Below are 143,010 nucleotides of genomic sequence, written 5' to 3'. Positions count from 1 at the left end.
TGCAGTGGCTCCCATGGTTTGATTGATGATCAAAAATGGAGCAACAACCTCAACATGAGAGGTGTGTCTCCCAAAATAATGTCTCTGTCAAGGCAGGCACACCAGATATTTGTTAGGGTTACAGAAATACACACAACTGGTATGGTTGCACGTATTAGCATCAAGTTACACTCATAGAATATCTCCAATGCTGCCTACTTTGTACATGAGACAGTGTCAGCTAAAGTTCCCTGCTTGAATTTGAGGAAGAAGATGCTTCCTTAAACTGTGCTCTTACTGAGGTTAATGTCAACAAAATTCAGGAAATGCTTAGAGACTTTAGGTGAACGAAAGGCTGACTACCTATAAATAACTGGAGATGGAAGTGACCAGTTGAAGTTTAGTGAATATGTGAATATGTCAAAACCAAAAACTGCAACAGCAACTGTTCTTTCCAAGAGAAATAAACAGGTTTTACAGTGGACCGCCATATCTTGCAACTGTTTTACAAAGCTGTCCTGCACAGTGTCCTGACCTCTGGCCTCATTTATGTTTGTGGTAAAAAGGGTGCAAGCAAGACCAAGAGATAAGTTGCAGCGTATGTTTAGGTTAGTGAGCAGAGTCACTGGGCGCGATCAGATATCGGTCGCTCAGCTCTGTAGGGATCTTATTCTGAGTAAGGTGGCCCACATCCTGAGTGACTCCATTCATCCTCTGCACAACAGGCTCACTCTAAGCTCTTGAGGTAAGGGAGACTTCTTCAGAGAAAAATAAGAACAGAACAGTCGGGTTCAGTAAATCTTTTGTGCTCTCATCAAGTTGATGTACATGGAAGGGACAGAACAGAGCATTTGAGCTGACTGTATTTACAACAGTGCCCTGCACACATTCAGTAGTTTGTAGTTTAATTAGTGGTTAAGGAATGGAAGGGTTGTGCAAGATACAACTGTATTAATTATGTTTTTTATGTTACTATATGTATTGCCTGAACCTTGACCAGCTGAATTTCCCAGTGGGATAATAAAGTTTAACTTAACTAAATAGTTTGGGGAATAAAGCTAATTAGGTTTCTTTTGTCTTAAAAGTAGCACCTCCTTCATGTTGGAAGATCTTGGTTGTCATGGTTACAATAAAAATCATGCAAGGGAATAGTCATGGGTAAGACGAGCGACAATGACCTGTGTTTTCAAGCAGGAAATGAACTGTTTCTATATTTTCTGGACCCATCCGTTCATCTCACTGTCCTCCTGACACACTATTCATTACATCACTTAACTTCTTCATTACCTAATGAATTAGTACCGAGCTTCAAGGTGGTGAGAGGGTTCACTAAAAACCAAACTGTCTACCTTAGAATGGCACATCAGAAGAAATCAATGGTATTCATCCTCAACTGACAATTGTTGGTAAAACTATTCATGGGAATCCATCAGTATTCACATATTCCATTCTTAGAGCTATAACACAAGTTAGGAGAGTTGAGTTGAGATGAAAGATGACCAAGAACTGACTGACTGAAGAGAACATTTTCATACTTTGGAATAGCAGTCTTTAGATGCACATCACAGAAACTTACAGCTAAGAGAACCATCTGTCCTAATCTCTCTCTTCTTGAAAAGGATCTCTGAGTGTTTCTGTGCCCTACATACACTGCTGGCAGCCATTGCTTTATATCGTCACTCTGCAGGAATGCATATCAACTTCTGCACCCCCCAATTACTGACCACTGCTTCATGAATTCCCCTCTCCTTCCTTTCTCTTCCCCCCATTCTTCTTATTTGTCTTCTTACTCTTTTTTTCTCATCACTTTTCTGTCAGTCCTTTCAGGGATTTTTTTCTGTATTTAACACTAAACTTCTAATTTTGCCAATTTCTTCACTGCTCTCTCCCTTCCCTGCCTCTCATCTGTGTTTCCTATCTTTAAAAGCCTTCTTCACCAGGTTCTCAAGTGACTGACTGACTCATACTCTATCATCATTTCACTGCAAATGATTCATCGTTTTCTTCATGTGATTGACAGTGTTCTCATTTAGAGAGATTTTTTTCATACTTAGAAACAGCGATGCCACAAACAAGTGGTTTTATGGGTTAAGGGGGTGAGGAAATACATGCAAATTTTACTAAAGAGAAACTTGACTGAACCTGTGATCTCCAGCCTCATGCAGTGTCAACCACACTTCATGAAAGTGACCAAGGTGTAGCCCTCTGTATGCCCAGCAAGCCAAATTGGGCATACTAAATTCTGAGGTTTCTGTGGTTGACCAACAAGATGAGACTTTGATAGCTTTGATTTATCATATTTCAGATTCATATTTTAAATCAGTCCAGCTGAGCTTTGGTGTCAAGATTCCAGGATGCCATGAATCAGCCCATGGTATAAGTATTAGCAGCATGATTCTCAAGCTGGTAATGTCGGCCTGATACTTTGGTCCAGACTCAGCAACTACAAGATGAATTGCCATGAACAACTCTACAGAAGTTCATGGTTCCCAAAAGATGAATCTTACCAACTGTAGTTTTTAATCTAGTACCATCAGCAGGCTAAAGTCTTTACTAATCCCATTAAAAGTCACGGCTGCTGTTGAACATACTATGATGGAATTCTGTAGATATAGTTGTGGTTCCCAAATGAAGAACCCCACTAACTTTGATTATCCCAAGATTTTTCTTTTAATGGCACCATGGTGTTGATATTTGATCAAATTTCTCATAGACCCATGAAATTTGGTCAGCAGATATTGTGTTCTCCTAAGGATGAGCTTGAATCACTCTGGTGATTCCTCGATATTTCAGTCACCATCTGGACAAAATTTCAATGAATATTTTTGTTCATAGTCAAACACCTGCACACCCTCCCATCAGCCTCTAATGTACTTTTGTGTTAATCAGCAATAGCAAGCAACATCCTGACATATTAAGCTGTTTATCAGCATTGAATCATCATGTTGCCATTGTCATTGTGAATGGACATTTTATTACTCAATACCACTGTCTGACATTTAATAAAAAGATTCCAGTCAAACTGGTAGTATGAGTAAATGCTCATTATCATTCTTACAATAGGAGATACATAAAGTTTTTCCAGGCTCAACAGTGGGGGGCAGGTACTGCATAACACTTTCAGACTCTAACCCAATTTGCAATATAAATCATGAACGACATCACTGATATATGTTGCTCATATTCATAACACAAACAATTCACTTGAATGAATTTGGAGAAACACATTCTGCAGGTAGTAGATAGCTTCTTTTTGAAATTGTGGCTAACTAACAACAGTCTCATTTTGTGCCAAGCCCCTTTAACTTTATAATTACTTTGTGTTGAGTATGGCCAAATGTTAGATGTGCCCAACCCTCAACATGAATCATGCGCCAGCTGAACAACAGCTGAGTCAAAAAATACCAAACCAGTATTGTTTGCAGGGTGTGATGGGCATCAGAGCATGGAGTTCCCCAACACTGCAGGCCTGACCACAGATATGCTCCTGGGCAGCAGGGCACACAGCCTGCAGGGCGAGGCACTGTAACAGAGGAGGGACTAAAAACTGCTTCTGAGCAATTGGACCAATGTTATTTAGTACTCATAAAATCTTGCCCCTGAAAATAACTATAATAACAATGTTTGGTGAATGGATTACGCATCCTGACCCAGTTAAACATTCTCAATGTTTTTGCCGCTACAGTCGGACCTGACCTGGCGCTACCGGATGCTTATGGTGGCTAATGTATTCTAATCTAAGGACAGACATGATCTGTTTCCTGACTTCAGGCTTTTGTGTTAAGATTACATTTTCACATCGCAGTGCTGATACAAGAAAAAAACACTCACTCACCTGAGGGAGAAGGAGAAGATGCCCCTTTTAAACTCTCAAACTACTCATCTAATTACAATGTCTTCAAAGCAAATGCCCCAAGACCATCCACCAGGAAATTAAAAGCCATCTCTGGAGTTTTCTTGTAAACGAATAAAAAAAATATTTGCACTTTTTTCTTTGTAATTTCAAATGGATGCTGGATTCTTTTATACGTACCTATGCTGCTGGGGTTAGAGCTGTCAGCTCACAGTCATGAGGGGCTAAAACACCAGTCTTCAGTCCTTTCTGTGGGGGTTCTCTCTGGGGTCTCTGGCTTCCTCAGTCCAAAGAGCTGCACATTTGGGTCAATTTCCCATGGCATGGGTATGCGTGTGACTGGTTGCTTGTCTCCATATGATGGACTGGTGACCTGTCCAGGATGTACACTGCTCTCAACCACCGTCATCTGGGATTGACTCAAGCCCCTCCGTGACCCTGATAAGCATCACAGCAAATTTCTGGAGTGAAAAATCTGGTAGTTAGGCAAAAAAGTGTGAAAGTGTTAAATTTGTGGAGTTTATTCTTCAACTCTAACTCTGGTTTGTGTTAAGGGATACTAATTGGAGTGATAATGAGGTGATGCTAATGCTACGTGAAAATCCATGGTTAAAACTGTTGTAAACTTTAACAGCTAAACATTATTATTCTCAATGCTTTTAGACATTGATAAAGGTACAACAAGGGACAAAAAAAGTTTCTCCTATCAGGGTACACAATAAGAGGACACAACACTGAAAGTCACAGATGGCCACGGTGTAAAAGTCGATGAAGATATCTTTCCAGAACTTGCAGCAAAAGAAATCCGTTTTGTTAACTATACTGATGACGGTAGGGCATTAAATCATTTCTGTTTGCAGAGAAAAATGATGGGATTTGCATCTTAGCTCAGAGACAGATGTCTGCTGAATGTCTATGTAACTGTTAACTGATAACAATAATAAATATAATAAATAAAGATAGCATTTTCCCTCATAAATGAAGTATGGGTTGCATTTCAGAACTGCCATTGGCTGAACCCTCCACAAACTCTGGTGACTGCACAGACAAGACAGAATGCATGACAGAATACAGCATATGACTCTTGGTAAGTAATGTAGTATTATCGCATAGTATTTTAGCCTTTCTAAGCATTACTCAGTTTTGTTTTCTTCAGATCCGTCTGTTCTGCATCAAGTGAGGGAGTACAATCTTCTACAAAGTCAGCAGAAATGACGGGGACTAGTATGAAGAAACTGGGAGATTCCATCAGACAAATAAAATAAGAGTTGACTTTCAAATTTTTTAACAAACACAACAATCCTTGGGACTGATGTTTCTCCTGTTGCAGGACACGTGTATGTATAAAAAAGTGATAGCTGCCGATTCCTTACTTTTTGGGTAAAAGCACTAAACACATCATAAATGTGTATAAAATTGTTTCTATCACACAGGATGTTTTTTCTTTCTTACCTAGGAACACTTTTATGACAGTCAGAGCAACAAAGGCTTTCATGAATGGTGTGTAAAGACTGTGCAGCGTCAGTCCAGAACAACATCTCCATCCCTGAGGAAAGTGGTGCTTACAGTTTTTTACAATTGTTTACACACTAAATTTAGAGAAAACACAAGAAACTTGTGTGACAAAAAATGGACCAGACTCAGTGATCACCTTCCTAGCAACAAACTTTCACCCTGCTCTATGTTCCCTACAGATAATATACAACTAGGCCAGTGAGCGGTGATAGCTATCATGTCTTTGGGGTCATCAGGTGGGAACTGATGAAATGAAAAATTTGTGTGTCTGCTTGTGTTTATGATCTCACCTGTTTTTGGACTTCCTAGCCTGCCTTGTGTTTTTGCACTGTGGCTTATCCTGCCTGCCTTTGTACCAAACCTGGACTGATAATAAACTGCTTCTTGCTACTCGCTGTCTCTGGTCTGCTCTGTGGGTCCCAGAGTTTCTGTCCCAGTCTGACAGAGTGAGCGCATACCGAGGAAAATATTGAGCATAGAGAGGAGAAGTGAAGGGTTTTATGTTGCATCAGAAAACTTGTATGATTTATCTGAAAGGGGTCCATACAAAGTTCATCTTCCCGGTTTTGGTTTCTCTCATGTTTCACATCGTTGCACTAAACAAACACTGCTGTTATGTTTTTATTGTTCTGACAGATAAATCTAATGCAGTGTGTATGTTATTGACTGTTGTCCCACAAATGGGGTTATGACAAAAAGGACACTCGAACAGCTGTTTGGAGCGGAGGGCTCAGCCATTATTACCAGTTCAGACATAGAATTTGGACATAGGAGACAGAAACAAAGTCATGTTAATACATTTATTCGTTCTGGTTTCGTGTGTTCTGTGCTGGTTGACTTCTTTCAGTTTTTGGAAAACTGAGTTATGCTTTCCAAAATTTACGGACGCATTGTTAGCTCCATACGCACTGATTTGATTTACACGCAGGCCATTTTTTTCTGTTACATTCACAATTCGTTCAGATATAGCATTGCTAGTTTCATGAGAGTCCCAATAAAATCCAACAGCCCATATTTCATGCCCTCCTCTGAGTGGATACAGTTTAGCGTTGCCTGAGTTGGAAGTGTCTAAACACAAATAAAAATATGGTGTCTCGTGAAATTCTGTGGCTAAATGCTCCTGGCTGTATGGAGTTAGGACATTTTGAACCAGTGCTTCACTTTTGGTTCTGCCACATGACATTTTTGATTTTTGAGTTATTACCACAATCCGTTGACAGGCAGCTGTGGCCGTACACACTGGTAAGCTCTGCCGCTGCAAATCTTGTCTTCTTCAGGTGAACCTTTTTTGGTCATAAAAGTTGCAATGGCTGTCTGTTTTTGTTTGTTGAATTCTGCAGCTTGGTGCATTTTTGTTTTGTATTTCCAGGGCACTTTTGCCTTCATATTTTACGGAGATTGTGCCGGTCACAAAATGCATGTGGTGGAAAAATTGTCTACCCAGATTGGTCGTACCCAGTCAGGATTTTTCGTGCAGGTGGCTTACATTTATTTGCTCCATCTCCTTCCTCGTCAGTCGTCTCTCCTCCCATTTCAAATGGCAAAACCAAAAGTTCAGCTGTCTCTGCTGTTTCTTCTTCTGCTGCGGTCAGGGTTCTTCTGCTTGAGCCACTTTTTTTTCACGCTTTTTACGCCACTCGGGTGCCCGTGTGTGACGTACACAGACACAGACAGGAAGAAAACAGAGACAATTTTAAGTACCCGCAGAAGCATTTATAGTCACAGAACATGAAAGAACATGAAATCAAATGAGGTTTTGTGTTTCTGCCAAAAAATGGGACAAATTCTCTCCCAGTAGAGATTGGTTTTTTCCCAGGACAACGGATGAAAAAAGAGAACAATTCGGGAAAAATGGGAAGGGTGGCAACTCTACCCACAATAAGAAGGTCTCTGGTTCGGTTCCTGGCCGAACTTTTTCCTTCCATGTCCTTCCTTACAATAGAACTTCATAGTTCTAGTAATACTTTACTCTAGTTTGCTTATTGGCCTTCAGTACTGGTGAAAATTAAATCTTGGGTTGGCGGTTAGGCCATGAAGCATCCCCCTGTTGGAGCCCTTGTTGCCCAAGAAAGAAGTATGTTTCTGAAGGAGCCATCAAGATATGTCAGTCTTCTTTTGCTGCTCCTGAGACAAAGCTCTGGTCCAGGTTGTCTGTAACAGTCTTTTCTTATTTTTTCTTCCTCTTGAAGTGACAGGCACCAGATTCAACTGCAACTGACTGAAAGATGTGTGGCATTCAAAACTCAATAGGTATATTTTAATGTCCATGTTTTCTAACATGTGGTTGTCACTTATTTACCATCTCCAGTCAACTAGAGGAACTGAGTGAAAAAATGTGTGGCATGAAGTCCTTGTGCTCATGACTCCCACAGTCAACCTCGAGAAAACACAAGGGTGCTGCTACTTGTGGCCACAGGAGCTCAGCAGCTAAATCCAACAAGTTAAAACATTGACTGATTTGAAAAAGTACAGCATAAATAATATTATCTTTAAGTTGTCTTGCTTCTTCATGTAATTATTCATAAGAAATTGTGAAAATCTAATTATCATTTAACTTATAACTTATAAGGGAGGGGCGGCTGTTAAGCACCGTATGGAGTAGACGTGTCTTCGGGTAGCTCCTCCGCATCCTCACTAAATATTCACCAAAACTAACATTTTTGCAATCATGAGTGCCTGTGGCAGAAACAAAGCGATGGAGAAACATATACTGTCAAAACTAAACCTGAGGAAAACTGACAAAACCGCTGCTCTCGTGGAGGCGGGCGACGAAGGGTTAGGGGGGTTAGACTTAGGTTGTGTGTTTCTTTTGTTCTTTCTTTTCCACTTGCTTATCTCACGTATGCACCAGGCTAAATATGTCTCTAAAACATTATGTTATGTTTTGTCCACCACTCCTCTATGGCTTCCAGTAGTGTTTCCACAGTGCCACACGGTGGCGCTCTAACTTTGCTCAGCTGGAATGTCAGAGGTCTAAGAAGTAATCTAAAAAGAGGCTAGATCTTCTCACATTTAGGATCTCTATCTGGGGATATAATTTTTATGCAGGAAACACATGTCAAGCACTCAGAACAATGGAGGTTGAAATTTAAATGGGTATCACAAATCTACCAGTCAACTTTTTCCTCTAAGGCGAGGGGTGTGGCCATATTAATCAGGCGTAATGTCCCATTCGAACATACCTCACCTATTTCCGACCCAAATGGTCATTATTTAAGAGTCACAACATGTCACCTTTTTAAATACTGATGCTCCAAATTTTGACGACACCAGTTTCTTTTGAAAAGTCTTTAATCTTGATCAAGATTTATCATCCACTCACTTAATCGTAGGCGGAGATTTTAATACTGTACCGGACAGTTTTCTTGACAAACTCTCCTCTCGTCCTACTAACCCCTCTAACTCCAGCATTGCACTTAACCAATTAATTAGATCAATGAACCTAGTCGACATCTGGAGGCTCCACCACCCAACAGATAAAGACTTCTCTTTTTTCTCAGCAGTACAGAAGTCACACACAAGAATTGATTACTTCTTGACGGATGCCGATTTGACCCCTAGTGTAATCTCCTCCCGGTACTATAACATTATAATCTCTGATAATTGCCCTGTTGAAGTGAAAACAGACTTTGGCAGGGTAAAACCCACTTTTAATTGCAAAACAAGCAAACAGCCAACAGAATATTGGAATACTTCTGTCAAAATGATACGTCGAATGTAAGCGACTCCACTTTGTGGGAGGCCTTTAAGTCTGTCATACGTGGGCATATTATTGCTTATGAGGCCAAACTGAAAAGGAATAGGGAGAAAGAAACAGAAATCTCTACCCAGCTCCAATCCCTTGAAGGAGATTATAGGGCAAAACCCCTTACCTGCTAAGCTAAATGAAATTACTAAAGTCGAAATACAACGCTATTCTGTCTGATAGAGTCAGCTTGATGCTATTAAAGGTCAAACAGAAACATTTTGATTTTGCCGCAAACCAGATAAACTGTTAGCACGCCAGCTTAAGAATATCCAGGCTAATAGAATGATTCTTAAAATTAAAACCCCCTCAGGGACTGTTGTTACAGATCCTGGGGAAATTAACGATTGCTTCCAGACGTTTTATAAAGAACTTTATACCTCAAGGTCCACATCTGACATAACACGCATCTCTGAATTCCTCCGCACCCTTAATTTGCCTAAATTAAGCCCGTCTGCGTGGGCAGACTTGAATGCAGACATAACGCTAGAGGAAATAAAACAGGCTATACGCTCATTTCCTAATGGCAAGATAGCCCCTTACATGTTAAGAATGCTTAATCATTCTATGTCAGTCAGCTTGCTCCCTGAAACCCTATATTCAGTCAACATCTCCCTGATTTTGTAGAAAGACAAAGAACAAATAGACCCATCTTCTTACCAACCGATTGCCCTCCTTGGCTGTAATCTTAAAGTATTCACTAAAATCCTTGCAAACAGATTCAACAAATGTATAGCTAGCATAATCCACCATGATCAAACTGGATTTATACCTTTTTTTAAGGTTAGACGGCTGCTGAATATCATGTACTCTAAATTCAGTAATGCTGTCCTTGCTCTTGATGCTCAGAAGGCATTCAACCAGGTCGAATGGCCTTACATACTGACAGCAATAAGAGAATTTGGTTTCGGTGACAACTTTACTTCCTGAGTTAAAATGCTATATGCTCGTCATCACCAACAATAACAGATCTCCTGCTTTCTCATTACAACGATCCTGCAGACAAGGATTCCCTCTCAGCCCTTTGCTGTTTGCTGTGGCTATGGAGCCCCTAGCGGTTAGCATCAGAAACCATCCCTCTATCGCCCCACTAATCTTAGGAGAAGTTAATCACCGCATTTCGTTATATGCAGATGATGTGGTTCTGTTCTTGTCCCGTCCCGAGGGGTCTCTTTTTCCTGTACTAAAATTGATCGGGGTATTTGGAGAAATCTCTGGCTACACTGCCAACTGGGACAAAAGTGAATTCTTGCCTCTTAAGGGTGAATTTGACCCAGATTTTCTAAAAAACGTACAATTTAGAATTGTTTCTGATAAAATTAAATACCTAGGAGCTACAATCCCTAAAAACCCTACTTTACTTTACAAATTGAACTTCTTAGAAATGATAGACAAATTAAAATCTTGTATTGAATCCAGGAGACTTCTGCCATTGTCCATGATCAGCCGCGTTAATGCCATTAAGATGGTCACATTCCCCAGATTCCTTTATCTCTTTCAGAATTTACCAATTTTTATACCTAAATCCTTCTTTAAAGTATTAGATTCTATCATCTTGCCCTTTGTGTGGGGCTTCAGGGTGCACTGAATTTCTAAAAAGCATATAACCAAGCCCAAATCACCTGGGGGCCTTAGCCTGCCAAATTTCCAACACTATTATTGGGCCGCAAACTGTAGGGCATTGATGTTTTGGCAAAATTCATATTTGGGTAATGTCAACATCTCCACCCCACCCTGGCTTGCTCTTGAACAGTCTCACTAAGAGCTCTCTCCCTGCTATTCTCTTCTCTTCATCTCAGCCTCTAACATCTGTGTCCGGCAACAGCTTTGTTCTCACAAGCTCTCTTAAAATCTGGTATCAAATAAGAAAAACACTTAAACTACCTGAGATCTCCATCTATACACTGCTCTGCAGAAATCACACTTTTCCAGCCTCACTGTTTGATAATGCTTTCCTGCTATGGGAAAATGGAAAATACCACCATTAGGGACCTTTACCTTGACAAAACCTTTGCTACCTTCACCCAGTTGAAAAAGAAAGAAATGCCAGATTCACATTGCTTTCAGTATCTCCAGGTTAGAGATTTTATCCGCAAAAACATTCCTCACTTTCAATCTCTCCCACCCCCCATCGAACTATACGATCTCATGAATCGTCTCCCCAACTCTAAGAGACTTATTTCACGATTTGTTGATCTCTTTAGGATTGCTAAATGCTTCTCTCATATTTACAACTGCTATACCCCAGATCCTCACATTGCAATTTTAGGCAGCTCTCGACACCTTTCTGCACTTATGAAGATCCATCCTGAAATGATACACTATGGTATGGTTGTCGCTAAAGGGACAATTTTAACCCACTGGAGAAGTGATGCAGTGCCTTCTTACAAGGCCTGGATTTCAGAAGTCACCTGTCTTTTGCACATGGAAAGGATTCGATACAACGTTTCTCTCAATAAGGCAGCATTCGACAAGAAGTGGCAACCATTTTTGTTGTACTTGTTAAGCTATGTCGAACAACTGTATGCATTTCTTGTTTTTTCTTCTCACTAACATAATCCTTTGACTTCATTGACTGCTGGTGCTATGTATGTTTATCTACGGAACAATACTTTTTTGTGTGTATGAGCAGGGTTTTTTTTTTTCCTTTTCCTCTTATGTCTTTAATTATTATATTGTATATTTCTTATAAAACTTTGAAAATCCTATTAATAAAATGAAATTTTATTTAAATAAAAAAAAAACAACTTATAACTTATAATAACCCCAGCTCTCCCATGTGTCACCTGACATGATTTTCTCTGGCAGAGGATTGCTTTATTATCCCGGTCACTGGCTCTTCCCACCCTCACACTTGTCTTTAACCTTGAATTTGAGGATTGCCTACGATCCCATTGGAACTGCTTTTTGTTGTTGACAAGTCTCCCCCACCACATGACTTCTGGTGCCCTGTTACCAAGCCCACTCCACCTGTCAGTGGAGAGCGGTTGGCATTCCTGTAGACGCATATTCAAGAAAACGCACACATCCAGATGCACATATGCTACATACATCATGCATGCCAAAGGGTTGTTGCCTCTGTGTCTGGTTTAGCCTCTCTGTCATGCAAACGACACAGAGCAGCAACCCGTTTGTTGCTACAGTATCCTTTCCTGGGAACTAAAAATGATTCAAGGTTTAAGAGGCGAGGTTCATCTTCTATATTGTCTATCTGAAGACACTGTTCAAATGTTAGTGCATGAATTGGCCGGTTGTTGAAATAGCACCTCTCAAAAATGGATGTGAAAAATTGAGGTCATCCCTACATAAAAATGACCCTCGAGGTCACCATATAGGAGGCTGCTGCTGGTTTCCAGTTTCCAACAGAGTGTCAGCTATCTTTTAACCAGTAGCTTACCTGTCACGTGTTTATTGTTGCAACTATATTTAGCTCATTTTCAATGAAGTCAAAGGGAAAACAAAATGAATGGCGTTTTTGTGCATGTACATGCAATTTCTCATGCTATATAAAGGTGGACTGCCATGTGGTCTGTGATTATAAATCAGGTTCTGCGATATTACAGCGAAAGCATCAAAGGTTTCAGTTCAAAGATGCTCACAGTGTGCATTCAGAAACTGCATCCACCTGGACCAGGCATCCAAACCTTGGATTTTATTGTCTCTATGCACATTTATGCAACTTGTAGCTGTAGATTCTTTTTTTCAAGTCAATATCAGAAGTTAACACATGATCAGGCAGTGTTGTAGCGTCCTTCCCTTTGTTAAGCTGCATTGTGATGCCACAGAGTTTAACTTTGCCTAAGGTGGCAGAGATTAGAGAAGGATCATGGATTGTTCATCATCAGAGGCGTCAGGTGATAGGAAGAACTTGTATAGGGTGTTATGTATATGTGTCTGTGCATGTGTGTCTGGTTACAGCAGGTGCTGCACTTGACCTTTGCCCCCGCTTTTATGAGGATGATCACGTGCACACGTGCAACCACACACAGAGTTACCCTGTGACCTTGAGGAGTGACTCTCTCTGTTATGCATCTTTACGTATGTCCATATATGCTGATATGTGCATGTGTATACTTCAAAAAGTGTTTATATGCATGCCATTGTGTGTCTGTGTGGGTTTACATATGTGGTTAATGTCGACACATCCCCACTGTCTTAAATACCCTCATCATTGACATTAAGCTCTTTGCGTCTATTAATACACACCAGGATGTTGGACTCTTAAGCTCTATTAGGGCTCATTGGTTCATGTGTTTATGTGTGCAGGCATGAGTTGGGGTGTGGGGGTGAGGGGGCAGTAGCTTGTATCCCATCTCACTTGTATCACAACATCCAAGCTGACCTCATTATCATGGTGTCATGAAGTGCAGCATAAAAATAATCTGCATCATGCTCATGTTTTCTAAACTGAAGTTCCTTACCCCTGTAGTATGGAAATTTGTGGTAAATCAAAATTTGTGTGAAATTTTAAAATACATCCTTTTGCACAAATCCCAGCAATTCTTTTCTCTTATAGTGACTGCCGTTGCTAATTTTTACTTATATTGTTTTTGGAAACCAGAGGAAACCATATATGGAGGACAAGGTGGAGGTGAGGAAATATCCTGACATCAAAAGGGCAATGTGACGTTCACGGATAGCTATGAATATAGGATGTTTTTAATGCCATAGCTGATATATGATATTATAGTTTGTCTCCTTGGCATGTTAACTGTATTTAACATCATGTGTTACTCCATAGTGAATTTGTGAATTTCTCTTGAATGGATTACATTAAAAATACATTTAATATCACTTCACAATGATTGATGAGAGAATTAAGGTTCGACCATTAATGTTTTATGACTCTTTTTTTCTACTTATGAGGTTCTGTATCTCCTCTGTCATAATCAAGCCATGATGGACATGTTAATAAGCAGGAGCCATTCAATGAAACAGTTGTACAGTTGAAGAGCCGAGTATTTCCCAGCAGTTCCCAACACAGGCAATGAGATAATGTTGCTTGGCAACAAATAAGTTATTTTCCAGTAAACCACATTTTAGCTGGTGCTGCTTAGCAACAAACTTCATTTCCATGACTCATTTCCGGTAGGGAACACCTGAGTGCTGGAGCTGGCAGACTTCTGAGGCTTCTCACTAGTTTGACATGTAAAATAGTGAAACTGGGATATTCACTAAAATTGTAAGCATTTGCACATGGAAGAATACTGAAGTTGTGGTTTGTGTTCTCCAGACCTCAGCATGTGAGAGAGAAAGTCATGGTTAAAGCGTGTCTCTTTTTGCTGGAGAAGATAAAGCATCCATCTTCATCTGCTTATCCATTTCTGGGTCGGGGTACTGCTGGAGTCAGTGCCAGCGGGACTGAGGGTGGGGTACACCCTGGACAGGTTGCCAGCCCATCACAGGGCCAACACACAGAGACCAACAACCACTCACACTCACACTCAGATCTACAGACGATTTAGAGTCACCAGTTAACACAGTTACGCATGTGCCTGCCTGCCTTTCCGAGTACTCTGGTTTCCTCCCACCATCCAAAGACATCATGTTTGGGTTAACTGCTGACTCTAAACTGTCCGTATGTCTGAGTGTGAGTGGTTGTTGGTCTCTGTTGGCCCTGTGATGGACTGCTGACCTGTCCAGGGTGTACCCCACCCTCACCCAGTGTGAGCTGGGATTGGCTCCTGCATCCTCCGAAACTCGGAAATGGATAAGTGGTAATGACTGAATGAATGAATGAATGAATTATCCATAACCACATAAACTCTGTGCATTACTTTTAGATCAACTTATTCAAAGGAAAGAAAAAGATATAATAATAATTTTAGGTGCTCCTGTTAATGTAATGTTCAAATTATTCCAAAAGCAAAGTTACATTCCTAACCTGCTGTATAAGATGATCTAACCTGTCACTGTCAACCCATTTGTGTAAAATGATTTCTTTTTGAAATAAAGTGAGTATCCCAGATTTCTGTGAGGGCATACATTTGCATCACCACAGACTTTCTGGCTTCTGTCTGTTGTTCCAGTCCAGACCTTTGTGCTTGACCTTGCAAGGTAAATAACATGTAGCTTTTTGCAACAGTGGCATTGGAAGTATATCACAAGTGGTGGTCTTGTCCAATATGAACATGGCCACCGGGCTATTGGAGCACACACCTTACACGAACATGACAGAGCACTGTCTTTTCACCAACATCAGTTTCATGTCACATTAAGTTTCATCCCCTCTCAGCTGTCATTTGCCTTTTATGTCTCTTCTGAAAAACTTGGCAAAAGTGTGACAAATCACCTTTGAGTTTCATCCCTGCCACTGTTTCCGCTCTCTCAGACAGAGGAACAGTGGCCGACTGGGACGCTGTGGAGCCTGCAGGCGCTTGTCAGAGAGCAAACAGCGTTATAAATTACGACCGGACGGTTTGTCTCTGTGAGTTAAGGATTATCTTCATATGATGACACACTCGTAAACAGCGTCGAGGAGGCTGCAATCGATCTCACAGATGCAGCAACACCTCCCCACCCCCTTCTCAAATGAGGATACCAGTTGAGAGGCAGATTTGCACAGCTAATAATAGAGTACACTAGATATATTTCCAGAGAAGGAATTCTGCATGGGGCCTATTAATAATTACAGAATCCTATGATGTATCCCACAGGCTTTATTGCCAAGCCAACCTTAGACTACCGGCACACTGCTGAACACAGGAACTTAGCACAGACACATAAAGATAGTGCCATCCTCACACTCTACTAGACTGATGACAAATATCAGAGAAGTAATGCGAGGGGTGTTGTCACGATAAGGCAAAGTAGGCACAGAGGACTTTAATTTGGTGTACTGGACCTTTTTTTATTGTGTCTCGCTCTCACTGTTTTCCATACTGAGGTGTTGAGCTGCCAGGATGGCAACCACAAACAGAAATAACTGAACATAAAAAGTTGTTTCTTTTCATGTCTCTTCTGGTCAGCGCTACTGCCCCTGGGACAGGATGCTCAGCAAACATAGAGCTGCTGCAATGCCATATTTAAATCAAGGGAAGCTGGGTGTTTTAAAATCCACACATAACTGTAAACTACCAGGTTAGAATATACACCGCCCACTGATGTCCATCGGATCTGACCCCATTTGATTCCAGCTTTGATGTTCACTGCCCAGCCCACACACCTTAGCACACCTTACCCTTACCATTACCAAGTGGTATTAATGTAACCCTAATCAATAGAATGAAATCTAATAAGAAACAACTTATCGTTGTCAGGTTGTCAGATCCCCAGTGTGAGACCCTGATATAGGACTCTACTGGACCAGCTCTCCATTTTAAAGGGTTTGAATCTTTAGTTCTATCAGGAACTGCCCTGGGTAGAAGGACACCCTTGGTAGCTTTGTCTTAAGATGGTAACGAGGAAACTCGCCCAGCTTCCAACTGCCTTCATCCGGCTGTCAACCCTGCTTCCTCCAGTAGCCAATGCACAGTAGAGTAGCTGTGATGACTGCAAATCACTACTGGCCATGCCCGTTCACGGCAGCTTTCCTCTCAATGATCGGGCTCTTGGGGAAACACAAGGAAATATTTTCAAAGCTTGGATTAATTAGCTCTATGGTTCTGTTCTGTCTGGTCTCAATCTTACTCAGTGCTACTTGACAAGGTGATAGCATAAGCCACATGGCAACCGTTAACAGCCTGGTAACAATGTATCACAAAACAAGGCTGTAACTGATCTCAGTAATGGAATAAAAAAAACTGAGAAAAATACCTGGTTGTATGACTGACTGATCTAGTTAAAGGTAATGTCAACTGAATGTTGGTATGTAGTTCGGTTCATAGGTGTTTTACCTGTCTGTGGTCCCAGAGGAAAATCCCAGGCTGGATCTCTTCTTGTTCACTGGCACGTTTCACGTTTATCTTCATTTTCACCACTCTCCAACTTTGCCTTCTTTGCCTCCTCTGAGACCTTTTTTTTCTTATTTTGTCAGGTTTCCACATTTGCCCTGGTTGGTCCAGCATCCACAATGTCGGCTAGATGGGGGAAAAAGCTATTCTCTTTTTGTTTTGGTTATGATGTGGCAGACAGGCTTCCTCTGTGCTACAAGCTGAGCCTTTGTTTTTCTGTGAATTTCCATGGATCGTGAAATAAAGAGCAGAGTCTAACAAGCCTAACCGCAGATGGTTTCATCATTACATAGCCATAACACTGTGCAGTAACCATGGACTTTATACGTTCAGCTGAAAAAAAAAAAAAAAACACACACAAAACTATTTCCAAATTGAAGTGAAGCAAAATAGAATCTGAAAGTGCAAATGAAATTCAACACAACAGGAGCCTATGGACACACAGGTGAAATCTTGAATGAACATGTATTGCCTTAGTTTGTCAAGATCTTTATCCCTACTCACAAGAAAAATGTCTAAATCCCTTCCTGTTTCTCCTTTTCCACTAAAATAATAAAAAGTCTATTTAGATTGCCAGTTTTGGGAGTTCAGTTTAAAACTCAGTCCTATTCAGACACATTTTAGTCCAACACATCTGCAAACGTTGCAGTTTTCCAGCATTTCAGTTTTCTTTCATGCACATCTGATTTGGAGACTATTTAGGGAAGCCTATGTGTTTTTACATGAAAAAAAATAAACAAAAAAAACTAAACTATCTAAACTAAACTAAAAAACGATTTAATGTGTATTATCGGAAACACACAGGACGTTCCTAAAATTGGGTGGTTAAGAATGTTTTTAGACCTGTCTTGAAGGAGGTTACAGACCTGGCAGTTTTTTCCACAAGTTAGGGGCATAAACACAGAAACCCGCTTCACCCTGCTTGGTTCTGGTTGCAGGAACGGTGAGTAAACTTGTTCCAGAGTACCTAAGGGATCTAGATGCATCATAAGGAACTAGGATGTCTCTAGGTATTTAGACTCAAGATCATGAAGTGCTTTAAAGCCAGCAGTAGGATTTAAAAATCGATCCTTTGACTCACAGGAAGTCACTGTAGTGATTTAAGAACAGGTGTAAGGTGTTCGACCTTCTTGGTGTTAGTGAGGACTCTGTGTCTTTTTTTGACAGAAGTCCTTTAATTATTGATATATTTTTGAGATGGTAATTGGCTGATTTTGTTATTCTCTTTATGTGGCTGTTAAAATTCAGGCCTGAGTCCATAATTACACCAACATTTCTGGCTCAATTCGTATGTTTTATTTCATGGAATCAAGGCAAGCATTGACCTTTAACCTTTAATTTTTAAGGTCAGTATTTCAGTGTTCTCTGTATTTAGCTGTAGAAAGTTCTGGCACATCCACCTATTGATTTCTTCAACACACCTATTCATAGAGCATGAGGGACTGCAGTCATCTGATGACACTGAGATATACAGCTATGTGCCATCTGCATAGGCATGATAAGGGATATTATGATGTTCTGAGCAAGTGGCAGCATGTAGATATTAAAAAGAACAGGCTCAAGAATTGATCCTTGGGGAATGCCATATGTCATCTTTTTATGCTCAGATTCAAAATTAGCAATAGACACAAAGCAATACCTGTTTTCTAAGTATGTTTTGATAGTTCAGTACAGCACCAGACAGTCCCACCCACTGTTCCAGTCTGTTGAGCAGTATGCTGTGGTCAGCATGGTGGTGTCAAAAGCTGAGATCAAGTAAAACTAAAACAGTGACTTTTGATGCATCACTGCTCAGGTTAATGTCATTCAGGAATTGAAGAAGTGCAGTTTCAGTGCTGTGGTGTGGTCGAAATTCAGACTGAAAATTGTTAAGAAAGCTGTTTTGGCACAGGAAAGTGTATAGCTGCTGATAGACAGCCTTTTCAATTATATTTCCTGGCAGAGCTAATTTCACATTGTTCCATAGTTGTTTATTGCTGAGGCATCCAGATTGGACTTCTTTAGGAGTGGTTTGATTACAGCAGTGAAAACACCGACTGAAGAGAGCTGTTCACAATCTCTAATTGAGCTGGTGCTGAACTGGTAAAAATATTTTAAGCAGCAAAATGTTGAGACTGCGGCAGTGGTGTACAGTCTCTATTAGAGATGCTCAATCTAGGTGGCAAACTAACTTAACCAGAGTGTAAGGGGGCACAGGTAACGTTGCAGTTTCCCTCAAAATGGGGTTAAAGACTGTTCAAGATTAGGATTTTCGTTGATGATTTTGTTGATAACAGCTCATGAGGAAATGATGCTGCAGGAGGGGTTGGGCCATCTGTCAGCAATGTTACATAAAGTGCATTCATTATTCTCATTTGTGTTAATAATGTTAGAGAAAAAGGACTGTCATGCATGTTTCAGTTCCTGGTTATAAATGAGAATGCGCTCTTTATAAATCCAGTTTTGTTTAATGCCACCTGCACTCCGCTTGTCTACACACTCACTTTCAGAGATGTAACAAGCGTGGCCTTCCTCTAGGGTGCCTTTTTTTACCACACAACTTTAGATGTCATTGTTATCGATAACACTCTGGATCTGAAGGAGCCAGTTATTGCCAGTTAAAAGATATTGACAGAGGCTGAAAACAGAGTCTTCAAAAGTCTTTCTTCAGAATCTCAGAGCCTGTTTTCTTCCTGAGGATATCATAGGAGCCAGAATGAACAAGAATTCTCATGTTATTTGGCCCTGTAGACAGGATGACTGGCTGTATTTCTGCTATCTCTCTAACAGTTGTGTTATCCACAATTACATTTTCAGTCCTGGCCATTTCCACATGCTTTGTTATAGCATCAGTACCTTATGATCGTTGGCAACTGTTGAATTTGTTGTTACTTCGTTTAAGAGTCTCCCCGCTTTAGTTTTGAGGCTGTGTTGCTTGCTCTTACTGCCAGAGTTTCCATTGTCTGTTCCATTACATGCTTTCAGAGTCAGAGTCAGTGGTTCATACCTGTTCTGTAGTGGCAGTTCAGGTAGAGGCGAGTGTTGGAGCTCTCTTTTTGAAAAACCTACTGGATCTACCTCCTTTGCAAACGGCATCAGTCCAAGTCTTGGCTGGAGTTGATGTTTTGGGTTGAGCTTTGATCCAGTTCCAGTGTCAGGCATCATTAGGGTGGGATGTTTTGGGAGGCTCTGTTGGTAGTCCAGTGGTGTTGGGACAGTTCCAAGGCAACGTGTCCCTCAACTATAGCCCAAGATGTTCTTGATATGCAGTGCAGCAGCATCTGCTAATCTACAAGGTCACTGTCATGTTGGCATTCATAAAGCCTTTGACTGCATCACAGCTACAAGCTTAGTCCAGCACATGCTGCCCTTCCTGCTGTAGTGCAGGATACTAAACTTCATTGCGCTGTGCCAAAAGCATGGTAGGGGTGCAGCAGTTTTGGAGGTCTCCATTCAAAACATTTTCTCCCTTTTAGTGTCTATTTAAATCACAAGGTCGGTTTCAAAAATAGCTTGCAGCTATGAATTCATTTTCAGAAGTGGACAATAAGGTGGGAAACAACTCGGTTTTAATGTGAAAGGTGGAAACGCTGTTACCTTTTCATTTCCATGTCCATAACCTTTTTTGCTATACACTGATTAAAATCCAATGTGTATTTTTCTCTAACATTGCATTAACCTTGATTGTTCTTGACTGGTCATTTTAATGTGATCATATTAAGCTTCTTCTACTGTATGACCTTATATTCCTTCTCCAGCAGGTTACTAGTTGGCTAACTAACCAGTGAATATAGTCGATGATGTAACTTTGTTATGATTTGGCGCTATACAAATAAATCTGATTTGATTTGATTTGATTTGTTTAACACACACTGAGCTATTTGAACAGCTTAAAATCAGCATGTTAGTGTTGTTGCACTAACATTAAGATTTAGCTGAAACAACAACATCTAAGGTTTAATTAGCATTTTCTTTTCGTGCCCCATCAGCTTTCTGATTGGTCCACAATGCACTCATGCTCCTTGTGACGTCACTTACTGTCAGCTGTCGTCACCATCAGAGAATGGGCAGCGCATCGCTCTGACAATGTGTAACATGCACTTACTGACATCACTCGCCACCAACCATCAGTCACACAGACAGGAATGTGGCTGACCTATGACCTTGATCTGTAACCAGCTGCAGCGCAATGGGAGGATGTTTGGAAGTGTGACTATTTATTGCTCAGCCACCATGAACCTGTCTCCTCTCACTGATATTACTGCATTTCTGTGGCCACATGCCAGACATGATGAGACGCTACCAAAGATTGTCAGTGACGGAGTGATGGGTCACTCTGTGGTTCATAGGAAAGCAAAACTGGTTTGTGTCTTCTCCCAAAAAAGAAACATTTTGCAATCAAACCAGCGTTTCATAAGTCATATTTTTCTAACGTTATTATGAGAAATTAAGTAGCTAGATGACTGAAGTATGGTTACTAACTCTGAATGTTTTCGGGTTTGAGCAGTAATGAAGAGGGTGACTGATAGAGAACATTAACATCCAAAAGTAACTGGGACAAACTATAAAACTGAAACTATACAAATGTATGTGGTATTGTTATTTAATTCCTTCTTTTGTAAAATTCAATCCAATTGCCTTCCCCTTTCCCAGCCTGAAAAAGTCACTACATAAAAATAAAATAGTTGTGACTCTTCGTATCTCACATGAATCTGTGTGTGGTGACACACAGCACAGTAGGCCAAAATGGGCAGCAGCAGCAGCTATGGAGGGTGGGGCGGTGATGTTAGCCCTGAGTGTGGCACATGAGCACATGAGGATAATAATGTCATATGAGTTGACTGACAGGACCCCTATTTTTTAACAGCGGTTTGACAGGATATATATATAAGAGTCTGAGGGGTCCGGCTGCAGACAGAAGAGACGGACAGAGAGACACTGACCATCACAGAGGAAGACCAGTGGATTTAAAGCTACCCCTCATTTTACAGTGTTATTATACTACTTCACATCAGAGACAAGAATGGGATTGCACAGTGTTGAAGAACTGGTAAGATCTGCGAATATGCATCAATGCAAACGATAGCAGGGTTTCTACTTGTTACCACCTGAGAGAAATGTGAATTGTAGAGGCGTGAGAATTTATTTTATTTGGAAAACAATCAAACACAGGAATTCTCATTCAATTTACTGGGGAATTTTTTTCTTGTAAAGAAAAGGAAATTTTTCCTTATTATACATTAATATCAGCCTACCTCCTAGTGACCCCGCCATGTTTCCTACGGCCCAGAACACACAAACTGGCTCTGGTGAAGTCATGTTTCTACAATATTTCTACGATACCTGAAGGGCATTTTGGATCCTCACGCATGCTGAGTAATGTATCAGTGTGTGGCAAAGCACCTCAGCTCCCCTGTAGAAGGAACTAAATCAGACATACTGGTTCTTTAAACTGCTTTTGCATTTGTCAACTGCAATAATGCTCTGAATGTTTCTTAGTTACTGTGCAAAACATATACAGGCCACTGTATGTTGCAAATACAGTTATAAGAGGTGAAAAATGGGCTGGAATGGGGCAGAGACAAAATAAATTCTCCTGAAACAGACAACCCATCCAATCAGGACCAAACAAACCTGAAAAACAACTTCAGATTACTTGTTGTCTATGCACACATTTCATTTTGAATTCTGGGCTCTTCTCTTTCATTGCTCAATTATCTTTACTCTGCGCTTAGCATTAGATGGGCTGCTACTCAATTCACAGTAAGCAAAATGTAATTAAAGGAATTAAGAAAATTAAGTACAAGATAGTATGCTATGGGTCAAATGAGGTTGTTTTACTTATCAGCATTTCAACAACTCATTTTTATTCTTGTTTTTATTCGATATTGTTATGGAAGTGCTCTCTTCTCTTCTGATTAACATTTTGAATGATTCATAGAGATACATAGTAAGCGATGATGGGAACTGTCAGTAATGAATGGTTCAATAATTGGACATTTAAACAGCTGTGACTCATTACAGACCTGATGTGTGTGTGTTTAGATTTCTCCATAAGCAATAGTTCGTGGTTCTGCAGCTAATTAAATTGAGGGTAGTTTGTATGTTACATTTTGGAGAAAACAAAACTAATCTCAAAGTTTCTGTCTATTGCTGTAAACATTAAGATGCTGCGAACTAAAAATTTCTCTCATCTAGCTGACACGTTTAAATCTGGTGTTATGCACTTCTCTGCCAGTGTGGTGATTCAGGCTGAGTGTACAACCTCTTCTCTCCTCCAGGTGACCGGCAAGAGGTCAGAGTGCAAAGAGGTGGGCAACTTACAAGAGGGTGTGTATGAGGCAGCTGTCAATCAAGAGAAGAGCGATGACCGCAGGTCCCACAGTGAGCTGGGAGTGGGTGGGGCTCTGTCAGAGGAGAGTGACAGTGGCAGCGAGCAGGAGGAGGTCAGCGTGGCCGCTCTCAATGTAAGCACACCTGAAATTGAAATTAATTTACAGTGCATTTCAAAACAGATGTGACAGTTTTACATCTCTCTTTTAACTGTCGGACTATTTTTTCAGACATTTAATAAAGATTAAGTAGATTTCAGATAAACACTCAGAGGGTCAGGTGGATCGGGTATTGGGGATGTATTCTATACATCATACATCACAATGAAGAAAAAATGCTTCAATAGTGCAGTTTAAACACATCTTTACTGCTGAATATATATTATTTGAATCTGTGTATCATATTTTATAAATTGGTCACATTAGTAAAATTTTAAGTAACCAGTAAGAGCCTGGAAAAATAAAGTGTCTAATAAAGTGTCAGATAAATAAAGTCAAGTGAAAGGTTAAATACGTGGAAAACTAGAGGTAAAACAAAGGGTATAATAAAAATACTTAAATCGTACAACCCTACCATTGGTACTTGGTTGTATCAATTAATGCCATTTGTCTGGTGCCAGGTATTGAAAAATGGGTAGTATTAATGTTACCAGTGGTTGTACTAGTACAAGATGTAGTTGTATTTATAATTACAGAAGCATCATTGTGCCACTGCTGTGAGTGATATATGCATAATAATCCCTGAATAGGATGAACAGAGATTGTGTTAGCTGAAGCAGCAGTTGTGCTGTTTTTGAAAAAGGAATTTTTAGATGTAAAACAATGAAGGCTTCAGGCTGTAGTTTAATGTTGTTTGATCAGTCACTACAGCTGCACTTTAAAAGATGATCTAATGTGCTGTTGCACTGGAATGAGCTTGACATTAGTCTTGTCTCTTGGTCCACACTGTCACCCAGAGGCATTAGGGAGTATAACAACTCTTTCTGAAGGTACTTTAATCCCCATAATGATGCAACATACATGAGTCACTGTTTCGGATATTTATTGAGATGAGATCATCAAATTATTTTCCGAAATATTAACTTTTCTTTCGGGGTTGTTGTTCCTATGCGTCCTTCTATCTTGCCTCTGCCTCTTCAGACGGACAGAAGCGGCAGGCTGAAGCTGGAGACGGTGGACGACCTGTTCAACATCCTGCAGCTGAGGAAGAGGAGGAGAGAGAGGAAGACTCCTGTCCACAAGAAACAACAGCCAGAGCCTGAGCTTGTGGTGAGATGCACAAATGATGCTACAGATTCTCATGATCTAACATGCCAGTGTGTCACCAACTGTTATGTTGAACGTTAAAACTGTGTGAGACTAAATTGAAATTCAGTCAGGGTTACCCAGTTTTAGAAATGTTTCAGCAGACGTCAGGGGCATAACATGAATATTGATCTTATCTAATATCAATCTGGAGTGAAACAGGAGAATGCAGAGAGTTTAGGAGCTATGGCTATGATAACTTTTTAGGGTAAAATACATAAAAACGCTGCAGAAATTCCTGAAAATGTCTTGCTTTGCTCTTTCTTTTAAAGCAAAGATAAGCTGTTCTTTTTATCTACGTAATTGTCTGTTTGCTCCTTCCAGCCCGAGACAGTGGATGAGCAGTTGTTTCTGACAGCAGCAATGGAGAATAAACTGGGTGTAGTGGAGAAGTACCTGGCTGATGGAGGAATCCCAGACGTAGCCGACCACGTGAGTGTCCCTTGTCAGCATCAGCCTCTCCAGGCAGAAATGCCAGCATGTCTCATTAAAATTTACATGTGTGCCCTATAATTTTTTCATGGACTTTCTTTTAAATCCTCATCTGTTTCAGTAGTAAAAGTAAAAGTAAAAGCTCCTGCTTGATCAAAAATTTAACATATGGCATCTTATCCAGTTCCAGAGAACAGCTCTGCACAAAGCCTCATTCAAAGGAAACATGGAGGTCATGAAAAGACTCCTCAAGGCCGGAGCAGCCATTGAGAAAAAAGACAAGGTGAGTATTGTGAAGTGTCCTGCAAACACACACTTTTTCTTTCCATTATGTCACAACCCTTAGAACATCAGAGTTCCAGCTCAATGTATGTGTGTGTGTCTGTTTCAGCTGGAGGCCACAGCGGTCCACTGGGCCTGTAGAGGCGGCAGCCTCTCAGCCCTGCAGCTCCTCCTTGACCAAGGGGCCAAGTTCACCTCTAGAGACAAGGTTGGTCCACACACTGAACTTAGAAATAAGGCTTACTGCAGGTCGTGGCTACTGTCAGAGGGTTCTTTCCTCATGGGTTCCTTTAACTCAAACAATATAAGCAGGTTTAGAAAAGCCCTTATAAAAAAGAAATAAATACTGGAATTTATCCATGTCTGCTCTCCTCCTGTCCTTTTCTCCTCAGCTGCAGAGCACTCCTCTCCATGTTGCCGTTAGGACAGGACACTGTGAGTGTGCTGAGCACCTCATTCACTGCGGAGCAGACGTCAACGCCAAAGACAGAGTAAGGACTCAGTCTCAGACACATTCAGTCTCTTGCATTACAAATTGACACAAACTGTTGGAAGTCCCTGATTATTTACACATAAAATAATCATTAATGAATCAACAGCAAAGATTTTGTTTTTGCACAAAAGGCAATTTTTTCAGACAAAGCAAATCAGTATGGAATTTGTTTAATCAAAAGTCAGAATGAAGAGTTTTTGTCACTCAGACTGGGGAAACCAAACCTGTGCTAATGATCTATTTCCTCTTCCTTGAACTGAAGGACGGCGACACACCCATGCATGATGCTGTGAGAATAAACAGATTCAAGATGATCAAATTGTTGATGATGTATGGAGCAAGTCTCAACACCAAGAACTCTGTAAGTAAAACGCTTCACTAATCCTGTAGCCAAAGAGTGGGTGGAGGGGTTCACTCTATTTGTGTCAGTCCCTGTCAAAGACTGAGTCAGTGTCTGACAAGTGAATAATCTAATTTCCCTGAGGATGAATTGTAATGGCTTTATTTACTTACCTCCTAACTTTAGACTTCAAATCCTATCAAAGAATTCAGGAATCAGTGGTAAAAGTAATGGAGATTAATCCACTTCAAATAAAAGTCATGTAATTTCATTTTACCAAAAAAGGTAACAATTATTAAAAGCAAAATTATCCACTCTGCACATCTCCTGCTGTAAGAGCATTTCTTGATTACATAAGCCTGATAGCAAAATACATCTGGCCTACGCTTGAAAATATATTTTGAAATATATTGGCTACACTTGGAATGTAGAATCAAGGTAAATCTTCTGGGTTTTATTATTATCATTATATTTGAGCCATTGACATGCATGTCTCTTGGCTTCCCAGGTAAAGTTCATTTCAACATCTTACGTGAAGTTCAAATGTATTTTATAACTGATTATATGTTCAACATTTGAAATATTGATCTAAAAAACAAGAACTTGGATAAATGGAAACTCCCTCACTTTCCTTCGAAAGGTAGAGCAGAGATCAGATTGTGTACAGCCAGTATTTGAGAAAATTGCCTTAGTTTCAGTGACTCATCTTTTATGAATGCCTCACTGAACTATACTTATCCAAAGATAACAAAAGCTGACGTTTTTATTGACGGTCTTGCTTTTTTCATTTTCTGTACAGGATGGAAAAACTCCAATGGAGACTCTCTATTCATGGCAGAACGGAGCGAAAAGCCTCCTGTGCGACTTCAATGAGGACAAGCCTGACCATTAGGACACAGCAGCATCCAATGAAGACAGAGACCCCGGATGTGCTGCCTTATCAGGAAAAAAGAAAAGTGCTAGCAAAAGAGAAAAATTGTTAGTTTTTCTGATCATTTCTGTACTTAGGTTCATGGACTGCGCATGTCTTCTCTTAATGCCTGTTTATTTTTGCAGGCTCTGCAGATTCCATGCTCTTTTTCAGTCGACGCAAAAATTGAAATTTTCTCAGGTTAACTTACCTCCTCCTGGTTCATGGATTTGAACTAGCAACATTCTAGGTGGATTCTCTTAACAATGTCTCTTTATACATGTGATGTGTACATGAAACATCTCATGTAGGAGAAATTTCAAAAAAGCAGAAGGGACTTAAAGGAGCCTTTGATCAACAAAGTGAAATCTCAACAGGATGTTATTAATAATGTGATTGTTAAAACCGATATTCGTTGATCACCAAATATTGCTGGACAATGTCTCGACAGATGATGTGAAAAATTGTTTTCTTTCTTCTTAATTTTTACTTTACTTTAAGCTGAGTTAAAGTCAACAATACTGCATCCAAGATGACCTATTTATTGATTAATGGCAACTACCAGCAATTGACTTTTTGGTTTGATTTAATTATTTCAATATCATACACCTCATATACATGTCACAAATACAGTTAATTAAAAGTGAATTATTTGTGTAAAATTACTCCAGCGTAGTTGTACAAGGAAGTAACTGTTAACTATGTTTTTTTGGTCTTATGTATTTTAAGTTTGAGAGATGAGACAGGATCAAGCAGGTTTTAGATAAGGTTGAAATAGATCCCTCCACTTGCAACAACTCCAACATGGATTAAAGTTAAAGTTAAACTGCCTTAAACTGCATAATCAAATTTTCCTTATTAATTTAATATTTTTAATATTCCTTTTTAATATTCCTTAAATCCCACTTTCTCAAATCTTTACTTTTATTTTAATCTACTTCCAGATTAAAATAGAAACTCATTCTTCTGAGTCTGTGGGGTTAGGGTTAGGGTGACCTTCAGCTGAGCCCCAGCTCTGCCACAGTATGAACCTGATGTTCTGACTGATGGCAGACTTAAAACACACAAACACAATAATGAGTGTGAGAGGGAAGGAAGTGAAAAGTCCCTGTTGGTTCAGAGCATGTTTGAAAAGCTCCTGTGGATAAAAGTGCTGATATATATTAGCAGTGATTTGATTTATTTTTTATTGTTTAAGATGTATGTACATTTTGGTTTGTATTTATGGATTGACTGAATAAAACATTTTGAAATGAAGCCTTTGGCCATTGAGAAAGGCAGTGCTTACATGAACACGCAGACACAAAGAGCTCCCAACGAGAGACTGTAGATGCAGATTCTGAGTCGGTGACATGAAGCCAGTGCCAGCCTTATATCTGCTTTCTATCGACTGACCATCAGAGAGCACACTGCAAAGAGCAATTCTATGTGATAATGTTCCTTCCATCCATTCCCTAGATGGACTGGGGGGTGCAAGTCAGGCCCAGCCCTCATTCCTCCTCAGCTCCACCTTCTCCTCAGAACATGGTTTCAAGATACCTGACAGACAAATTAGAAACTAAAGGCTTAAAGATGCATTCACAGTGGGCTGACACTTCATCAACAGAAGCTGTGTTGTGAACTATTACTATAAATGATGATCGCACAGTGCAAATGGCTGTAGACCACCATCTGCATTTTGGCTGGTTCCTTCTCAGCTTCACTCTCACTAAGCAATTCTTTATGTTACTAAAAACTAAAACTAAATCATCCAGCCACATGACTTGTTTCTGGTATCAGGGAAATGTGTCAGCCATTTTTTAACCTAAACAAGAAGCTGGAAAAACAATTCTGTTGGTTGTCCGCATAGCAGGTTTTCATTCAGAACTGTGACAGATTTTTTTTCCCTTTTCCTAAAAAAGGGCTGTATCTTATTCTCCTTCCATTTTGTGTGTGTGTGTGTGTGTGTGTGTTTGTAGCTTTTAACCCTTTGTTAGGTGTTTTGGTGGAACTGTGTAGTCAGGTTTGTCACAGTATATCATTCAGAATACAGCCTCAGGCACCTGCCAATACAAACTGGCAGAGGGCCCACATAAATGTGCTATTTTACATGTACTAACTTACTAACTGTCACACCATGTTGAGTTTTTTTTTGTGTTTTACTCCACTCTGCCAGCCAGCCAGCTTGGGCCTTGTGATTCCTCCTCACCACCTGTTGGACTGGAGCCAGCCATCTCCTCACCTCTCCTTTCCCCTATTTTTCCCTCACGATAAAATTTTTGTTTTCACCATTACCACTGCCTCTCTCATCGGCAACAGATTTCTGAGCTGATCTTGTTTTATTAATGCAGTTTGATGGAAGTTATCTGTGTAGCTTCCGTTAAATCAACAACCTTTTTCCCCAGGATAGATTTGTTGTTCAGTGTCTTCCTATGTGAATTAGTTGCTCTAATATAACTTCCCCAACACTGTTAGCAGGTTAGCTTGTTAGCTCAGAGAGTCCTTGTCAAGTCTAACAAAATAAGTGTGAAATCTATCTAATTAAACAGAGTTGCCAGATATCAACCCATCTCTTCACAAGATGCCAGCTGTAACTAACCCTAACCCTAACCCCCTATCTATAAGATGCATAATAGTTGCAGGACTGCGCCTGGCTCCTAGTATTTAGAGTACAGTATTAGTATCACAACATAGTATAGTATTTTTACAGCCATTCTTACTGTTGTCCTCTGCTGTTATTGTATTTATTTATTTATTTACTCATTTATTTTGTTGGTGTCTTGAAAATGTGTCCATGCAAATATACAGATATAGATAGATATCCATAAACACATATATAAATGTGGCTGGAGTGACAGTTTCACCAGGAAATAGCAGCCCCCCTCAACCCTTCAAGATAAATGGAGTCCAGGTGGAGAGTGTGGTTACTGCCAAGGTATTACTGTTAACACCTTGGCATCTACATCAGCACCACTCAAGGCGCTGAGGAATGTCTATGCGCGCACTGTAGAGAGCACCCCGTGTGGGAGTATGACCACTTGGGTCTTAGGTAGGAGGTCCGCTCAGCTGAAAGAACCATCGAGGCTTCCCTTTCCAGTCTGCATGGCACCTACATCAAGTGATGCAGAACCAGAGCCAGGAGGATTGCTGAGGACTCCAGGCACCCCGATATCAGGGATTTATTCACTGTTGACTTATATTCCTGTCAGTCTGGTGCTGTAACGAAGAGAAACAAAGGGGCCACCTACCTGCATGTTTTCAAAAATGAAATGTAATTTACTGTGGATAGGTTCAGACATTTCCAGCCTTTGTGATCAGCTCTAGCAGGTTGGCCACCAATGTGTCCCAGGTGACGGGAACTTCTAACTCCTTTTCAAAAATAAATGACAGCTTAGTTTGTAAATTGTAGAATAAAGAGATGTTACTTTCTTGTATGTTTTCACACCTGTATTCATAATAATGTTATGACATTATAAAATTTGAAAATGAAAAGACACAACTAACAAAACTGTTTAAAACTGAATGTTTTACTTCCGAGACACTGGGAAATATGGCATACCAGTCCTTCGACCGGAGGAGCTTGTCTCCTACATCCTCATCTTCCGCCAAGATGTGGTGCTTTGTTGCTGCATTGTTTGTCCTTTTACTTTGAATACTTCCAAATCTGATCGTGGCAGAGGCTGCATCTACAGATATTTAGAGGTTTGAAAAAAGGAAACTTTATTTATAGAAAGCATGTTAATGGGGTAATAATAATATGAAATGTATTATTTGTGAGTCACTGACTTCAGGGATTTAACCGTGTCCCACAAATTACTTCACAGGACACTGAGCTTCTCGCAGCATTGGTCAGATCCTGAAATTGTATAAACTAATGGGGAGGAATAAATATTTCTTTATTCTTTTATTTAATATGAACACATATTGCTGAATACCAAGATGCAGCTGAAATGGTTTTAACAAAACTACCAGGGAAAACCAGGAATTCATACAACGTAAAACCTTGGGAACTAAACGTCTTAGGAAAAATAAACCCTGGACCTTGTCAGTACTGAGAGCAAGATTAAACAGTTGTTAACCTGTCAACACCATGTCTGCCACTGCCAGTTAAACCCTAATAAACAGCCCCTAACAAATAAATGCAACAGTACTAAGTGTTCAGCTTCATCTGCTAGTCTTTGATTGTAGTCACGACAGATCATGTCTGACAGGCTCAGTCATATACTAGGTAAAACTCTGTTTTGGATTCTTTTGTCAGCTCTGCAAATAAGTACAGTAGTGAACTTCCTGTGTTGCCTTCAGGAACTTCACTTGACTTCAGCCTTACTTCTTTTTGTGTACTCTTTTTTCAGACTGGAACCTCACATTTTGCAGTTCTCTGTCTCTGTTGGACCATTGGGAGGGATCTTAGGTGCTGCCTCTCAGATTTGTCTCTACTGTATCATTGGAACTGAAGCCATTGCTACTGCTGTTAAGTCATCAGCTGATTCTATTTTGCTCTCTGTGGCTTCCCTTGTTAACAACATCTTTCTGTGATTCTGGCAGGCTCGGCCGGCACATGACTCACCAAACTGAAGAACAGTGCTGCAACCATGTTGTTGCTCACTACTGAATGGACCTACATATTTATCTTCTCTCAGCTCATCTGCGTCTTCTTCTTCAACTTTTCCAATGATTATGGGGAGGTTTTTTGTCTGCCACATCCTTATCCAAGATCTCTTGCTTTGATACTCCTTTCTGTGGCCTTCAATTTGGAATACCTCCAATTCTGATCTGAGCTGCATACCTGAGAAAAAGTGATAAGGTGACTGGGAAAAGTTCTCGATAGGTTACAATATGTTGATGTACAAATAATGGGTGTCATGATTTGTCTCTGGTCGTTGTACCACTCCACTGTCCTCTCCACTTGATTTATTTTTCCATCAGCCAGATTGCTTTAGACATTTCTCCCTTTCCCAGCAAACTGATAAACAGATCCATCAGCTCATCTGTCTCCTAAGTTACTTGAGCTGCATGCTGACATACCTGTTCATCAAATCATGCCTAGTGCTTACAATAGTCACTTCCAAATGACCTGGAAATGTCCCACGGTTAGCTTTGATAAAAGGCGCTTCCTGTCTTCCAATCTCACTTTTCTTTAGTATTTTAACGGACAAGTGCGGTTTTACGAGTCACACAGCAAGCCATTTAATCTATTAAAGTTTCTTAACTGTCCGTTTATCTGCATTGGGATCTGCACTTTTGTGGCTTTGAATCCATAAATCTATATTTGAGTACAACTACAAAGGTCACTGAATTCAGACATTTCTGCCAACATTGGATTTATATCCCCTTCTGCAGCACTTCATATGAGCTGATAGTATGTACTCATTAATTTGACTGATACTATATTCAAAACACTTAATATCAATAATTATCCTCTGATGTAGCGCTGATCCATTCATCTGTTAGCATTTCCAAACTTGCCTCAAAATGAGAGCAATTCCATTGCATTGCATAGTTATGAGTGAACTTGTTCTGTTGTTAGCCTATGAAGAAGTTAAAAGTGAAAAATATAAAAGTGAGAAAAAGAACACTGAGGAAATTGAGCCTCAAAGAACAGTAGTTCATTACTTGCTTTAATGTATTCAAAAAGTGCTGCTTTTATAAACTTTCAGCATTGTTAATTTCGTTAGCTGCCAAAGGTTTCGTTTTTCCTCTGAACCATATTTTAAAAAAAAAAATAATAATAATAGCATTGGTCCAATTGGAAGACCAATTGGCAGCAGAGCTTTAGGAGCCTTTGAGTGAGATTCTCTAATTTCCGAGCACAAAAGTAGAATTGAACGCAGCACAGAAAGGACGCAAGCGCAGCTCGTGCTTGAATTCGATTGGTTGATTTTAAACTCAGGCCGCGGCTGCGTTGGTGTGTTTAGCTAAGTTAAGAAAGCACACAACGAAAGTATTTACCTTCGCCGCATCTAATATCCCACACGGAACTATCAGGTGAGTGTTTCGACGAGCAATACATTATTCATAGAGTCACGTGTCGAAGTCCTTTCAGACAAAGTCATCGGACCTCAGTTCAGCTGTGGTCGAAGTGTCATTTGACAGGTGCCAGTTAGCTTGTTAGCAATTAGCCTTAATGTGGGTAATAACTGAATTCAAAACAACTCAAGCAACATTCGACATCGACCACAACAGATGACGTTGGCTTATTTATTTTTTTAGTATTTCATTATTTAATAGTTTGTTTTTCTAAGCTTCAGCACAGTGACAAAAACCTCCTAGACGTTATATATTTTCTGCATTCACCAATAACATCGAGCCATTTTCGGTTGGACGATCAACTGAGACTTGAACAGTTTGTCTGCGAATTACGTACGAAGTCATGCTAAATCTTTCAGGGGTTAAAAAGTCGATATCTAGTGCCGCCTCAAAGGGACAGCTGTGGACAGGGCGTGACAGATTGTCCAAATGAAGGGAAACATTACAGCATTTAAGTTAATGTAATAGTCCAAGTGAGCGTTGTCTTTTGACGCTCTTTTTTTGCAGGGTGATGGATTCATGCATGGACAACAACGCAGATAGACCGGAACTAGAGGTGGACCATCAGAAGAAAGACTACTCTTCAGAAATCAGTATCTCATCAGACACTCAGGTAAACCTGACAGGATCATTCACTATTATTCATTATTCAACATTTCCCCCCTAAACTAGCCCTACTTCTATTATTAATAATTATAATTAATACACCGATTCCAAACAGGAGACTATATGACAGAATATGTTTCTGATAGGCAAGAATATCATAAATTCAAAACAATGTTTTCTTATAGTTGTTTTCTATCCAGTTCCTATACTGCTTATCCATCAGGGATAAGCAGCATGTGGAGCATGTGGGGCAGCTTGAGGCAATCCCAGCTGACCCTGTGTAAGGGTGGGGTTTGCTCTGAACAGGTCACTGCAGGATTGCCATATAGTCATATCAACCCATACAGAGACAAACAACCATTCAGGCTCTCACACATGCCTGCAAGGAAATTTAGGGTTGCCAATCAACCAATACCGATATGTCTTAGGACTGTGGTAGGAAGTTGGAGAACTTGGTATTGTTTTGCTGTTTTAAATTAACCTCCAATGTGTTGTACAGCTTTCTAGCATTGAGGAGAGAGAACACCTTCAGGTCTACCTTCGAATCCGACCGTTCACCTCAGCAGAGAGCAGTAATGGAGAGTCGCAGGTAAATATAAAGATAAATCCAACCCTTCAAATGAAAGGAGCTGATCAGAAATTGATACTGTTAATGTTAGCTTCTAAGTATTTGGCAGTAAAAATCAGTTATACTTATATACTGACAAGTGCAATGTCCAGACACTCCCAAATATTTTGACACTCTCCTATGAAAATATTGGAGGCATAAATTGGCCAAAAAGCCCTGTTATGAAAATTGTAAAGACAGGGCATTCCTTTTTGTTTTGTGTACCTCACTGTTTTTTAATTTACAGGACTGCGTTGCCCTAGAGCCTCCTGATACAGTCCTGTTGAAGCCTCCCAGTCACTCCCTCTCAGCACGGATGAGTACGGACAGATCACTGCCACAGACTGGACAGCGCTTCCAGTTCTCTCAGGTCTGTGCTTCTTCACAGAGCAGGAACTTGTAAATGGATCAATAGAGTTTAATTAATGATGAACCTTTTTTTCCCCTGCATGAACAGGTGTATGGTCCTGAGACAACACAGAGAGAGCTGTTTGAGGGCACAGTCAAGGATTTGGTGAAAGATGTTCTTGAAGGAGAAAACTCTTTGGTGTTCACTTATGGAGTCACCAATGCAGGGAAGACCTTCACATTCTTAGGTCTATTCCTTTAGCTTATACCTGCAGTACTTCACACTATGAAGAACCCACGCTACTGTAACCGATAAATGTCTCTGTTTAAACTGTTAAAGTCTGACACAGTTCAACAATATGCTCCTGTCACTTTAGGTCCAGGTCCAGATGCAGATGCAGGAATCCTGCCCAGGTGTCTTGATGTCATCTTTAGCAACATTGATGAACTGGTTTTCCCTGGGATGAGTATCAAACCTCACCGTTGCAGAGAGTTCACAAGACTCACCAGGGAGCAGCAGGCCGAGGAAGTTCTTTTCAAAAGAAACCTCTTCAAGCAACTTAAAGAGGTAACTTGGCTGTAATGATTGAAGCTGCTGAACATGTTCAAATGAACAAGAAAAAATGTTTAAAATCGACTTAATAGAAGTATGTTGCATATGTTGTTGATTGTTGCTACACTGTGACTACTGTTATACAGTCTTTGAAGCCTGCAGGGTTCATTAGCACAGAAGCGTGTCTGTTAAAAATAAATGTTTGTGCGATTGAAAAATGTACCCAAGAGCCCTTCTGTGTTGGCAAGTGTGGTGTATGAAATACTTGTGGCTATTTGAGGTAACAGTGCAGTGAGTGTGTCCGATGACTTTCATGGCTTCATTTGATAGTTAAAAGGGAACATGTTTCTGGGCTTGGAGGTGAATCTATTTAAAAGTAAAAACCAGCTGCATAAAATTTAGAGACTATTTTAGGATATACCGTATCATCAATATTCATAGTAATGCTGCAGTTTCGGCACAGGAGCAACATTAGTGAATTATTTATAGTAAGGATATATAGAAAATATGTTAGATCAGTGGTTCCCAATGTTTTACAACTCATCACCCACTTCACAATCTCAAATGTTATCTGTATAACAAAATAGTGCCTTCTGGAAATGGGTTTTATTTTAATGGAAAAAGCAGGCAAGCATACAGAGTACCCATGGTAACTTTAATGTCTTTCTTTTATTTTTTCTTTGTTTTTTTTTTTTTTTTTACATCTTGTTAAATGATTTTGATAATTACTCTTTGAAACATTGACTCTAAAAACTGATTAACAAATAACTCTTATTTTTGTCTTGAAGAATGAGAGGAGCAATGCCAGTATTTTGAACTCCACCAAGACTCTCCTTGAAGGTGAGATTTTAAATTAGTCTTTTAGTTCCTTATCCGTTCATTAGTTGGCTGTTGATAAAGTTTTAAACGTTTTAAAACATTTAAAATGCAATTCTGTTTTGAGTAATTTTAATTTGTGAAAGTTGTATCAAAGTACTATGACTGTACTTTAGAGATTGATGTTTTTCTTTTGCAGCTCCCTCTATCCTGGGGGAGACTGTTGCAGAGAAGGACAAAATCAGCCTGGAGGTAGAGGCCAACACCAAGTTCTCTGTTTGGGTTTCTTTCTGTGAAATCTACAATGAGAACATTCATGACCTCCTGGAGGTGATGCCCAGTGGAGCCCCGAGAAGAACAGTTCTACGACTGTCACAGGACGTTAAGGGCAACTCCTTTGTCAAAGGTTTAAAGAACCACATCATTAATATATATAATCACATTATTTTTCGGATGAATCATGTGATTTCTAACAACTGCCCCAACCAGTTACTGAACTTGGCAGGGCAATGTAAAATGATCAGAAACGTTTGAGAATTGTTTATATTCCTACTGTGCAAAACAAATATAAATGTAAAGATTCTTTGTAATCAGTTTCTGTGAATTTCCTGTTTATGTCCATTTCTATTCAGACCTGCACTGGGTTCAGGTCAACACTGCAGAGGAGGCATATAAAGTGATGAAGCTGGGTAAGAGGAACCAGAGTTTCTCCTCCACGAGACTCAACCAGCTCTCCAGCAGGAGGTGAGGGTGATGGGAATCAGTGTTTCCTGATATTCAGTAGCTGTAACTGTAACCCTAAGTGCAGAAGTCACTCAAGCCTTAATTCCAGCATCCCTACAATTACCTGGAACTGCTGGTGGATTGAAGTTGTCAAAGATTTTGCAGTGAGACGGTATTCTTTATGCATGGGAATGTTTTCATATTCTTAACTCAATGTTATCTTAGTGCTCATGTGTTGTAAAACCAATTAAGGCCACCTATTCACAAACCGATCACTATTATATCCAGTGCTGCAGAATTTCTGTAAGTTGCTTTGGTCAATGGGATATTTCAGTTTCACATTATTTATAAATTTATTAGATATTTAAGTCAGGGACAAATGCTACAAATCAGATTTTCAAAGCATTATAATTCTTAATTAAATTTTTTCCACGGCAGAACCCTGTGGACCAAAAAAACGAGAGAGATAATGTGGCACTTTTTTTTTTTTTTTTTTTTTAGAATTTCTATATGTTAGCAAATCCTTTTATTAATTTGGCATGAGGCACAGTGCTCCTGAATGTGTGCCTGACAGTCTCTATTCTGTCTCTTGGCTGTTATAATAGGCCCAAACTTTTTGGGTTTTCCCTTGTAAAAGGGGCAACAAAATCTTAAACTTTTTACTGAGTACCAAGATGGTTGGAGGAAACATCAGAGACTCAGCTACATGTCAGATGCAGATTCAGATGAGGAGTCATTTGAGTCTGGGTTGCCTGCTGACAGGCAATTAGTGCTTGTGCTAATCCTAACTCTGCCTCACTGAAGTGGTAATGTTTCAGGTTTATTTAACTCTGTCTCTAAATTGGTGAGTGGCAAATTAATCACAGACTTTTTTCACGAGACTTTCATTGGCTCACCGCAGTTCAAAGTGGAAATACTCACATTATTGACTCATTATATGTCTGTATTATATAAAAACATCATATGACTATTTAAATGGGATAAATCATATTTTCGTTAGAGAACATCCAAATTCCCTTGTCTCTGACGTGTCTGTTTCCACGTTTCCATTAACACCACCACTCCCCACTCTCTTCAGTCACAGTATTTTCTCCATCCGCATTTTGAGGATTGAAGATGTTGGGACCCCAAGGGTCCACGCAGTCAGTGAGTGAGTGAAATTTTAGTTTTACCTGACACATTTAAAAACAATGTTATTTACAAACATTGTGTATGTGCAAAATACGATCGTAAGAGCATTTAAATATATTGAATAGCATTTCTTTTTGTGTGCAGTTTTTTATATCAATGTATGTCTGTGTCATCAGGATGTGTCTGTGTGACTTGGCTGGCTCTGAACGATGCGCAAAGACCCAGAACCAAGGAGACCGTTTGAAAGAGGCTGGAAACATCAACACGTCACTGCTCACTTTGGGAAAATGCATCACTGCTCTACGACATAATCAGCAGGCCAAGTGAGATCATGACCTTTCGATTTTCAGGTCACCTTGGATAAAAGGATTTATGATCAGTCAGTGCAAATTACAGACAATTAACACACAACTTCTATTATATTTTACTGTTAAAATTGAATTATGCCTCTTCATAAAATTGAAAACCTTTTACACAAGCTGCTAAACACCGAAAACCACAGAAAATTTGACATCGCAGGGAAAAGGTAAATGTTTTTCCTCAGATGTTGCAGAGGTCAGAGTAGTACTCAAAACCGAGTGAAAGTTTCCAAAGAAATTATAAGTCATGTGCCAAGTGTTGCATCTTAATATTCACATATATCAAAGCAAACTGACTGTATCTCCTCCAGGCTGTTGCACCATGTTCCCTTCAGGGAGAGCAAGCTGACCCACTACCTGCAAAGCTTCTTCTGTGGTCGCGGTAAAGCCTGTATGATAGTCAACATCAACCAGTGCGCTTCCATGTATGATGAGACTCTCAACGTCCTCAAGTTCTCTGCTGTGGCACAGAAGGTGCACACGTTTCCATTTTCTCTTGCTGTGATTCAATTAAGCAAGAAAAGGTTTAATTTTTTCCCAATAGATTGTGCCCATACACATGCAACCCTATCAGTTAATTAATCTGATTAGTATTGCCTATTTCCAGGTTGTGGTTCTCTCCACAAGGCCCCCTCCCAGTATACCCCAGAGGTCTGCCTGCGAGCCATCCATTACCAACAATGGTGAGAGGAAGCCTCTTCGCAGCAGGAGGAGTTCCCTGATTGGCTGGGAAAGTAGCCTGGAGGATGTACAGGTTGGTTTTCAGGTCGATCACGTAACAACAGTCCAGTTACTGGATTTTACAGCAGCAGTTTGAATTCTATTTTACTTGGCAGAGTTAATTCACTGTGTTCTGTTGTCCAGGAGGATGTGGACAATGAGTATGAGGAAGATACCAGCCTGATGGATATAACTTTGGATCAGACTGGCAATGAGGAAGATGTAGATGAAAATGGCAAAGCTTTCATCAGTAAAGAAATGCACCAGGTCTGTCATACCTCGTTTTCATTTCATCAAGTGCCTTTAAGTGCCAGTCATTGCCAGGTATAAGTCCATATTTAAATTAAACTACAAAACAAAATATCTTGTGAAATATGAGAATTAATCAATGCATTAAGAAAAAAGAATTACTTGTTATTCAGGGCTATTGGGAATATCCAGTTGTCTTTATATTTGTTGCTCCTTTGATTGTATATATTTTTTTTTAACTCCAATCTTTGGTGAGGAAGGGGGATGTAAGGTGAGCAAGACTTTCAGGGTAGTGCCACATCTCTCACATTCATGTTCATATAAAAGATATGATTGATTATATTCTACACTCAATTAAAAGGTCTTGCTCTATTTTAAAGCTCTGCCTTGTTTTGTTTCCCATTCCTCAGAAGCAGGTGGCGCTGTTGAAGCAGCTGCAGATGCAGCTGAAGAAAGAGCGAGTAGAGAATCTTCTCATGGAGGCACGAGTGAGAGAGGAGATCAGCAGAGAGTTCTCAGAGCTTTTCTCTGAGATGCAGAATGACTATAAGTGAGACATTTCTTTTTCTTTCTTCTAGTCTAGTCTTCCAGTGCTACTGCTGAGCACTGCCTGTAACACATATAACACACAGAATAACCAGGATATTCCCAGTTTCTTTGGGCTGTTGGTGTGAATGTTCTGTAAATGCCTAATAACATTTCAACTACCATTTTAAAAACTAGTCACCAGCACATTTGCTGCAAAATTACACAATACAAAAAAATCTGTGGGTAAAGTCAAAGTTTTTTGCACAAGATATTCAGACAAATGTTGTGCATGTTTCTGTGCAGCGACCGCCTCGGGAGGGAGAGGGAAATCTTGGAAGAGCGAGCTGAACAAAGGCTTGAGATCTTTAAGAAGCTTATTCACAAAATGGCCACAGCTGGAGCCTGTCAAAATGCACAAGTGGAGGTAACATAATCCCTCTCTTACTTGCCTCACACTCAGTGTATTGTTTTCATAGTCCCCCCCCCCCCCCCCCCCCCCCCCACTTACAAGCTGGTTATGTTGCCGGTTGTGTTGATTATTTAAATTGAATTGTTGATGTGTCCGTTACAATGACTTCATTTGCTTCGAGAGCAAAAGGAATAAGTCTTGATTGCTCTGATGTCCCATATTAACTGAAGGAGACTTATATTTGTATGTAGCTACATGCTGGATTATGAAATGCAGAGCCACAACTGGATTTTCTTATTTGTATTGGGTTCATTCATCTCCTTGATTAATTTCTCTGATGTTGGCTTCCTGCAGGACAAAACTCTGGACTCTTACTCTGAATTGGCAGGCATAAAGGTGGCCACTGAGGCTGCTCATATGTGTCTGTGCGCAGGCCAAGCAGGGGCTCTGGGGGACAGAAGCGATGCTATAGAAGAGCTGGACAGGAAGATTTTGGAACTGAAAGAACACCAGCAGAAGGCTGAAGAGCAGACGGCACACAAACACAATGGTAAAAGCACATATTAAACCATTAAAGTGCTCATCTGTTATAGAGACACAAGTTAGATGCAGATGGAGGAGGAAATGCAAACTTAGCTTTGTTACTTGTTACTATATATATGCGCCATTGATTCTGCAGAGAAAAGCTAAAGGTACTGTTGGTTTTTAAAGCATGAAAGCCATATAATATACTTCAACTAAACAAAGCAGGCAAGGGCCCTTTTGTATGTCCCTGATAGCAACAACACATTTACTGTAAAATCGCTGATTATTATTTTTATTGTTATAATTTTGACTATTATTGGGCAACCTGCCCTCTTCTTGCTTCCATCTTAAGTTTTTTGTGTTGGTGAAGGTGGAACCAGTGGAGAAGAGGATGATGGGAAACGTATTCTTCTCTTTCAACTTCAAGAGCAGTCGTCACAGATTGCCAGTCTGGAGAAAGAAGTTGAAGACCTGCGGAGAGTGGCAGGGAGGGGCTCACAGTGTCACCCCCCTGTGCCTAAGGAGTTGACTCAAGAAGAGAAAGACCAGCTGCAGGTAAGAACCCCGGGTGGTAAAACCAGCTTTCACTCAAGGGTGAGCTGAGCGTGGTTAGTTAATGCTGCTCCAGATTAAAGATTTTGATTCATTAGCTCATGTTGAGGGTCATTTTCAGTGGCTCTTTAGTGAAAGGGTAATTTCAAGGGATTTTGATATGACTATATAGGACAACCATATATGGGGTCTTTTTAACATAGTCTTACACAGACAAACCAGTAACTATCTATAATATCAGTACAACATTTAAACACATTATGAATGAATTAATGAATGAATATTTTGACCCAAGAACAGGGGTGAATACACTTTTTAAGCATGCAAGCAACTTATAAAATGACCAAGTCAAAATGATCTACTAACTATAAAAATAAAAGAAATATATTTATTTATAACGATATTGAGTATCTGTTACATGTACAATACACGCTAGTGTACTTTGCATAACTACAGGAGCCCATATTGTGCAATAAAACTCTAAATTTTTTGTCATTACACTGACTCCACATTTCCCTTCTTTGGAAAAGCAGCCGTAGACTGGCAGGTGAGGCAAACGCACTTTGAATATGACATTGTGGGAAAAAAAAAAAAAGAAAGTCCTCCTCACATTCCGTATGGAAGTAGTATTTTTTCTCAGATGTATCTCTTGTAATCTCTTGCTGGATCGTCCTCAAATGTTGCACGTGTTCAACAAGGCTCAAGGATTAGTTCATTAGATTTTGGTGGTCAAGGTCATAGTGGTGTCATGTCAGCAGTTGGTTTTTGAATAAATATGTTGAGTAAGCTGTTAAAACCAGACACAGAAGGTGGTTTTTTTGATGATATGTGTGACAGTGCCATATGTAGTGGCTATTTGTCTCAAACTAATTAAGAAGAAAAAAAAAACCACTCCCAACTAAATTCAAATCAAACGCCCACTGAGACACTGAGGGATTTACATCACCCGGGGATTGAGGAAAAAATCAGTTGCCCAGGCAAAAAATATTTTTTGGTGCGGTTTTATTTCCTTTGGCAAAGAGCAATGGCTTCTGCTGCCTCTCTTTCACCCTGGTAAAAAACCATAACCTTTCTGAGTGCTTAGCTAATCTGTCCCTTCCTTCCTCTATTTATTAACTCACCTGGTCTGCCCCAATACTTTAAAATAAAAGCATTCACAAATAATCAAATAATGTATTAATTAACTGACTTTAAGTCTAAATTTGAACTAAACAAATGAAAATAAACAAATGTTTAAATAAGATTACAAAAGAATAACAAATCGCTCAAACACTATGTTTAAAGCAGCTTTGTTAAATGTCAAAACTCAGTATATGGCAACGTTTTACTGAGATGTTACAGTATGTGTGGGAGTCCCATGTTTATAAAAGCACTAATGTTGAATGTCAGTGCATGACAATTTTTTTTAATTTGTGTTTGCCACAAGTTTCACTACAGTACAGTCTCCCATCAGACATCTGTGGGAAAAATCAAAAAAAAAAAAAAAATCAAAATAATTTGATGTGTAATGGCGTAAGTACTCGCTATCGGTGATTACTCAAATGCAAATACTTGTACACTGCTTGTTTTGGAAAAAAGTGGTATTAGTGCATCCCAAGACACAAATGTCCACTGCTATTCAGCGTTGAAATTATTAAACCAAGGGCAGTGGGATCTTTGCCGCAACTTGATGTTAAACACCATTTATGAAAAAACTTCTCTGAAATGGTTCATATTTTATACTCTGGGTGAACTGAAATGCTTCTGAGTGGTACAGCAGACAACTGTAAGTGGTACTTCTAGTTCCTGTTTTTTATTTGTGCAAAGAAATTAGACCCTAAAAACAAGAAATTACTGATTCACTAAATCCACAGTATTATTTCAATAATGTAAGGGGCTTATTTACATAATTGTCTATTTCCCTTGGAAGTTACAAGTTAAAGCATCACTTATAGTCAGCTCTTTTAAAACCTGTTTCCATTGCACAAGACAATCTCTAAAATGGTAATGACCTTTCTACCATCCAGGAGGCATTGACAGCCCTTGAAAAGGAGAAGAAAGCCAGAGAAGATGCCCTCAGTGCTCTGGAGTTCCAGACCATTGGCAAAGAGGAGGCTCTGGCATCTCTAAAAGAGGAGAGCCAAGCAAGGGAGGCCATCCACGCCACACTTAAGGAGCTAAGGGAAAGCCAAGAGGAGACACTGGCATCCCTTGAAGCAGAGAGAAAAGACAAGGAGAAAGCAATAACAGCGCTTGCAGATGTTAAGCAGGGCAGAGAGGAGGCACTTGCTGCTCTGGAGGAAGCTCGGTGTGTTTTGGAGACTGAGAGGAAGGAGGTCAGCCAGCTAGAGACAGAGAAAGAAAAGACACAGCAGGAAGTTCAAGAGCTGACTGCCAAACTGGAAGCTGCAGAATTCCAGGTAAATACTACTCTATTTATTTGACCATATCCAAAAAATTAGAATGTAAATCCACCCAACAGAGGAGGCTAACTTCATTGACAATTTGCCTTAAAACAGTGGTTCTCAAACTTTTTTGGTCATTCCCCACTTTGAACAAGTGGGGATTTTCAAGCCCCACTTGACCCTGTCGCCCCAACAAAAATCTTGACAAATTACATTTTATTTTATAAAACAGCAACACCAAGTTAAAAAAGAAAATAAGAGTGCAATTGTGCCATCATAACTGATATCTTGAATCAAAAACAAAAAGTGCAGTAGTCAAATAATGAAATAGTGTTTAATTTGCAGTCTGTGCAAAAAACAAGAGCGCTTTCCCTGTATTAGTGGCTGCAATGTGCCTGTTTTACACTGCACATCCTCTCAAAACGGGGTTGCAGAAAGTCGGTCGTGTGTGTTAGTTAGTTAGTTAGTGCTGGCTCTTTTGTGGTCCGCATCACAAATTTATCCATGCTGCTCACAGCTACCTGTTACCTTGTTGTCCCACTGCAATTATCATCCCGACATCAATCATTGTTTTTGCGCTTTAGTCCCAGGTTACATTTTTCTCCCGGTCTCCTAATGCTCATTAAAATTTTATCCATTAATTATTACTTTGTTTGTATGTGGGTGTTTTGTTTAGAGTGAATTATCTTTGTCAATAATGAAAAGCATGAGTAAGAGAGGCATGGAATTGAAAATTTCCTCCCATTTGGCACGGCCCACATGTCATGTCTCCGTTCCCTTTTTATATATATATATATATATGTATGTGTATGTGTATGTGTACGTATGAACATTTGCAATGTAACTATTCTTTGTATGTTTGTGCTAAATGCATTGAAACTCAAAGAAATCAATCTTTGTGGAAATTACTTCAGGTGAGGACAGAGACGGAGAGAGCAGAACAAGCTCTAGTTCAGCTGCAGACTGTTCAGCTACAACTGGATGAACACTTAAAGGTGACTGAGGAGAAAACTTCCCAGATCCAAACCCTTGTGCTGGAGGCTCAAAGCCTAAAACAGTTACAGAAAACATCTGACAAACTCATAGATGATCTGAAGCAAAAGTTTAATGAACAGGTGGAAAGCGGAGAGCACCTCAAAGCCGAACTGGAAGAGTTTAGGATTAAAGCTTCAAGCTGTTCATCTACCTACGTTGCTGAAGAAGAACTCAAGATGTTGAACTCTGGTCTCCAGACAGAGGTCAAATACCTGAAGGAAAAGCCTGCTATCATTGAGGACACAAAGAAGTCTCCCTGCAAACCTGAAGATGGCACAGCCTCTTTAGAGATGGACAGACAGTTAGAGGAGAAGCTAGCAGTGGCCCAGAAAGCTTCTGCAGAGAGAGAGGCAGAGCTGCAGAAAAAGCTAGAGGAGACAGAAGCACAGGTAACATCTCTGCAAAAGAACCTGAAGGAAGCCCAGGAAAAGTGGGAGGAGGAGGAGAGCCAAGCTGTGCAGGACACACGGCGCAAGGAGGTGGAGAGGCGCAGGGAGCTGCTGGCTGTAGCACATGAAGCCATTGCTCAGAAAGACGAGGAGATGGAAAAGAAAGCTGAGGAGATCAGCAGGTAAATTGCCAAAATGCATTTAAAAGTTGAGATAAATCATAATACAATTCATTCATGCGCTCTCTGTCAGGTCTGTCTCAGCTGAACAAATCTCCACATCCACACACTAAGCTTTACTGCAGGACTGTTATCGTATTGGCTGGTTGACTGACATTGCAACCCAGACTTTACTCAAAATATTATATACATTTAAGTTTCTTTCTGAATATGAGAAAAATATCATTTTCAGCACAACCTTATTAGTATTTTTTTTTTCAGGGCTCTACCTATCAGATTTAGTTTTTCAATATTAAGATTTGACTATTTGTCAGTTTTTATTCTATTTTTCCATGTTGACTATCAGGCAGTCGGAAAATATGTGATAGATATTTGATTTCAACCCCATAATCAAATGCAACAAAGTCATGAGAACATACTTTTTTGCATTTGGGAATCAGGACATTTGTAAACGATATCAGATTTGAATTGCAGACTACTTGAGGTGTTGATATATGTGGGTGAGGACTGTCTGCTTCAGTTCACAATCCCTGACAGCTGGTTTTATGCTTTTGAAATCAGGCTGTTAATATTTCTCTCTGTCCTGAAAACTTTGACCCTTTCTCATTAGTAATATAAAACATAGACCTGAATCTTTGGATGGTGTGGGTTATGGTTTTCCAGGAAAGATGAAGGCACATTTGAAACTGTTTCGTCATATCAATTGTGATGCAAGATTCACATGTAGTCCCTGAATTTGGACATCTACCTTTATTGAAAAATGGAACCTGCTAGAGTACTGAAAACAGTACATCATTCATTTGAATTTGTGGAATCAATACATATTTTGCAGATACTGATGATAATGTTACCGTTAGTAGGCAATATTCTAATAAGCTTAGGATTTAAAATATAGCGTTACACTATAAAAAAGCATTGTGCAGGAGTTAGTTTTCTCTCCCTCTCTGAGATTATCTTCCCATGAGCAGCAGAGATTAGCAATAGAAATCTTTATCTCTACATTGCCTCATCTCATCTTTTTGTACAAAACTTCATTATTTTGTCAATGGGAATTTGCTTCACCTTTCATCCCTCCAGAGCTATCTTGTGGTCCAGGCAACGTTTCATCCATCAGTCTGTTGATCATTGAATCACTCCCTCCACTAAAAATGCTTTAAGAACATTAGTGTCATTGAGCATCACAATGGGTTCTTTTTTTTTTTTTTTTTTTTTTAAGGGTACACGCCACTCTAATCTGTCTTTTGTTTTATGATTCCAGATTAAAGGAAAATGCCAAACAGGACTCAGAGAAGGTCAAGAGCCTTCACCTTGATATCCAGAGGAAAGAGGATGAAAACTCAGACCTCAGAGAGAAACTGGCTGACTACAAGAAGCAGATCCAGCAGGTCCAGAAGGAGGTACATACAGCATTTATCTAAACACCATCCAACTCATTGCTGCCAGCTTACAGTTGATTTGTTCTTGTGCAAAGCTTAGTTGATCTTTTTTTCTTTTTTTTTTTTCCTTTTCTTTTACAGTTTGGCTTTCTAGTTAAAACAAGATAGAACTTTTTATGAGATGAAATTTTAGAGTGGATACATTTAGATTGTTTAAAGCCCAGTCATTTTAACTGTATTTTTTATTTTTTTTAATGAAGATTTCAGCCATGAGGGAAGAGGAAAAGGTTTTGAGGCAGAAGCTTTCTGATGTGGAGAAAGCCAAGAAACAGCTTCAATCTGACCTCACCAGCAGAGATAGAACCATTCAGCAGCTCAAGCTGGTAAGCTGATTCATATTTCATTTTACCTATATGACACTAAAGGTGATTCAAAGCACAGTCTAAAGAGGGTTGCATTCAAAGGCACTCAGTGTCCACATCACTTTTTAATACAAAGTTTGGGGGGAAAAAATCAGTTGCATGAACCATGCACCAGGTGGTTTACTTTGTCCACTATTAATGATGGAAGAACAAACCACATGCCTTCTCCTATTCTTCTTAAAAGCCAGGCATTCTTGCACCTTGCAAGTTGCCACAATTTTATGGCAAGAAAACAAAAATCATATAGAAAGTCACCAAATTGAAGCCACACATTGAACATTGTGTTTATTGGATATTTCATATTCATATCAAGTAACACATTGTGAACATATTTTTTAAACCAAGCCCCCCTCCCGCTCCCTCCACCCATTTCCCATTACTGGTATATGTCTACAGAGATATACTTAAATACATACAAGAACAGTAAGATCATAATAGAAAAGGCAGAAATTAATTATGTAAAAAAATAAGAAAATAAAACAAATAAAGAGAAAAAAATGAATAAATAAAAAGTTAAATTTCTCTAGTCAGCAACTACGTCTACTTTAATGTGACTCTTCAATCATCTATGTTTGCTGTGTTCAGATGCCCAGTCAAATTACCCCATATTCCCTCGAATTTATCTGGCCTTTGTTTTACATTGTACATTATTTTCTCGTTAGGAGTACAAGAGTTCAATTCATTAAGCCAAAGAGAGGGTGGAGGTCGGCGTTCACTCTTCCGTTTAAGAGCTATGCATTTATTGGCTATTGTCAAAGCTATTCTTAGGAATCAGATTTTGTTGCTCCTTATGGGCAGCATCGATGTGACCCCTAATAGAGTTGGAGGTATGGAATATTTATTTTAGCTATCTTGGATATGGTTCTAAGTATTGTTTCCCAGAGGTTGGACAGTTGTAAAGACCAGAACATATGAATAAGAGAGCCAGCTTCATATTTACACCTAGGACAGTATTGAGAGATTGTCTGGTTTATATTGTGTGGTCTTTCGGGGGTGTAATAGACTCTATGTATCAGATTATGTTTGGGTTAGCATATATTTACTGTTACTGGAAGAGCGTTGGACCTTTTCACATAGCTCCATCCAATCAACATCTTCAAAATGCAACAAGTCAGCCTCCCATTTAACCTTAAGCCCCTCTTTGCCAGTATACATGTGAGATATAAACTCCTTGAGTGCTTTTGGCAAAAAGGGAAGAGGATGGGGGGAGGGGGTTTGGCAGGAACATGAGGGAGGGAGGGAGGGGGAAGTGGGGGACATTGGCGGATGGGTATGTGCGTTCCAAATGTGCAGGTAGTTGGTATCAGTCTTGGTCTGTGTGTGTGTGTGTGTGTGTAGAATCCGAGTGACCTTGCAGGCACACCTGCAAAATGTAGGGGGAGGCAAGTGAAAGGGAGCAGATTTGCATCTCCAACGCAGATGGAATTCTCCTGTAGGATAAACAATGGGTCAGATGTCCTTCAGAACAGATAAAGATTGACGTGTTTGGGTTCAGCTGAGGAGCACACATTCCAGTACGTCTCCTCTTACTGTCCATTCTGAATTAATGTAATATTTCCTGTTTTCCAGTCTTTAGTATCAACTTCTTCACAAAGTGGCTGACTTAGCAGATGGAATAAATTTTGCGTTTCATATCCATATTGAACACAGTCTGTTGTTGCACCACTTTGCCAACCTTGTTAATCATGACGGGCTGATGTGGAGATCCAGATTTGGTGGCAGCCAACGTCTTGCCATTTTCGCGATATGCGAGGGCACCTCCTAATCCGGGAAGAAGGAGTCCTCCAACCATGAATCCAAATAAGTAGAGGTCCTCAATATCCTCTACGGAGAGTGGCACCAAGCACGTTTACATGCCAGCTTCCCCAGGGCAAGCAGGCTCCCTGATCCTGGTTTCCTTGTCGAAATCATGGTGTCATTACTGCTGAGAGACCAGTTGATCAATTCCATGTTAAAGTTTGGAGTTTGGAATATTTACTGATATCAAATCTTTTTTTTTTTTTTTTTTTTTTTTTTTTTTGAGATGATCAAATTTTGTGCATCATGCAAACTGAATTTTTGAATGTCTTCCTTTCTTTTCAAAACTTCTTTTACTTCCAAATAAGGTTACTGATCCACCATAAAACACAAATAACCAACAATGTTACTTTTTTTTTAGCAACTTGTAGCAAATGTGTAACTAAATTAAAGTACAGTTTAACTCCCTCAGCTCAAAAAACTCTCCTGAGAAAGTTTGGATCATGAAATCACAATAAGCATCATAACTCATTAACATCCTGAGAAAGTTAACTCAAACTTAGCAGTATTCATGGCAACAAGACATTTATCAAATAACCCTAACTCTAACCCTAACCCATGTTTCAAGATTGAGTCCCCTCCATTTAAACTTAAATCTATGAAAAAGGCTAGATCAAAAATATCAAAACATGTCCTGACTGCCAGTGCACATTTTCCAACTTGCATTGTAATTTTAAGGTAAATATTTAAGTAAATGTCCCAACACTACAAGAATGTTTCCAGCAGGCAAATCAGTGTAAGTCAATTTCAACTCCCATCTATAAAACTGGTAAATCAAAAACAATAGAACAGTGACATAAATCAAGACATGGTAGACTAGGTAGCCACAATGTGTTCAAAGTAAATATCCCAAATACTTAAATAGTGTTTCCACCTGGCACTGTAGGTTATAGTGTAAGCCCACTTCATCAGCGAAGCAGGCTTTTTTTTTTTTTTTGGTTTGACAAAGAGAAGCATTTCTGCTTTCTCGTACTGGATTCTGTTTCTCTTTTCATCAGCAATATGTGATGCAGCAGAGTCAGGAAGGAAAGTGAGACATGCTGCCTTTCCAATACTGCAGTGGACTCTTAATTCTGGGGATGGGGGGCTCACTCAGATAGCCACAAGTGCCTAACTATGTATGTCTGACAACATCATCCTCCCTCCCTTAAGAGCTTTGTTGAACTTTGCTCTGAGCAGATGACCAGTGCTAAAGGTCAACCTCAAGAGGGCAGTGAAGCATTACTAAAAGAGGTACTTTATAGCGATCAGTTATTTAAGTAAATCTATTACCCTAACATTCCACACCGATGGCATTGCTTCTCCGCTTCAGTTAAACATCCCACAATCTTGTGCTGCGTCACTTATACGTCACATGCCCGAACAAATTCTGCATAGCCAAATCCCCCTCCCCCCCCGATATGTTAAAAAAATAACTAACATCTGCCAATACGGATATTAATCCAGATATATCGTACATCCCAAGTATTGTAGTGGGTAGCATTTGAAAAGAAATTTCGGCAGGACATTCATTTTGATACAACTGATCCGACCCACCAGAGGCAAAGGAAAGTTCATCCACCTGTTAAGCTCCGCATCAATTTTCTTTTTATTAAGGGTAAATAGTTCAAAGAGAAGGCTTTTGAGCATCCATCGGGGATCTGAAGGCCTAGATATGTTAATGTATCAGAGCACCACTGAAAGGGTATATTAGGTCTTGATATTTTAGTTCCAGCTGTGTTGAGTGCATGACAACACGCTTCAGATTTATCTTATATCCAGAGAGAGCACTGTACTCAGTTAATGTTTCTAATAGTGCGGATATTGATGGTACAGGTTCTGTCAAATAAATTACATTGTCCGCATATATACATTATGTGAGTGGCACTCCCTATGAGCTTTCTTTTAATTAATGGGTGGGATCTTATCGCCATTGCTGAAGCCCAATTTTGAAGAAATAATTCTGCAAAATCAAACATTTTGGACTGCAACATTAACAAAAAAAAAACAGATCCTGTGAGGCTGGTATATTCACATAGTAGCTGTGTCCTGAGGGTTAAGGAAGGACTGAGAGGACTGATCCACACAGCTCTCAAAAAATGTAACAAATCACAGGGTTGGACATGCGTTATATGATGTTAATTATTATTTTTATTTATTTATTTTTATCCCAGTGGACAAATGAATGAGGAACACTGTGGCAATTTTTTCAGGTGATAAGAATGAAGCATCTCCTCAGAGTCTAAAATGTCATCAATCTCCATGATTTAAGGCACCATTGTGCAACACACAATATTTACTGTGCACTGTACAATATCACAAATTGAGGCTCAATTCCTCAATTGAGCTCAAATCACTTGCACTTGACTTATTCAAGCATCTGAAGTTCACTGTTGGCTTACTATGACTGTTTAAAAGTGTGTGCTCTGTGTGCCCACCCGTGTAGCAGACGCCTAGTTGGAGTATATCACTCCCTTGATAATGTGTCCTTAATATGATGTACTGTACAACCAACTTAAGTCCAGGTATTTGCTGGTCAATGGCATTCCAATGTCTCAAGATAACAATCCAACTTCAATTCATATCCCCATATCTGCTTTGTAGACCAACACACCCATGGACTTTCACATCACCACAAGTGTATTTGTTACTTAAACGAGGGCGGCACTGGATGTGAAAATGACAACTTGTCAGTCTGTAACTAGCAATGACACTTATATTGTGCGTTGTCCTGGGTGTGATATAGAGCTCTCAATCTCTGAGGGATTTAGTCTAGTGACATCTGAAACAGCAGCACCTTCTTTTCATTTCTCCTCATTCTTTTACTCTCCCCTTCTTTCCCTCTCTTTAGGAGCAATCATCTGAAGCCAAGTCTGACCAGACATTGCAGCTCTACCAGAAATCCTGTAAAGGTAAAAAAATTTGTCTTTGTTGAAAAGTATTTAGTGTGTTGTAGAAAAACAGCAAAGCAGATATGTGTCATCATTAATTTTTCAATATAAATTTTCTACAAATGAAATATTTGGTCTAAGCTAATGTAAGTAGGGGAAAATCTTGCTAAGAAAACCCATCCTCTCCCCAAACTGAAAGCCCTGAGTGTATGCAAACTTGTGTCTACTCATTGTGGGTGTATCTATGCTCATTCATAGACCTGGAAGCAAAAGAGCGCATCATTGAAAACATGCGTTTTGCTCTGACGGAGCAAGAGCAGACACAGGAGGAGATGGAGAAGGTTCTTGAGGAGAAACTTGACCTCATCCAGGAGCTCTCCACTGGTATGATGCTGCAAATTAAAACTCAAAGACAAGACTTAATTTTTTTTGAGGTTTGGGTTTGGCCCATGGATAGCTTCGTCTAATCTTCTTAACCCTGCAGACTGCAGTTAAACAAGAAAATTCATTAAAAATGTGAGAAAAACTGAATAGACATTGAGACTGGATTAAATTTATAGTCACACAGCAGCTCTATATATATATATATATATATATAGCCCTATTCAAACTCTTTTTGGCTTTTCTAACAAAATACTGTTTATGTGATGCCGCACCTGAAGAAATCTAAAAAAAAAAAAAAAACAATTATTTAAACCATGTAGTCTTTTCAATGTCTGGAAGCTCTTCAGTCTTGCCTGATCAAAAAATGTACAATATGAAGAGAAACCCTGACTAACCCATTTCTTATAATTGGTATCCATTTGATTTGGGGCAAAGTCAAAATCATAACAGCATCATTTCAGGATCTTTACCTCCTCAAACATCTCATTCTTAGTGATAACATTTAACCATGTTTTGAGAGCTAAATGAATCCATCTGTCTCCATCAAGCATTTGATTAGACTTTGATTAACTTTGCTTGGATTGGCACCACCCCTTTACATTTTCCTCAATTTCTTTCCATGTTGCCTTGTAATCCAAAACACACAACAGAATAAGGTCCTCAACTGGGCTGAAATATAATAATCTTTTAGGCAAGGGAGTGCCAGTCGTCCTCTAATTTTGGGCAGTTGAAGAGTTTGGAGTCTTATCCTTGGCTTCTTCCCTTGCCAAATGTTGCGATACCAACTTAATCCATTCCTTCAATTGTTTGTCGTTTATTTCAATTGGGAGATCTATCTTTTACTTTGTAGTGTATTGGATTTGTTATAGGATCCCTTATTTTGTAAATTGTGGATTCTTCCTGCTGTTTAGTAGTAATATTTTTGTCATTTATGTGACGTACAAAGACTGTCTCCTCAACAAATCTAAAAACTAAGTGCAAATGCAGAATTATGTTCCTTGTAGGGAAATGTTGGTGTTTGTAGGTTTTATGACAGTTTGATACAAAAGCATTTCTACTTCAATTTAAAATATTAATTTCTGTTGAAGCCTTTCAGTGTCAGTTCTGTGTTTTGAATATTTCAGAAGTGGAGAAATTGAAAGGGATTTCGTTACATCAGGGCCATGGAAATAACATCCGCCATCTAGCTGAGAGCCAGTCAGATGACCTCAAACAGGCCAAACAAAATGTTGCCCAGGCCCAGGAAAGTTTGAAGGTAACAACAATGCATTAGAGGCTAGGAACAAAACCAGAACCAGATATGGTACTCTGACAAGATTATTAATAATCAGAAGTTTGTTCTTTTTGAAAATATGTGCCAGAAATATTTTACCAACATCTCTCAGGCATCAACAAAGTTTTTGTATTGCCCTCCTTGTCCTGTCTGCACTGTTTTGTGTATAGTTTTGCACTGACAAATACCAGGCTGAACGCAAAAAATGGGTGGAGGAGAAGCTGTTCCTTATTGGCCAAGCTAAGGAGGCAGAAGACAAGAGGAACCAGGAAATGAGAAAATTTGCAGAAGACAGGGAGCGCTACACCCGGCAACAGAGCCAGCTGGTACAAAGAATGATGCGCAAACATGCTGAACACCTTGTTATAATTAATAGCAAAGTACCTATAGTTAAAAACAAGTCCAGCTAGAGCAGTGATTCCCAACTGCGGTGCGTGGGTGTGCCGTGGAGGATTGTCCAATTCAACCTGATTGGTACTCTAAGCCTTGGAGCCTTGTCTTCCGCAGTGCACCTGGTGGTTTCTTGCGGCGTGCCTATGTACCACAGCACAGCAGTTGGGAATCACTGAGCTAGAGCCGTGTAGAGCTGAGTCTGAGGTATCCAAAAAGATTGTCACGCATATTCATGTTTATGTTTTTATCACTAGCCTCACTGGTGTACTGTAGATGTTTAATATTTAACTATCTTTTTCTCACTGAAACATTTGAAACAAAGCTATAAGCCGACTCTGCTCCATTCATTTCTCATGCGCACTCCCTCCTTGTCAGGAGTCTCTGTCAGCCCAGTTGACCGAGAAGGAGCAGGCTATGGAGAAGTGGAGGAAGGAGAGAGACACTCTGGTAGCAGCTTTGGAAGTCCAGCTACAGAAACTTCTCTCTAGCCAAGCAGAGAAGGAAAAAGTCATTCGAGAGCTGCAGAATGACACACAACTACCACAAGAGGTCAGTGTAATAAAACAAATGGCATATGCAGGGGGGACACAGACTGAAGATGAGGTGGAAGAAGATTGTTAAGGAGGGTGGCTGAAGACACAAGTGATTGTAATTCAGAAAAGCATTGCATAAGATACATGCTCTTTGCAGTAGGAAGCGTCTCATAGTCGGTTATCATTTTTCTGGTGCATTAAGTGTATTAAGACTTCTACTGGTTTATTCATGTAAATAAATAACTGCTATTAACAATAATTTGCATCTCCAATCCACATATTTGACATATCATTAGTTTGCACTGTAATTTCTCAAAAATTTTCCCACTCCCAGCTTTTGTGGATTCTAAAATAATATTTCTTTCATTGTGAGGGATATGGGAGGGAGGTAATGAGTGAAAAACTTGACCTCGTGACCTCTGACCAGACTCACATTTCTGTCTGATGTTAATGCTAGTGTTCAGATGCTTGGACAACTCTTCAAAATCTGGTGGTGACTAGAATCCTTTTGTTCATACTCTTCCTTTCCAGTCATTTTAGCAACACATCACTCTGCCAGCCCCATACTTTGCATCAGGAGGATACTGTTGTCTGTCAGATCGAATGCGTTTCAACTTAACAGAGTGAGATGAGGTTGAAAAGCCTGTGCAGTCATGGTGCAGAAATTCCATCGTTGTTTTTTTTTTTCTCCCCCCTTTCCCCTTGCCCATCGAGGCCCATTGCTCATCTCAGTCTCTTCTTGTTCTCACTCTTGTGCCAGTTCAAAACATGTAATCTTTTTTTGTGCCTGTATATCCATATGATATGCATTAGCTGGAATTAATTGTGCCTTTTTCTGAAGCCCATGTGAACTTCCTCTTACAGGGTGGTGATGGTTGTGTGACAGAGCTACAGGCTGCTCTGCGGGAGAGGGAGGCAGAAATCCAGCGACTGAAAGAGGAGCTGATGATTTCGACAACCAGACAGACTGACCCAGTCCCTCAGGTCAGACTTGAAGGAAAAGTTTTTGTTTTTTTTTTTATTGTTGTTGTTGTGTTTGTTGGGGGGAGGCTCAAAGCAATGCAAGTTAAAATGTTTTCACATCCAGATATATCAGAATCCTTCTAACTTCTTTTCAAGTACAGAGTCTGAATATCCACATATTTAGAAAGGTCTTTGTTATCTATGCTTGTTTTATGTTAAGATTCATACCTCAACTTTGATTGTGAAAGATGAGACAGATTTGGATCTGGCTTGTGACTGAGGATAACATTGCATGTGATTGGCAAGACAGAAGTAACATCATTTTGCTTAAGGTTTCACACGCTCCCCTCCCTCCCGGAAATCACTTGAGAGGCTTATTTAATTGCAGAGAATGTGAACGTGAATATTTTTAAAATAGGGAAGCAGGGTTTGAAGATCATACTGGGTTCATGTTGAGGCTTTGTCTCTTAAAAAAAAAAAAAAAAAAAAGCAGTTGAAGCTGTGGACTAAATAAACTTGTGACCATCTTTTTAGATTCTGATATGATGTGCAGTCAGGTCATGTGCAATAACTCTAATGGCCTTGTGCAATGAAAAAACTCACTTATCCCAGTATTTGGAAACCAGAATCTGGGGGCCATTGAGTACATACAGGTCTTTTCCTGTGCTTCTTGAATAACTGACAACATAAATTATGTAATCATTGTAGGTCATAGAATATATTTTCAATGCTGATATTTCTGTTTTCAAGCTTCTCGAGTCCACTGCTGTGGATTTTACAGTATCTGTATCAGAGAGACCTTCAGCTCCAGCAATAGTAGGCTTTTTAAAATGTAGAAGAGTTTTCTTAACCACCTTTTGCGCTTGACAAAAAAACGGCCAAGACCAGTTAACATCAGGTTTTTTCTTTTTGTTTTTTTTTTTCTCCATTAACATCTTGTCACACCAGCATCAAAAGACTCAACATTAGATACTGGTATTAATCGGCTCTGGCTCCGATCAGCAGTGATGTAAATACAACATCCATCTGAACACGCAGATTTTTGCCTCCCTTTACAAGCAGTGAAGACTCCTAGCAATGAATTTGTAAACACATTTGTTAGCTGCACAGCGTGATGCTGTTAAACCAGACACAATGTGGCCGCCCTGAGCTTGGTCATAGAAGGATGAGCTGTTGCCTTGAAATAGGTTTTACAAACACCAAATCACAGATCAGAGTGTCTCAAACAACGGCTTCAGCCCTGAGATGAGATGTTGCAAATCTGTTTAAAAGCCTGCACAGTGTCTAGCAGTTCACTCTGCATATCTGTAAAGGGTATTTTTATCTATATATACAGTATGCTGCTTTCTAAATGCAGGATGAAACATGAAAAGTATATCATCTTACAGAGGTATTATATTTGTGTTCATCATTGATGTTATTGCCAATTATACAGACGGTAAGCAACAAGAGCCCTGCTACTTCAGTTGGGAAAGCCCAGTGTGAAATCCTCTGCAGGAAGTCTGAACAAAGGGGGAGAAATACCAGAGCGTCAGCCAGCAGTCAAGTAAGTTCATCTGATGAAAAATGGAAAAGAATCATGTCACCTACATTATGAGTGAAGTCATAGTTGAGCTGAGTTCTTTTCTAAACAATATTCTGTGGAACTCTGGGTTGGTTGGTTTGTTTTTTCTTAGCCCTTTACAAGACAAACATGCAAAAGGAGATCAGAGGTTATAAGGAATTAGTCTGCAGTTTTTTAGTTTTGCCATTGCAATGATGTAGATGTGGAAACTTTAGTTGTTGTGGTATCTGACATCAACACTTTCTAGCAAGAGACAAATGAGTCTGGTTCAATAGAGCTAGACAGAATTCTCACTCCTGTGACCATGAAGTGACCTTTAACCTCCAGCTCTTGTCTGGTCCTAACAGGGCTCAGCTGGATGTCCATCTGTGCTGGACTCTTCTGAGATCTCCACAGAAAATGGCAGGACGAGCCGCTTCCCTCGGCCGGAGCTGGAGATATCCTTCAGTCCTCTGCAGCCAAATCGCATGGCTCTGCGCCGTCAGGGAGAGGAGAGTGCTGTCACTGTCAAAATCACCCGCCCAGCACGCAAGAGGAAGAGCAGTGAGATGGAGACGGTAAGAACCAACCAAATAAAGGGAGCTTACCCACACCTTCAAATATTGAAACAGACATTAATTACAATAGCAGATATATCAGTGTTTTTATGTATGTGTATACATTTTATAAGTAAAAAACACACTTGTATGTGTATTTGTGTGTATATACAATACCAGTCAAAAGTTTGACCATACAACAAAGAAGCAAAACTTGTAACAAAGAAAGCTGCAGATTATAATTATTATTAGATTATATAGATTATAGCTAGATTATAGATTATATATTAGATTATAATATCCCTACTCTATTTTTACATAATGTTTGTCTTTAGGTATCCTAAAAATAAATCTTCCCTAAATAACTAATGTAAAACAACAAATTTTCCAACATAAGCAACAGAGGGGCTTTTCAGTGCCATTAATAATATATTTTGTTCCTTTCTTCTTGCGGGAGAGGTTGTGTTGAGGTGATGGGCCACCACTCCAAATCAGTGTAAGAGTATACACTGATATCAACTACACTGGTTGTGCCTGACTAGTGCCCTTTAGTACAGGTTAAAATAATCACACCCTTAAATGCTTAAATCAAAGTAAACACAACCATTGGGGGGGGGAAAGAAGCAATATTCAGTATCAATACAAAATATTTCAACAAATGAGCAGCATTGATTGTAGAATGTTTGTGAAGGCATTTAATAGTAAGTCACCCTTCATTAGCCTCAGGAAGCCAGGCTTTCAATGATTTGAATTCTGATTTTTTGATGTGGATGCATAAGCAGCCTTTCCTTTTTAAATGTATGGTCAAGTGTTCGTGTCACTATAGATTAGGTCATGGGGCCAGGAGCTTGCTGCATCTCTCTCTCTCTCTCTCTCTCTCACTGACTGACTGACTGAGCATGTACACATTATAATTCCCCTAATAATACAGTACAACAACTATTTGCAACTGTTTCACACAAAATAAATCCACATAGAATTTATTGTGACTGTTTCCAGGGATCACAGTAATTAACCTGCTGTCAACCACGGTTTTAACACTAATTGAATTTAGAAACAATAATACTAACCTACAGTAATTTTACCGTGGTTTTATTTGACACCGGCAACCATTTTACCATGTCTGAGTAGATTTGGAAGCTTTTGTTCATTATTTCATTATTTCATTATCATCATTTTGTTCAAGTTGTACAAACAGTACACAAACACTTGCATGCATGCACATGTATGTCTCCAGCACATATTGTTCAGAGGGGACAACCTCATTAATCATAAGTACCTCTTTCAAGGAGAAAGCCATAGCCCCCCCTCCCGATGATGCACATACGCAGAGACACACACAGAGACATGCACACTCCCCCCTCAGTGGAGGGGGAGTCATCCCTCTCATAGAAACACAAGGTCAGGCACAGTTCACCTATCCCATTACATCACTGCAATACTGCAAACTCAACACCAGTTACAACTCACTCACAGTTTCACCTTTTCTCCTCCTCTCTTTGTAACACACTTACAACGCAGCTGGAAGACAATCAGTCTTCCAGCTGTTTGAATTTTTGAAGTTTGAATAAAAAAAAAAAAAAAATATATATATATATATATATATATATATAAGCCAATTTTGTGCATGGTGAGCCATAAAAATGGAATGATAGCATAAGGATAACACAAAAGGATAAGTAAAAAAGACTGAATGACTTCCCTCATATGATAGCCGTTGTCACAAGTTTGATGATTTATTGCTGCACAACAGGGCTCCTTATTTTATGTAAAACTGCAATAAGTTGTTTTGTGGCCTATTTTGTTTTGTTCTAATTTACTTTCAAAGCCAAAATCATTAGTGGCCTTTAATGTAGAAAGCCTTTCGTATTTACGCTGTCAAACTAAAGTGGCAAAATTACTAAGAAGATATATTTTTATATTTATATTCTCTCACGCTTCTCCTCTAGAGCTGCATTAGTGCTCTGATTCTTTCTCCTGGTTGGTGGTCTGAATGATCCAATTAAAAATAAATGCTCATATTGCAGATTTCAGGTAAACAATTGCACTCAAAAAAACCCAAATCCTGCAAGGTGGGATGGTGGGCTTTCACTGTATTAAAAATAGGCCCTAGACCTAACAATGAAAGAAGACTCACGCAATCTCACGCAATACAATATTTTTGGAGTTAAAACATGTTTAAAGCGATTGTAAACTTAGTGCCCAAGCATAGTAAGTATCTCCTGGGGATTTTGACTGGGGTTATAGTGCCCTTCTGTTTCAGTCCAGGTTGGCATACTTGCATCAGTTTGATAGCTCTACACAGGGACTTCTTTAATATTTTGAGAGGAATTTTCACAATTGCACTCAGAAAGCCTCCCTGGATAATTTTTGGACAGCAAAGGTATAAATGCTACTCAGAATTATTCTGGTACATTTCCATTCCAGAAATACATCAAAATTGGTGTAGAGGAAAGTTGCTCGTATTGTATGACATCACACAGGACATATTTTCATTTTCTAAGTATATAATTTATACTTTTGCATATGGACAAATAATAGTTCATGAGTCTTTTTTTCTCTCAAATAAACTCAGTGTGGTGTCAGACTTGTGCACCAAAGTGTGAAATCTTATTTATTCGAAATTTTAAGCATATTTAGTTGTAAGTAATGCCACAGTTCATATACAAAAACTGACATTAAAGCCTACGGATTACTGCTTGTTTATAAATGAACTTGAGCCCCAGTTTTCCCAGATTCGTCAGCAAAGTGCTGTCTTTTTCATTGCATCAAAAATATGTCTTGCTGAATTTAAAGTACAGATCTGTTTAGCTGTTTAGCAACTGAATGCATTAACTGCTTGATGCAACAAAGTGAAACATATTTTTCACCAGTGTTTTTGAATAAAAGTCCCAACATTCTTATATTTAATGAAATTCGAGGAAAAAGAAATGAAGCGTGAGACACCTTTTGGTGTGGGCATAAAACTGTGTCTGTTCAAGAAAAATTTGTTTGAAACCAAAAATATTACATTTGCATCTTTGTTCTATGTATAGTCAGATTTACTGGATCACAGAAAAATTTAAGATTTTGCAAATGTGCTGAACCTCCAGAACGTTGACAGCTGCTCAAAAGTCTTAAGGCCAAAAGGCGCAGGATACCTAACACTGCCCTCAATATTTTAAAGCCATCATTAAGAAATTCTGAAGATGTTAGCAATGTGACTTGATCCTCTGAAAAGATCTCATAAGGCCATGTTCAAGAAACAACCTTTCCTCCAATATAACAAAGTTCTCCACTCAAATTCCTCATCCTCAACATTTCTCTTTTGATAGCAGCAACAGGAGTACTATACGGGACAAAGACTGTAAGGAAATCCCAATGTCATTCCACATCTGACTGCTCTACTGCTGACTGAACTGGGTTCAAGAGAGAACTGGAAGAGACTCAAAGTCGGAGGGAGGTGTAATGAAAAGCAAAAAATTATAGAAGTTTTAATGTTGTGGATAAATTCAACAGGAAAGTTGCATTGGAATTTATTCTTGTGATCTGAGGCACTTCAGATTTAGTGATATGAACAGCTTTTTAGAAGGGCTATGAAAATACTGCGATGGAAAGATGATTCTCAGAAGAGATACATATTTCAACTGGACAAAGACTATATAAAAGAATTCCCATTTATTGTGGTATTTTTCCCCATTTTGCACACGTTCTATAAATAGTACCTATGTCATTGCAGCTGCAGTGACCTAGTTTCCACTTGGAAGGCAAAGTAGTCAACCAGAGCTGAACATCTAGAGAAGAAATGAAGGAAGTTATTATCCAAGGCCAATGGTTATGAGAGTAATGGAATAGTCAACACACAGTCAGCATTCATATAGTAACAGATCAATGTTTTGTACCCAACAAAAGATTAAATATAATAAGGTCAAAAGAAAACGTAACGCAGAAAAAGTAAAAGTGAGTTTTAAACCAAGTGAAGAATAAGCCAAAATACACTGAGGAAAAGATTTGGAGTGAAATGGTGGAGGCCAGGAAGACTAAACTGTGACAATGTTTTATGGTCGGAAGGGCAGATTAAGAAAAAGACCAGAGGGAATACAGCTGTGTCATTGATTTAAGGTTGGGAGGAAAACAGGAGAAAAAGGGGAAGATAAAAGTAACAGGTGAGCTTAGTTTAAGTGGAAATGGGAAGAAGGGTTGCTGTAGAAAAAATAAATGGCAAGATATAAGTGGATGGATTGTGGGTGTGGGTGTGGGGGCAGGATAGGAGCAGAGAATGACATTTAACCAGAGGGTAGAAGAGAGCAGAGGAAGCTGACTTGGCAGTGTCAGTGAACTGCTGACAGAATATAGACCTCAAAAAATTGCAACTGCACAGCCTGTACTTACTGTACACACCCATTAACATGATGTCCCCTTTGTTTTTTTTTCCCCCATACAGTGGGAAAACTCAGTGAAATGAAAATGTACATATTTACAGTACCAGTGGAAACAGCAGCTCATCTTTTTCTCACTAGGAAATATATCCTGGAAATACAAATCACAGACCAGTGTGGTGTGTTTAATTTGCTGCGCAGGTTTGGAAAGAGAGACAGAATCTTATGCAGTATTTAATTTTTTTTTAAGATTATACCCCACCGACATTCCTATAGCTTATTGCTGGCATACAATTATACACACGTTGTATGCAACCTGTTTTGCATTATTGCACTGTACGTCAGCAGTTCTGTTGGCCACTTGTTTGTGCAAACCTGTCAGTTCTCACTGGACAGGTTTGCAGCTGAGTGTGAAGTGGCTCGGATGAGGATCAGCACCTCCAAATAAGAGGCCATGGTTCCCTGCAGGAAACTGATAGATTGTCTACTCCAAGTTGGGAATGAGTCTTTGACCCAAGTGAAGGAGTTTAAGTAACTTGGGCTCTTGCTCACGAGTGGGAAGACTTTGGACCACGAGAATGGCCGGAGAATCAGAGCAGCAGGAGCAGTATTGCATTTGCTGTATTGCACTGCTATAACAAAAAGAGATCTGAGCTGGAAAGCAAAGCTCTTGATCTTCAGGTCAATCTTCATTCCCACCCTCACCTATGCTCATGAGAACTGGACCGAAAGAACGAGATTGCGGGCACAACGGATTGAATTAAGCTTCTTCAGGCTTTTCCATTAGAGATAGGGTGAAGAGCTTGGTCATCCAAGAGGAGCTCAGAGTACAGCTGCTGCTCCTTTGCATTGAGAGGAGCCAGCTGAGGTGGTTCAGTCATCTGGTCCGGATGTCTGCTGGACACCTCCCTTGGAAGGTGCACGTCCAGCTGGAGAGATTATATCTCTACTCTGGCCAGGGAAGGCCTCAGGATCCCTCAGTCAGAGCTGGTCAACGTGGCCAGGGAAAGGGAAGTCTGGGGCTCCCTGCTGAAGTTTCTACCCCTGCGACACGACCCTGGATAAGTGGGTGAGGATGGATGGATGGATGAAACTCTTTCAGCTGTAGCAGAGGATTTCAGCAGAGGAGGTGGTCTTTCAGTGTGACCCACATTTTAAAAGGTTGTTTATACCTTTTTTTTATAAGAACGTTGCTCAAGTGTCAACCTTTCGTGACACCACCATTGGTTTGTGAGTTGAGTTGCCATCTTGGTTTTTTTGAAACCATATTTCCTGGAAAAAGTGATGCATGTTCATTGCCTTAAGTTACTCAGCAGCCATTGTTGCTTCAAGGTAAGAGAGGCTGTTTAGATCATATGAAATGGACAGAGAGTATCTCTCTGTCATTCCCACACTCAATCTCTCTCTGTGGGTCCATCTACCAGAAGGATCTTGGCCTATCCTTGATCTAGTAGAGTGTCTGTGGGTGCACAGGCAATGAGCAGGTTCATCACTGATTAATGGGACAACAGTTAATGGAGCCTCACAGAGGTCAGGGAAGAATCGAGTGGTAGAGAATAGGTGACAAACCAAGAGCGAGATTGTCAGGGCTTTCAGCTACAATTGCAGATCCATGTAATTCGTCTCGCTAATTTGTACTCTTCAGCTTCACGTTAGTTTGATTCAAGTGGAGAGAAAGTGACACAAATGTGCAAGAAATTCAATGTAACATACAGCATAGATAGAGTTACACATTGAATCACTCCTGAGCCTTTGATTACATACAGTGGCAAGAAAAAGTATGTGAACCTTTCGGAATGTCATGATTTTCTGAGTAAATTTGTTATAAAATCTGATCTGATCTTCATCTAAGTCTAGGGTGTTGACAAAACTGAAAAAAATCTGATCTTTCATTTTGTATTTACTGAACACACTCAGTCAACATTCCAAATGGCAGTGGAAACAGAAAGTGAACCCTGAGAATTAATAGCTGGTCGACCCTCCCTTAGCAGCAATAACGTTAATCAGACGCTTCTTGTAGCTCTGGATCAGAACTGCACATTGTTGAGGAGGAATATTAGCCCATCCTTCCTGGCAGAACTGCTTAATCTCTGCCATATTCTTTGGATGTCTCATGTGTATGCCTGTCTTCAAGTCAATCCATAACATTTCTATTGGGTTGAGTTCTGAGTTCTGGATAGTTTCAGCTGATCTACAGGCAATCTCAGATTATCCTGAAGAATTCATAAACTCATAAACTTGCAAATTCATCTTCCCCTCAATGATTGCAAGCTGGCCAGGCCCTGATGCAGCAAAGCAAGCACAAATCATGAGGTTTCCTCCACCATACTTAATGGTTGGTATGATGTTTTCATGTCGTTATGCTGTGCCCTTTCTATGCCAGATGTAGTGCTGGGTGTTTTTTTCCAAATAGTTAAATCTTAGTTTCATCAATCCACTAAACAATACCGCTGTGGAGTGTCAAACCCTAGGGAGGTCATGGTGTCTAACCCAGCAACGTTCTTTTTATTAGGCCGTGGATTCCTTCATGGTGTCCTGCCGTAGATACCCTGCTTGTTCAATGTTTTACGTATTGTGGACTCATGAACAGAGATGTTAGCTAGTTCCAATGATATCTTCAAATCTTTGGCTGTCATTCTGGGTTATTTATTTATGGCATTGATGAGTCTTCGTTGTGCTCTTGGTGTCATTTTGACTGGGCGGACTTGGTAGAGGAGCAACAGTCCCAATATGGTAAAACCTAACACCACTTAGCTTTTTTGAGGTCATTAATTCAAAGGTTCACATACTTTTTTGATTATTCTCAATGAAGACATGAAAGGTGTGTGTGTGTGTGTAAATATATATATATATTTTTTTTTTTTTTTTAATTTAAGAGTTCATAGTTTACTCAGAAAACATGAAATTCCAAAAGGTTCACATACTTTTTCTTGCCACTGTAGCTAAGCATAGGATTTGAACCCTTTAAAACTCGTGGGAGTGCCCACACTCCCGTTTGCATATCTATTTTTAAATGCTCGTAGGATTGCAACCAAATAAGATGCAATGATCCCCCCCCCCAAAAAAAAAAAAAAAAAAAAAACACCAAAATGACACCGGAGGAGTAACACTTTAATACTAGGCAATCAGTGTGTCCCGGAGTGCTGTTTCCTTGCACTAATGGGTTTTCAAAAATCTGGTAAAAATCACAAACAACAAAAATATTGTAATCTATTCTGCAGCTGTTTACAGCACTCCGACAATGGAATATTCACCATCTCGTTGGAAAGGGTTAGGGTAGGGTTAGAGATGAACTATCGTGTGATTTTTTTTTTTTTTTTTTTTTGTCTCTCCCCTTGTATCAAAGGACTTCGAAAGGCACCGCAGCATGTGAAATTGTAAAGGTATGCTCTGGCAGACTTCTTCGATGCTAGGCCATATACAGTTAATGATTCTTCGTAGATTATCTGTTCTTCCTAATTTACTTTTACACACAAAGAAACTTTCTTCACATTTGAATACATCAGTGCAGAGGCCTTGTCGGGGCCAATATCCTTCAAGGAAGGCCTGTGGATTCAAGCCCCCCTGTCCATTTAATATGACATTGAACAGGACTTTAAACATTCAACAACGCAATTTACTCCTGTAGTTAAATGTTTTAAAAAGAGAAGGCAAACTCATTTTATATATGTTATCATGCACAAGTCATTTTGATCTCCACCAGTAAGTACCACTGGCTGTCAACATTTTACCATAGACATCATTAAGTGACCAGATGCTTTAAATCTTCAAGACCAATTGGACTTGTACACATTAAATGTTTAAGAAACATTTATGCCCCAGGCCATTTAGTGTTTTGTAGTCAATTAATAAAATATTTTTGATTGATGCTCTGTTTTTTTTTTTAATCATTGGACTAGTCAAATCCATCTAAATTGATTTTCATCTGGAGGAAAGTTCCAGAGGGAGAATCAAGAAAATGTAATGTATTCAGAGTTGACTCTTGCTGATTAGTTATTGTGACTGAGGTTGCAGGTCCAGAGAGTGACCAGTCACTCACCTTAACCCTGACTGTTTTGTTCAACAGTTTTTGAATTTTCCTAATAGATTGAGCACAACTGTAGATTAAGAAAATACGGTATATGGCAACAAGTTCCAGCTGCACAGGCCAGACTGTCTAGGAAAACTAATATTTGGCTTTAAAATCATTTCACCCTTATACTTTTAATCTTGATGTTTATCTCAGACCTTAACATTACAAATTAGCTTGTCAGTAAACCGTAATGTATAGCTAAAAATGTATTTGCTGCTTCAAGACAAAGCTCAATGCTCCTGGATGTTACACTAGCACATAAATCAATGCACTTTCTCCTTTTTTGTTTTGTTCTCTTCATATACAAACACAATGAGCAGGAAAGATCCAAACACACATATATTCATGTCTTGTCTTTGAAAATCCAAATTTTACGCACTGTGAATGCAAAATTTGAGAGTAACATGCATCAGAAAGCAAACATGAGAGAATCTATTGGTATTGAATGTTAAACATCAATGAATCAATTGTAAAGAGGCCTGGTGGGCTTTCTATTCCTGTTTTTGCCATCCAAGTAGTGCTATGAATGCATTGCCTATATATGTTAACAAGCAGGCAGCCATAACACATGGGTAATTAGTAGTTTCTACTCAAAGCTAATGACTAGAAACATGAACAACTTTGTTCAGAAAACCGGCTCAGAACTATAATTAGGGAAAATGATCTTATTTGCTTCTGGTGAGTTTTCAGATGAGAAGACTGAAACGGTCATATTTGTATTCTAAATGTTACCCAGCTACTTTGTTTAAAAACACATTAGCTCTGCTACGTTTATGCTCTCCATCCCCACTATGGATGTGTCAACCACCATGCTGATGAAGTGGCTGCTGAGTTAAATTCTTTAATACTACAATTGCATTTGTATTTTGTGTAGTTAATCAATCCCCAGTACACTTTCTGTTTTCTTCCCTACTTTGTGGTAACACCAGCTCACACATGCCCAATGTGCATGAATGGTCATATGTGTGTTGTCAGTTGTGTTAATCTATGTTGAGACAATATTTGATACATTATATATATATATAATATATATATTTGATATATGATATTTTGATATTTGAGTTATAATGCTTGGTTTTTTTGGTCTTTCGTTTTCAAAATGAAAACGTGAATATGGCCTAAACTCACAGTATGTTTGTTTATACTGGATTAAATAACAATTTGCTGTTCCTACGAAAAACTTAAACTACTCATACAGATATTACTGTACAGGTAGTCTAATTTCATGAAGTGTGTGTGTGTGTGTGCGTGTGCGTGTGCGTGCTCCCATTTCAGCTGACAGTCATCATCTTTTTTCATGGTTGTAGCAGATTTTTACAAATATGGTGTAAATGAAACTGGATGATCACTGGATGTTAGTTGCCCCAGTCATTTAATCTTTAGCTATACATACACATTTACAAATCTACCACAAGACACAAAAATGTTACCTGTCATGTCAACATGTCAGCTCTTTAATCAGTGCTCAGCTCTAATTACACTGTAGTGAACTGTATGAAAACAAAAATTCAAAGGTCACTCATCAAATTATCCAAAATATGTTGAAATATCTAAATGGCTTCATCTTTCCTTTTGTCAAATGATGTGATACATTAAACTAATTACAGATAAACTGGAAAATATTCCCGCAGTGCTTTATCAGCTTGTTTTTAACCAAGTCTCTCTTCTAAAGTCTCACATTTTCAGGAGGAGTAAACGACGAACAAAACAGGAGGTACCTTTTATATCTTTACTAAATGGCATCATGTTCTCATTCTTCCTATTTCATGAACAGACAAATGTTCATCATTCATCATCATCATTTCCCACATTAGTATAGTTTTCACCTCTGTGCAGTGTTAGCAACAGCTAAGTTATCCCTATGTTATAGCATTAATGAAGTCTTTTAGACACAAGTTTCAATCTGGCAGCAGCAGGCTGCTGGCTGCGTGAGAAATTGATGGAAAGAGACACAGCATTACTGTTGTCCTTTAACAGTGTTTCACCTCTACTCTTTCATTTGGCTCCTAGCCAACGGTGGATGCAGGAGTGAATCTGTAACAAAAGGGGATGTATGAAAACAGCACTGTAGTCATAACCTCCCGTAGACGTAGTTGAATGTTTACATGGGTTGCTTTTAAAACATTCCATTAATTTCCATGTATCCATGCAACAGAAGTGTGACTCACATGAAAATAGTTGCTTCACATTATGTTGCAGTGTTAGAGATTCCCTCATGGGTCCAACCTCAAAAACAAGTTTCTTCCATGATATTGATGTCATTTAACCTTGTGGTTTAGTATAGGGCAGGATGTTCGAGTCCCATTGCAGTCTGTATGAATGTAGCAGGATTTAGATGTGCTGATGTCCTCAGCATGGTCATTAGAAAATTGAATTTTAAATGTGAAACAGACTGTGTCAAAACAAATATTAGCCCCCTGCCATGAGAATCATCGTGTAAAATGTAACATAAAAAAAAAATAATAATAATTCTGCAAAAACTCATGTCCAATGTCAATGAAGCTATTTAGGACTCAAAATGTCCCTCAGTCATGTCAGTCCATCAGGAGTACTGAACATTCCCATTGCAGCCGTAAGGAAAGAACTAAAATGATCATGCATTCATAATATAGATTTTCCATTCCAGAATGTGTGAAATGTAGCCATTGAGAAGACTTGGAATTAGATTTTTTTTTTTTTTTTTTTCTCTCTGTCTCTCTCTCTGTAAAGAGCTTTTCTTACTCTTCCTTCATCATGATGACCAGAGGGTATTTGGAAAAAAGTTGAAGTAGAGCTTTGCTCTGTGGCAACAAAACAAACAAACAAAAAAATAACAACACAAACAGGGAGGTCATGGTTGAGGCTCAGCTACAAGACAGTGCTCCTGGAAATTCCTGGTGTTCACTGATTTGTTCAGGGAATCTTGAAGAGGGTGGAAATGTTAAATAACTGACAGATACTCTCAGCTGAGCATGGAGTCCCTACTGAAATTACCACTGTACTGTAACTTTATATCTGTCCTTGTACAAGCTGAAATCACATATAGGTTTTCACTTTAATGCTGCTAAATATTAATTTGAAAATATCAAAGGCCTCAGTCCAAATACCAATGTATTGTCTGTCTGTATACACCAGTTGTCAGGACTTCTGAATATTTGTGATGTCACAACAAAACATCCAGCCCACTAGCTCATTCATTGGTGATGTTTTTAAGAACCAGAAACTATCTCAGTGGAGTTTTACATCTCTTCTCTGAGATTTCCTTCTGGAGCTCCAGTAACGACAGGTCAGTTAGCCAATCAGGATGGAGGATCTAAGTCTCTTCTGATCAGCTGACTATTTTGGGTCATCCAGTCCCAATGGCTGGTTTTAAGGTTCAGTTTCTGAATGCAGCATTTCTCTGCTGACTGAGACCTTTGATATTTCAAAAAATAATAAAATTCTACATTTAGGCAAAATATAACCTTTAAATCAGATCCCAGCTCACACTGGGTGAGGGCGAGCTACACAGGTTGCCAGTCCATCACAGGGCCAACAAACAGAGACCAACGACGACTCAAACACTCAGACCTACGGACAATTTAGAGCTACCTAAACATGCATGTCTTTGGATGGCGGGAGGAAAGTGTAGTACCCGGAGGAAACGCACAGGGAGAAAATGCAAACTCCACACAGAAGGGCCACAGGCCTGGAATTCAAACTCTTGACGTTCTTATTGTGGGCCAACAGTGCTAACCACTATGCCCCCATGCTGCCCTAATCCAGTTTTCTTTTAACTGAAATAGAAAATAAAAACCCACCCTAGCGAGGATTATTTTTAAAATGTGACTTGGTGTAAGAGAAGACGTCATTCTCTCTTTTCAGATGTTTCCTGCTCCAACACACCTGATTCAAATGATAAGATAGTCATCAAGCTCTGCTGAGGTCTGATAAGGAGCCACTCATTTAGATCAGGTGTGTTGGAGCAGGAAACATCTAAAACATGCAGGACTGGGACCCTCCAGGACCGGAGTTGGTGGCCCCTGCTCTACATCATGCTTTTAAAACGTTATTTTTCCACTCTCCCTGCCAATTGCTGTTACTGTGAATCTATTAAAATGAATGGAGTAATTTGAATTAAATGAAATTAATGGAAAGCTTGCATTTCATCCATGTGACATCCAGGCCAGGAGTTGTATGGCAATGTAGTTCCTTATCTGATGGATTTGACATCTGTAGGCAGTGACCCAGCAGCGATACAGCAGATGATTTCATCTGCCATCCAGGCTCTTTAGCAATTTTCAAGACCAGGCTTAAAACTTTTCTGTATGACAGAGCTTATAATTAAAAAGTTAAAGTCCTCTTATCTTTACCTATGCTGCTTTAGGCCGAGGCTGCTGGGGGAAGGACTGAGCTTCTCCTTCTCTCTCTCTGTCCCTCTTGCATGCGCTGACATATCAATATCCATGTTTCTCCAAAGTCTCTGTCTCTCCCAGTTCCTCTCCTCTCTCTCCCTGTCCTCATCCTGCAGGTGGTGACTCATCACCATCCCATGTTTCTGCAACACATGCTGCTCTCATATCTTCATGAATTCTGTACTACAGCATCATCTCCATGAACTTCATGCAGCATCATGTTCCTGTCTACACCTGTTTTGAATATCCCCTCCTCCTGCTCTCATTCTCTCCCTACTCTACCCATGCCCATCTCTCTCTCCCTATATGCAAAGTGCCTTGATGTAACTTTGTTATGATTTGGTGCTATACAAATAAATCTGATTTGATTTGAATCACAATTTTTCCCAAAATAATTGCGATCACAGTGCAAATTGGTCTCTAGGTTTTGGCATTTTTCTTCAGACTAGATGATCAGTTTAATTGTAGTACAATGAGTGGGAATAGAGATGTCTTTTGAAAGTTTTTGTGTGCATTTCCATTTATTTGATATTTTATGGAAATATCCTCCACCAATTCCTTCCCATTCTTCAACTCATCACCTCTCAGACCAGGGAGAAAAATCAGCTGCAGGCGAGCAGGTGCTCCTCGATATGCATGTGGTATCAAACCAATTTTTATCCCTTTGAAAGCCAAAGACCTCCATCCAAAGAAAGACAAGAAAACATTATTGACTCTCACACTTCTTTTGTTTGCTTTGTTTCCCTTTAATGAGAGAAAGATTCTGAAGTCAAGGATGAGCACTATTGTCAACCATGTGTAGAAAAACACACAGCTGACAATAGTGCTCATCTTTGACTTCAGAATCTTGTTGGAAAGGGAGAGCTGGAAGATTAATTGGGTGTTTTTGAAACGCCCAGACAATAAATTTTGAATGATGGCCGTTAAGCTTGTCAATGCTTCAAGCCCGACTGGCAAGGAATAACCCAAAATTTGAGCTTTCTTTCTCTATTTGAAAATCATTCCAACTGGTAAAATGCTAACAGAGAATAGGCCACCAGTCAAGGCCACTGCACAAAGCATATATAGGAATATTTTCCTCCTGCTTCTGCCTCATTAATGGCCAGCCCCATCTCGACCAAACTGTCTTATCATTCAGGTTTTCCTTGTTAATTTTTGTATAACCTCTGCTCAATCATCTCTTACTAATCCTTGGGTATGATGACTCAGTCCTGAGTTTTAGCCGTGTGTCTTTCTGTGTGTTGATAGGAAGAGGTGGAGAACCCACGGAACATGAGGACCAGAGTGACGCCAAAGCTCCCCCCACACCACGAGGAGGTGACAACCGTGCAGACACACACCCAATAGGCGCATGTGCTCTCCTTCCTAAATATACATGCAGAAGTTTTGTTGTTTCACGTTTTACATTTTCATAATTTTTCTAGGGTTTTAATTTGTTTTTTCTAGCTTAATTTCTCAGGCAAGGGTTTGCTCAATTCAACTTCACAATCACTTCAGGATTGAATTTTCTTTTCATTATCAGGGATTTAGATAATTTGACAAAACTCAGCCATGCTTTCAGTCAAGCTAGCAAACTGACACAGTTTTTGATTTTGAATATGAGATCTGATTTTTATACAGAACTTACAGCCTTAAAACCAGCAGTCAGGACTTTTGAGACTTTTTATGTCACAACAAAGCAGTCATGCCCTCAAAGCCCCACCCACCTGAACCAACCATCCAACCTTGAAGTATTTAGTTTCTGAGTGATTACCTGTTTGGAGAAACTCAGATTCTCCCTCCTGATTGGCTCTCTGACCTGTTGTCACTACTTTGAGGGAGAAGATGTAAAACCATATAGTGTGATAGTTGATAGATGAGCACATCAGAAAATATAATACACACACACACACATATATATATATATATATTTACAGATTGAATTTGCATACAACATAACATAACATGATAATTACTGACCACGTCAGTGCATAGTTGTACTGTAAACTGCTGTCAATATACATTGCATCTTCTTACATACTAACCACTCACGGTTCTCTGTGATCAGATCTCCTCCCTGGCAAGTCGCCATGACTCCAGCAGCAGCATCCGCAGTAGAAAGGAAGGGACGCTGCAGAAGATTGGAGACTTCCTGCAGAGCTCACCCACACTGCTGGGCACCAAAGGTTAGTGTGTCAGATCGAAAACCAGACTGGAACTTCAAAGAGGCTGTTGGTCTTCAGATAGTCATGGAACTGGGTAGCAACTGCCTTTTCCAGCACCTTGAATAGGAATGAGATGGGTCGGTAGTTGGCAAGTACTCCTGGGTCTAGGTGGGGCTTCTTGAGAAGTGGTTTGATGACTGCAGTTTTCAGGGCAGTGGGGACGTGACCAGCCTGGATGGAGTAGTTTGATTTTTGTGATCATAGGACTTATGGCAGAGGAGTGGGTTTTAACCAGGGCTGAGGGCTGTTTTCCACTTCCTCTGTGGATGTATCAGGGTCGACGCAGAAGTCCAAGTTCCTTGATGGTGGACGTATGAAATCCAGGGTTGGCTGTGGACTTTAGTCAGTAGTTGGGAAATGCCATGCTGTCCAAGGATGTTTCATTGCCGGTGACTTTGAGCTAGCTTGGGCTACCTAGAGAGTCAGAAACAAAACAAATGAAAAGGTCGGAACAAAAATGCACAGGTGAGAGAAGCGGACAACAATGCTAGCACCCTCTCCACCTATGTTAAACTGGCAGAGACATATTCCTCTGTCTTACAGTAAGCACAGTGCAGTGTGTTTCGGTGTAGCACACCACACCATTTTCTGAGGGAGTCAGTAACTTATCTGGAGCTGTACATTGTCACAGTAGCTCTTGCTGTGTCACTTGAGCCATACAGCCCCGGGGAGAGGTTGTTCGTCTGTGGTCCTAGATGGTGTCTGGCTGTGAAAGATCCTGCTGTGGATTTGAAGGTGTCTTCCAGGTGGAAAAGGCCGCAGAGACACTGCCTCTTTATTCTTGTCGACAAATCCCACAAATATATCCGTGTAAACAATCAGTGAATCTCTCCTATCTGCACATATCATAGACAGTTGTCACTTGTTTCTCTGAGCGACAGGCCTCCATTGTTTAAAAAAAAACAATGACTCAGTTCTACACATTCTTTGAAATGCATTCTCCTACTGTTTGATTGTTTGCTCAAAACTCCACTTCAGTGTTTTGCTTTGTTTTTAGGGGGGGGGGATATTAAACTCTAATGGTTTCCATCTGAAAGAACAACCTGTATTTTACTCCTTTCATTGGCTTTATTTTTATTATAGTGTATATGTTTGTTTTTGTTTTTTTTTTTTTTCATAAGAAGATATGTTTCCCAAAAGCATTTTGGGAAATATATATATCATATGATACGCATCATTGGGTTTTTAGCCATAGACACTGATGCTAATGAGCTAATACAATGCATATTGCTCTTTTATTCACTTTTTTAAACACATTTTTAAGATCCAATCAGCACTCTGTTTTCTGTCAATTCTCTTGATTTTGATCTTAATACTCAATTTACCTGTCTAATTATTTAAATTCTCCATTTTAATTTGAAGTGTGCTATAAGAGGATAGATTTGTTTTCCCGCACCAAAAATACACATTGCATCTCTTCTCTCAGGGTCCTCTTTGGAACTACAGTAACGACAGGTCAGTCAGCTAATGAGAAGAGAGAATCTGATCTTTGCCTCTGATTGTTTGGCTGTTTTTTGAGTGATTAAGTAAAATTATAGCCGGTATCAGATAAAAACTCAGGGAAACCAAATTCTGCAAGGTTGACTGTTGGGCGTGGCTGAGGGCAGGGACTGTTTTGTTGTGATATCACAAAGTTCAAGAAGTCCTGCAAATGGTTTTAAGTTTGGTTTTTATTCTCCCGTCTCTTATTCCTCTTTACTTTCACAGATTCTCATCTACTTCTCTCTCTCATACCTTGCTATTTTCTTCTTTTCCAGCTTTGTATTGGATTTGCAAAATCAAAGATAAATATAAAAGAAAATAAGACTGAACCAAGAGTGAATGTGTTCTACCAACAGCTTTTTCCTGAGATGAGAGGCTTACTCATTATAATTATACCAAAGCAATAAATTTGGTGGTTTACTGATAAAGTAAATGAAGCAGTCAGTTAATAGAGCCCGAGTCAACATGTCCCTCTTGTCTGGATTTGTCTCGGCAGCCAAGAAGATGATGAGTCTGGTGAGTGGCCGAGGGGATGTGGACTCAGCAGCCTCCTCTTCCTCCCTCAGTCTGAGAGCTAAAAAGAACAAAAGGAAACTCTACAGGCCTGAAATTTCGTCCCCCATGGATATGCCCTCACACCCAGTGAGTCCTGCCACACACTCACCTTAGTTTTCTCACTTGCACTAGTTTTATATTTTCTCATGTTCATGCAGTCCTGTATCGCACACAACATCAAAAACACCAACAGCTTTAGTAGAAAAACAGTAAAACTGTCTCATGTCAGTACCCACACCCCCTAATAAATCTTCTGCTTCATGTGTATTTTCCTCTAAATGGTACCATCATGTAAAAAAAGAATATCATGTTGTACTGAACACTAAAAACTAGAGACTGCGAACACTGATAAGGAAACCATTCACTGAGCTAATCAATCAAGTGAGAAGTAGGTCTTATTTTCCCATAGTCTTCAATGGAAGTGAGGTCAACAATCAGCCACCTGATGGTCATTAGATAGAATGCTGGTTCAAAACACTTCAGTATTGGCTCCACTACTACTACAGACCCCAAGTCTGCGCCTATTTTTACACACAGGCTACGATTGCAGCTGTTGCCAGATGTCTAATGTTGGGAGAAGGAAGTTGCTTTGAACATTACTCATCACAAAGTGCCACAATAAAAGTTGGCATATTTATTATTTCTCTTGATTTCTTTTTTTTTTTTCCAGATCATTAGCAGAGAGCCAGAAGATAAAGACAGTGACCATCAGATCATTAAGAGACGTCTCCGTTCCAGGGTGGCTAAATAATTCATCTCCTTGTAGTGCTTTAAACTCTCACGGCTAACTGTCTTAGCAAATAGAGGGACCAATTAGCTGCTGACAAACCCTGCACACTTTTCCATGTCGCAGAGGCTAGTAATTCTCTGTGTTCAACTACACACATACATTTTATTGTTTGTTGTTTTTGTTTTATTTTAAAGAGCAGCATCAGTATTCCACTGCTGCTAATGTGACCTCGTAGCCATTTAATTAAAGTTTAAAATTCAGTGGAGCACACTGATTTCTTTGCTAACAAGTTAAATAAAGCGATTTATATTAGTAATGTGGAGATTAGGCCAAGAGTCTGCTCAGCGTGAAGGCAAAAGAGGGGAGCAGTGAGGAAACATTTAGCCTGGCCTCCCAAAAGAAGTTTCAAATACACCTAACGGCACCTATAATGCTGACTGAAACTTTGTGTTTTCGTTTTTCTATTCTTCAAGCAAAAATCCAACAGAACTGCAGCTCGTGCTCTTCTTTCTTTGGTCATGATGCAATGCTGAGCCAACAGGAATAGCTTGTTAGTTCAGCATAGCATCTGTTGTTTCATCGATCTGTCTGCAAAGAAGAGAATAGATATATTTCACAAAATGTTGAAGTTTTCCGTTAAAATACGGAACTACACTGTCCTGTTGGCTGAACTATGTCCGTATTTAGCAACACTCCTGAGTTGCTGCATATACTGTTATACACTTAAATATACACTTAAATAGAAATCATTATATCTTTTCTACACACTTTGTTATAAGACACTGACTCTCATTTTACTTTAATGTGCAATTTATTATTGAATTTCCTTGGTTGTGCTGAAGTTCACCTGGTGTTTTGTGTATCAATTGTTTGTACTTTATGAGCAATCTACCTTCGTTAAACTGTATTGTCATTTTTCATCTCTGGTTTGTGAGAGGGAAGAGAATAGTATTTTCCAGTAAAACATTAACCTGATTTTCTTTCCTCAAAATCGTATCAGCAGGGCTGCTAAATGGAGCGATGTTTTACATTCTCGCAACAATATCTATATGTATGAAACGCATTTTAAGTCACACTAACTGAACTCCTACTGCACCTTATCTCTTTCTGAAAACGAATGTAAGAACAGGAACAAAATGATTGCACACTAAAGTTAGGCCCATGCAGGATGGTGTTTTATTTTTTGCTTTTTTTTGTTCTCTGTTTTAAGGACTGGTGCTTGTAGAGCACTCTATAGAAGGATTACTGAGTATCCTTTTGTACAACATACAAAAAAAAAATAAAAATAGGCTACATAAGCTATTAAAAAAAAGTTCATTACTAATGTTGCCCCCCCCCCAGCACTTTTCTGTAACAGTATCGTGTTTACTTGATTTCTTCACACCTTGTTCTATCAGTCGTATCAGTCACTTGCTGATTAAAATATACAAAGTATTCTTTTTCAGTTTTCTCTGCATTTATTGTCTATATCATTCCACAACAACCGGACAATCAGTCACTCAGAGGAGAGGATCCAAGTCTCTCCGTTTAGCTTTGATATTGGTGTTGATAATAGGCTCTGGACAGGCTTAAAGCTGGCTGCGAGGCCCCAGGCAGCTAGTGCTGGAGGAGGACTGTGACATGGGAAATCATCTGTTTTGAAGTTTAGAAAGCTCATTCAAAAATATGTAAAGCCTGATCATACCAGCAATTTCCATCAGTTGATTAAAGTCGTCTCCTGTGCTGAGTTTGTAGAAAGAACTGATTGTTTTCAAATGACATTCCTTTACTTAATAAATGTATTTTGAAAACTCTTGGTAGACGTACACAGTATTCCTCTCATCCTCACAGAAATACTGACAGATATGGTTGTGTGAAGTTTGTGTTGACCTCTACAGGGCAGAAGTGGGTATGAATAACAGATGGTTGGCTGGTTGGAGAAAATTACGGACAGCACAGTTAGATTAGTGGTGTGTCTTGTCTTGGGTACGGGTAGTGATGGGGTGGGGGACCCAGAACAACGAGCCAATTACCAACAGAAAACTCATCTTGTGAAGTGAGATGTGCACACCAGCTGTAATGGGATTAGATTAGTGGGTGCTTGTTTTATGACAGCTGATGTCGGAAGGGCCAATGTGCTAAATGGCTGTTTAATATCTTGGTGGGGGAGGGTAACAAAGATGAGGAGCCTGAGAAAGGCTATATATACTCCGACCATCAGGCAAACATTGTGACCGAGGTGAAGTGAACACAAGCTTATCTGGTTACCATGGCATCTGACAGCAGGTGAACATTTAGTCCTGAAGTTGGTGTTTGAGTGTGAGGATGAGAGCGAACCAAGCTGATGTGTGGGATAAAGTGGACACGGAGGCTCCACTTCACTACTTCCAGGACTTAAGAGCGGCTGCTCCTGTCTTGGTACTGGTGGAAGATTTTCAGAGCCTCCGAATCCACCTTCAGCTGAACTGCCTCCACACTACATAAGAAAGGAAAAACTCATTCTGGATTTTTTATTTGAGATATTACAAGAACAACTTGAAGCTACTACCTGAATCGAAAGCTTCTTTTAACTTTCCAGCTCTTATTTCACTGAGCTTGAGTGAGGATCTAATTATGTAAAAATAAAACCCACAGCTTTATTTTACTTTGTCTTTCAGTTTGTCTTTGAGGAAATTTGTGTTTCCTCCAGTCTCTATAGAGCTGCCTTTACGATGAGCAGCGATTGAATTTTCAGACATCAGTTTTTCTTTCACCACTGTCAGAACAGCTAAACCTTCCAGGAACACCAGTGCAGCCATCACATGTTTAGCCTGTTTGCCACCACTCCAACTTCTTGCTGCAGGGGCAGATCTGTTTGTAGAGAAAGATACGGCTCCAGATGGCCTTTATCCTGTGAAGTGGAGCCACAGGTTCCACCAGCAGCCCTGATGCTTAGGTGAGGGTCTAAAATATAACCCAATTAGCATTTCTGTCTGTGCCTTACACCCACCGGCTTCTTGTAGCGCCCTGAACCGCTAGATCTGAGTGACTTCAACCACTTCTTCAGCTGTCAATCACAGTGTCTGACAGTTCCCCTTCTGGATGGCCTATAAACCCCTCCACCTTCACTGATGGGCCAAACTTAAAAATCTAAACACACCTTACACAATCTGCAAGTTGATGTCCGTGTCATTTTTAGTAATGAAGCAGGTCTTGGATCTATATTAATCCTGGTAATATATCTAAATTTGTTTAACAGTCCCGCACTGAAGTGGCATTTGGTTTCTCAGATTGGCTGACCTGAAAGTGAATGGCTAAAGCAAAGCCTTAAGCCTGCATACTTAGCTAATGATTCAACTGTGGCTGTGAAGGCACAGATGCAGTGTTGAAATGGCTGCAGTCTGCACTCTGCACTCTTCTGCCTCTCTATCACATAAGCTCCCAGAAAAATTCTCCAATTCAAAATGCATCACTTCATGAAAGACATGCTCTGGAGGAGTCGTCATCATGGCACAAGAGAGGAAGAAGGAAAATAATTTCCACAGACTATAAGGGGGAAATACAAGAAAAACTGGGTGAAAGGAAAATCAGGGCGAGCAGAATGACAGATTGTAACAGATTGAGTAAGGAACAAATGAAAGCAAGGACGGGTGTCAGCAAAGGTGAGATTTCAAGTTCCATTTTTCTCTCATTTTCTTCCAGCTCTTCCAGCAGCAAAAGCAGATGCAGTGTGTGTTCTGTGAATGATGGCGAGGCTGGCATAATGCACTTTTGGCAATCACTTCCCACACAGCTGGACCCATTGTGCTATCTGAACAGTCCTGCCTTCCTGTTTGCCATGTACACACACCGAACATGAATGTGTGTGTACATAGAAGTTCATTCCTCACTGAGGTTATTCAGAGTTCAGATTTAGATGGGTCTTAATTCTATATCCTGAAACTCCAACATTTCTAAACCTGCATTGTATTTTACATTTGATCTAATTACTGCAGTGTGAGTGCCATTACACAAACATGTATTTTCTTTGATAATCATTTGTTTTGTTTTTTGTTCTTTTTTTAATGTTTCAAACATTCCCTAAGAGGCAAGTGAGTGCTAAGACCTAAAATTTGTAGGCTACTTATATAGATAGACAGAATGAATGAAAGTAAGAAATTTAGTTTATTAAGCGTTCAGGGGCATTCAAGTTCCAGTAGTGGCACAGCACAACAGGTTAAAACACAACACCGGATTAAAAACACAATATAAATTGAAGGCACTCACACTGTTTGTGTGCTTTTCCTGCCTCTTCACTGTGTAAAGCACTTTGTGTTGCTATTGTGTCTGAAACATGCTTCATAAATGAATGTGCCTTTGGAAAAGATTTGGAAAAGGCCGACTCTTGCAAGAACAACGGGGATTAGAGAAAGACAGCAGAGCCTCCCACAACTGTCCGAAGGACAAGGATGTGCCAGTAATCATCTCAGGAAGCGCTCTCTGAGTCTCCTGGAGACATAAACTGTTTAATTATGTGCCAACTTCACGCTCCTAAAAGGACCAGTGAATTGTAGTGATCCTTCAGTACCACTAATTTCTTCATTTCACTCTTTCGCATTCTGTGCATTTTCACCACCATCCTACTCACAGGAAGGAAGAAAGCTACTGTCTCAATGTAAACACATCAGGAGCCGCAATTTGAAACATTGCGACAAATATTGAGTTGCTTTATCCCTAGAAGGCCAGAGAGAATTTGTTTTAAAAAGCCATGGGAAAAGGGGAAAGTATAAAAGTTTGTAAACACATTTTTTCTTGATTAAGAAACATGTTTGACACATTTATCTTGTGATGGTTGAAGGCTAGATAGGCAGTAACGGCACCAGAAATTCTTAATTGGGGCAGCTGGGGGGCTTACGAATTGTAACTGTCTCTCGGTCACACATAGACACATGCTAGCTCTCTCGTATGCACACATAATCAGCCACTCTGGGAGGGAGGGTTGGGATGTGTGCGGATGGGCTGTCAGAGCATTCTGGGTGCAGCTCTCTGCTCGCCAAATTCTCCACGAAGCCCTCATTTAAATATTAAAATACTGCTGTCTCCACCTGCTGCACCTGTTTTCATTTACACTTATTCTTAGTAGGTCACCGGCAAAACACAGTCTATTGCACTGTGCACACAATTTAGTACCCTTTACTTGGGATCTTAGTAAATCAGGCCCTGAGTGTATGATTATGCTGTATTATTCTACTTTATAAAAACGTACTGCAGTAGAACCAGAATAGCTGTGTCCGTGTTATCCGTGTGGAATTACGCATCCAGCCTCAGCCTTCTCTGAGACACTTATATCAGATTTAATGTACCGCAGTCCAACACAAGCAAATTGCATGCACACTGCAACATGAACAACTTTCACTCACCGAAGATCCATCCACCTATTCACAAAACACTGAGCTCTCTCCCACATTCACACACAGGCTAAATGCTGCTTTCAGTCATATCGACAACAGTATGCCTACGTCTCATGTCAATACAAGCTCATGGCCCACTCACTATGTCACTGCAGAATGACTTTTTCAGTTCAGCTAGCCTAATCCGTGCGCTCAGTGCTAGCTAATCTGTTCACGAGCAGTTGTTGCGGACAGATCAGGTCAGCCAGCCAATCAAATCAATTCAGATTGCCCCGTAAGAAACTTTTTCGTAATGTGTGATGTGATTGATTTATACATATGTTACAGTTCTCCCACCAACGGCGTAGCAGTTGATTGTGGATGCTGCTTTCAGTATTTTGGGGGGTTTAGGGGGCCGTCAGTGTAGATAGGTAGATAGTCTGCTGACGATCTAAATATTGGTACACACTGATGCACAGATCTGAGACCTGCAGCAAACTGGAACCAGTTCCTCTGCATAATGATCCAATGGTCTTCCAGAAACCTCATTTATAAACAAGAGATTGTGATCTATAAAAAAACAGACTTGAAGGGAAAATGCGCGCACCCCTACGGTAATTCTGTCCCATCTGTACGCACATTTTGGAGGAAAAGGGGAATTAGCGACCCAGACGGTGCCTGTGGTGAACTGAAGTCACATTGAAGAAATGAAGAGCGGGAAGAAGGGCTGGGTTTTTATTATTGCCCTTCACACTTTTAATTTCAACCTGTATCGTGAGTTAGAGCCATGTCATCAGAATGATTTCATTCAACAGTGTTATTTTGCATTGGACTGAGTTGTTTTGGAAACATTTCCTTAGAATCTTTCCATTTCTTCGTCATATTGTCCATATTGAGAGGACATAATGTTTTCCAGTGATACTGTGAACACATCATCAAATGCCAATGAAATCCAAAGTGTGGAAAACAAAGCCATTAACAATTGTAATATTTTATACTTTCCTGTTCTCAGTTTGTCAGCTTTACTTAATGTTTTTCATAACAAACCACGCCATCCCAGTGCAGACGCACGTCCTCACTCTGTTTTTAAATGAGCAAAGTGCAGAGAAAACCCTCTTCAATGAAGTCCATGAGCGGTCAGTGGTGGAGCGGCCATCAGTGGGGCGTGGGGCGTGTTACACAATGTGACACAGGAATGGTATTCCCCCCAAAACATTATGAGACAAGCGGGATTTAAACGGGGTGCAAGACCGTCAGTATGTCATTCTTCCTGCATCCACCATCGGTTCCAACAAGACATAACACTATAAGACATAAACCATGTTATCCGTATGTTACATGCTGCTTTTGTGAAATGCAACCCAAACCACAAACTTTAACCAAGTGGTCTTTGTGCCAAAACCAGGCCTGTTATTTTGTAACAATGATCCATAATGTTTGAACATAACGTTGGAAAACAGCATATTATGCCATATTTATGTGTGAAGCAATACCAGGATGTGTTCTCCATGTAGGGGCATGTACGTCACAGCAGACTGATATGATTTCCCATAGACTGCCCTCACAGTCTGCACAGAGAGACATATCAGTTGTGTAGTGTTATGGACTTCAAAAATCAGTTTCTGGCGGGGGAATCGGAATGGAGGGCTGACTCTGGTCCACTCGGCCTGTTACCTGAATTATGAATTAAACATTTCTAAAAACAGATGTTACAAGAAGACCGAGCAGCTGCCCAGTCATGTTACTGTTACCAGTTACTGAACACTCCATGGCAATTGTTACTATTCGAATAGTTTTATGTAACAAAATAAACTTTTTAAACTGAAATATAATTTATATTCGCATCAGCCTAAGTGTTAAAAAACCAAAACTGCCTTTTAAAATATTTGGAAGTTTACAGTTATCCAGTCCATGTTTGTCATGTTTTATTTATTCTCAAGGAATCACTGAGGCGTGACATCCTTCAAAGGGTGTATGATACATTGTCAAGCACCTTGGAGAGGCAACCTGTTGATGTGGAAAGGCTACAGTTTACCTGCAACCATTGTTTAGTATTATTAAGTCCTCTAGGTGACATTGTAGATGTAGGAGAGCATATATTTTCCACTCTTTCAGATCTGTATACCATTCTCCAGCAGGAAAGAGAGAATCAACAGAGATTCGTAACAGTGAAAGTGCAAAGAGGTTATTGTGGCTGTCCACAAATTGCGTCAGTGTCAGTACAGACTCTTGAACATCTTGTAGAATTGGGTCTGCCGACAAGTTGCATTGCCAAGCTCCTGGGTTTTCTCGAGCGAATCTATTTAGATGGATGAAAATAATATATCTGTATCTGCCACATACAGTAAATGCATAGACGAGGAATTAGATTCTGTGATCACAGCAATGAAGAGCACCATGCCAGATCCTGGGGACAGGGTTGTCCAAGGTGCTCTTCTTGCACAGGGACACAGGGACACAGGGAGCAGTGGGACCGACTGCATGCATCCATGCATCGCGTGGACAGTGGTGGTGTACTTGCCAGGTTGACGCATCAGGGATGTTTGGTGAGGAGGACCTACACGGTTCCTTACCCAAAATACATGATGGACATTGACACCAATCACAACCTCATCAGGTATGTCTGTGTGTAACTTACAGAAGATGACAACCAGAATAGTAGAATGAACTGATTTGATTGTGCTTGTGCTGTTGGAGATGTTATGTATTGTATGTGGAGTTGCATTTTGTACCTGTAATTTGGGAATTGATTGTTTTGACCCCCATAGAAATTTGGCAGTTGAGACTATTTGTGCCTGTATTATGTAGATCATTTACTTGAAGGTAGCGGACAGCAACCAGCACCCACTTGGCCTTCTTCAATGACGCTGTGAACAAGCATGGCTTTCCTCTGAGGTATTCATATTATTCCTGTCACAAAATACTTTTGTATAGCGTAACCCTCGGGTACCCTTTCTAAAAAGTCACACTTACACCCTTAAGGACATAAGTTTTAGTGTAGTTGTTTTTAGGGGACATTTATGTCCTTAAATGTATAAGTGTGAGTCTTTTTGCCTGCAGTGTATTATTGATCTTAGCAATTTACATGTATTTAAGCTTCCTGCCAAAAATCATGCCATTTGAGGTCATACAGTGAAAGTTATGGCCATAAAATTTGTGAAAATTTCCCTCTTTGGACAAAAATGTCCCCAATGTACAATAGGTTATGCAACATTGTTCACTTACTACTTATTGGCAATTGGAAAGGAAAGTTTTAACTGAAATTTTGTGACCATCAGTTGATTCTTTTAAAATGAACACAATATTGCATTTGAAATCATAACCACTGATTTAATGGTTGGTGCAAATTGACCAGTTCCTTTAAGGGTCTTATGCATACAAAAAAAAAAAAAAATATATATATATATATATATATATTTTTTTTTTTTATTCCTTCCAAATACAGGATTTGACGTTATGTATTAGTGTGAGTGTTACCAGTTTATATTACAACATCCTTCACCTATTCTGCTGCCACGCATCCAGGCCAGCCTGGATGTCTTCAGTGAGGCGTGGGACAACCATCCAATTAGGACGGAGCAAAACCTGACACCAAATCAGCAGCGGCAGCTAGGCCTGGCCCCATTTTTTTCAACCTCACCTGTATAGTACTAGTGTTTCACTTTTTATTAATAGAAAATTAATCACTTTATTTCACAACTACTATGCATCATTGCTGTCGGGTGGAAACCTTTGTCCAAAATTCTGAAAAATAGCAGATGTACAAGCTCAAAACACATTATGAGCTTGCAGTTCTGCTATTCTCACTATTTATGCGGGGCTTGGCCAACGGCTGTAGCTGGAGATGAAGTCAGTGAGCCAGGTTTCTATCCATCAAACTCTCATCAGCTCCTGAATTGATGAGGGCAGATCCAAGCAGGAGGGACTGTGAGTGAATTGATAGCTGGACTGGTGTCAGTGAGTGGTGTCAGTGCTGGGTTGGGGCCAACAGATGAGTGGCTCACCAGTAGGCCTCCAGTTACTGGTGAGCCTGGGGCTTTCACTGGGCACTGGGCGAGGAAGTAACCAGAACCTCCACAATAGAGGCATAAGCCATCATGTTGATGTTGTAGCCGTTCCTCAGGACTTAGTCACGTCCGGCTGAGCTGCATGGGCTCCTGTCAGGATGCAGCAGGACCAGCCCCTGGGTTAGGCGGATTGAGTCGTGCTGGGGTGCTGGCCACAGGGGGCATAGCAGTGCCATATTGCCTCCAGTGATAATGATCTTCATAGGCTGAATGTCGCTCACGGTCATGTTGCCGGTTGTCGATTCTGATAGCGAGTTCCACAAGAGTTTCAAAGTCTGCAGGTAAATCCACAGTGGTGAGATGGTCTTTGATATCCTCTGAAAGGCTGAGGTAAAACATGTCTGCCAGTGCCTCATTATTCCAGCGACTCTCAGCTGCTAGGGTGCGAAAACGGATGGCGTGGTCGATGACACGGCTCCTGCCTTGCCTGAGGTTACCAAGGGCTCGGGCTGCCTCTCGGCCTGTGGTAGATTGACCAAATACACGGGTCAATGCAGCAGAGAAAGCAGTCACAGAATCACAGGTGGGTGACTGCTTGGCCCACTCAGCCGTAGCCCATTCATGAGCTCTGCCAGTGAGGTTCGTTATCATATATGCCACCCTTGAGCGTTCTGTGGCAAAGGTAATAGGTTGCAGTTCGAAAGTCAATGAGCATAGGGTCAAAAAGGAGCGGCATGTCTTGGGAGAGCCATCGTACCTCTCAATGGGTGGTGCTTCCAGGAAAGTTGAAGCTGTGGTGTTTGCACTTTGGATTATTTCCCAGGTTGATGTGGCTACTGTCAGTATATGAGATTCCAATAACTGCTACAGAGAAAATGGAAAGACTAGTAAGTTTTTACATTAGGAAGTGGCTCGGTGTTCTGAGATGTTTAAGCACTGTGGCACTGTATGGGAAAGGCATACTTCAGCTCCCAGTATCTAGTCTAGTGGAGGAGTTTAAATGTACTAAGGTTAAGACAGAGCTCCTGTTATCTGGGAGTAAAGATGTGGTTGTTCGTAAGGTGGTTCCAAACCCAACCAAGGGGAGAAATTTGAATCCAAGAATGGCAGTGCAGGAAGAGATTGTGGGTAATGTACAGATAAGCCGGGGAGGCTTGGGGCTCAGGCTAAGCAGGCCTGAGCCACTGCCCTCGCACCCCTTAATATTTCCTCCCGTCTACGAACCTGCACTTCAACTAGCTTCCTCTTCCCAGGTTTGCCTGGGCAAAGCCCCAAGCCTCCCCGGCTTATCTGTACATTACCCACAATCTCTTCCTGCACTGCCATTCTTGGATTCAAATTTCTCCCCTTGGTTGGGTTTGGAACCACCTTACGAACAACCACATCTTTACTCCCAGATAACAGGAGCAGTGGTTGAACTGGGAAGGTGTAGAGAAGAAAAAGCTTAGTTGGAAAGAGCTGTGGAGTATGGAGGAAAGTAGGATGAGATTTTTGATAGGGACAACATATCATGTATTGCCAACTCCCCAGAGCCTAAAACTCTGGGTAAATGGAGACCCGCTATGTTTGTCGTGTTCAGGTACTGCAACTCTAAAGCACATCTTGTCAGTTTGTAAGGTTAGTCTGTCAGGAGGACGGTATACATGGTGACATAACCAGGTTTTAAAAAACTTAGCTGCAGGCATTGAAGATATACGGAGGCAGGCAATTCTAGGAGGGTCTAAGACAAAGAGAGTTGCAATTCAGTTTGTTCAAGAAGGAGGGAAAGTTAATAAGATAACAAGGAGGCAAGGCAGCTTAGAGGATGCTAGTGACTGGGAGATGCAGGTAGATTTAGGAAGAAAGCTGGTTGTTCCCCAGGAAATAGCCTGTACAAAGCTAAGGTCTGATATAATTTTGTGATCTAGGAGTAGAAAAAAAGTATATTTCATAGAGCTGACTGTGACGTGGGAGGATTCAGTTGAAGAAGCATATGAAAGGAAAAAGCTCAGGTATGCAGATCTAGGTAAGGATGCTGAGCAGCGAGGATGGAAGGTAAAGACTTGTCCAGTGGAAGTAGGATGTAGAGAGTTTGTAGCAAGATCTGCTGTTGTTTTGTTGGAGTTAGGAGGACGAGGGTGAGGAAAATGGTGAAGGAAATGTCGGATGAGGCCGTAAGATCCAGTCAGTGGATTTGGGTTAGAAGAAGCAATAGTAGCTGGGAGCCCAGCAGGGGTAGCTCTGAAGATAGACAGCCTCTAGGGAGAAGCAGAGGAAGAAATCCAGGAAGGGGAAGTGTATTTAAGTGGAGGGTGTGGCCTGTTTGAGCCTCTTTGACACCATGCCATTAGTCCAGGTGAGTTGGCCTGTGTTGGTGTGTTGATTTTGTTTGAATATAGGATTGTTCAGGTGAGTTTAGTTGCTGAATCTGCTAGTGTAGCTTGTATTGCCTCCACCTCCTGCACCCTCTACATTTTCATGCCCCCTACCCGAGCCAGGGTCTGTATCCCATCCCTACTTTTATCTCCACCTCTTCTATTTCTCCCCCCCTACCCGAACCAGGGTCTGTATCTCCACCCCGCTTTCACTGGTGCAGTTGGTGAGAGGTCAGAGTAGGTGATAGTCGTGCTGTTTGAGATAGTTGTCTTTGTGTGAGGAGTGGTGATGGCTGGCGTTAGGGGGTGACTCTGAGACGCCAGTGTTCACGGTCTAGCCTTCTGGAGGTGTTGTGGGACTAACTAGACGAAACACCGGTGAAAGGAGGTTCCCACCTGATGACCCCAAAGACATGATAGCTATCACTGCTCACTGGCCTAGTTGGATATTATCTGTAGGGAACATAGAGCAGGGTGAAAGTTTGTTGCTAGGAAGGTAATCACTGAGTCTGGTCCATTTTTTTTGTCGCACAAGTTTCTTGTGTTTTTTCTAAAAATGAATTTGCAATCAAAAACAGGTAAATTCTAGAATATTATTTGTGACAATAAGGAAAAAAAAGTACATTCCCTCCCTTGGGGGTTCGTAAGCCTCCGTATGTCTCTTAATCCCATTTTATCTATTAACATATGAATTGCCTCTCTATCTTTAGTACTGGGTGGATCTTTAAACCTGTCTTTGTCCAGGATGGGATCCATCACCTCGTTTAAATCTCCTGCTAATATTATGTGACCTTCTTACACTGTAAAAAAAAGTTTGTAGCAATTACGGTAAACTTTCAAATAGCAACAGTCAAAAGCCGTAAAATCTAAAATAGTATATCATAAATACATAAATGCATTGAATTACCATAAATCAAGAAATAATACACTTTAATTTTTACAGTGGTAATATGTAGAAAATAAAGGTAAAAATTAATGGAAAAATAATGTAAAGTCACAAAAGAGTAATTACCCTAAAATGAATGATTCTGCCTAAATTAAAGATTTTGCTGATGTGTTTGTTTGAATTTACAATATAAAAATGTATGACAGTGTAAAACAATAAAACATTCTGCAAAGTCATACCTTCATTTCTACAGGAAGAATATGTTAAAAATATGGTATGTTTGTAAAGTAATGTAGATTCCAATGAATAAGATATGTTTAAATAATATTATTTGCTGTTATTTTATATAGGGTCCTATGCATCTATAGATATAGATAACAGAATTATGGTGTAATAAATTCAGCAAAAATAGTCTGAAATTTTCTGTTTGGTAGATTATTTCTCTGTTTGTTACAATGCTAATTAACACAATGAACAATCTTTAGCTATGCCGCCGCACTATTTACAATTTACCACAACAATTTCAGTCTTAAGAAAAAAATATAGGTTATGTTAGTTCCCAACTTCACCTGTTCAAGTCCGCAGTCTTTGCCGGAGGAGGTTCATTGTCAGCAGTCTGGAGTTTTGGGAATTCTCCTCAGCCAGAAGTTGAACCTGTCTTAAGTTACCTTGGTAAGTATGCATGCCCCCCTGTCTCGGTCATGACATCTTAGGTGTCGCAGCAGTAGCAACAGCAGCAGTAGTAGTAGTGTTGGGCACATGTGTTGAATGTGGGTGACGGCCGAGGTCAGCTCCTGGACAGGTCCGAACCCAGAGCATCACGGTCCTCTGGGCTGAGCCGAGGAAGGCCGTCGAGCAGCTCTGCAGCAGCGTCCACATTCCTCTGCCCGGAACAGGTCAGAATAAAAATCCGCAGCATGCCTCCTCATTTCCACCGTGTCGGAAGATAGCCTCCCGTCTGGCAAGCAGAGACACACCATCCTCTTCCTCTGGGCCTCGGACTTTTCCAAACCAAAGAAGAAGGTGGTTGGAGCATCCATATCCTTCAGTCTGGTGAAGCGAGCTCGGACCAGAGCTCCCTTGGCTCTCTCATTTAGAAGGCCACTCAGCTGCGTTGTTACACAGCTGGTTGCCTGTGCATGAGGGGTTCATACACAGGCCGGAGATGAACCAGGTTGTGGTCTGATCTCCCTGAGGGGGTGAGGGGTGTTGCATTATATGCATCCTTGGCATTAGCGTAGAATAGATCCAGTATTTTATTGTCTCTGGTGTGGCAGGTGATGTACTGGGTGAATTTGGGTAGAGTGGAGGAAGGAGAGGCATAATTGAATTCCCCAGAGATGAGGAAGAGGGTTTGTGGGTGTTGTGTCTGCAGCCTGCTCACAGTTGAGGGCAGGACATCACATCCTCCTCCTCAGCTGCTGGGGGACGTCAGGCCTCTCCTGGGGCAGCACCGCTGCGTAACGGAGTGCTAACAGCTGATCCCTGGTGTAAACAATAAGGGCCATGGCTGCTTCATGAGGCATCTGGTCACAGAGTTTTGAAGTTGACGGAAAGTTGTAGACCACAGCAATTATGGTGCCCAAAGTGCAACTGTTATTTAAGTAGTACTACACGGAAGAATAAATTAAGAAACTCAGTTAGAAACTACAAAAAAGAGGAAAAGACGCTAAACTTGGGCGAGAGCTGCTGCAACTGTGGCCACCCCTGGCAGCGCATGTCCGATTTATTAATTAAGGTTTCCTTAAGTTTATGACTTGTATCTCTCAAGTGAAGTGTTATCTTTGATAGATTACCTGCAGTCATAGGGAAAAGTATTTATTTTGATTTATGATGCAAGATTTGAAACTTTTGCTGTCCTTCAGGGATGATTTTATTTTGATTAATGTGCAAATAATACTCTGAATGTACACTGATATCTGTTAGAATAAATGTACATAAAGTGATTATCACAGTACTGCTCAACTTTTACTGACCCTGCAAGAATTCAGAAACCTGTGTTTTTATTAGCAGGAGCAGAGGTCATACCTCCGAAGAAGAAGCAACGACCTTCGAAGAAGATTTATGAAGAAAGGGAGGATGTCGAAGCGAGATTACTTCGTTCATAAACTAATCCTCAATGTGCTTGAGTTTCTTGTGACTTATAACTTGAATATAAATCATATAACAAGCGTCTATTCATTCACTACTTGCAGCTGTGTATTCTCACCTTTAGAGCTGCAAGAATTTGTAACTAGGGACCACCCTAAGGAAATAAAAAGAGGGGAGAACAGAAGAGATACTCCAGAGCGGGTAGAGAGTGTCACTGAGCACATCTCTGTCTGTTCTCCTTGCAAGTAAAATGAGCGCTGTTGTCCTTTGTCCTTCTTCCCTGTGTGTTTAATAATGTTCTAATTTGGTCCTTCGAGCCGGATACCAACAGACCGGAGGATTCCAGCGGGCGGGTGGATTCCAGGAAAACCGTGGCCACGGCGGACTCCTAAAACAGTGAGTCTGGAAATAAACCCTTTCCGGGACTGGGTATCGGCCCGCCAGCTGGGATCCAAAGGTTGACGGGATTCCGAGAGGGGAAAGACAACGGAGGTGAGTTGAGTCTTGACTTAAAAAGAGTGAGTGGCCCTCGGCGAATGACTAGGGGTCATTGCGCATGAACAAGCCCTGAATATTCTAGACACTGGCAGGTAAAGAATAAGAGAGACCAAGGGAGTCTCAGGGGACCAAGGGAGTCCCAGAGAAGGGGACCAAGGGAGTCCCAGAGAAAGAGACCAAGGGAGTCTCAGTAGAGGATGCCGGAGTCCCGGTGTGCACCCTTAATGTCCGAGTAGGAGAGTGAATGTGAGTGTGAAAGGAGATTGACATACCACTAGGTATTTCATCTCATATAAAACAGTGGGATTTGTAAGTAGTCAACTGGTGTGGATGCAAAGGCAAGAATTCTCCACTCGAAAGAGTTGAAGTGAGAATTACCACAACAGGAATTTGAGAGACTACCCCACTGATGAAAAATCGACCTCTAGAATACCCTAAGTGTTGCAAAGGTCGAGTCAAATTAATAAAATGGGAAAGGGGTCGAGTAAAGAAAAACCAAGAGATAAATTGCAGTGTCAAGATTGGAAATTTATAGAACAACAGGATCCATGTAAAAATAAAAAATTAGACAGATGGATTGTAAAACACAATTTTGAAGGAAAATTAAATACACAAAAGATAAGTGTATTGCAAGAAAGTATTATAAGAAAAACTAAGAAAAATAAAAAAAAATGAAGCAGGAAGGTTATGAAGAAACAGAGTACTGGATGAAAATAGCAGAACAGAGAGAAAGAGGAGAGAAAAAGAAAAAACAGAAAGAGCAGGAATGCAGACAAAACAATAAAGACAAAGACTGTGAAAAAGACTTAATGTATCAGAGAAAAGAAGATGATGAGACAGGACCTAACAGACGACCTAGAGACGACCGAGACTTAGGCCAAGGGGCAGAAGGGGGGGCTGCAGGTACAGCTCCCTCAGGACCTGGACGAGGACTTTACCCAGACTTAAATGAATTACCACCATATGATGAACCAACAGAAACCTTTAGAAATACTCGATCTAGGGGAAGAGTAGGAGACTGGTCCAAAATGATGGGAAAACTTTTTTCCCCGGGAGAGAAATCTCCGCCAGTAATACAACAGGATGAGGTAGGGACTTATCCAATGATTGAGGTAGCTAATCCAAATGCTGATGAGTTTAATGATCCCGTCATTCTAGTCTATAGGACATGGACTATAGACGATGTAAAGAAAGCCATAGAAGGAGTAACCTCCCATAAGGAGGATGTCACACAGTTCGTTCAGGATATGGAAAATTTGCGACGTTCTTATCACCTGAACGGACAAGAAGTACAACAGGTTTGGATGCAGGCACTAGGACCAGACTGGCACTATATCAGGGGCCAATGGAATCCTTTAGGCGTAAATGGCCGTCCCCTGGCTCAGGATGATCCAGAGTTGAGTAACCGCATACGAAATCTAAATGACGGAGTTACTCTACGGTTTAGACATAGAGCTAATTACACTGAGATAGGTAGAGTAAAACAAAAGGAGGATGAAACCTTTGAAGAATATAAGATAAGAATGACAACTAAATTCAAAATCCACAGTGGATTGCAAGATGATGGGAATGTAAATGGAGCATTCCAGCAACAATGAAAAAATGCTCTCCATGCAGGATCAAGAGATGGAATACGTTGCTGGGTTAATAAACATTACATAGGATTCGCTACAGGAACCATGGAGGACTATGTTAACCATGCCCTCCATGCAGAAAAAGTAATTAAGGAGAAGAAAAGTGGAAAGACAGGGGGAGTGTTTTATCAGGAGAGAGAAGAGGAAAAAGAGGGAGAGGTGTTCTACCAGGATAGCGGCAGAGGCCAAGGACGTGGTGGATACAGAGGAAGAGGAGGTTTTAGAGGCAGAGGCCGAGGAGGAAAATACAGAGGAGGATATCAACAAAACTCTAGAGAGTGTTGGTTTTGTGGAAAAGAGGGACATATGGCCAGAAACTGTCCACAAAAATTAGACAATTTGAGATGACTAGGCAAATCAGAAAAAAAGATTTATGAGGAGGACTCGTTAGGAGCAGAGGAGATCTTAAATCTCCAAGACCTACTAGTATTAGACACAGTAAAACCAGAGGTAACTTTATATGTGAATGGTAAAAGCATCGTCTTCTTGTGTGATACGGGGGCGTGTAGAACAACATGCAAAGAAATAATACCAAACGCCAAGCTCAGTGATCAAAGTGTAACTGCTAGTGGAAAGTTAACTAAAGTAGCTGAGTCAGAACCATTGTGGTTGAGAGACCCCCAAGGACAGACATGTCAGCTGTCTATTTTGTTGTTCCCGGAGTGCCCAGTAAATCTTTTAGGGCGTGATGGGTTGTTATTGTTAGGATTAGCACTAATACCCACTCCTCACGGACACATTGCAGTAAAAAGACGAGAGGAAATAGAAAAAGGGGATCTCTATGTAATTCAGGGATCAGGCCAGCCACATTACTATTATTCACTTGATGTTCCAAATAGACCTCCACATGAAACGGCTACAGCATTGATGAAAGAAGGCAAAAAAATTGTATCGCGATTACAGGACCAAATGACTAAAGACAGCTTACACATAACCCTCTGGTACAAGCAGACACCTGGACCAGATAAGGAATATGAGAAGAGGTTAGCAAAAGCAACACCAGCTAGAATCACAGGAAATTACATATATTCAGACGAGGAAAGCACTGCTGTTTTAGGCATAACGTTGACACCAGATTTAAAGAAGCTGTTAAAATTGTGGTCACCGCCTCATGTTTCTTTGTACAAAAGTAAAAATCAGCAGTGGAAAGATTTGGGAGAAATAGTGTATAGAGGAGAGAGAGCATCAGACTGGAAAGAGACCTCAACAGGAATGTGGACCAGTGCATCCACTGGCCTCACTAGGAAGACTTTGTTCTGGCAATTCTCAGTGCAAGAGGGAATACACCTGCACTCAGAAAACACATGAAACATAATGATACTCACTGAAGATGAGGAAGAAATGTTAAAAAGTGTACCAAAAAAACTATGGTCTAAAGGACCCACTGATGTTGGGTTGGTTAAAGGCCTTACCTGTACAAATCAGACCAAAGACAGAATATAGACCGTGTGTGAAACAGTATCCATTAAAGCAAGATGCCCATGAAGGAATAAAACCAGTAATTGATGACTTAATAGTAGCAGGTGTAATTATAAAATGTGAAGACTCTCCATGTAACACACCAATATTCCCCGTAAGGAAACAAGCACCATCAGTAGGATGGCGCATGGTACAAGATTTGCAAGCTGTAAACAATGCTGTAATACAAAGAGCTCCATGTGTTCCAGATCCATATACTCTATTAAACACACTAAGGCCAGACGCTAAGGTATTTACCGTAGTTGATATAAGCAATGCATTCTTTTCAGTACCAGTGGATAGAGATAGTCCATTTTGGTTTGCATTCACTTTTGACAGTCAAAGATACACATATACGAGATTACCTCAAGGTTATTGTGAGAGTCCTACTATCTACTCTCAGGTAATGAGCGCTAGTATGGCTAAGTTTCAAACTCCAGAAAATAGTCAAATTTTAATTTATGTGGATGATGTTTTGTTGGCATCTCCTAATATGGAAACATGTAGAATAGACACACTAGCCCTGTTAAAACATTTAGCAGAAGAAGGACATAAAGTAAATAAAAATAAACTCCAAATATGTAAGACGCAAGTGAAATATTTAGGACACAATTTGAGTGCTGGAGGAAGAACAATACTGGAAGACAGAAAAACCGCTATCCTCCAAGCTCCCAAACCATTAACAAAAAGGCAAATGATGTCATTTTTGGGCCTAACAAATTACTGCAGAAACTGGGTACCAAACTATGCAGACATAACCGCACCTTTAAATAAGTTAATGTATGAAGAAGATTTAAAGATGACTTCGCCCTTATGCTGGACCAGAGAGTCAGAAGAAGCACTCTGTAAGATAAAACAAATGTTGGTGTCCAGTACAGCGCTAGCATTACCAGACTATAGTAAACTTTTTATTCAAATGGTGGACTGTAAAGGCCACTTCATGACTTCCGTACTGGTGCAACAGCATGGTGCTAAAATGAAGCCAATTGCATATTTCTCGTCAAAACTAGATAGTGTGGCCTGTGCGCTACCACACTGTGTCAGAGCAGTCATAGCAGCATCTATGGCAGTAGAAGCGAGTGCAGCCATAGTATTGTTTCATCCACTTGTACTAAAAGTACCACATGCAGTCTCAGCGCTATTATTACAAACTAATATGACTTTTCTATCACCAGCCAGACACTTGTCATGTATGTCTATTCTCTTATCCCAACCTTATTTAACAATAGAGAGATGCACGGCGTTAAACCCGGCAACATTGTTGCCAGTACCTGATGATGGAATGAAACACGATTGTCAAGAATTAGCTGAACAAACAGCTAAAAGTAGAGCAGATCTTAAAGATCAACCATTAGAAAGAGGAGAAGTGTTATTTGTAGATGGTTCCTCAAAGAAGAATGAGCAAGGGAAAACCCAGACAGGCTATGCAGTAGTTACGCAAAACACAGTGTTAAAAGCAGAAAAATTACCCTCCCACTACTCAGCGCAAGCTGCAGAGTTAGTGGCATTAACAGAAGCATGTAAATTGATGAAGAATAAGGAAGCCACAATTTATACAGTCAGCCAGTATGCTTTCGCTACAGTACACACTTTTGCACAATACTGTAAAAACAGAGGCATGGTTACCTCTACAGGTAAACCAGTAACTCATACAGAATTGTTATCAGGCCTGCTGCAAGCAGTGCAGCTGCCAAAAGCCGTTGCAATATGTAAATGTGCAGCTCATACGACAGGCACAGATGAAGTTTCTCTAGGAAATGCATTTGCAGATAAAACAGCAAAAGCAGCGGCAGCAGGACAGGTTCAAGTGCTAACGGTGGAAGAATGTACAACTTTAGAGGACACTACACTAAAAGCTATGCAACAACAAAGTCCTCAATCTGAAAAAGATATATGGTTAAAAAATGGAGCGAAGTTACAAAACGACATGTATGTATGACCAAACGGCAAACCTATCCTACCAAAAAATGTATATAAGTGGGCGGCAATATTGAGCCATGGTGTGACACATGTCTCAACAGGAGGGATGGTAGGACAGATACATCAGCATTATACCACTTATGGATTTAACTCTTATTCAAAAAATTTTTGTAGATCATGTTTAACATGTGCAAGACACAATCCTCAAGGGAATTTAAGGCCACGTAGAGGGCGATTCCCTACACCTCAATATCCATTCCAAAGTATCCATATGGACTTTATAGAGCTAAATCAAAGTGAAGGAAAGAAATACTGTTTAGTCATAATAGATGCTTTTTCAAAATGGATAGAGCTTTTTCCAACGAAACATCCAGATGCAATAACAGTATCTAAGGCACTGTGTAACGACATAATACCAAGATATGGAATTCCTGAGAAAATATATAGTGATAACGGATTTTGTAAATCAGACAGTAAAAAAGATTGGAATAATGTTCCATATCGATCTAAAGAATCATTGTGCTTATCATCCTCAAAGTGCAGGCCTGGTAGAAAGAATGAATGGAACTATAAAAAATAGATTAAAGAAATGTATTGAAGAAACAGGAAGACCATGGACACAGTGTCTTGATCTAGTGAAATTGCATATCAACATTACAAGCTCAATAGGTCTAACTCCGTATGAAATGCTATTTGGAAGACCTTATAGATTACCACAATTCAAAAATCAATGGGAATCTGATGATGAAGCTAACTTGGCAGATTATATGAGGAAAATGTTAGAAAAGCAAAAACAGGCATCTGTTGATAATAATCCTTCTGTTTCTCAGCAGGAGGCCCAATTAGTACTACCAGGAGATTGGGTGCTGGTACGAAGTATTAAGAAGAAGTATTGGTATTCAACCAAGTGGGAAGGGCCCCATCAGGTACTGTTGACCACACCTACAGCCGTAAAAATAGCAGAAAGATCAACATGGATTCATTTAACGCACTGTAAAAAGGTCATTTCAGTTGAAAGCTCCGATAGGGGAGGTGAGCCAAAGACTGATAATAGGGTAGATCCAGACGTTTAGAGGCTGGATAGACCTGAAAGTCAGTGAAGTTTTTACAAGACACCAAACCAAGTAGAGGACATTGATTTTCGACTAAAATGACTCCTAAGTGGTTATCACGGGCCATCAGAGGATGGTTGGTGACTATATTCCTTATAATAACCTTTCTGCTAATATGGTACCTGTGGAAGCCACCCCGAGGGGATGGAACAGACACAGTACAAACGTTAAATCAGATGAAAGAAGGAATCAGACGTAGTTCAAGATCAGTTCAAAGACGATGGCCTAATCTGCCATACAATCCGTGTAACAGTCCCCATAATGGGGAAAGAACCACAACTGAACTTTATGTCTGTTACAATGCAAGTAAGTTTGTTAGCACTGTATACATACCCCGGAATTCATTTAAACTGGGGGGATATGCAGCAGATCAGTGGAAAGGGTATATATTTTACCTAGACTCACAACAAGATAAAATTGACAAAATAGATAGAGCTTACCAGCATGTTGGAGGGAACAGATGGGGCCAAGTGTTTGCATATAGTGGAAGTGGATGGTCACATGGTTCATACGGGTACCATCCACGTGCACAGAACTGGACTAAACGATTACAACTTGGTGTAGATAATAATCAGATAATTTTGAAGTTTAATACCACCGCAGTTCCTTTACAAGATAATAGTGAAGATCATGCTACACAGGCCCCATGTCATGTTTTAAGCCTTTGTGTATATAGACAGTCTGCTAAGGACCCCTGTGTACATTTGAGTCTCTGCCCTAATATGACCAGCCCTGCTGAAGCAGGACAAACGGAACAGAAAAATTACATCATAGGAGGCCTCACGACTGGCCCCAAAGGTGCTGTTAACATACAAATTATTAACCATAATGGTGAGATAAAAGTCGATGAATGGTTCCAAGTTATAACAGGTATTTCAGGACAAAGCAACAACTGGTTACTTATGGTAGAACAAGCTGCAAATACAGCTAAAGGTGATTGTGTAGTGTGTATGGGTCCTAGGCCGATACTACAAGCAATACCTGCAACAATAGATAAAAAATGTGTTGTGGAAGTAATGAACAAAACGAATCCGAATATCACTTGTGCGAAGTGGGATTTTGTATTTCCAGTCACTATATCAGAAAAAGAGAAACCTATATTTTCCAAAAGAGTTGCATTTGGAAACTTTACTTGTATAAATATAACAGGAGGTGGAAAGCTTTTAGGCAATCTCTCCAGTGAATGGTGCTCTAAGGTAATAATTGTGACTGGACATTTCAAACCGGTGCCTCGAGGGGACATTTGGTGGTGGTGTGGTGATGACAGATTATTTGACAAATTGCCTAAAGATGTGAAAGGATTTTGTGCTCTAGTAACACTATTACTACCAGTGTCCATACACCCTATCTCTGCTAAAGAACTTACTGCTAACTTATCTAGTGTTTTACCTGAGCAATGGCACTGCAAGAAAAGATCTGCAACTTGGTTATCAGACGGTGATCCTACATATATTGATGCAATTGGTGTACCACGAGGTGTTCCAGATGAATACAAATTAGTAGATGAAGTAGCAGCAGGATTTGAGTCATTTTTATGTTGGTGGTGTACAATTAATAAAAATGCAGACAGGATCAACTACATCCACTACAATGTTCAAAAGTTAGGTAATTGGACACAGAGCGGCTTCGAGGCGGTACATGGACAGTTGTCTGCAACTTCTCTCATGGCATTCCAGAACAGGATAGCCCTGGACATGTTGTTGGCTGAGAAAGGAGGTGTGTGTGCTATGTTCAGCGAGCAGTGTTGCACGTTCATCCCCAACAACACAGCTGCTGATGGCAGCCTTACTAAGGCCATAGAGGGACTCCGAGCTCTCAATGGCAAGATGAAAGAACACTCTGGGGTTGACACCTCAATGTGGGATTCCTGGATGGATGTCTTTGGAAAATATAAAGCTCTAGTGTCCTCTGTTTTGGTCTCTATAGCAGTGTTTGCTGCAATCTTAACTTTGTGTGGATGTTGTTGTGTGCCCTGCCTGCGTTCTCTTATTAACCATCTAATTACTACAGCAATTTCACCCATGGAAGATAAAGTGGCTCAAATGTATCCCTTGCTGGATAGTAATTCTCAAACTGACGAGGAGAGTAGTGGAGAAGAAGACCCTATTAAAAACGTACTGGATTTGTTCTCAGTTTAAAAAGATTATAAATGTTAAAGACATTACCTCCAAGTGTAAACTTACTTGTGCTCATAAAAATGATCTCGCAGTTGAAAATCTTAATGAAGTGACTGAGCAGAGTGATATGAGAAGTTGAGCAAGAATGTGATAAACAGGAGGGAAATGTTAGAATAAATGTACATAAAGTCATTATCACAGTACTGCTCAACTTTTACTGACCCTGCAAGAATGCAGAAACCTGTGTTTTTATTAGCAGGAGCAGAGGTCATACCTCCGAAGAAGAAGCAACGACCTTCGAAGAAGATTTATGAAGAAAGGGAGGATGTCGAAGCGAGATTACTTCGTTCATAAACTAACCCTCAATGTGTTTGAGTTTCTTGTGACTTATAACTTGAATATAAATCATATAACAAGCGTCTATTCATTCACTACTTGCAGCTGTGTATTCTCACCTTTAGAGCTGCAAGATTTTGTAACTAGGGACCACCCTAAGGAAATAAAAAGGGGGGAGAACAGAAGAGATACTCCAGAGCGGGTAGAGAGTGTCACTGAGCACATCTCTGTCTGTTCTCCTTGCAAGTAAAATGAGCGCTGTTGTCCTTTGTCTTTCTTCCCTGTGTGTTTAATAATGTTCTAGGTGGGTTAAACCTGACAATATCACTTGATGGTTAGATTTGTACCAAAACATGCACTGTTCTCAAAATGTTCTCAAATTAAGCGTAAAGGTTTCTTGGCAAATTGTTACAGTTTGTGCAAATAAAGAATTTCTATATTTGAAATTTTAAGGTGGATGTGGCTATTTTGGTAACAATTTTCATGTAAATTTTCAGGTAAAACAATGTTTTTGTTTGTTTGTTTTTTTACTTTTTTTTAATGGTAAAATATCAAATTGAGTACATTTTTTAACTGTAAAATCAACAGTGTCAGTACATTTTTTTACTGTAAATGAAGAAAACGTTTTACCGTAATTTAACAGTAGAGTTCTGGCAACCACAGCTGCTGGTATTTTACTGTAAAAATATATATATATATATTTTTATTAGTGTATTTATGCTATGAAAAAAATGTGGGTCCCCTTTGCTGGATGCGTAGACGTTACATAATATCACTGTTTGTACACATATCATCCGTCCTTCTGCATATTTAACCGCTCTTAATACTGTTAAAACTGTATTTCGCACACTCGACAGTGAACTGTGAGAAATATGTCCAATCCATCCTGTTTTATATTTGGCCTCCTCCCCCTCATTTAGGTAACTCTCCTGTATAAATATTATTCTGACCTGTTATTAACATTGTGTGACATTTAGTTGACACTGAAGTATTAACACATTCTCATCCTTTTTGACAGGGGATGTCTGGGCAGCAGCAGGGGGGTTCTTCAACTTCCACTGCACAGATTTACACATTGAGATAGATGTTCAGTTAACACCAGAGGGTCATTCTGTGGAGTTCATGTGCAACTGTATCATTTAATGCCCTCCTTATGTATTCCTTATGTTAACTATTGGAACATTAACTAAACTAGCTCTTGTATTTGTATTTGGAAATAAAGAAGACCAAATGAAATGTGTATTATGTCTTTGTTTGACAGCTGTGGTGGTGGTGATGGTGACTGAAGTGACTCTGAAGTGATAATGGCATACAATTGCCTTACTCAAGTGCTCTCCAACACCAACATACGATTTCTGCTGGGGTGTGAGAGCAAGACTGCAGTTGGTAATGTTGCAAATGTAAGGACAGATTAGGTTGTGTATGTAGATAATGGACTGTGACATGAAACGGTAACGCTCAAAAAGATAATTTTCTGGAAATGCTAGAACATCCATGCAGTCTGATAGTCTCCCTACGACCCTCATCCACGGGATCGTTATCTAAAGGACATGCCATATTAGTGAAAAAAGTTGCCTAATGGACTTCTGATATTGGCCTACTGACTGATTTTTTAAACAGATGGCAGAACCACACTACGCCAAAACTCGCCTGCTGACTGACTGAATCAGGAAATCAAATACCGTGTGAGGCTGAAAGAGGGTGGAGTCAGAGAGAAACTGGAGGTTTACTGAGAAAAACCTGGGGCCAGATTCTCTGTTCTTAAGAAAGATAATTTCTTATATACTATATATTTCTTATAATTATAATACAATTGAGGGACCCTTAGAGACGGCGCAGGCGGATTTCAAGTCAGAGGTGGAAAAGAAAAGGCTGAGAGGAAACGACTGAACAAGACTGGTGGAGCTGAAAGTATTGCAGCGTTGCAGGTTAACTGGGTGGATGGAGGAAGGACAAGGAGGAGGCGATGTCGCAGTTTGCTAGCTCAACAGACCCTGGATTTATTTCTTTGCCAGGTGTCCCCTGGAAACCTACGACCAAGTTAGGTTCATGGAGTCTGTTACTACGGCAACTGACCAAGATCTTAAGTTAATCTTAAATGACCTCTCTCTGGGAAACAGGCTAGAGTAACCCTTCTTTGTCCTGTTTGAGTTACCTCCCTTTGTGAAACGGAAAACTCAGTTTCCACCAAACCTGCTTTGTGAAATGGACAAAGGTTGCTGCTACAGGGATTTGAAGGAGCGGAGACCTGAGTCCTCTGAGGGAAACAGAGCTGCATTTCTTTGTGACATAATTGTGTACTGAAGTTTTTCCTTTTGATTACAAAGAAAAGGGAAGTTATCTGGATCAGGGATAAGATCTTGGTTTCAGCTGTGACTGAAAAGAAAAATGAGATCCAAGGCAACAGATGTCACATCTCGCCCACACCAACACTCAAAACTCTGAGCTCGAAGTACGACTTTAGGATAATTAGCTGCACATTGGTGGTTTCGAGATAAAGTCTCCGATTTATTTATTATTTATTTATTATTATATTTATATATATTATTATTTTTTTATTTTTATTTTTTTTCTCTGATTTAGGCTGAAAATTGTCCTGATTTCCTCCACTGTTGTTGTCACACCAGGCAAGAAATAGAAAAAAAAAAGACTTGATAATATTTGCGTGGACTGTATGATAATTTTATGGACATTTTGAACAGCAAACTGTAATATTTGACACAGTACAGTTTATTGTTTGTTTGTTTTTTTTCCACCATGTTGTTGAAGTGTGTGTACACCAGTGTGTAACATGTTAGCTGGACTGCTGGACTTCAAATGCAGCATCATAAGGATATGGTCTCTGGATTGGGACACAGCAACAGCTGGGAGAATAGAAATGTTTCAAGGCCTGATTCAGGTTTTGGTTTGACAAGCGATCACGAGGGGCTCAAGTGTTCTGTAAATCTGAAACCAAATCCACCCACTGAACTGCAGGCGGCAAAGTGATCTATTATTTTCAACTGTGGCACTGGTTCAAGGAAGGACACCTGATTTTGTCCTCAGGGATCAACTTGAGCTTGCTGTTTCTTGTTGCTTAGCTTCAACATGTCAGTTGATAGACGTGCTAAGTTGGCGAAAGGTAGACATGCTCTTTATCAGGCATCTGTAACCAAACTCAGAGACTGAGAAACAGCAGTTTGACTGCTGCATTGTGAAGCACAGTTCCTACTGCCTTGCAACATTGAAAGCACATCCTTTTCCCCAGAGCTTCAGGCCCCTTTTTTTGAAGAGTTATAACATAAAAAAAAAAATATATATATTTTCACTATGGGCACGCAACATTTTGGATTCTTTGTTTCACAGAAAGAGAAAACATTTGTCAGCTGTATGCCGACCGAGACACAGTTGACCCTGAAATACATCCTTCGAATGATAAGTTCCCTAATTTTGGAGACAGATAATGTCGACAATTTTGGCCCTACATTAGGAAAAATAAATAAAAATGGAACTGGAGCAAATACACTGGATGTGAACTCACCCTGAGACTGACCGTGCGACAAGCAGCAACATAACAGAGCTCAATAATTCAATTAGAATACAATTATTTCTGACATTTTTCGAAACAATTTCAGTGGTTTGACCTCCACACTTTCCCTCACTGGAGAGTTCTCAGCTGTCCACAAAACAATGGGTCTGTTTCTGTGCGTAGAGCAAATGGTGTAAGTAAGTAGGTAGTCACATGCTTCATGTTTTTCCACACCGCAGAGGGTAAAGCAGCTATCACACGTTCCTTTTTTCATGCTTCCATTAATTTTGCCAAAAAGATTTTTACATATTTTCAAACTGCAATGTTAAATTAAAACTCTCCTTTGGACTCTCAGACGGTAAAGCAGCTAGGAGCTGAATGAGGGACAGCACTGAATCGAGTCCAGATGGCTTCAGCTCGTCTACTATGCAGACCTGGATTTTGGCGGAACTGACTGTGTGTGTGTGTGCGCCTGTGGTCATTATTATTCCACCTCTGAAATCCTTCTGCTGAGACAAAGCAGCCAATTAACTTATTTTATTGATTATTCCTCTCTTTAGTGTGTGTGTCTAAGGATGAGTCTCATATTAATTTTTCATTTAAATCAGCTGGCAAATGTATTTGAATGTGGATAGATGCAGCTTTAATTGTTAGAAAAGACCTGTGAAAATGGAGCTCTATAAGATATATATTTTTATCTATGTGCTTCAGAGATATTTAGATTAATTAGAACAGTGTTGATCAAATTGTGACACACAGTTTTATAGTTGTCTGCAGCTTCAGCTCAGTGATCTGAATTAACTGCAGATAATACGCTGACCTCACTGAGCCCCACCTATCACTAACCAGTAGAGGGGTCATCTGATTTCCACACATCTCCCATTGTCTACAGGATTTGAAATTAGACTGACAGTGAGTTAAGCTTGTATTTGTACTTGCTTTGTTTTGCGAGTACAAGATAAACTGATATAATCACAGCTACATTTGGGCTCTGTAAGTCAGATTGAATGGGACTTTGGTCACTAACCCTAACCTGTTGGTACCTCCATCACGCAGAACCAACACTGCGATAAGGCCTCTGCATGTGGGATGAAGATGGACCCCTGAAAATTACCTTCAAACGACTGCTGTTTCGAAGTGGATTTCACTGTGTGCATGTCTGACATGTCTTCAACTATTCACTTCTTCATGATCCTTCTCCCACAATGACCTCCAGTAAGTGGTAGTGATAAACTTCAGTGTGGCACCTGCAGTTAGCGTCATGTCTTTGCAGCGTCTCTATCTGTCTGTGTCTGTGACTGCCACTGGCCTACAGCCATGTGAAGATCTGTCTGAACCTGGACTGCAGGTACTCAAACATAGGTGAACTAAATTGACTTTAGCACTTAGAGAGCTTCCATCACTTTCCATTTTCCCCCTGGCTTCATCCATCTCTCTTCCACCCTCCACCCTCCCCTTTCTCCCTCTCTCTGAGAGCTCTTCTTCAAAATCGCTCCTCATCACTCTGTCTGATATTCTACAGAAGTGCTTCACTTTAAGTGTGTGCGCTGAGTCTGTTGCTGCTCTACCTGAAATTAAGTCACTTCATCATCTGGTAACAGACAAGTTTTTTAGGTGAAACTGTACATATAGAGGAAGCTGAGCTGATTCTTCTCTTGCACTTGATTTGTGTCCGACTTTGTACTTGACTTGAATCTGTTCTTCTCTTTCACAGTCAAACTACTCCAAGTGGTCTTAAATTAACGCTCAGGTATTAGTTCTTTGTGATGCCACCACAAAACAGTCACAGCCCTCAACAACATCCCTAACTTCCTGAGTATCAAAATTAATGCAACTTCAGGTTTAACAGGTTATGTAAGAGGATGTAGACGCTGTAAAGTGGATGCTTTTATGTCCTACACCTGCATTGTATCTAATGGCCATCAGGTGGAAATGCCATTGGTTGTGAATAAAAAAAGCCAGTTTGTATTGAAGTCCATGCAAAAATGTTCCGACTTCTCCCTTGATGTAGCTCAATTAACATTTTCCTAACAAGCTCATGGTCTCATTCTCTAGTTTCAAGTCATGTTTATTTTTTTAATAATGGTCCTATTTAAAAGAAAGAAAAGACTCCAAAGCAGGAGGTGAATCAGGGAGCGTGGTTGTTGTGTGACTACGCCAAACCACATTGCCATATGGCAACTAAAGTTAATAAGATTTTATCTTAAAAGGGGACTAAATAATTAATCAATAGCTGATTCTTTAAAGATTTTCTCACTGCTTATTGAACTGACAGATTGCTACTTATTATTCATGCTGTTAATATATTAAAGACATTTGGAGAAAATACCTCCATCTATCCTGTTTACGGCATACACAGTACCGCAGCTAAGAATTTCAAAATGTCCTACCATGTTCAAGTTTAAATGTTGACCATGAGATCTTAATTTAGATACAGATTAATCTGGTCCTGTGGGCCCACCTTGTTGATTTGGTAGATGGACAATCACTTTCTAGCATCCAGTTATATGCTGCTTGTGTTATGGAAAATGGAAACTCTTTGTAAATGTCCACATTAGAGGTGAAAGTTGCTTTTGTCCATTTAATATAACATCACAGCTCTGGTCTTCTTTGAGCTGTATGAAAATGTCCCTCCCAACTTACTCCAAACCTTTCCAGCTCACTCTGCTTGTGTGAATGAGTGCATGTGCATCAAAGACACAAGTCCCAACAGTTGATAGTCAGGATTACAAATAGAGGATGACAGAGTGAAGTTGATGGACTCAGGGTGACAAGGTGAGGTTGATGGACTGAGGGTGACAGAGTGAGGTTGATGGACTGAGGGTGACAGAGTGAGGTTGATGGACTGAGGGTGACAGAGTGAGGTTGATGGACTGAGGGTGACAAGGTGAGGTTGATGGACTGAGAGTGACAGAGTGAGGTTGATGGACTGAGGGTGACAGAGTGAGGTTGATGGATTGAGGATGGCAGAGTGAGCTGCAGCCCGGATGTTTGTGTCTCATATGGAGGCTCATGCACATTTACAGGAGCAAAAATCTGGAAATGAGCTGAGATAGAGTAAAATTACCAGTTTGTACAGCAGCTCACTTTCCACTGTGTGTGTTTGTGCGTCTTCAGTCTGAACTACGGTGGTCGGGAGGTGCAAACCAACATTACAACATCTTAAACACTTTACAAATGGTGGGACAAGTTTACAAGTCCACGGAAGTGTCTCTTGTGCAATCAAATAACTTTGGAACTAACTGTAGTATAACTGTATAAAGTAATTTAAACAAGACACTTTATATCATTGGAAAACATCCAACTGGTGTGTGTGATATCTGTCAACAAGCTGAAACAATAGAGCATGTTATTATTAATTGTAGGAGATATGTCCAGGAAAGACAGAACATGTTGAGAGGGATGGGAAAAGTTGGACTGAGAGGGACAGGTCTTAAAATTATTCCTGAGTGTGGTGAGAGAGGGCAGGGCTGCAGATCATTATTTGAATTTCTCTTAAGAACAGGATTGTTAAGGAAAAATTAAGTATTAAATATAATTACCTCCAGAAGGTGGCAGCAATGCAACTAATGGGATGCCAGCTGCCTTAAAACCTCAAAGGAGAAGAAGTTGGGACATTCCCTTTCCGGTTCGTTTCAGCACTTTAAATTTGTAAACTGAGTGCCACAAAGTCTTTTAGTGTCAGAACACTGGATTGGGCTAGCTGGTTAGCATGCTAATTGCAGTAGATAATTTTCCTGCACCACAAATGTAAGTCTTGATTATGACATCAGCATTGTGGCTCTTTCACACACTGTTGATTGAGTTTTAAGCTAGAATCTGGCCAAATCTTTCACATTGTACCTTTAAATTGTGCTGGAATGCCCCTGCAGACACGTCACGTCATATAGAAACAAACAAACAAAAAAAGGCCACTCAAGGAAGACTTCAGGGATGGCCATGTACATCAACAATGAAACAATGAAAAGTGCTGACTTTTGTGTATCGCTGATACATAAACAATCCCAGCAGAGAAAAATAATATGCAAACAAAGCTGGGGCTCATACCAGTGGAGGCTCTGCTCTCACTTAGGACATTTGGACTAATGACAGATTGAGCTGGAGATGCACAGGTGATGTAATTATTAGGCCTATAACGCTGCGGCTAAGGGTAAAAACACATCAAGTATTTGATTATCATGATTAAAATGAACAAAATTAGGCCGAAGGCTAAAGGTCACATAGAAATCAGCTCCAGTTTATTAAATACTCAATACTCAAACACAGTTGAACTAAACTCTGAACAAGAGGGGATGCTTTTAACTTGAACCTGTTCTGACAGTCAGTTGTCTTTGTGCTTTAACAAAGTACCTGTCTGATACAGTTGTGGGTGAACTATTGAAGGTCACAGAAGCTCTACTGAGTTTTATCCAAACCAGCAGTTTACCAAGCATCTTTCCTCTCCCTTGATCGTGCTGTGCTGTGACAGGCTTGATCAGTGAAGGTTTTTCTCGTGATTATCTCCAGCCAGAGTGAGAAATGGCTCAAACCTACACATAAAGAAGGAGACAAGCTACAAATTCAGCAGTTCATCAGGTTTCATCTGTTTTCAAAATGCCACGTGTTGTTCCTTGCTTCGAGCATCTGAGTGTTTCCAAATCTTCACCAGCTCATGACCATGCATTGCACGGGGCTACGTAAGCTGTCGTTTCATTTGCCATGATTGTTTGCTAAAAGTTTTAATGTTACTTTTGAGGTGACTGGTCATTAAAAACTCACCTGTCCGGTCAATTATCATCAGCTAAGTCAGAGAATGTAGAGCATGTTTAGAATTCATTGTCCCCTGCCCCTCCCCCCATTTATATTCAATGTAGTTTAATCTATGATTCATTCATTCAGTCAGTCATCTTCTACCACTAATCCGTTTCCAGGTAATGGGGGTTGTTGGAGCCAGTCCCAGCTCACAGTGGGTGAGGGTCAGTACACCCTGGACAGGTCCCCAGTCCATCACAGGACCAACACACAGAGACAGACAGAGACCAACAACCACTCACACTCACACTCAGAGAGAACATGCAAGCTCTGCACAGAAAGGCCCCATTCTGGGAACTGGACCCACAACCTTCTTGCTATGAGGCACCAGCACTATCCACTATACCACAGAAAATATTTAAGTGTGATTTCCTAAACAGTCAGGAGCTACAGCTCTCTCCTTTTTTCTGTTTTTTTAGGAGCTTCATTTTCCCCTGGGGCTGTTGCATGAAAAGATGCCACACCTACCTCTATAAAGAAATAAGGCACACACATACACACAGACAAGCCGTGCTTGCTTCTGGACTCTAAACAGCTTCTTCAGAGTAATTTGGGGTTTAAAGATACTCAATAGAACTCCCCTATGGATAAATAAATGATAATATAATTCAGTGCACTCAATCACTTCTGTCCCGTTGACTTTCAGCCCTAACCTATTTTACTCCCATCCCCACCCCCTCTAACCTTGAGTGCTTTTGGTGGAAATAGAAGGTGTCACCCACGTGCTGAAGTACAATAGCAGGAGAAAAAGCCTTCCCCTCCCACGTATAAGTACATCACACAACCAAAGTGTCAGATCCAAATTATTATTTCTTGACTGGCCATCTGCTGTGTGACACCCATACGAAGAGCTGCTGTGGTCCTACATCATCATGATGAGCGTGTAGGCTGTGGGAGATGAAAGCAAGGGTAACAAATGCAGACCAGTCGTGAGCTAAGCCACGAAAAGAGATGATAAATATGCAGAGACACACACATGTTAATTTTTTTATTTGAATGTGGTCATCCCTCTTTTTAATTCTTACAAACCTTAATTTGAAAGGATACAAAGGATGAATGTGAATGTTTGTCCAACCAGCAGACCATTTTTGCAACAGATTTTGTAGAAATAACCTAAAATGGAGGACAACATTAACTAAAACATTTGGGTTATTAGATTATGAAGAATCTGATGTACAGCCTTTTCTGTAAGGGCACATACTGGCACTGGCGGAGACCAAAAAGTTTCACTGGGGTGGCCAGGATGGAGCCTGAAATAATTTGGGGGTGGCATAGAAATTATTATTGCACGAACATAAAAAAGTTGAAAATATGGCACTATATGCTTACACTACACACATATTTGAATGCACTGTTTTAATCAACAGATTATTTATTATTCTATTTTTATATTTTTCTCTGTATAGAGTTGAGTTGATTGATAGTTGCTGGCTGTTGTATACATGTTGTACATAAGGCCTGCTACTGGGAATACACACAAAATTTCAGGTGTGATGAGATTGTGCCAAATAATAACAGAGTTACATCAAAGCTGACAGATACAGCAAGCATGGACAGGAGGGGGGGACTCAGTAGAGAGCACCAGAAGAGGAAGAGAGAACATACCATGGAAAATACAAACCAAACATACAGAGAACCTGGTAGCACTAAAGGTGCATTAGTAAATATTAGAAGAGGTTACAATGGGAAGTGAGTAGCAGTGTGTAATGATAACTAAAGGTAACTACAGCAGCAGCAGGTACTGAGCAGGAACACGGAGCAGAGATGATTCAGCAGCTGTAGGACAGACAGAGAGAGGGAGGGAGGGATGGAGAGTTAGGGAGAGAGAGAGCGGTACTTAATAAAACTAAAATAAAAAGATTAATTAAACCTTAAAGTTTTATCTCTGGTATTTGTCATAAAGGAAAGTTTTAACACCCATAGTGAAGTGAGCTCCTGGGACAATTAGGAACAATTACCTCTCTGAGAGGGAGCTTGGTCATTAAGAACTTTGTATGTTAGGAGAAGGATTTTGAATTCTCTTCATAATTTTACTGGGAGCGAATGAAGAGTTCCTGTTAATATTTGTGCAGCAGCGTTCTGAATCAACTGAAGGCTTTTCAGAGAATTGTTGGGACATCTTGATAGTAGTGAATTACAGTAGCCTAGTTTAGAGGTAACAAATGCATGGACTAGTTTTTCTGCTTCCTTTTTAGACAGGATTTTGCAAAGATTTGCCTTTGCAATATTATTTAGGTGAAAGAAGGGATGGGACAGAGGCAAGGAAAAACTTCCTTTAAGAGGCAGAAACCTCGAGCAGAACCAGGCTCGGGGGGGGCGGCCATCTGCCTCGACTGGTTGGGTTGAGAGTGGGAGAGAGAGAGAGAGAGAGAGAGAGAGAGATAGGCATTGGGGGGGGGGGGGGTGTAGACAGGAACATGTTGCTGCATGAAGGTCATGGAGTTGAGCTGTAATACAGAATTCATGAAATATGGGACCAGCAGCTGTTGCAGGAACATGGGATGGTGATGAGTCACCACCTGCAGGATGAGGACAGAGAGAGAGAGGAGAGGAACTGGGAGAGACAGAGACTTTGGCAGAACATGGTTAGTAAATGCAGTATAAATGCTTAGAACTGGGTGAAACTGTGTTTTTTAAGAAGGATGGTTCTTATCAGCACATGCAAGGGGGGAGGAAAGGAGAACGAGCGAGAGGGAGGGAGAGAGAAAGAGGGCGAGGGGGAGAGAGGGTGACAGGGAGAGAGAGAGGGAGAAGCTCAGTCCTTCCCCCAGTAGCCTAGGCCTATAGCAGCATAGCTAAAGAGTAGAGGACTTTAACTTTTTAACTATCAGCTCTGTCATACAGGAAAGTTTTAAGCCTGGTCTTGAAAATTACTAAAGAGTCCGCCCCCCGGACCGATGCTGGAAGTTCTTTCCATAGAAGAGGAGCCTGATAACTGAAAGATCTGCCTCCAGATTTACTCTTGGAGACTCTAGGAGCCACAAGTAAACCTTGCAACTGCTTTTTCAAGAATTTTGGAAATGAGAGGCAGGCTATATATGGGTCTGTAATTAGCCAACACATCTGTATCAAAATTAGGTGTTTTGAGGAGCGGCCTCTTCTGTTTTATTGCTTTCTTTTTCCACAGGAGGAGCCACAGAATCAAGTTTTGAACACAGTAAGGCCATAGTGCTATTCACAAGGTCATCAATCTATGTGGGGAGAAGTCCTCTGTTGACTTTAGACATGGCAGTTTAAATCAAATCAAATCAAAATCAAATCAGATTTATTTGTATAGCGCCAAATCATAACAAAGTTACATCAAGGCACTTTACATATAGAGCAGGTCTAGACCAAACTCTTTATAAAATTATTTAAAGAGACCCAACAGATCCCCCGATGAGCAAGCACTTGGCAACAGTGGCAAGGAAAAACTTCCTTTAAGAGGCAGAAACCTCGAGCAGAACCAGGCTCAGGGGGGGCGGCCATCTGCCTCGACCGGTTGGGTTGAGAGAGAGAGAGAGAGAGAGAGAGAGAGAGAGACAGGCAGGCAGGCATTGGAGGGGGGGGGTGTAGGCAGGAACATGTTGTTGCATGAAGTTCATGGAGTTGAGCTGTAATACAGACCTGGTCTTGAAAGTTACTAAAGAGTCCGCCCCCCGGACCGATTTAACAAATGATGTCTGAATATTCTCCTTAAATTTGACCACGGCATGTTCAGATAAAAATCAGCTACAGCTGAATTTATTCCCTGATGCTTTGCAGCCATTTATTGTCGACTCATATCTTATTAAGTAGTGATTTGAGAGAAGAGGGTTGTGGGGAAATAGTAGGTTCATTCACACACTGGGAAAAGCCAATTCAGTCCAGTAATGACTTAAACCCAGAACTAAGGCTGTCACTGACAACATCCACATGAATATTGAAATCTCCCACTATAATGATTTTATCTGACTAAAGGCCTGATCTATGGAAGCATAGTGCTGTCATTTTAGTAAAAGAAAAAAATATCAGCCTCATTCCTCCTTCTGTGCTCCCATGCTTTTTAAAAACCTTCGTAGTGTAGGTATATTTATCACAATATCATCGACCGTGCGCAATAACAGTAGAATCTCGCCATGTAGAACTTGATCACATGGTGTAAATCAGCCATATTCCTTCTCCACTCCATTCAGGGGATGAATTCCTTTTCCTCATTCAAACACGAAACCTTTCACACTAAAATGTGAAATGTTTATTGTTCTAACAATAAACTTATCATGTTATAACGTGATACTATTTTTTTCTTTTACTGACGTGGCAGCACTATGCTTCCATACTGATCTACTAAAGGTTTGCTCATAAAAAATATGTGTGCAAACTTGATATCACCCCCCAAAAAATGTGCAAGCTGATCTACTAACGGTGTGCACTGAGGACTGCGTCTTTGAAGTGAGCAAAATGACACGTGCTGTCCGTTGAGCACTTGGCCTCAATGAACATGTAATATGAGGTGTTTCTGCCCAAGTGAGCAAAATAATGGGAGGAGAAAATGCAAATAAGAAATATCAGCACACGCATTACGATTTATCAAACCTAAAAGTAATTGGGGGGATTATCTTACCACGAACCCGCATTTTAGCACCTCTTCTCTGGGATCTTAGGAGATCAGGAGTACGAATTCTGGTAGGAACTCAGAGAACTCAGTTAGAAACTCTGACTAAGGACCAGGTGGAAGATATACAGCAATTAGCAGAACTGTTTTTTCAACAGACAGTATCTGGTTGAACAGATAGTCGTGTACTCGCTCATCCCTACCACACATACACACTTGTCTTTCACTAATATTCCTCTTCCCATTCTGGGTGGAATTTATATGTTTTTTCCTTCTTACGCGAACCCTCCGCCAAGCTAGCTAGCAAGCTCCTTAGCTTATCTGGCTCAGGAGGTGTCTGCGAAACGGAACATTAATAGGTTTGTGTTATGTTTAATGTTTTCCGTTTGACAAAAAATGAAAACAACAGTTTTATTTTATTTTTATTTATTGATTTATTATGTTTGAACCTGTGTACAGCACTTTGGTCGATTGTTGTTGTTTTAAATGTGCTCCATAAATAAACTTGAACTTTGTGTTCAGGATCCATTTAATTCCTGTGAATATTGTCATGGTATGATTTTCTGGTCTCGTTGAATGGTTTGAAACTTCCTAATTAAAAGCCTTCAAATTGGCCAACTATGTGGCTAAGCAGGAGCAGGAGGTTAATTCCTCCCTGAGCAGTCCAATATCGCTTGAGAGATTACATTGTTTTTTAAGGTCTGTCTGACTGCTTTGTTCATCTGTCTCAGCTAAAAAAAAAAAAAAAAAAAAAAATATTGCGTTTATCAGGACTCAGAACAGAGGAACCCAAAAGCACAAACACATGGACAGCAGTAAGTCCGACGGGCTTTAATCAGTCTCAAAACAGTCAGGGGTCAGAAACCAGGCAGACAGAATCCTGAGGGCTAGGCAGAGGCTTCAACCAGAGAGAAAGGCAGGAGTTGGGAAAGTCGGGAAAAGGCAGAATAATCCAAGGAGGCAGAATCTCTAAACCGGGTAGACAGGCAGGGTTCAGGGATCAGACAGACAGGCAGGCAGGCAGGCAGGCAGGCAGGTAGGTAGGTAGGTAGGTGTAGAATGCTGGAACGCTAGGCAGGAAAACACACTAGACAATCTGGCAGAGAGCAGGTGAAAGTGGACTGGTATAAGTATAGGAGACTGATGGGGGAATGGGCCTCAGGTGGAAGATGGGTGGAGAGAGACAGGAGAGAGAAATCAAGAAGATTGACAGCCGTGACAGCATTAGTCCGACCAAAACTGGACTTTTCATATAAACATGTTAGCTCGACTGAAGTCGAATTTATAATTGTCACACTGGAGCTGGGGGAGGCAATCTGCACATGTGCTTAAGTGTCGTGCCTAGCAATGACCTGGAAGTCGAACTGCATTTAAATGTAAATGTAGGAGGTCAGACAAAAGACTGCTACGCATCGAACATGACAAACTCTGCAGCAAAAGCTCATATTTGGATGGATACAGAGGCTAACTTGCTAGCTCACTGGGTTTTTTTCTTCCCCCCTGTGTTGTAGTCTGTGACATCATAGGTCAATCGGTAGTGGCCCATTACCCACAAGCCAAAAGAGTGCATATCGCCACCTAGTGGAGGCGGCATGATTTCAACAAATTGATTTCACTCCCGTGCATGTATACTGGGACAAGGACAGAAGTCTGATTCTATGGCTTTATCTTGCTATAACCATAGCTCGGCGTAATTAATTAATAAGTCTTCAGAGGACAGGTGACTTCTGCAGTGGGGATGTCACAGTCACTCCCACACTTTTGGATGAGCGAATCAAAGGCAGCAGGACATGACTTTTTTTCATAGCTACTCTGCTGACAAATTCATAGAATGGGCTCTCATTGTACAAGTGTAAACAAACCCTGACTGAGTATTAACCACAATTTGCTTCTAACTACCATACAGGAGGTTGTGGGAGGTGATGGGGAGACGCAGCATGACTAAGTACTTATTTGTTCCTATTCTGCACAAGAGCACTTTGGTATGAAAGCCCTTATGCCACTGACAATGAAGTAGGCACCGTTAACCTTAAAATGAATATGTACTTACTCGTGAAGTGACAGTGGGAATAATAAAAACATTGCTGTTTGCTATGGCTCCAGAGCTGTTGTCCCCTCTGGGCCGAGAGGTTGAGATGAGAGTAACTAATCACATAAGTTCGAATGAAAGCTGCATCTGGCACCAAAAAACTCAGGTTTAACTTTAACTTAAATTAAAACACCCAAAGGCGACCTGTAAGAGGAGAGGGGTTACACACAAACTGCAGTCAACATCTGTATGACTGAGTTCTTCCAAAGTTGTTTTTTTTTTTTTTAATAGACTTGGGCTTTTCCTTCTGTCAACAATGACACAGTTCTGGACTTACGGCTCTAATTTAAAGTATTGGCACTAATAAAATATAGTTTTTGATAGCAGGGTGCCATAATAACCACCGATACATATATACCAATGAAACTATAAGTTTATATACTTATGAAATACCCATTCAAAATTTGTATGGCGCATATATGACAATATGAAATGAAGTTATATGGTATAATGATATAGTGTGTTGTGACTTTATAATGTACAATATATTATATATTAAGTTATTCATGCTTATTTTATTATGATAAAATCTGAAAATCCATATCCATGATGCAATCACCCATCCTCAAATAAACCAATGCATCTGTAGGGTTAGACATATATGTTGATAGATAGCGTTCTTCCAATTTCTACTAGTTTTCATATATATATATATATGTTTAATGTGTTAGGGTTAGCGATGCTGTTAACATGTGAACAATGGCTTGCATTTAATTAAATTAATTTACTTAGAGAAGAAACAGCAGATGTGTCAATACTTTCTTCATGGCAACATCGTGTCAGCAGACACCAGCCTGAACATTTGTGGTTCCCCTTTGTGGTTCCCCTATGAGACTAACACATTGAGGAGTTCATTACTATCTGAGCTGTTGTCACCTAGGACCTCATCTCACCACTGGTACAACATAAGCAGACATTTTCTTGGACTTCTTAAAAGATGGGAAGTTGACCAGCTGTTTTGTGTGACTGTGTGTGTATGTGTCAGTGTTGCCGTTGTCTGAATTCATAGATTACTTTGGCCACTGCTGGATCCAATAAAAAAGGTATAAAGCGCTTCGGTAATTTCTGGTTAGTGTTCAGTGTATATCAATTTGGAAGGGTTAGGGGTTTGGGTAAGTGGTTGCAGATGAATGCATGAATGTAAACTAAGGACATTTCTGCCATTTGAATGCCTGTAAACACCAAAATGACTTTTCAAAAATGCCAGGTTCCTCAGCTATACATTCATACATCTTCAACCGCTTATCTATTTCTAGGTCGTAGGGGGTGCTGGAGCCAATCCCAGCTCACACTGGCTGAGGACGGGGTCACCTGGACAGGTCACCAGTCCATCACAGGGCCAACACACAGAGACTACTCACACTCACATTCAGACCTACGGACAATTTAGAGTCACCGGTTAACCCAAACGTGATGTCTCTGGACGGTGGGAGGAAACCAGAGTACCTGGAGGAAACCCATACAGGCACAGGGAGAACATACAAACTCCATACGGAAAGGACCCAGGCCGGGAACCGAACCCTCGACCTTCTTGGGAGGCAACAGTGCTAACTACCATTCTAACTACCTGTGCCTCTTCAGCTTTTATGTTTTATATAATGAGTAAAGACGAATAACTGCATGTTACAGTCAACTGCTTGTATGTGAATCATGAAACTGAAGTTTATCAGTCCTCAAAGGTTGCAGAAGTCAGGCCAGCAATGACAAGAATAATGACTTGGATGTGCTCTAATTTGAATGTGGGAGACTCGATTAAGAAATTGAAATCTGGGATAATGCCTCAAACGTATGAATTCCATTCAGCTCACATGGTTTATAAAATCCCTCAGGGCATACAGTATTTAGAGGTGATCCATCTGGCACTTTTAGTCCATATAAAATTCCAATTCTGCAGGTTTAATGGCATCAACAAGGTTTTAGTTTTGTAAATACTGCAGCTCCCAACATGAATAATGTATTATGCCATTGCACAGGGTAATTAAATGGGGGGTAAGTCAGTGAGTAGCTGATTCCTCAGGATATCATTCTGGTTTTCTGACACTTCAAATGAGGAGAAGATGCCATTGGAAGCATTACAGTTCAGAGAATGTGAGTGGCCTGAGGTTTAATGGAGGCAGCCAATCACAATAACACTGATCCATTATCTTAACACCACTGACTGTTGCCTGCAACATAAGCTTAGAGATCAAACCTCAGTCAACTTAAAAAAAAATTTAATAAATAAATAATACAAATTTTGGCTTTATCTATTAATCCTTTATGCTCACATGCTCATATATATGAAAATAAGCTCAATTTGCATCACCTTTCCTGTTGTAACCTTCAACACAATGACCAAACTTAAATCTCTTTTTGCCTGAACAAATCATCTGATGTGCTCAAGAGAAAAAGAGTGATCATCTGCCTTTTGTCAAGTTTTTCTGCCAACTTCTGAGCCAGCTCCTTTGATGTGAATGGTTCAGGAGGTTAGGGACCCAAGTCTGTCATTTAAAAGATGGGAGGATTACAGTATCTTTCAGCCTGGGAGGCTCCGTTGAAGGGATAAAAGTCCAAGTTGTCAGGGTTTCTTTAAAAGGAACGTGCCTTCAAGCTCCACCAACAAAATGCAAATAACCCCCCACAGACTACATAGCTGTGAAAATAGCAGTTCATGTTGTTTCTGTTATTCATGATATTGTTGTTGTACCAATAAAAATCGATTTTTCCAAACGTAATTGGGGCCTAAATGTCAGCATAGTGACAATGACTATGATACAATAAACACATAAAATGCTGGCATGAGCAGGCACCTTGTTTTGAATCCTGTCGAGTGTGACTCTCTTCTGGATGCTTCTGGTTTCTCTCTAATTATGACCTTACACTATCAAATAAGTCAAATAACTTCTGCAATAAAAAAGTAGGTAGGTGCATATATATTGTTATGCTTATTTTCTTATTTAGATCCAGAATGGTTTCCACCACAGGGGCAATTTCAGGAGAAATACCTGTGGGTCCTATTAAAAGCTTTTTTGTGCAGCTGTACAAGTTAGGTTATGTTGAAATGATATTGTACCTGTACACGTTTCTTCTAATGAGCTGAAAATGCCAATAAAATGAAGCTGCAGTTAAAATGAAAACAGCAGATGCATGAACAGATAACAGTCACTCTCAACAGGTTACCACCCTCTGTTCAGTTGCAGACTGCTGAGAAACCATGAGGTTTGGACAGTGGACCTTCAAGGGTCTCATTAAATTGTGTCTTCTTTCTAAAGATCTGTGGCCAATGTTTGTCTCATCTGTTCATCAAATAACACTGATCTGTGGCCACCATATGTCTAAATCTGTAGATTAGATTTTAGAATGTTGTGGTAATTAATTTGTCAAAATATCAGGAAAATGACAAAGACACACAACAGCACAGGCCACTGAGAAAAGAAACAGACTTATTATATTCCTATATTAGATACAATTCAGATCAGATGGGGACCAAGTCTGGGTTGATGCGCTCATTCATGTTTATTAAATGACTTGTATTGTGCTAATGCTTTCTTGCTTCCCAGACAGCATGATGAAAGAGAGAGAGAACTACTTACCATTACATTGTAATTGCAAAGTTGTAGCTGGGTTCAGTTTAGTGTTGACATTGTATGTATTTTGAGTTCAGTTGTAGACCAAGACACGTACAAACTTTTTAATTAATAGCCTTCATCCCCTGTTCCAAAATCTGTCTGACAAAAACCTTGTTATTCTTAGTCTTGTTCATTTCAAAAATATTCCAACACCTCAAAGAAGAAATTATACCTTAAGATGAAGTGATGATAGCTGAGTGGTTTGACTCCTGGCCAGCCGGACTCTTTATATTTGTGTGAATGTGTATGTGTGTGCATGGCGGCATGGTGGTTAGAGCTGTTTCCTGGTGACTCTAAATTGTCTGTATGTCTGAGTGTGAGTGTGAGTGGTTGTTGGTCTCTGCCTGTCTCTGTGTGTTGGCCCTGTGATGGACTGGTGACCTGTCCATGGTGCACCCCGTCCTCACACAGCGTGAGCTGGCATTGGCTCCAGCACCCTCCACCACCCCGAAATGGATAACTGATAGAATATAATATGAATGAATGTATGTGTGTTATTGATAACATGAACAGGTGTGCACATCCCGATAAAAAAATCACTACATGGAATTCTTGAAATAAAAAAAGTTCCCATCAAGGCTACATTGTAATCATAACATGTGTCACAGTATTCTCATAATACAGAGAGAGAGTTAATAGGCTCTGGGTTTTTAGTCAAAATATCCAGCCAAAGTGCTGAGGTGACTTCACTGGAAACTTGCGAGTGAGGCAAATAAATCTCCCGGGATTCATTTGTCATTCAGTTGTCATTTTCTGCAGAGATAAAATGCTACATTTAAGTAACATAGCAATAGAGACAGGAACGGTGTGGGATGGCTGTTCCTGAAAGGATTGTGGTTGTCCCATTACAGTTTGATTCATGATTTCTGTTGTTGAGTCAAAAGCTGGAGCCAGGACATAATAATAGTCAGCTCTTACACGGCCCTTGAAAAAACTGATTCGGGCATGAAAGTACCTCAAAATGTTTCTTGTTGTGTGTTCACAAAACTAGAGTTCACCAACAGTCATAAACACTTCATGTTGCTTTGAACCTGAATCTCTTTTTTTCCCTGAAAGTACAACAAAGATAAACAAAGCTAAGAGGCAGACAGCTATAACCCATCATAAACTGCCTACAAAGACACTGTGGTGAACCAGTAGTCCTGCAATATTCATGTATTCAGATGAAACCCACACACACTGTGGACATTGTACAAGCAGTGAAAGGCGAAGGAAAGTATTGAGTCTAAATGTGATGTAACATTTTCCCTGGCGGAGAAAGAAAAAGAAGCCTTCACCCCTTTAACTCTTTGTAGTCTTTTTCTTTTTTATTTTTGTTGTTTCTCAGAAGATAACATATTATGAATGCACAGATATCAACACAACACACAAAAACACACTGCAGAAGAAGTGCAGACTATTGTACTAAAGTGTTTCTTGGTCAACAGTAAAGGGGAGGATGAATGTGTATGATGAAGTGAGTAGGAAGCACTGAGTGCACAGATGGATGTTTAGTTTGATGTCTATGCCACATTAATGTAAATGGCCAAAGAAAGCAGATCAGCATCTTAAAGATAATGTGAAAGTTGGGAGGTTCAGAGTTTTGTTACAAACTAGACTTTTTATGAGAGCAACTGTAGAAGAGAGGAAGCTCAGCGCTTCTCATTATAACATGAATAGTTTTTGTTTGCTATTTATTTCCTTTCATTTTAAATCTATTTGGAATCCTCCACAGGATGAATAAAGCATCCACCTATGTATTCGTTGAACTTTTTTTTCTTTTGCTTACATGAACCAAATGGAGATGTGACTTGTCCATGAGGCTGAAACTATAATGAAACAAACATTTCATTTAATGTCTGAAAAACGATGATTTGAAATTAGCCAACAGAAACCTCTCCAAGCCACACTGACCAAACCATCAGGTAGAAAAACGCTACAGAAAAGTACAGCAAAATATGAGTAAACCTGACCACTGAGTGCGTCAAAAGCATGAGGCTCAATGCACGCAACAGCAACTCCTTAACAAACACATTTTTCACCCAGAGTAATTAGGCATTACAGGTTTTTCAAATGTTGGAAGTATGTCGGTGGTCTTGCAGTGTCACTTCACTGTCAGTCCCTTAATACAGATAAGGACACATGCACATACACAAAGCCTCTTTATCAGTCTTTCAGTCACACTGAGCCCTTTCTCCAATGGCCTTTCTAAACACAATTGGCTTGCTGGGCTTTTTGCTCATCCAGCTGTGAAAACCATCATTCCTGCACATAGGCCAAAAGTTTGGACACACTTTCTCAATAATGAATAGGGAAGTGTGTCCAAACTTTTGGCCTGTACTGTAGGTTGTGAAGCAAACGTCTGAAAGCACTGAAAGGAGATATCACTGATGAACACAGACAGCTCTGTGAATCTTGTGTTTATCAGTGGCAAATTGGTTGTTGACACTGAACACATGGCTTTCATCTTCATGTACTGCCTATTATGTGCACTTTACCTGACGATTTCATAATTTTCTGGAACCTCAGACATATATTTTACCTTAAAAAGTCAGGAGTAAAACTGGAGTAAAACCGCTAACCCGTTTTTCTCCCGTTGTCATCCATCTGTTCCCATAGCCGCTGCCTGAAGTGAACCCTATTTATAAACATCATCTGAAGAACATGATGCTTCACCCCCCCTAACCAACAGCTAACAGTCATATTCTTCAACCTCCCAAATCCCAATGGTAAGGTAATGGTTCAGTACAGAAAAAATAACCCTGCCCCCCCAAAAAAATAAATAAATAAATAAAACAAAACAAAAAGACATTGTTGTTTTTCCTTTTTTTTTTTTGTGAAACTGAAAAAAATTAAACCAGTGGCCCACCGTGGAGCCAGACCCTGGGCCTTCAGTAGGACAAATAATAGCCAGAGCCCTGTCACATGGATGTTCAGCATATTAAAGGTTTATTTGTGAATGAAACAAGCAAATCACACATTCACTTCCCTCACATATTAGTTTAGCTGGAATGAAAGTAAAATGTCTAGAACAATCATTAGCTACTGTTCAACAACTAAAGATGGATCCAATGCTGATCCAATGTTTTTGGTGTTTGTTTCAGCTTAGACACAATTGAATTTCAACGTAGATTTAATATTTCTGCCAAAAGTACAACACAAACACCTCCTGAGGTGAAATGGGAAAAGGAAAAAGCTCTTTGTAAGTTATGCTCAGCCATTTTTACTGGCCTTAATGGCTATAAAACTGACTGCAAATTCCAGGTTTAACCCTACAGAATACTTCCTACAAATTCAGTTTTGTGCTGCTGTGGCTCTGTGGGTCTGTGATCCGGTGCTGGTGCGACACCCAATTTGGTTCCCCATTTGGAATTCCTGTTCCCACTCGAAAAGCCATGTTAACTGACCCTGTCCACTCAGCAACTCAGCACAAATGGTTCTACGAACGTGAAATGGTACAAAATGATTGACGATTTGCACAAGATTGCAGTGAAAACGAGATTTCCCCATTGGTTTGATCTTATGTTATTTCATTTGGTACTGCCAGTCATTGTTTTTAATGGAAGAGAGTAAATTGCATATTTGTAATTTCTTAGCTCCAAGTTTACGCCTGTTGATTTTGTTTATAGTTTTTAATGAATAAAATACCATACTTTGTTGTTGAATTGTTATTGTGTCTATGCAACAGTTTAACTTGTCGATCATCACAATGGCAGTTATGTAGGCCTATAGCCTATTTTATGGGCATGTTGTGCAACAGATAACAGATAATGGGTAGGCTTTCAGGAAAAAAGCGTGAATGGGCCATGGGCTATCTGTCAGCCACTGGTAGATGCCGATGGTAGCCCTTCTTAGATTGCACCAATCCTGGCAAGTCAGGTCGATCTTTTTGGAAAATATCTATCAATCTTGAAAAAGTAGTACCCAAAATATAAGTCACACGGTTGTCTTCTTCTTCACTACCTCCTGCCATTTCCCTGCTCTCTAACACAACTTCTGTCTTTCCTCCCTCCACTCACTGACTGTGAGTGGGTCGCTTTACTTATATATGTTCTCCTCGGTATTCACAAATACCCGGAAGATGTTGTGTTATGGTTCCGCCCACAACTCAATGAAATATGATTGGCTAAGACAGCTGTCAAACTCAAATTCATGCCCACATTGACTTGAATTACACGGGCCTTCGCTACAGCCATCGAAGGCCCAACAGGAGGAATTGCTGATTTAATAGCCTACCCAGATACCATTGGAAGAAAAATTGTGATTGGTCCATTTCTCATTTGTAATTGTATTTATTTTTAAAACAGGAACAATGCACAATGAAACATTAATCTTGTACAAGAGAACATGCACTGTGCCAGGTTTTAGCAGACTGATATTTTCCACCTGCAGTCCCTAGGCAGGTTGGGTTTAGGGTTAGGGTTAGGGTTACGCCAACCTCAAAGCTGTGCATTCTAGCTAAGATCTTCAAAAGTCTTGTTAGCAATCAATTAAAAGATTTCCTTGACAAAAACACCAATCTGGCTTTAGAAAAAAGCACAGCACAGTTTCTGCAGCTCTTAAGGTCTTACCCTTATTTATAGATTTATCAAAGGCATTTGACACAGTAGACCATTATGTCCTGGTTGATACATTACACAAAATTGGCTTATTGGATCATATAGTTTCCTGGTTCCAAAGCTATCAAATAGATTGATCATAGTGTGTTCAGATGGCCAGGTCCACATCAAGTTGCTTAACCGTTTCCAAGGGGGGTACCCCAAGGTTCAGTGTTGGGACCTATTCTGTTTTCTAGCTAGATTCATGATCTTTTAATGACTTGTCCAACGCCCTGTATCATTTTTATGTTGATGGCACGATCATGTATTGTATTGCACCATGTGCTACGCAAGCCTTCACGCTTTTACAGATTGCCTTTGACGTAGTTCAGTCTCATCTGCAAAGGCTAAAGCTGGTGTTGAATGCAGATAAGACAAAGGCTATGATATTTTCCAGAGCTGCTGTCACAGCACAAAATCTCCCTGTCTTTAGTTGCCAAGGAAGAGCCATTGAGTATTTCGGTTTCCATATATCAAGTCTCTAAACTCATGGCAAAACTCAGCTTTTAGTTTAGGAACAGGTCTTTTTTCTCCTGTGGAGCTAGGAAATGTCTTGTGTCTGCAACCTTTCTCTCACTACTTGATTATGGTGACATATTGTATATGTACGCTTCAGCTGCCTGTTTATGCTCTCTGGACACAGTGTACCACTGTGCATTGCAGTTTGTCACTGGCTGTACAAATCTGACCCATCATTGCACTTTGTATCAACTAACAGAATGGTCATCCTTGTCCAACAGGAGATACACAGATTGGATGACTTTCATTTATAAAGCTCTCCTTGGTGTGGTCCCGACCTATTTAGGAAACTACTTGATAAGGAACCAAGGACACAACACTTTACGATTGTCTGACTTCTTTACAGTGACTGTCCCTCGAGTGTTCATGGAAATGGGAAAAAGGGCATTTCACAATACTGCTCTTTATGCATGGAATCCCTTGCAGGCTGCCTTAAAATTGCCTGATCTGATTCCATTTGACATCTTCATTGCAATGCGTCACTTCAAAATAAGAACACAGACTGTTTTGTTAAACTGCGTGAACAGACTGAGCAACAGGCAGCCTTATTGAGGTGAACCACCAAGACGACAATCACTAGACAATGGATCAGCCTCCATACTTCTCCTCTTAGATCTCAGAGCTGCATTTCACATCATAGATCATGACATTTTATAACAGAGACTGGAACATGACATTGACATTAAAGGAACTGCACAAGCCGGCTCAAATCCTATTTATCAGACAGACATCAGTTTGCTCATGTTAACAGCAGCTCCTCCTCATGTCTTGAAGACATAAAAGTCTGGATGACCTGTAACTTTCTACTTCTAAATTCTGACAAAATTGAAGCCCCAAGCACCTCAGAGAAATGCTACCTAATCACCTAATCAGTCTGGACGGCATTACTTTGGCTTCCAGCTCCACTGTAAGAAACCTTGGAGTCATTTTTGACCAGGACATGTCCTTTGTCCCTCACATAAAACAAGTTAGTCGGGCAGCTTTCTTCCACCTGAGAAACATTAGGAAAATCAGAAACATCCTTTCTCAGGATGATGCAGAAAAACTAGTCCATGCATTTGTAACTTCTAGGCTGGACTACTGTAACTCATTACTATCTGGATGTCCAAACAAATCTCTAAAAGGCCTTCAGTTAATTCAGAACGCTGCTGCACGAATATTAACAGGAACTAGGAAAAGAGATCATATCTCTCTTGTTAGCTGCTCTTCATTGGCTGCCAGTAAAATATAGAGTAAAATTCAAAATCCTTCTTTTAACATATAAAGCTCTTAATGGCCAAGCTCCATCATATCTCAGAGAGCTCATAGTTCCTTACTGTCCTAGCAGGCCACTCCGCTCTCTGGTTTACTTGTGGCTCCTAGAGTTTCCAAGAGTAAATCTGGAGGCAGATCTTTCAGTTATCAGGCTCCTCTTCAATGGAACCAACTTCCAGTATCGGTCCGGAGGGGCGGACTCTTAAATCATTTTCAAGACCAAGCTTAAAACTTTCCTGTATGACAGAGCTGATAGTTAAAAAGTTAAAGTCCTCTACTCTTTAGGGTAGAGGACTTTGCAAACTATGCTGCTATAGGCCTAGGCTGCTGGGGGAAGGACTGAGCTTCTCTCTCTCTCTCTCTCTCTCTCTCTCTCTCCTTCTCTCTCTCTCTCCCTCTTTCTCCCCCTCCCGCCCTCCTCCTTGCATGCACTGACAATAACCGTGCTTCTTAGAAATCCCTGTCTCTCCCAGTTCTAAGCATGTTTACTGCATTTACTAACCATGTTCTGCCAAAGTCTCTGTCTCTCCCAGTTCCTCTCCTCTCTCTCCCTGTCCTCATCCTGCAGGTGGTGACACATCACCATCCCATGTTCCTGCAACGCCTGCTGCTCCATATCTTCATGAATTTCACACAGCATAATTTCTACACCTCCGAGAGATGCTCGGCCCTGCTGCCGTTAAAGAAATAGCCTCCCTCTCTCAAATAATGCAGTTTGCGGGCATATTGAAGACATTGAAGACTGGAGACATTGAGAAGATAGTTTTGGAAAAGTTGAACATCAGTGGTAAATTTGCATTTCAACCTCGATTAATCTATGGATCTATGGATATCAGCGGACATGCACAATTTATGGCAAATGTGCGCTTTGTAGATGGAGAAACCATCACAGAAAACTTCTTCAAAAATCTGTTTTGCAAGGAGTAGCTTGAACAATGAGGACTGGCTCCTCTCAATGCAAAGGAGCAGTAGTGAGGAAGTTCATTTCGGTTGCGTGTACCTGAGATCTCGTCCTTTCGGTCATGACCCAGTTCTCATGAGCATAGGTAAGAGTAGGAAGATTCACCTGAAGATTGAGAGGTTTGCTTTCCAGCTCAGCTTTCTTTTCATTACAGCGGTGCGATACAGCAACTGCAGCTAAAATTCCACTGCTCCAATTCTCCGGCCAATCTCACACTCCAAGGTCCCCCCACTCATGAACAAGACCCTGAGGTACTTGAACTCCTTCACTTGGGGTAACTGGGGTCACTGGGGTGGCATAGACTGGCCCTGGGGACATGGAACTTCAACTCACTGTGGGGGAAAGAGCTGGAGCTGGTGCAGGAGGTGGAGGTGGAGTGCTACCAGTTGGACCTGGTGGGGCTTGCCTCCACACACAGCCAAGGCTCTGCAACCATGCTCCTCCACTACCCCCTGAAATTCTTAAGTGTGTGTGCCATGAAGCTGAAGACTTTCTATCAAGTAATAACAATCCATTCAAAGTCTTTCATACAAGATAAGTGATGGCATTAATATTCCCCTCCTTCACAGTTAATGAGACTAAAGTTACTACCAATTCAACAGAGATACAGCCAATCGGTGCTAGTAGAGTGCCACTTGAGTGCTGTAAATGCATGAATGTGGATTAAGTAATGTAGTATAAAGTCAAATGCGCCTGGAAGTTTCAGTCACCGGAATATAATATTCCTGGATACGAAAGAGAAATTCAATAAAAAGATTTTTAAATAGTATAAATCAGAGGATGGTATAAAAAAAACAAAACAAAACAACAAAAAACACCCAGATTAGCCTCAGACTATGTTTGGTGCATGCCATCATCATCACAAACACACCATCTGCTGTGATGCACAGTGACTGAAGCATCATGTTGTCTCAATCCAACAAAGATCGATCCCCAAACAACCTGACAGGGCTTGAGCAGTTATGCAAAGAGGAATGGAATAACAAATAACACTGCAATGTCCACATGTGCAGCCTGATTGAGATCTATCCACACTGATCCAGCTGCTGTGATCGCAGCCAAATATGCATCTACTGAATACTGACTTGAAGGGGGCGAACATTCATGCAATTGCTGTTTAGTACAGGTTAGACTACTTTGTGTGTTTTTTTTTTTTTTTACTCTTATCCAAAAAAAGGCAATTTATATTGACCATGATTTAATTTAGAAAAGCAATATAAAAGGAAAACATCCAAGGGGTTAAACACTTTTCTCACAAATTCATAGGTAGGCAACAGAAAGGCATCAGCACACAGGATTACGCAGCCTCTTGGTCTTTAATCCAGTCCAAAGTCAGATAGCTCAAAATAAAGGTACAGAATGCAGTGAAGATATTTGGTTGATTTTGTAAAATTATCTATGTGGGAGAACATTTGTTCCACCAGAGCAGCTAAATGCAGCCTCACCATTCTTGGTTTTGACTGGAGGCTTGATGAAGCAACTGTTGTGTCAAGATGAATGGGGTTTATTCATGCTTATTATTATCACATGCATGCGTGTGCACACACACACACACATGTATAATATCTTTCAGCTCTCAGACATCAGGTGATCTGTAGACAAACAGAACTTCATCGTCTGTTCTACATTCCAACTTGGAGCTAGTGCGAGTCAAACAGGGTGTATGTAAGCATCAGCAAGTTTGGCTGACCATCTCCCACAAACACACTGTAATGATACTTTCTCCTGCCTGAACATGACTGTCACACCGTGGTGAGGTTGTCTTGTCTGGGCTTACTGTGTCTCGTCATTTCCTGTTTCATTTTGAAATGCCTAACCGTCCTCTCGTTTCAGAACACTTGCCCTTCCTCATGTCTCCTGTGCGTCTTCATGATTACCAATTGTCTCCACCTGTTCCCCATTTTCCTCCACAGTTCAAATAGTCTGTCTTCCCCTTGTCTTGTGCCAGTGTGTCGTCGATTCATGTCTCACACCAGCGCTACGTCCATGCCACAGCCCTCGTTTCTTTGTGTAAGCTTTTGGTCCTCGACTGAGTGAATTTTTGTTTGTAATTTCTTTACCAGAGTTAGCCCTTTTTCCCCATAGCCTTTTATTCTTTCCTCTGCATGAGTGACTTTTTGTTTGTAAATTCTTTGGATAGATTAATGTTCATAGCTTTTGTGTTTTCCTCGTTAAGAGTGATTTTGATTTTTAATAACGTTTTCATAGAATTACCTTGAGCCTCCGCCTAGTAGCGTGAGTGAGTTTCTCTTGTTGTATTAGTCAGGTTTTTCCTCCCTACGGAGTGTTTTTTTGTTTTCCCCCTTTTTTCCTTGTGACATCCCTTTAAGTTAATGTTTCATAGCCCTGTTTCCTTTTTTCACTTGGGTCTGAGATCATTGCTGCCAAGAATAAAGTCTGTGTCTTACAAAGCCTCTGCATCTGAGTCCTATCTGAGTCCTGGCCTGACAGTACACACTGGCCAGTATGGACTCAGCAGAGGCGGCCCAGCTAACGGCCGTACTACGTTCCCAGGAAGCGCGACTTACCCACCAAGAGGCGTTCCAGGGGGAGATGGTTGCGCAGCTGGACCAACTGTCAACCTAAACGCAGGCCCTGGCCAGACACCTGCGGCAAACCGCAAAACCACCCATCGAACCAGAACCATCGGCTCCAACCGCGGTTGCCGTTCAGGCTGAGCCCGTCGCTGGGTTCGGCATCAGACTGGCGCCCCCAGAACGATTCTCCGGGGAGCCCGGACTTTGCAAGGCGTTTTTGATAGACTGCTCCATTCACTTCGAGCATTCCCCCCACGCTTTTGCCACTGACCGGGCAAAGATTGCATTTATGGTGTCCCATCTGACCGGGAGAGCAAGGGCATGGGCCACGGCTGAATGGGGTCGTGATTCCCCACTTTGTCACTCACTCCAAGATTTTCAAGCGGCTCTCCAGAGAACGTTCGACCCGGTAACCACAGACCGAGAAAAGGCCAGAGAACTAGTCGGGCTGACACAGGCCGATGGGTCGGTCTGTGACTATGCCATCCGCTTTCGCACCCTAGCGGCAGAGAGTGGATGGAATTCCGCGGCACTATACGACGTATTCCTCAAGGGACTGTCCACACCCATTAGGGAACGGCTGGCTCCAGTGGACCTACCCAGGGACCTGGACTCACTCATCATCGAGCTCCACCAACATCGAGAACAGCAACCGTCGTCGGGGAGGTACCGACGTTTTCAGGGACAGGATATCCCGGCGGCCCAGGGTTCAACCTCAGAAAGACCGGTGGAGGAGTCCGAACCCATGCGACTTGGCAGGGCACGTCTGACACCCGAGGAACGGCAGCGACGACTTCGCACCATGACGTTAACACGAATCTTAAAGTACTCATAGATTCAGGGGCTGATGAGAGCCTGATGGACTGGGGGCTGGCGGCCAAATTGGGGCTCAATTCTGACGTGTTGGCCAACCCCATTAGAGCTCGTGTCCTTAACGGCAAGGAACTGTTCACGATAACCCATGTCACTGAAACCCTTAAACTACACATTCACGGACATCAAGAGCACATGCAGTTTTTTCTCTGCCACTCCCCATCACAGAAACTAATCCTGGGCCACCCCCGGTTGTGCACCCATAACCCCCACATTAACTGGAAGACCGGAAAGGTCATAGGGTGGGGGGAGGAATGTGTGGAGCACACTAAGTGTATCCAGAAACCTGAAGCTGTCTTGTCAAATATTAACCATGTTTCTCTCCATGTCACCACAGACTCAGAAATAAACCTTACATCTGTCCCGCCCTGTTATCACCACCTGCGGGAGGTGTTCAGCAAAGCCAAGGCGTTGTCGCTGCCTCCCCATAGACCCTATGATTGCGCCATCGACCTGATCCCCGATTCCAGCATCCCCAAGGGCCACCTTTACTCAATCTCCGGGCCAGAGATTGAGTGAATGGAACGAATGGAAGACTGGGTTCAACACTCCGAGCAGCCACTATGAATACCTGGTCATGCCCTTCGGACTCACTAATGCACCGGCAGTATTTCAGGCCATGATCAATGATGTGCTCAGGGACTTCCTCGACCAATTTGTGTACGTCTATTTAGATGATATTCTTATCTACTCTCCAGATATAGACTCCCACAGAAAGCATGTAACCGCAGTTCTTCAGCGACTATTAACTCACAAGTTATATGTTAAGGCTGAAAAAAGCGAGTTCCATGCCGACAACATTTCCTTCCTGGGCTTCATCGTAGCCCCTGGGAGAGTACAGATGGATCCGGCTAAAGTTAGTGCTGTGACCAACTGGCCCACACCTGATAGCCGCAAGAAAGTTCAGCAATTCCTCGGGTTTACTAACTTTTACAGGCGGTTCATCAGAGGCTTCAGCGCCATAGCGTCCCCTCTGCACGCAGTAACCTCGTCAAAAGTACGGTTCTCCTGGTCTCCAGAGGCAGAGACGGCCTTCCAGACCCTGAAGTCCCGCTTTACCACAGCTCCCATTCTCACGATGCCGGACCCCAGACGACAGTTCACAGTTGAGGTGGATGCCTCCAATGAGGGAATCGGGGCCGTTCTCTCACAACGGTCTGAGCAGGATGGGAAGATGCACCCATGCGCCTTCCTATCTCGAAGGTTGTCTAAAGCAGAGCGCAACTATGACGTCGGCAACTGGGAGCTGCTAGCGGTCAAGGTGGCCCTGGAGGAGTGGAGACACTGGTTGGAGGGAGCCGAACAGCCATTCATTGTCTGGACGTATCACAAAAACCTGGAATATATACGCAAGGCCAAGAGACTGAATTCCCGTCAGGCCAGGTGGGCGCTCTTCTTTAACCGCTTTTCCTTCTCCATCTCTTACAGGCCAGGGTCCCGGAACATTAAACCTGACGCCTTGTCACACTTCTACGACCCTGAGCCGGTTGCCAAGGAACCCAAGCCTATCCTGCCACTGACCTGTGTGGTTGGAGTGGTGACTTGGCAGATAGAAAATGAGGTTAAGCAAGCTAATGGTGAGGCTCCGTCACCTAGTGGGTGCCCCAAGAATCAATTGTTTGTCCCGGTCAACCTACGCCCACAGGTGATTCATTGGGCCCACTCCTCGCTGCTTTCCTGTCATCCGGGAGTCCGGCGGAAGATATTCGCCATCTCCCGGAGGTTCTGGTGGCCAGCCATGGAATCGGAGGTTCAGGAGTACATCGAGGCGTGCCCGGTCTGTGCCAGGAATAAGGTGTCTTCCAGGTCACAAATGGGACTGCTGCAACCCTTGCCCATCCCTTCCAGACCTTGGTCGGATATCTCTATGGACTTTGTCACAGGGCTCCCGGTCTCACGAGGTAACACCACTGTCCTCACGGTGGTGGATAGATTTTCCAAAATGACCAGATTCATTGCTTTGCCGAAGCTGCCTTCAGCCAAGGAGACGGCTAAAATAATGATTAACCAAGTGTTCAAGATTCATGGTTTTCCCAAGGACATTGTTTCAGACCGGGGGCCCCAGTTTGTGTCACGGTTCTGGAAGGAATTCTGCCGACTCTTCGGAGCCAAAGCCAGCCTGACCTCAGGCTATCATCCGGAGGCCAATGGCCAGACCGAACGCCAGGAACCTGAAGTAACGGTCTCCTCTGCCCACACCCTGATCCGCCGCTGCCGACGCATCTGGGCAGCGGCTCGCCAGGTGTTGATCCGCCAAGGGGATCGCACCAAGAAAGCGGCGGATCGCAAACGACGACCCGCACCCGCTTACCAGTCAGGTCAGAGAGTATGGCTATCTGCCAAGAACTTACACCTTCGGGTCCCCTCCAAAAAATTGGCTCCACGTTTTGTGGACCCCTTCCCCATCACCAAGGTCATCAGTCCTGCCGCAGTCCGTCTGCGCTTACCTCGCTCCCTCCGGATCCACCCCACATTCCATGTCAGCCAGGTCAAACCTGCCAAGGAGAGTTCCCTGGTCCCGCCCCTCCCACCCCCTCCTCCTCCTGAGGTGATTGATGGGGGCCCAGTCTACAAGGTCAAGCGGCTGTTGGCCGTCCGCAAGAGGGGCCGGGGCAGACAGTATCTAGTGGACTGGCAGGGGTACGGCCCTGAGGAGAGACAATGGGTCCCTTCACGGTTTATTATAGATCAAAACCTAATCACTGACTTTCACCGTTATCACCCTGAACAGCCTGGACTGTCTGGTAGCCGGTCCTAGAGAGGGGGGTTCTGTCAAACCGTGGTGAGGTTGTCTTGTCTGGGTTTACTGTGTCTCGTCATTTCCTGTTTTATTTTGAAATGCCTAACTCTCCTCTCGTTTCAGAACACTTGCCCTTCCTCATGTCTCCTGTGTGCCCTCATGATTACCAATTGTCTCCACCTGTTCCCCATTTTCCTCCACAGTTCAAATAGTCTGTCTTCCCCTTGTCTTGTGCCAGTGTGTCGTCGATTCATGTCTCACACCAGCGCTAAGTCCATGCCACAGTCCTCGTTTCTATGTGTAAGCTTTTGGTCCTCGACTGAGTGAATTTTTGTTTGTAATTTCTATACCAGAGTTAGCCCTTTTTCCCCATAGCCTTTTATTCTTTCCTCTGCATAAGTGACTTTTTGTTTGTTTTAATAACGTTTTCATAGAATTACCTTGATCCTCCGCTTAGTAGCGTGAGTGAGTTTCTCTTGTTGTATTAGTCAGGTTTTTCCTCCCTACGGAGGGTTTTTTGTTTTCCCCCTTTTTTCCTTGTGACATCCCTTTAAGTTAATGTTTCATAGCCCTGTTTCCTTTTTTCACTTGGGTCTGAGATTATTGCTGCCAAGAATAAAGTCTGTGTCTTACAAAGCCTCTGCATCAGAGTCCTATCTGAGTCCTGGCCTGACACATGACAAAAATGAACTGTGAAATGTGGAGTGTATCCAGCCAGCAGTGGGGTGGGTAAGTCAAAGTAGAAAGTAAGACAAAGAAAGAAACAGCCTTGGGTCCAATTTCGCTGCTGCTTTTCATTTGTCCATAAAATCCTGAGGGACATTTTTGAGACTGTCCTGATCTGGGATTTCTGCCATTGGAGAGGAGTTTTAGTTGAACCTGGTAAATTCTGTTTATGAGTCAAAGTGCTTGATTGCCACATTAGTCGCAAAACAACAGTTCTTCTGTCTGCCAAGACAGCTGGAGAAGGCACTTTGAACAAACAGGAAAATCAGCTGTCATTACAGATGCTGCTGTTGGTGGCATTTTAACTGTATTCTATCCCCATTAAATCTGCCAGCCATGCTGAGCAGACTCACGTTGTTTTGTTAACCCACTACATTATCATTCATTAATGAGCCGCCATTTTGTTAGTAATAATTGTAAATTACAAATTTTTCTGTCAGCCAGCTTAGTTTTGTGAAAAGCACGTGAGGAGATGATGGAACTGAGGAGTTAGGGCTTGATCTGATCTGCTCTCGACACTATCCCGATTGTGTGATACAGTCTGTCAGTTGGACTGCAGCCATGCTTTATTCCATACCCTGCACATCTATTTTGCTCTAAATAGGTCGGTCTCAGTTGACTGACCAAGACACACTTGAAAGTGCAGAGCACTTACAGAAATATGGTATAAATATGCTATAATTGTATCTATAATTATATATATATAAATGGGGGAGCCTCTTATCTGGAGCTGTCCGCAGCTCTGGCATAGGCAAACAGCAACCGCCACACAGAGTCAGAACACACAGGATCCACAAATAGGGAAGAAAATTCACTGACTGTTATTGGGCTGAAAAACCAGGATCTAAATACTGCACTTGATGAAGTGAATGAAAGAACAGTGTATTGGCCAACCACTGCTGGGCCACATCCCTGACATGACCAGACACTAAAAGACAAAGGGGGAGGAAACAAACACACTAGGCTAAAACTAGAGGTAGAGGGGAATGTAATACAAAAACACTTAATATGGCTCTAACAGCAGGCCAGGCCATCAGCACCTACTGATGCACAGCAAAATATTAGAAACACATCATAAAATAAATCAAATATGATGTAAGAAATAAGAGCATTATCATTCTTCATTTAAAACTCTGAGATTACAATCGCTTTTTTAATATGACCTGGTCAAGAAAGTGCAATGCATGCAATCAAATAGAACTGACACAGTGCACTCATCAACCAGTTAAATGCAATACAAAAACAGCGGTAAAAGTAGAAGACAGAAGGGAGTAGGAAGGGAGCTGCCCAACGAGAGCCCTAAAATGAAAGACAATGACAATTTCTTGGAACTGACAGAGATGAACTCTCAGCATTGGCATACAGGGTCCAGCAGTGAAGCTCAGTGGTCAACAGTATCCAGCTTCCTGAAGTACTGGTCCAGTAGAGGTAAAAACATTGCTTTGTATAAACGATTCCTATCTTGCAGGGACAAAAAGAATTTAGTTCTAAAGAAAAAAAAAAAAAAAGAGCTTGGAAGAAAAGTTAATGTGTCAAAAGGACTGTCCCTTACCAATAACACTTGCAGTAAGCTCCTACTGGATGTAACTATTTTGATTTTGGCAACCTGGGTAGTCAAAATATTAGACATACTGAAAGTGTAAAGGCAGAGAGTGTGAACAAAAAATAAATGAGCACAAAAAAGACAAAGTATTTAAGTTTAACCTCAGTTAGATTTCAAAATGCAAGGAATGGTCTTTCTCGGGAGTTGAGATGAAGAAATACTACGGAAAGGATCAAAATCTTATACTGGTGTTAAATTGAGCTTAACTGTGTGGAGATTAAAACGTTTTTGTTTTTTTTTTTCTTGTGGGTGAGGAAAGTTTGAACAAACCAATAATAAAATGCTACTATATTTTATTGGTCTCAAGCCAAAGAGTTATAAAGAGTTTGGTCTAGACCTGCTCTATATGTAAAGTGCCTTGATGTAACTTTGTTATGATTTGGCGCTATACAAATAAATCTGATTTGATTTGATTTGATTTGAATTCTTAGACCTTAGCAAAGACAAAAATGTATCTTCAGTTTAGACATCAACTAGAATTTAACTTTATTTTATTTGCATTTGCTAATAACCTTGTGTTGGGAAGATTACTTTGTAAATGTAATTGTTGCAATTACAGTTACGCTCTCGAAAATGTAGTAGTAATGTCATAGTACTGTAACAATCACTTTATCAAAGTAATGTAACTAAACACATTTGATTAGCTAATAATATCCCAATAATAAAATGGTTAGAATACACATTAGTAGTGATGATTATTATATGCCAGTAGTTTTTCTTTGTGCATTTTAAAAATGTAAAATAAATCAGTGTACCTAATTTTACCAGCTTATTAATGTTACAACCGTAATTGCTTTCATTATGATTATGATTTAGTCTGTAATAGTAACTTCCATGCTTTCAAGTTACTAATGAATTGCTGTATAAATTTTACAGAGTTTTATGTGGTTCATTATTAAAACTGAATTATGTGCAATGGAATACTTAACGTTTTTCATAGAAAATATAAAGGCAATTGGCCTTTGCCTTATACATTTTCAAGCAAGCCATTCAACATAATTAAAAAATATGTGGATTACAATAAAGTCAGTCTGAGAATTCAGAGTGGTTGTAGAGAGTTCTTCATTTCAGTTTGAACTTGAACTGAAGCTGGGATGAGAATAGAATGAGTTCATAGAGAGCGCTCTCTGATTTCTTTGCCTGAGATCACAAACAGACACACTAGTTGAGAAACTAATATATTAGAGCTTGTTGAGATCTCTTCTAAAACTTAAAAGGAGCCTAAATAGAGATTGAGTGCATCTTATTTCCCAGGAGAAAAATACGAACTTTATTCTCAGTTTGGTGTCAAACAGATCTAATCTTTGTCTAGGAGAAGTAAATTAATCATTTTTGAGATCTCTTTTCAAATTTTCTTTTCCTCTGGGTCAGTCTGGCCCAGATCTGATTCTGGTTACACTGTTTGGCACCAATCTCTTTTTGTCCAATTGCTTCTAAGACAGTCAATGGAATTCGGATCTGTTCCCTTCAGCAAATCACTACTGTGAATTCCAGCCAGAGTTGTGGGCGCAAGCTGTAGTAGAGGTGCAGAAAGAACCCCAAGGTAACAGGAACAGCTCTGGAGGAAACACCATTTAACATCCAAGTAATCATGTAACTTGTAATAATGTAGCAGGTAATGTAAGGTATTCGAGTGAGCTACAGTCCCAAAATAAGCTTTACAAACAGAGGAGTCAAACAAGAGGTTCTGACTCTGACCCTACAGAGGCTATGTATTCATGGCAGCTTGCAGCTCACGCTTTCCCTCTGAGCCAATCTGTGGGCCTGTTTTCTTCTGTTTGTTCAGTTGGTTTGAGGATAGAGATCTCGTACGCCTCTCGTACGTTCTTTAGGTTTTGGCGGGTGCTGAATTATCGTGATGTGCATTTCAGTTTCATTGATCAAACAAAGGCAGAATGGGTGACCAAGGATTCAGTCTACCCACGCCTTGCACATGTGATGGGATGGAGACACAGCCGTCCCTCTGAGTGAATCTTCCAAAAAATAGGCCAAATAATTACAGCGAGAAGGAGGCGGCGTAGTGGTTAGCACTGTTGCCCCACAATAAGAACGTCTGGGTCCTTCCTGTGTGGAGTTTGCATGTGTAGTAGCCTGTTTTTATTTGGAAGCATATTTCCCAGACAGAGTGAAAATGTTAAAAGCCTTGTTAAAAAGTTCAAGTATAAATACAGAATGTTAAAAAGGGAATAAATACAGTATGAATAGATAAAACTGTTAAAAATGTGAAAAGATTTAAAATACTAATAGGTATAAATACCTATTTGCCAGAGGAGTGATTTTCGTTCTATTGATTTGGCCTGTTTCGAGTTGATGCTGCTATTGATTAGTCATGCCTTCAGATGCCGGGAGGGGGAGCTTCCGGCCTCGGTGCTTCGTTCTCAATGACATCGATCCTTCCCCTTTTCAGGTGTAAAAATGCATATTTATTCTCATGACTTTTCGTGTATGTCTCATAAGATGTTTATCTCATGGTATGTTAATGCTGGCCGTAGGTTTAGCGTCTGGGATGCATTTTATTGTTTTGAGACCGTTCGTTGATAGATCGTGTTGCAGCTAAGTGAGCATGTTAGCTTCGTAAGAGACAAATATAGTCATGTAGTGTTTAAAATGTGTTTAACCCTTGATTGTGTGTCTGACTGTTAGTTTTCAGCTCATTTTCACAAGTGCTGGCAAAGTGAGAGAATAAGTCTGATTGTTGAATTTGTATTGTGCCTGTAGGATTTATATTTATATAATATTAGAGAATGTATTCAAGGGTTGGATTTATACTGATATTGGAAATTTATATTGTTGAAGTTGATGAGATGTATTGTTATGAAAAAAATTCTGAGATAAAGAGAGATTCTCAATGAAGCTGTGAGAACAGACATCGTGTCCGTGCATCTTTATCGATCCTTCCCCTTTTCAGGGTGTAATGCATGTTCTCCCTGTCTGTGTGGGTTTCCTCCCACCATCCAAAGACATCAAGTTTAGGTTGATTGGTGACTAAATTGACTGTAGTTATGAATGCGATTGTGTCCGGTTGTTTGTCTCTGTGTGTTGGCCCTTTGATGGACTGGTGACCTGTCCAGGGTGTATGCTGTCCCTCACCCAATATGAGCTGGGATTGGTGCGACCTGGAAACGCCCCTCAAAGCTGAGGCACTTGGCCTTTCTCAATTCCAATCCTCTGTAAAGACTAGCTGGAACTTTCTTTTTTTTTTTTTACTTATTTATACATATTTATTTTTGTAGCACTCTGCTCCATGTTGAGTATAATAAGCATTATGAAAAATTAACATTTGCTGTAATTAATTTTACATTATTATGTTTTATTTATGGTAATAAATTAATTTAAGCAACAAAAAATCTGAGGAGCCTCTTGAGAGCTGAAAGAGTCGGTTCTCCTTCGTGAGCTGTACCAAAAGAACTGGCTCTCTAAACAGAGCCGGAATTCCCAACACCACGGAATGAGGCTAAGCCAAATATCTTATTGTGGACATAGGGCCACAAAGCCAGTATGTTTATGTAGCATGTTTCAGCAAGATATTTCTAAGTGCTTTAAATCGTCAGTAAAAAACATAAAAGGCATAATGCAAAGTTACAATACATTGCCAATTTCAAAAGATTTTAATAAAAAATAAGAACATAGAAACCAATAATGAGGTGTAAGTAAAATGAAATAAATGATAGGAAACATAAGAGTAAAAGATACAATGTAGTATATGATTGAGTAAAAGGCTTTCATTTAAAAGAACTGGCCTCGGTCAAATCATATAAAATCAAATCAGATTTATTTGTATAGCGCCAAATCATAACAAAGTTACATCAAGGCACTTTACATATAGAGCAGGTCTAGACCAAACTCTTTATTTGGGTCTCTTTATTTAAAGAGACCCAACAGATCCCCCGATGAGCAAGCACATGGTGACAGTGGCAAGAAAAAACTTAATTTAAGAGGCAGAAACCTCGAGCAGAACCAGTAGGTGTTGCAGGAATATGGGATGGCGATGAGTCACCACCTGCAGGATGAGGACAGGGAGAGAGAGGAGAGGAACTGGGAGAGACAGAGACTTTGGCAGAACATGGTTAGTAAATGCAGTATAAATGCTTAGAACTGGGTGAAACTGTGTTTTTTAAGAAGGATGGTTCTTATCAGCACATGCAAGGGGGGAGGAGGGACAGAGAAAGAGAGAGAGGGGGAGAGAGAACCTCAGTCCCTCCCCCAACAGCCTAAGCCTATAGTAGCATAGCTAAAGAGTAGATGGACTTTAACTTTTTAACTATAAGCTCTGTCATACAGAAAAGTTTTAAGCTTGGTCTTGAAAATTACTTAAGATTTACTCTTGGAGACTCTAGGAACCACAAGTAAACCTCCATCTAGAGAGCGGAGTGGCCTGCTAGGACAGTAAGGAACTATGAGCTCTCTGAGATATGATGGAGCTTGGCCATTAAGAGCTTTATATGTTAAAAGAAGGATTTTGAATTCTACTCTATATTTTACTGGCAGCCAATGAAGAGCAGCTAACAGGAGAGATGTGATCTCTTTTCCTAGTTCCTGTTAATATTCGTGCAGCAGCGTTCTGAATTAACTGAAGGCCTTTCAGAGATTTGTTTGGCCATCCAGATAGTAATGAGTTACAGTAGTCCAGCCTAGAAGTTACAAATGCATGGACTAGTTTTTCTGCGTCATCCTGAGAAAGGATGTTTCTGATTTTCCTAATGTTTCTCAGGTGGAAGAAAGCTGCCCTACTGACTTGTTTTATGTGAGGGACAAAGGACATGTCCTGGTCAAAGGTTACTCCAAGGTTTCTAACAGTGGAGCTGGAAGCCGAAGTGATGCAGTCCAGACTGATGAGACGATTAGATAGTATTTTTCTGAGGTGCTTAGGGCCAAGTACAATAACTTCAGTTTTGTCAGAGTTGAGAAGTAAAAAATTTCCAGTCATCCAGACTTTTATGTCTTCAAGACATGTCTGCAGTCTGACTATCTGAGTGACTTAATTTGGCTTCATTGATAGGTACAGCTGAGCATCGTCTGCATAGCAGTGGAAGTTGATGCTGTGTTTCCTGATAATGTTGCCTAGAGGAAGCTGATAAAGCATAAAGAGGATTGGTCCAAGTACCGAACCCTGCGGGACTCCATGACTGACTACAGTACATGAGAAGGAGCTGTTGTTAACATGAACAAACTGATGTCTATCTGATAATTAGGATTTGAACCACCTGAGTGCAGTTCCATTAATTCCAATTTCATGTTCCAATCTCTGTAGTAAAATATTATGATCTATGGTGTTGAATGCAGCACTACGATCTAGAAGGAGAAGTATGGAGGCTGATCCATTGTCTAAGGCCATTAGAATGTCATTGGAGACTTTAACCAGCGCTGTTTCTGTGCTATGATAGGCTCTAAATCCTGATTGAAACTGTTCAAACAAACTGTTCCCATCCAGATGCTCGTGTAGTTGTTTTGCTACAGCTTTCTCAATGATTTTAGAAATGAATGGAAGGTTCGATATGGGTCTATAGTTTGCCAAAACATCTGGATCAAGATTAGGCTTTTTAAGTTGGGGTTTGATGACTGCGGTATTAAGTGCCTGAGGTACATAACCCAGAAATAAAGTCAGATTAATCAAATCTAGAATGAACGGCTCAATTAAATAAAAGATCTCTTTAAAGAGGCTAGTTGGTACTGGGTCTAATAGACAGGTTGATGATCTGGATGATGAAACTATAGAAGCTAGCTCTGAGAGATTTAGAGGTAAGAATGACTCCAGATGTAAAAGAGGCGTCGCAGCTGATTCAGGAGTTGCTTTATTCAGTAGGAGATTTTTATCTAACGTAGGCAAGAGCTGATAAATTCTTTCTCTGATTGTGAGAATTTTATTTGTAAAAAAGTTAATAAAATCATCACTGCTTAGAGCTAAGGGGATCACTGGTTCAACTGAGCTATGGCTCTCTGTCAGCCTGGCTACAGTGCTGAAGAGAAACCTGGGGTTGTTCTTGTTTCCAGGCTCTGTGAGACTCTTCTGACTTATTGGAACGCCATTTTCTTTCTAATTTCCTTTATGTCTGCTTGAATGCACGGATTTGGGAATTATACCAGGGAGCCAGCCTCCTCAGATTGAATACTTTCTTTTTGAGAGGGGCGGCATTGTCGAGATTCGAACACAGTGTGGCCATAGTGCTAGTCACAAGGTCATCAACCTGCGTATGAGAGAAATCCTCATTTGAATTTCCAGTTATCTTTGTAGCCCACGTTGTTTTCGGGACACCACCTCGACAGCCAGCGGTTAAATGACGACATGTGGCTGTACATGTCATCACTGGTCCGATTGGGGAGGGGGCCGGAGAAAACTACAGTGTCCGACATCGTTTTAGCAAAAGTACACACCGATTCCACATTAATTTTTGTGACTTCCACTGGCGAAGTCGAGTGTCGTTACTGCCGACGTGAATAACAATATTAGCATATTTCCGTTTACCCTTAGCCAGCAGTTTCAGATAAGACTGGATGTCGCCTGCTCTGGCCCCCGGGATACACTTCACTATGGCCGCCGGTGTCGCTAACTTCACGTTCCTCAGAATAGAATCACCAATCACTAGAGTCGGCTTTTCAGCAGGTGTGTCGCTGAGAGGGGAGAACCTGTTGGAAACGTGAACTGGTCGGTTGTGAACCGGGGGCTGCTGCCTACGACTATGCCTCTTGTCTCGGACAGTCACCCAGCCGCCCTGACTAGATCCCGGCTGCTCGGGAGCCACTGGGGGGGAGGAAACTATCTTAGCTGCCGTATGAGCTCGTCTAGGTTGGCCCGCACCGGCTACAGGGGGGGGCTAGCTACAGGTGCTATCATAAAAGGAGGCATGAGGCACAGAGAACAGGAGAGGAGAGGAGGAGGAGAAGGAACAGAGAGTGGAGACAGAGAGCTAGAGGACATTGCTAATCGGGTAGTTTGATTAGCGGAGGAGCAGAATCGGTTATAATCTTTGGAAGAAGGGGAGATATTGACTTTTAAACCTAGTGTTGCTGTGAAAATAATTTGCTGTCGGATTAATCGAATGAATTAGAAAATAATAGCAGAAGAACAGTGGAAACAACACACGAGATGACAGAGCACAGCAGAGAGCACAACCGCCAGTGACCGGAAATGACGCAACACGCTTACCGCTCAAGCGACTAATCAATACAATAGCAGCGCTAAAACTCTATTGTTTTGTCAGCGTCTCACAGCTCTGTAATTCAGACCTTGTGTTTCAAAACTTCCCCAACTCAGAGCATTATAATTACAATCACAAAAGTGCAAGAGGAGTCAGTGAGTATTGCTTTGAAAATTATTCTTTTTCAGGTACAAAAATGTGTACCTGTCAATCAAATCAACAAACAAATGAATCAAAGGAAAATCATGACAGGAAAGAATTAAACGTAATGCAGGCAGAAGGATGAGACCGAGCAATCTGTGAAGTGAATAGACGAACAACAATAGCATGATGAAGACAGATGGATGATGAATACAATATACAAACATGCAAATTCAAAACAACGATCAGTTGTTGCTGTCAGGAGCTGATTGAAGCTGGTTTCTCATTTCAAGGCATGAATCACGTAAACGGGATCTGCATGACAAAATGAAACCGTTTAATAAATCAACTTTGCGTCTTTGTTCTTGTTTCTCCAAAGGACACACATGGCTCATAAACGCAACGCTGCGTTTTATATTTATATGAAGCTTCCTCTCATAAATCCTGTTTCATTATGACTCCAACAATTGAATCAGACTGAATGTGATAGCATTCATTCTCTTTAAGCACCATTTGTTAAACTATTACTCTGATACTGTATGCTATGTACTGTAGCACATAGCACTACTAATAATAAACATGAAAGAATGCCAGCCTGTGTGCTGGAGGCCATCCACAGTGGTGGTGGTGAACATGAGTGTTCATGTTGGAGACTGGGGGCAAATTAAAACCAATAAAACAAGCAGTGGATTTGTTTATACGGGGCAAAAAAGGGGCAGAATATGAACAATGGTAATAATATTTATCTTTGGTTGTTGGAGTGGGAATCAGTTTTCTCATCATTTGTCCTTCTTTTTCATGATGGAGGATATTCTGGTCTGCGCAAAATATCTTAAGATCAACATCTGAGGCTAAAGCACGATTATTCAGATAATTTTCTCCAAATTAAGAATGTTTATCAAATAAATTCAAAATTATTAATTCAATGCCTAGTGCTTACCTATTTATCCTTGCCATGCTGCTTGTGTCAAAACTTTTTAATCTTTATTTCATTATTAATTTTTTTTTTCTTTTTGGTAACTTCAAGTGCTTTGTCAAAACAAGGTCTTACATCCAAATATGTGTCACTTTTATGTAATTGAGACACAAACATATTTTTCATCTCATATTGGTCCAGCTGCATGCCTGTCACTCATATATATATTTTATTTTTATTTTTTTTACCAGGTCAACAGTTAACAATTACTTTTGTGTGTGCACTGGCTCCAGATAACTGCTGGGAAGCATTCATTCATTCATCTTCAACTGCTTATCCATTTTCTGTGTCCAATCCCAGTGAACACTGGGTCCAGTGTACCCCCTGGACAGGTCGTTAGTCCATCGCAGGGCCAACACACAGAGACAGACAGAGACCAACAACCACTCAAACTCAGACAGTTTAGAGTCACCAGTTAACCTAAACATGATGTCTATGGCCGGTGGGAGGAAACCCACACAGGCATGGGGAAAACATGCAAACTCCACACAGGAAGGCCCCAGGCCGGGAACCTAACCCACAGCCTTCTTATTGTTGGGCAACAGCTAACCACTATACTGCCCCACTCTTAGTGAATGTGACATCATAAAAATGGATGTGGAATTGGAAAGCACAGCACAGAAAAAAGTCCACAAGTTAATAAAGTAGGACGAGAAAGGAGAAATACAAAAAAAATAAAACATAAATTGATCTGATAGAGAACAAAAACAACAAATACGGCATATTAAAGTGTATGAAAGAATATTGATAGTTACACAGAAGTTTTGTGCTTGTCTATAGCAACATGATTACATCAGCGGAGCTAAAATAATTCCAGCCTCATACCCGGGGTCTGTGTTATTATTCCCAATATTATAATCAGACTGAACTTTAACACATGGTCCACTGCTCAGTTGAGAAAGCGTTTGGACAAAGTAAATGTTAAGATCTGAGTGTTCAGAGCAATCGTGGATGGCTAGAAGTCTGGGAAACTACACAGACATGTCCTGGTGAAACTGGACTTTTGGATTCCTCAGAGCTATTGTAACAGTAAAATTAAAGAGATTTATACATAACCCTAATACGAATTTGCAATTCTTCCCCAGATTGTTCTGTCACCTATGTGGTGGTGCACATAACAGCTGAATATGGTAACATTACTTACCTCAGCAATAGCAGAACACAGATGATATTCCAAATATATGTTGCATTTTTTTGGTTCATTTTAGTTGATGAAGTTATTATTGTAAAGTACAATTGTTGAAAATTTTTGTTTTAGTGTCTATATATATGTCTGTGTGGGGGGAGGGTCTGAGAAGGGTGCGATTTTGATTTGTTGTGGCAGGTGTTGCAGCAATGTGAAGTCCAGTTCACAGTTCTTGTGGTTTTATGAACATTGAGTGCTAGCAGAGGGTGTTGGGTTGTTCCTTCAGCAGTCTGTCTGATGGTTCTGGTGCAGATGGATCTCGTTACCCTCCCAGAGACCAGTAGATGGTAACCCTAACCCTAACCCCTTTGTGACTGAATCCATGTCTCACAGTGTTTCATCTGTTTGGAAAAGATTCTGCAACCTCTTGCAAATATTAATGAATTTTTAAACAGGCTCAAATTTTGACTG

General features: G+C 40.6%; 2 protein-coding genes across 3 annotated transcripts; both read left to right on the top strand.

Moving 5' to 3' along the window:
- Positions 1 to 21,889: 21,889 nt before the first annotated feature.
- On the top strand, positions 21,890 to 28,308 carry ankrd1a (ankyrin repeat domain 1a (cardiac muscle)). The gene is made up of 9 exons (XM_029521295.1): positions 21,890 to 22,013; positions 23,245 to 23,430; positions 24,436 to 24,564; positions 24,925 to 25,032; positions 25,217 to 25,315; positions 25,424 to 25,522; positions 25,707 to 25,805; positions 26,070 to 26,168; positions 26,947 to 28,308. The coding sequence occupies exons 1-9, from the start codon at positions 21,987 to 21,989 to the stop codon at positions 27,037 to 27,039; spliced, it is 939 nt and encodes a 312-aa protein (XP_029377155.1). The 5' UTR covers positions 21,890 to 21,986; the 3' UTR covers positions 27,040 to 28,308.
- A 4,642-nt stretch (positions 28,309 to 32,950) lies between these two features.
- kif20ba (kinesin family member 20Ba) lies at positions 32,951 to 76,726 on the top strand. Of its 2 annotated transcripts, XM_029521216.1 has the most exons (35): positions 32,951 to 33,021; positions 33,571 to 33,676; positions 34,169 to 34,258; positions 34,524 to 34,646; positions 34,734 to 34,872; positions 35,002 to 35,192; positions 35,966 to 36,017; positions 36,193 to 36,399; positions 36,626 to 36,737; positions 37,795 to 37,866; positions 38,024 to 38,170; positions 38,518 to 38,680; positions 38,814 to 38,960; positions 39,071 to 39,193; positions 39,586 to 39,725; positions 40,007 to 40,127; positions 40,467 to 40,662; positions 41,008 to 41,192; positions 43,196 to 43,588; positions 44,488 to 45,179; positions 46,435 to 46,573; positions 46,813 to 46,935; positions 51,602 to 51,662; positions 51,900 to 52,025; positions 53,150 to 53,280; positions 53,469 to 53,624; positions 54,067 to 54,240; positions 55,089 to 55,208; positions 56,623 to 56,733; positions 57,099 to 57,308; positions 67,390 to 67,431; positions 71,339 to 71,407; positions 72,138 to 72,255; positions 74,273 to 74,418; positions 75,002 to 76,726. In XM_029521216.1, the coding sequence occupies exons 2-35, from the start codon at positions 33,575 to 33,577 to the stop codon at positions 75,080 to 75,082; spliced, it is 5,202 nt and encodes a 1,733-aa protein (XP_029377076.1). In that variant the 5' UTR covers positions 32,951 to 33,021; positions 33,571 to 33,574; the 3' UTR covers positions 75,083 to 76,726. The 2 variants fall into 2 exon arrangements, with proteins under 2 accessions (XP_029377076.1, XP_029377077.1); XM_029521217.1 differs by lacking the exon at positions 67,390 to 67,431.
- Positions 76,727 to 143,010: the final 66,284 nt, after the last annotated feature.

This window comes from Echeneis naucrates, chromosome 15 (assembly GCF_900963305.1).
Source record: "Echeneis naucrates chromosome 15, fEcheNa1.1, whole genome shotgun sequence".
Lineage (NCBI taxonomy): Eukaryota > Metazoa > Chordata > Actinopteri > Carangiformes > Echeneidae > Echeneis > Echeneis naucrates.
This window is presented reverse-complemented; position numbering and strand designations above follow the sequence as displayed.

Excerpts from the sequence above, each read along its gene's own strand:
- ankrd1a (XM_029521295.1), top strand. The coding sequence starts at position 21,987 with ATGGGATTGCACAGTGTTGAAGAACTG. Across the intron at positions 25,033-25,216 it reads TCCCAGACGTAGCCGACCAC|TTCCAGAGAACAGCTCTGCA; the intron begins GTGAGTGTCCCT and ends CATCTTATCCAG. Across the intron at positions 25,316-25,423 it reads CCATTGAGAAAAAAGACAAG|CTGGAGGCCACAGCGGTCCA; the intron begins GTGAGTATTGTG and ends TGTCTGTTTCAG.
- kif20ba (XM_029521216.1), top strand. The coding sequence starts at position 33,575 with ATGGATTCATGCATGGACAACAACGCAGATAGACCGGAACTAGAGGTG. Across the intron at positions 51,663-51,899 it reads CTACCAGAAATCCTGTAAAG|ACCTGGAAGCAAAAGAGCGC; the intron begins GTAAAAAAATTT and ends GCTCATTCATAG. Across the intron at positions 71,408-72,137 it reads TCCCCCCACACCACGAGGAG|ATCTCCTCCCTGGCAAGTCG; the intron begins GTGACAACCGTG and ends CTCTGTGATCAG.